Consider the following 140,153-nt stretch of genomic DNA (forward strand, 5'->3'; position numbering starts at 1 on the left):
TTGAGAAGGCAGGCTTTGTTTGGGGATAGTGAGTTTAAGGAAGCAGCTCTTAAAGCTAAAGAAGTATCAAGGCCTGTGCTCTTTGGTGCAGGAATTCCATCTCGAGTTTATCCTACAGACACATTTCCCCAAACTGTACAATGTATGTTCAAGTCATTCACTGCAGCATTTTTTTTTTTATAATAACGATTGGAAACAATCTAAACATCCATCAACAAAGAAGGCAACTTCTATGAACTAAATCGTACAATGGTACGCTACGCAGAGAAGTAAAAAAAGAGAACCTAACATACGATATAGAAAAATATCTTAAATGCAGCACATGACAAAACTAACAAGGTGCAGTCATTTAGTGGCATGCGTCATGCACGTATAGCAGGGGAACGGGGAAGGACATATTTCTGTCCGTCTGTAGACACACAAGCCGCTGGAGCATACAAGGATGCCAAGAGTGGCTCCCTGTCTGGGGGAAGGTAATAGGAACTGGGCAGTTGTGGAAAAGAGTGGAAGAAAGATGTCACAGAATAGCTTTTTACCTTTACTGAGTTTTGAACTACATGAATGAATATATTGTTTATTGAAAACATGAGTTTAAAATGAAAAAAAGTACAAACTCTAATCACAGGCACAGGATGTCACTCTATCCAGTGTAGTCTTAGCACATGACAAGCAAACTACCACGGTTGCCAAGGTAACGGTTGTAACAACGTATTACTTTATTAATCTTACACTTGTCTATTACTGTAAAACATCTAGAACAGAGACAAGTAGGAAAGGTGGGTGGTGGGTGCTCAGTCTGGCTCTAACTAGCAAAGTGGGAAAGGGTACTGTCATCAGTCATGGAATAGGGGAGCTACTTGCTTTCTACATTCTCACAGTTTAATACATGAACGATGCGTGCTTTTTAAAAAAAAGACAAAGGGCCTTTGTTACTTACAAAAGTAATGTAAATTACAAGTAACTCTAAGTAACTTTAATTGTATGATTATAAAAAAAGCTGTCTGCTATGGTGAGGCAGCTACACGGAGCAGGAACACGAGGGTGTCTGGGAAACGAATGGAATCACAAAACTCTAGAAATTTACTTTATTAATGGGTGAGAAACAAAGCACAAGAACAATGTCTATAAAGAACAAATCAATTAAAGGTGACGTGCATTTCTACAAAACAAGTTTCTCCCCAGACTTTAAGTTTCTGGGCATACAGAGGGTACTTGGGTACTTGCCTGGGAGTTCAAATGTCCGAGGGAAATGGGGGGTGACTAAAAGTTTGCTGTGACTGATCTCATTTATTACATCCTGCTTCTTTCCCAAAGAAAACACAAAGACAGTGGGGAGGGAAAGGATAAGTATTAAAGGAATTCAGTAAGCAAATGTGCATCACCGAGTTTTCTTTTGTTCCTTGAACGATCGAAGCTGGGAAGGCAAGGCCAACAGCGACCACAACTGTAGTCACCCTTGAGGAGAGGACAAATAGTCAAGTGTAGACATTCTGATTAGCCACAGAAGAAGGGAAAGGGACACGAGGTCTTAGGGCAGGAGAGCTAAATGTCAATGATCTGAAGGGTAGCTGAGGAAGGAGGAGCTGGAAGGACAAAGAGACCGATTCTCCGCAGGAAAATAGGGTGATTGACCGGCACACACCAAAGGGGGCCTTAGCGGAACTGCAGAGGACTGATCCTTAAACCAATGACGTCTTTGCCGATCTCTGTCACCTGTGGAAAAGGAAACAGAGGGAAAAAATTAGGGATTTGTGTGGGCAAAAAGCCCAGAAAGCTTACTCCCTCCACTGTTCAGGGCATACGGCAGGATTCGTCGTTAACATCTGTTATTGATCAGTGGACAGCAGTGGGAGAAGCTCCAGCTTTCGTCAGTATCACTGCCTCAAGGAGCTGCAGGCAAATGCAGGAGGGAATGCTTCTTTCCCTTTCCTCTTCCCTCAAAGTCCTGGATGCATTTCTAGAAGACAGTACTTACTGTAGTGACCTTGCAGATTTGACCCTTGAACTCCGGGGAATAGCAGGCCCCGCTGAGCGGACACTTCTCCACTGGCTTTCCACGGTAGATGGGCCGATAGGACGCAGCACAGATGTCGAAAGGGTTGTGCATGTCGTAGTTGAGCTGGTAGGCATCTGTGGGGTTCTTCTCACAGGCAGACAGAATTTTGCGGGTCTGAGGGAGGGAAGGAATATTTTATTTAAGAGGACTGAACGTTGCAAACCAGAACTCAAATGATCTCAGCACCATGACTGAGGAGTCTGATTCAAGATGCAACCGTCCTGAGTGAACACAGTGTCCTCCACACAGGACACGAGCGGAGGGTCACAATCTCCGCTCCTGCTCTGTCAGGACTTCCCCTTCTCAATACCACAGTGGTTCCACGGACCAAGACCTGTATTCCTCCACCAAGTCCGGGAATTATCAGGGTCAGGACTCAAGGGAGTAAGACCGGCTTCGACTGCCCGAGAGGAATGCTTCTAGAGAACACAAGTAGCGGCACGTGTATGTCGGGTTAGCGGCAGCACTAACAGCTGGAAGGGCTTAGGCACAGAAGACAGGAGGTATTCTAGGGAGCAGGTCGCTCTCACACCTGCACCGCGGCCGAATGAGTTCGAAGTTCACTTTCCAGGGGCAGAAGGAGACACGCCCGCCCGCCGCTACGGGAGGAGGCCAGCATTCCTCAGCGCTCTGCTCCAGAGGCCAGGACCTGGGTCTTCCACTTCCTCCACGTAAGAGACCCGATTCCTTCACGCGTACAGGGGTTCCCATCTACCTGCTGAGCCACCTCCGGCTTGGGCCCGAGTTCCAAGAGGCGCCGAGCAAAGGTGGCAGCTGTCTTAAAGTTCTTGAGCTTGAAGAAGAGGTTGAGGGCGGTGCGCAGCACCAGGATCATGTGCACCGGCTGCAGGTTCGCGTGGGTGAAGTAGGCTGCCATCTGGCGGACAGAAGGAGGGACACATGCCAGGCTGAGGCCGCACAGCTTTGCAGATCAACAGATCATTTCCGGGCTGCTGCGCGTGCATTCAACACCACCAAGCAAACAAACACGGGACTGACTACACGGCAGAGGGAGCCTTGTGCCCCCTGGGTGTGGAGGCCTGATGCAATGAAGAGGGGCAGAAAAATACACTCTCTCCTCACAGAAGTGGGCCCAAATCTCTCTTACTCCCCAGGCCGAAATCTGGGTTATGAAGTCAAGAATTCAGATCTACCGGACGGGAGAGGGGAGGACACCTCTGTACGGCACAGAGGCCCAGAGACCATACCTCGCAGATGCGCTTCTGCTGCTCCAGAGTCTCTTTGGGCAGCTTCTTCCTCTCTATCTCCATGGACAGACCCACGATGTACTCACGGCAGATGGTGATGAGCTGCTGGGCCTGCAGAGGGGGCGAAGCAAGGTCACGGTGCAGAGGCAAGGCTGTGGGCGAGCCCAGGACTGGAATAAGCGGCTGTGCCTCCTACCTCCGCGATCTCCTGTTTGTTGTCCACCACGAGAAGAGGCACGCTGAGCAGAATGGAGCGGAACTTCTCCACGGCCTCCTCAAACTTGCCCGCTGTGGTGAGCTGGTAGCAGAGCTGCAGCCGCTGGATGAGGTCATTCAGCTTGAGGCCTACGGCCGGCACGCCGTTCTTCAGCCCTGCATCCTTCCTGCGAGCGTGCAGAAGCAGGAAGAAGACAGGATAACCGGGGCTCACCGGGGAGACAGGAGGGGGAGCCGCACACAGGTGTGTAAAGCAAGCCTCACGGAGTGTCAAGCCGAAGTTCTCTTCCTACTAGGAAACCTCAGCTCTGGGACAGGGTTAACCATCCCCCAGGCGACCGTCTGAAATACCTGCCCGAAGCTGGAAGAGACAGAAGTCAGGAGCAAGGGGCCTTACCAGTTGCGATTAGGATAGCCATACATGGAGGGCAGGCAGGGCAGGGCCTGGTAGGTGGTACGGCCGCGGGCAAAGGTCTGTAGGAACAGCTGCTTGTAAGGGCCAAACTGGGTGACCCCCACTTGGTCGTGAAGAAGCTGGAATACAGGAGGGAAGCAACACAAAAACTGACCACTGAGAAATGAGCTGACCCTGGGTAAGGTGCTCCTTAACTGCTCCGCACTTGTTTCCTCATCTGTAAATTGCACTTTGTTACAGGACCCGCCGCATTCAGCAACCCTATAAAGCATTTAGGACAGCGCCTGACACACCGTCGACAGAGGAAAGGCTTCTGGCTGCTGCAGCTGTAGTTACTGTTACCGCCAGCATAATGCATGGTTCAGTGTCAAACACACACCTGTTCGTGAAGGGGTGCTGACTTCACTGATGCGAGCCCCAAAACGGACTACACATGGGGGAAGGTGGCTGGTGGGATCTGCCTAAAGACATTACTGAGCCAAATGGAAAGCAAGAGGAAGGCTTTATGAGGCAAGTTTCCTTAGGCCAGATGAGGGTTTCCACGATAAAGACACATCTCTGCCCTTGTGGGCAGGTTAACTGCCGTTTGGTAAAGAGGAGTCAGCCACCTCCCTGAGGACCCTGAGCGAGGTCCCCAAGAGCCCACAAGAAGAGCCAATGCTACTCTAACACTTACCCGCATGGCTGTTTCAAAAGAGCCGGCCAGGATGTGATCGACTGGAAGCTGAGAGTTATTGCACCAGATCTACCAAGAAACAGAAAACCCAAGCTAAATGACACTCCGCACTTTCTCCTCCCGAACTCTGCATCTGCAGCAGGAGCACAGGCTTCCCACGGTAATCCAGCACAGCCAGCTCGGAACCAGTCACGCCCACACGGCTGTGCTTCCCTGCGTACCTGAGTCGGGCTGGTTCCCTTGGTGGGGGGCACAAAGAACCCGTCCTCAGCGCCCCCCGCTGCTCCAGGGGGTATATCCTAGGAGGAAAACAGGTCAGTCATTTTGTAAGCCCTTCAAGCACTTGCCCTGATAAGTCTGAACACTGCCCTTTACTTTGTTCCCGGATTCCACTGGGGAGGGCGGGGGACGGCTGGGGGAGGAGACCTTCAAAACAGGAGCTGCTCCACCAGTAATGAAACCCAAAACCTCCAATTCAGACAACAAAACCTGCTGCCTCTTCATAAGCTGCTGTTAGCACAACCTGATTATCTCCTTCTTTCTTTCAAATGGAGACAGGTATCAGATCAGGAGGGTCCAGACCCCCTGCCTTCTGGGAACCTCAGGACAGGTCGGGGGCGGTAAGGATGGCAGCTGGCACAGGGAGAAGCAGAGTGAGACTTCTAAGGGTGAGAACCCCACGCACCAGCTCAGGAGGGAGCTCCAGGTCCTCTTCGACATCCCAGCCGCCTCCTTCTTCCTGTCCCTTGCCAAGACCATCGTCCCCCAGACCTTCTGCAGCCTCCACAAATCCGTCTGTAAGGAAAATCCAGGCTCAAAGTGGATTTGCAGAGTGACACAATCTTAGCCCAAAGAAAGCATAATGCTAGGATCTTTGTGGGTCCCACGGTCTGGAACCCTGCAGGGCCGCCCCACAACCCAGCCCCCACCCAGGCCACCATCCTGCCAGGACAGTCCGTGACGTGTGCTCTTACCTTCGTCCAGCTGCAGCTCCGCATCCTCTCCCCAGCCCTCGGTGCCAACGGTGTCGATGTCAATGTCGGCAGCCAACGCGCCCCCCTTGCCTGCACAGAGAGAAGCAACAAAAGGAGCTCGGTGTAGCTGGCAAGTCTGAGATCTGGCCCTTTCTGCACGCAAGCTGCAGCCTTGCAAAAGCACGTGCCAAGGCTCTGTCCACTTAAAGTTCTTGTTTATTATTTACTTTTATAGTACATGTGCTATGCTAACTTGCAGTAGGTTTCAAAGAGAGAGGGAATGAAAGAGAGATAGAAAGGCCTTCCTGCTACTAAAACCTGCCTCTTAAACCATTTTTTAAAAAGATTTTATCTATTTATTTGAAAGAGAGAGAGAGACGTGTGTGAGCTCGAACAAGTAAGGGGGAGGGACAGAGGGAGGGAGAGAAGCAGACTCCCCCTTGAGCAGGGACCCCAATGTGGGGCTCGATCCCGAGACTCCAGCAGCATAATCTGAGCCAAAGGCAGACACTCAACGGACTGAGCCACCCAGGCGCCCCTCTTAAACCATTGTTTACTTAGCGACTCTGAAGCGTTTCCTGCTGAGAGCTCTGCTAAGGTACCACCACCACGGTGTGTACAGGGCATGGGGACAAAGGGTGGGAGCGAGATGGAGGGACGAGCAGGCTGGGACCACGATGCTCAGGGGTGTAGGTAAGCTCCCAGCCAAGAACAACAAGCCAGGAGACACAGCCAAGAAAGCCGGAGCAGGGCACACGTCTGCATGCACCCACGTCCCAGAGTCTGCGGTCGCAGCCCTGGTGCCGTAAGACCGTACGTCAGGAACCACGAAATACTGAGCGGGACTGCGCATGTACACATACGGAAAAGCTTAAGGACACGTGCCCAAATGTTCGGAGCGGTTGCCGGAGGCCCGGACTATGACACAACTTTCTTTTCTCCCCCTACTTTCCAAATTCTCATCACCTCACAATGCTTTTCTTTAATTTTTGAAAGCATGTACCAGAGCTGCGACCGGCGTCTCCATGCTCCACGACGCTCACGCAGAAGAAAGGACGAGACGCTGAGGGGGCTCTGTGGGACCACTCCTCACAAAGCAAACAACAACAACAGAACCACTACGGGGGGGCGGGCACACTTACCCTTGCTGGCAATGGAGCCTTCAAAGAAGCCTTTGGACACGGTCAGCAACGGCCAGTTGGTGTCCAACGGCATGATGGGCGCAGGGGGCTGGAGCAGCTTGGCATTGGGGTCAATGTCCGGGATCTGGGGGTGGAAGGAGGCGGAAAGCGAACAGCTGTCAGAGTCACGCAGGGAAGGTTACGGACCTCCTCTGACCTCTGCTTCCCTGTCTCTCCTGGTAACCAGGTGGGAGAGGAACGTCTCTAGATTTACACTGTCCCCAGGTTGCAGAGTCCATCCTGTAACCAGACACTCAGGTAAGCAAAGACTCACAGTCTCCTTCTCGGGGTCAAATGTCTCCTTCAGGCTCTCAGCCTCTTCATCTAAGCCATGAGTAGCAGCTGTGAGGTAGGCCAGTGACTCTGTAAGGAAACAGACACCGTGGCAGACAGCCTCACCGTGGGAGACAGCCTCCCAGACGTCCCCCAGCGTCCCCTGCCTCCCGAGATTCAAGGCTGTGCAAAATCCGCCCCCACACCCGCACCTGCCGTGCCGAAGGGACTTGGTGATGCACTTCTAATGAACGAGACATGGCAGAAGTGATGGGCTGTCACTTCTGAGATTAGGATGCAAAGACCGTGACCTCCACTTGGAGGCCATCACCGGCTCTGAGGGAACCCAGCTGCCACGCTGTGAGGTGCCCTGAAGAGACACCCACACAAAACGGACACTGCCCGGCCAGCAGCCGACAAGGCCCCGAGGACCGCCGGCAGCCCTGCAGAGTGTGGGAGGAGAGCCTCCCCCACTCACGCCTTGAGACAGCTGCAGTCTTGGCCGACACCCTGACCGCAGACTCCTGAGAGACACTGAGCCAGAGGCATTCGGCTAAGCCGTGCTGCAAACCGAGGTAAGCAGCGTTTGTTGTTTTAAAAGACTCAGCTTCGGGATAATTTGCTACACAGCAGTAAGCAACTAATACAGCTGCTTATCCGTAAGTTCTCTCATCGGTGCTGACAAGAATCCTGGAATCTTCCCGGACTCCTCTCCTCACGTCACACAATAAGTCCCGATTCCACCTTCACAACACACGGCACGTCTGACCCCGTTACTGTTTAGCTCCTCCGCCCAAACCACGTCTTGCACCTTTCTTGTTTCCTAGTGTACCTCAAATGCTAGTACTGCGCTTGGTACACCGTGGGCCCTCAGGAAATGCCCCTGAGGGGCGCCTGGGTGACTCAGTGGGTTAAGCCTCTGCCTTCGGCTCAGGTCATGGTCTCAGGGTCCTGGGATCGAGCCCCGCATCGGGCTCTCTGCTCGGCGGGGAGCCTGCTTCCCCCTCTCTCTGCCTGCTTGTGATCTCTGTCTGTCCAATAAATAAAATCTTAAAAAAAAAAAATACCCTTGAATATATAAACAAATAAATCAATAAGTAAACGAGTGAAACCTGCTGGCTTGAAGTGAAAGACTAAAACTCTAATGGCATCCGACCAAGCGTATTTCCTAGGCTCTCTGCTTCAGGACGCGCTACGACCGCCCGGCTCCCCCATGACATGACTCCCCCACTCTTCCTCGGAGTGCTCGCCAGACCGAACACTCTGGCTGTACCTCCACCGGGCTGTGGAGAACGTCTTCTGAGCATGACGGGAGCATGCTGTCTCCTCTGGAGAAACGCACGACAAAGGGAAATACCTCACCCTTACGCATGGGTAATTCGCCACCCAGAGAAAACACCGTCCAAGCCCCAAGAGAGCCGGGGAGTCCCGCACGCTCACTTACTCTGCCCGCAGTTCTTCAGGATCCGGACCCGCTCGGACACGTCGCCCAGGTAGAGGGCATTCTGATAATGGCCACTCATGTCCTTTCGGATCTCCGCTGCAGAAAGTCGGTAAGAGACACCGAGTTAGGTCTTTTCTTGTAAGTTCTCGCTCTCCTCTGTTTGCTCTCCTTTCCCCGCCAAGGACCACTCTTCCCATCCTTGGTTTCCGGGAACTCACCAATCTTCATCATCTTGCGAAGCTTCTCTAGGTTGCCAGTGATAAGGTACAAGAAAGAAAGTCTGTCGAAGTTTTTGGTGCGCTGATAACACATTTCCACAATCTGGTGGTTCCCTTGTAGCAAGGCCACTTCTCCCAGCTTCTCCCAGCAGTTCTTGTCATCCAGCGCTTTGGCTGCTTCCAGAGCAATCTAAAGGGCCCCCCGGGTCAGAGTTAACAGGTTGGCAGACGCTGTGACTCAAAACCGGGGCCTTCAAAGTATCCGCCTCCACAGAAATCTCCCACAGACTCTACCCTTGCAATCGCCGCTAGCTTTCAGTCTAGTTCTACTGAAAATCCTACCACCGAACAGAGTGCCTGTCGTTCCATGGAAAGAATCACATCACGTTCTCCTCCTCCTCAGAAATGCACTTTTACAACAAAATCGTCTCCAACCATTTGCTGACTCTGTACGGCCAATTCTTATTTAGCTACCTTTCCTGCTACTTGCTAAGTCTGAAGATCTTCAGGGGCTTTAGGAAAGACAGAAGAAATAATAAAAGAAGGAAGTTCGGAACTAGAAAGTCAATTCACCTAAGCCCGCTCCCCATTTAAAAATAATGCCTGTACTCTGTAGGTCCCAGTATTTTTTAAGATTTGATTTGATTTTTAAGTAGGCTCCACACCCAGTGAAGGGGCTTGAACCCACAACCCTGAGATCCAGACCTGAGCTGAGATCAAGTGTCAGAGGCCGACTGAGCCGACAGGGCCCCTCTAGGTCCCAACATTTCACAAGTGCTTCTTCATCTAAGCAGCCAATCAGCAAGTAAAAAGTGAAGTAAATAATGAGACTTTTCAGATTCCATGTGCTGTTGCTCCAATTCTAGAAGTTAATGAATCCAGAATGACCGAGAGTGGCAAGAGTAACAACGCTACGGCAGAAGCAGAGACAGGAAGTAGCAGAGATGGGCAAACAGCAAGAGGAAGACAGCTCTATCTAACAGCCAGAAAAATCTCCAATTCCATCAGACTCGCTGAAGCAAGCCCAGGATGACGTCCTCGCAATGCGACCTTAACCCTCTCACCTTCTCTGCAATGACACGGGGCTCATGACTGCGTCTCCCTCACCTCAATGTTTCCACACTCAAGTGCCAGACTAAAGCGAGTCTTCTCGTCCTTGACGAAATGCAGGGCCACTTCTGGGTAGCCCTTCTTCTGGAGGTAAGCGATGATGGACTGGCCGACTAGCTTGGCGTTCCTCACCATGTGCAGCACCTAGACATTCGGGGTGGGGGAGGGCAGGACGGAGCGGTCACTCGGAGGGAAAAACGAGTGCTGGCCCACCCACATCCCTAGTGTGCATTCTCGTTTCATACCTCGTCGTATTTTCTGTTGATCAAAGCCAGTTTGAACTTGAACTCCGTGGGATCAATGGTGAGCACCCGCGGACGACACTCCCGGTCCAGGCAATACACGTTGTTGCCCTTCACCCGCGTGACATAGATGGGTAAATCCAGAGTTCGGATGATGCCGTAGTCCCTGCAAACGGAGGAGCAGGAGGCACCACTTTCAGCCAGTGAGGGGGGGAACCTGGCCTGTGAGGACCTGGAACAGGCTTAGAACACAACTTTCTCTCTTCTCACTGCTCTTTGGCCAAGGGCCGTCTGCACAATGGTACAGATGGGAAACAACTCAAAAGAGAGCAGAACTAAATGCCACACTGCTGCTTCTCCTGTACGACGCAGGAAAACACAGGGCATGTGGTATGATCTTTCCTCATAAGCTACGACTCTGAGAGCCAACTCGTGGCTACGGGAACCAGGTCTGCACGTTAAATCTTAAGTTCTGCTCTACAGGCACTGGGCCAGTTAAACCCTTCCCTGCAGCTACAGGTAAAAGGAGAAGGGCGGGGGATGCGAAGTTCTGACACACACAGAGATGACAAAAAGCAAACAATAGTTTGAACTGAATGAAAACTAAAACTTTAGGAAACTTATGGGCACAGCTGACACAATACTTGACTGACCATCCAGGACGCTCAGTGCACACACCGGATGAGAAGCAGCACTGAAAACTAATGAGTCCTATGTACATGAATTAGGAAATTAATCAATCTAAAAAACAAAAATATAGTAAAAATTAATAAGCACCCAACTCAAACATTTTGTCCTTTTAAAAGTTAAATCAAAGAACATACTTAGGAAAAAAATGAAGTCAATCATAAAATTAAGAAACAGAAAACAAAAATATAACACGGAAGTTCATCAATCAATAAAGGCAGAAGCTAAATAAAACTGAGAAGCCTCTCAGGAGGCTAATGAGGACCAAAAGATCGAACTGCAGTAAGAGGAATGGAAAAGGGGCTATTACACTAGTTCCCGCAGGATGGGGACAGGCATAAATTTTTATAAATGATCAAATGCCAAGAAAAGTAAAATTTACCAAACTGACTAAAAAGAAACAGAAAATCCCTATAGTCCCCTAACTGTTACACAAGATAAACTGAATCATAAAAAAAAAAATCCTTCTCTAAAAGCAAGCCCTAGGTCTGGAAGACTTCACTGGCAAATTCTACCCAACATTTCAGGAAGAATTAAACCTAATCTTATTACGGATTCATTGAGAGAACAGAGGAAGGTGTATTACTTTCCTCAACACCAAAACCTGACAAGGACAGAAAGAAAAAGAAAGTCACGGGCCACTCTCACTTACACATGAATGCAAAAATCCTGAGCAAAATACGAGCAAACTGAAACTAGCAATATCAGAAACGGGTAAAACATCATGACCAAGTTAGATCTGTAACAGGAATATAATGTTGGTCTAACATTTTTTTTTTATATGACAGAGAGAGAGGGAGAAAGAGACAGACTGACCCTGCACGTACACATGCACACAAGCAGAGGAAGTGGGAGAGGGAGAAGCAGGTTCCCAATTGAGCAGGCAGCTCAATGCGGTCCTGGCAATCCCAGGACTCTAGGATCATGACCCGAGCCAAGGGCAGATGCTCAACCCACTAAGCCACTCAAGTGCCTGCTGAAACCAATTTAATTCACCAGTCAATAAAAAGAGAAAATCCTACGATTACCTCATTATATGCAGAAAAAGTATCTAATAAAATTTAATATTCATCTGAGATACAGCAAGGAAATTCCTTAATAAATAAAAGCGATCTGTAAAGAAGTCTACGACAAGCTTCCATAATGCCAATACACTGAAAGCTTGATCTTTTTCTTAAAGATTTTATTTATTCACTTACTTGAGAGCGAGAAGGAGAGAGAGTGAGTGCAAGCAGGGGAGGGCCAGATGGAATCTTAAGCAGAATGGCAGGCAGACTCCACACTGAGTGCGGAGCCCGATGTGGGCTCAATCTCACAAACCCAAGGTCACGACCCAAGCTGAAACCACGAGTCAGATGCTTAACCAACTGAGACACCCAGGCACCCCAAAGCTTGCTCTTTAAATCGGAACAAGACAAAAAGTTTGCTATCACCTGTTTATTCAACACTATGCTGGGGACCCTGATCAGTGCAAGAAAAACACATGAAAGTAAAAGTACTGGAAAAGAAACAAACCGTCATTACCCACAGATGCTATGATTGTTTGTGAGGGAGAAAAAAAAAGACAAATGACTAAAAATAATATAAGTCTAGCAAGGACTCTGAGATAAAATCAATTTAAAAACTGTATTTCTAAGTATCATAAAAAATTAGAAAATTCAATTTTTAAATGGAAACTACCCACTTACAAATTGCATTGAAAACTACCAAGGGCCTAAGAATAAGCAAAAGCAAGATCTCTATAAAGAAAATTATAAACTTTACCGAAAGAGGTTTTAGAACATCTAAATAAATGAAGAGTTACTACATCATGTTCACAGATCAGAAAACTGTAAAGATGTCAATTAGGCCCAAAATGACAAACAGATCCAATGCAATCCCACACAAAATGACAACAGTGTTCTGTTTGTTGGTTTTATTTTGAATGGAATTTCACAAGTTTGTTCTTTTTTTTTTGTTTTTGAAGATCTTATTTAATTAAGAAAGAGACAGCACAAGCAGGGGGAGGGGCAGAGGGTGAAGCAGGCTCCCTGCTGAGCAGGGAGCCCCATGCAGGACTCGATCCCAGGACTCCGGGACCATGACCTGAGTCAAAGGCAGATGCTTAACCCTGTGAGCCACCCAGGTGCCCAGATGATTCTTACATACTTTTTTGAGGCAAAAAAAATTTGAAAATTTGCCTTTTCAAAGCAAAAGTAATTAGAAAATAGCCTAATTACTTAAAAAATTAAAGTGGGAAGGATCTGAGGATGCTTTAGCAGATGCGGAAACTCCCAGAGCTGTAATACTTTAAGATGGAATGAGATCAGAGATCAACACACCTATCACAGGAACCAGGTCCTTGCCTTTTTGGAACCGTGACTCATATGTGACAAAGACGACACTGCAGCAGGAGGCGCAGAGACCGGTCTTTCCAGCAAATGACCGTGGCGCCGCCGAGGGCCGTGAGGAAAACCGACAGACTGCGCCCCCTGTGCTCCACACCACACACAGACACCAACCACAGTCCTAGTATGGAAAACAGGACTCCCATTCCTGTAAGAGACTATGAAATGGTGCCTTCATAACCTTGGAGTCGATTGAGATTTCTTAGAGAAGATACCAAACCCAACACCCATACAAGGTTTAAGATTCATAAATTCAACTATGTTAACGTAAGAACATCTGTTCGCTAAAGGGTATCATGAAGAGAACCAGATGAGCTAGAGAAGGGATGAGACATTAAGATTTGCAACACGTAGCCCTGACAAAGGATGACACACAAATACACGAAGAACTCCTGAAGTTAACAAAGATAATTCATTTAAAAAATGGATAAAAGGCCTGGATGGAGCTCACAGAAGAGGAAATCCCAGTGAATGGTCAAAGTTCCTTAATCATTAGGAATCAGAGAGAAGCAAGGTAAAATGACAATGCAATCCACTGCACACCCGCCAGACAGACAGAGATAAGTCTGGCAAAGGCAAGTGCTGGCCAGGATGACCAGCAGGGAAGCTTTTCTACCACACTGGTGGTTGTGCAAATCAGTACAGCCACTCGGGAGAGCAGTTTCACATTACCTAGTAACCGTGAGGACACACAAACTCTAGGATCCAAAAAATCTGGCTCTGGGTAGACACTCTAGAGAAACGTTATGTGCATTTGCACCAGAACACATGTAGGAGAACGTCCAAGAGAACATTGTTCATCACAGTAACCAAATCCTAGAAATCACTCAAATATCCCTCTACAGTAGAACTGGAAAACCGTAGTATAGTCACGTAGCAGCGTATTACACACCAATGAAGATACATAAATTACAGCTACAACATGGAGGCAGCTTAGAAACAAAATACTGAGCAAAATAAGCAAAATATGAAACGATATGTTCAGTATGATTTACATGAAGTTCAAAACCAGGCAAAATTAAAACATACTATTTTAAGACACACACTGGGCGGTAAAATTACAAAGCACAGCTAGGATGGAATGTCTGCAGAAATCAGAATGGTGTGATCTCTGCGTGGGAAGTGAAGGTGGTTGTGACCATGGCCAAGGGCTTCTAGCCATCCAGAACTGCTCTAGCTCCTGACCTGGGTGGCAGGGACACAGATATCCACGATGTGACAACCTGCTCTCCTCTCTCTATGGACTCCGTGCATGTTTCTTGAGTCATGTGTCCCGATCTTGTAAAGGGTTGAAAAAGAATGCTGAGATGTGCCTAGCACGTATGTGCCGGACAAAGATTTCCCACGAAGAAAGTTCGAGGGCTCAGTGACATCCCTTGAGACAGGACAGTGATTTCAAGAGCTACCTTCTCCCATTCTGGGTGTCAGTTAACTCACTTACCCAGTGGTGACGGCATATTTGATGTGGTTGCTTGTGGTATAGATAAAGACCCCACTCTCATCCCAGGCCCCACTCTTGACGCGAATGTTCTCATGAATGTTACACAGAGCCTCCAGTTTGCGGTTACAGATGACAATGGCTGTAAGAGGCAAAGGGCATGAGTGCTCTGCTGGACAGGGGGAGTGCAGCAGACTGGCAGGGGTGGGGAGGGAGGGGCTGGTCTCTACATCAGGGCGGATATAATGAAGACTTACCATGTTTGGCCAGTAGCGCTACGTGGGACATGTCTGCTGACCAGATAACATATTTCACCTTAGAAATCTTTACTGAGGCCAGAGTCCTGGGACAGAGAAAAGTGAACATGAGGGGACCTGACTCCCTCGTCCCAGGTTAAGACCTACATCCTTTTTATCTCCAAATTATCGAAGCCCCAGTTTTTAAAATAACACCAAATAAACACTCTGTATTGTAGCTGAACGACTGAAACATGTTGGCTCACAGCGTACTCTCTCTCCTCCCTCAACTCCCTGCCCCCACTCGCACGTGTTATTAGGGATTCGTGTATGTCTGATCTCACCAGTGGACGGTAAGCTCCTCTCATTACAAGAACTGTGCTACTCATCCCTACGTGCCCACACTTCTAAGTCCCAGAAGCATTCCTCATTCGGGAAAGTGCTCCAAAAACCAGTAAGTAAGCCCCTCCTTGAAATGCTAGTATGGAGAGGATGGAAGTGATCCCAGAGGGAAAAGTGGTGAGAAAGAGTCTTGACGTTCTAGCACAAAAGTGGCCACGCCTGAGGCAAATTCACTGGAGACAAGTTCCCACAACAGAGGTCCACTCTCGCCCACCACAAGCCTGTCTACTTTGGGGCAGCTGACATGTTACCGCTTCTGCTGAACGTCAAAGAGCGTGATGGATTCGGCATCTCGAAGCAGGAGGTTGCCTGTGCCGGCATAGAAGATCTCATCGCAGTTGGGCACCTGTACCTTTTTGGTGATCTCATTCTTCAGATTCTTGATCAGAAGCTGAAAATAATGACCACAGGTGGGGTGATCAGAAATGGGTATTCGTGGACAGTTGACCACGTGCCTCAGGCAAGAGTTCCTTAGCTCCCAGAAATCAAATCTGGGTTATTCCTGTCCAACGCAGCTACCCCTCCAGGCAGCCCGCTCCAAGCCTGACCCTCTTCAGGGGCTATGAAAGCTTTTGTTTTTCTTCCCCAACTGAAACATCCTGAGAAATCCAACTAAAGTGTGAATTACTCCCTCAACCAGAGGAAACTTTTGGGGCTTAAATTTTTGTTACATATTTTCTTGAGCTTTGTCTGTCTTACATTCTACGTACCAGTGGGGGGTGGGGGGAGGATGTAGTCCTCATGCAGTCCACCTATTTCAAATTAGCTGGGTTTTGGCTTCTGTATTGTCAAGGGTGGTATGAGGCTGGTTCTCAAGCTCAGACCCACAGGGGTCATCAACCCAATCAAGTCAACTTTCAGGTTTCTTTGCTTCCCAAGGGGCCTGGGGTATCTATCTGCTCGAGGATCATAATTCCGCAGGCAGTGAGCAGAGAGAAAGCGCCTTTCTGCACACGGTACACAAACCACTGCTGCGGTAACGGCCAAATCAGTTTCTGTTTTAGGCTTCACTCACCGAATGCATCCGGTCTAGGACAGCAAACCGATTTCTAGCAACCCAAACGGCTGTCAGGCCTGAGGATCGTTTCCCTTCTGGAGCTGAGAACAAAAGCAAAGGGCGGGAGCGTGTGGTGGGCCCCTGGCAGGTGACAGAGTCAGGTGCCACCGAGCTGCCAGTCATGCTGGCTGCCATGTTGGCCTTGCCAGTTCAGCTGCTTCCTAACTAATTCAGCTGTAACCTGAGGCTATTGTCAGTGACTTTTCCCCACCAGTCCCCTCCAAACTCCAACCTACACCCCTGCCAAGCCTCTTTTCTGTAGGCCAAGTAGCTGCATTTCAGCCAACACCGTGTACTGGCAGGAGGACCGCCCATCTTGGGAGACAGCACACTCCATCAAACTAACGAGCAGGGCCTAGCTGGCCAAGCAGCATCTAGGACCTCCTGTCTCCGCAGAGCCCCCTCCCCAGGACGCAGCTGTTCTGCTGCTTTTAACATGCAAATGCAGAGCTCAGGGTAGAGCAGGGTGGGGCACGCAGCTCCCAAGGAAATCTGGACAGGCCGAGGAGTTCTGTGCGGAGCAGTAGTTAGCACCAAGCTCTTGCTCCATAAATGTCAATCATTCTTATTACCCTGAAGAAAGTTCTAAATGTTCCTCGGTTCCCCAACATTTCACTGGCTGATTAGAATCCTGAATGGGCTCTCCACTCCCAGCGACACTCCCAGGGTCACAGGCAGAAGGCTGCCCTGAAACACTTTTATCTATTAGCATCAGCAGAAAAGTGGACAGAATGGGCTAGTCAGCCTTGCTCTGCAGTTCTCCGGCACCTGTGGGTGATGAGCAACTCGTATCACAGCCAACACTCCCACTCTCCAGGACCGGGAGCCACGCTCATCAAGCCTTTGCTTTCTCTTCCTCTTCCTCTCTGCTGCCTGTCGCCAGGCTGCACTGTACTGCTTTACTGATTATTCTCTCCCTCGAAAGGAGAAAACAAAAGTGGTAGTAAAACAAAACTAAGGTCAGAGTGCCTGGGTGGCTCAGTCGTTAAGCATCTGCCTTTGGTTCAGGTCATGATCCCAGGGTTCTGGGATCGAGCCCCACATCAGGCTCCCTGCTCGCAGGAAGCCTGCTTCTCCCTCTCCCACTCCCCCTGCCTGTGTTCCCTCTCTCCCTGTGTGTGTCTCTCTCTGTTAAATAAATAAAATCTTTAAAACAAAACAAAACTAAGGTATTTTAAATGCTATTAATTGTAAACAGACTGGGAAAAAGAGCAAGGGGGCGGGTAGAGAGGGACACAGTCATAACATCTGGTCAGAAATGGCTTCGCTGTTTCATTTATAGGAAAGACTGATTTATGGATGCCAAAGACATCCAGGCTTCCTCTCCTCTCGCTAGGACCACACTTGAAAACACAACAGCGATTCGTATTAGCAACACTGACGACACAGCAGCCCCCACAACAAGGCCGGAGCTGGCAAAATGGTTTCTCGCAGCCTGCGGACGGAGTCTGAAGGGTCATGAAAGTGCACTAGTAAGGTGGGGACCCCAGGACAAGCCCTCTGTGGAGCAAGGGGATGAAGCAGAGGGCAGGAGCTTCCGAGAAGGCGGTCCGCGCATTCTAACCGGGAAGACTCAACAGGGGTGGGAGTTATGGAAGAGGCAGACAGGGTCTCAGCTGGATCCTGGGGTCCCTGGTGGGGTGTGGCGCTGGGAGCAGCCTCATCTCTCTGACATGCAAAAGGAAGCCGATCTGCTCTGGATGTGGATGGGAGAGCACAAATCCCAGTCGCAGGATGAGACCCGGCAAGATTGGAACCACGTTCTTAAATAAATGAAACTACTGGGGTGAAAATCCTATCAGCTGACAATAAACTAGGATAACATGCTGTGCCGAAAGAGAAAATGGAGAGTTTCTAATAACCAAATTATAAAATATATATATCTAGCTGGAGTAATAAAATGGAGGAGGGACATGAATATTTCACACCATGGTCGCCTCTGATGCAACTGTCAGCGGCCCCTGCCAACAGCCGTGAGTGATGTGGCCGCAGCCCGGGGATGGGACGTGAAAACCCTGAAGGGGCGGACGGCCGGGGAGAGGAGCACTGTGCGCAAGCCCGACAGACACAGGGAGCACCTACCGTCGGGATTCTGGGAGTCCGCATCCTTGGGGATGGTGTACAGGTCGTAGGTACTGTTCTCTAAATTGCTGGCTCTCTGGAGAGGACGGAGAGTGGTCAAATCGTGAGAGGAACCCAAGGCAGCAGTTTCTTCTGACAGAGAACACCGTGTGTACAAGTCTGAAGCTATCCCCTCCTCACCCTCCAGCCAGAGGGCAAGGGAATGTTTCTACACTAATAATTCTCAGGCTCACTGCCCAAGAACTCAGAATTCACGGCACTTTCTATTTTGTAATCTCCGAAGATGTAGGCAGTATTTGAAATGAAGCAGGGATTGCTCTTTGCTCCAAAAATTAATGAACCAAACCAATAGTCTGGCTGCTCTACCTGCATACACTTATCCCCTTTAACATCTGTTCAAAGGGAAAAAAGGAAAAAAAAAAATCAGAGGAAAGAGAGTAAAGACAACTGTCAGGGAAAAACGTTCTTAGATACTGAACAAGGACTGGATTAGACACTGAAAGTCGTATGGGCAAAGACAGGTTTTCATTCTTTTTAACCTGGCGAAAAGGACACTAATACTAGAATGTCACTTCTTTCCCCCCCAAGTTATAAGGCAAGAAACACGGGGGTTACTGGCTGACCTTGAAAGCAACTCCGCTGACGGGAACCCTCCTTCAAGTCAGCGCCACAATTTTTACCCACATGGAGGAATCAGGGAATCATCTCTCCACACAGGATACAGTGATCTGGGGCATTCATCTCGATGGCCCGTTCCGTTTAGAGATCATCATCCTTATGCAAAAGAAGTTCGCAAACCCTAACGTGTGTGTGATCACTGAGACAGACCTGGTTTGAGCCTGTTTACTACATTAGCTCCCTTAAATGACCATTACATAGCTTCTAAGGAGCCGCCAGAGGTTCCCTAAGGGCATGAGAAAGAGACCTATGGGAAACGGGAAGGTCCTAGGACGACTCCATGGGTTACGTACCGTACACAGTAGGACTGCATTTTCTGCTGGATTGTATGACATGTTGAACACCGGAAACTTGGAACCACTGGAATCAAACAAGGAAAAAAGAGAAAATACGGAAGAGGAATCAGGACGGAAGAACGGAATTACTCCCATGCCTCCTACTTATCTAGTCTGTATGCATATACTCATCACTTTTATAATCAGGAATAAAAATCAATATTGCATCTACTCTCTTCCTTCCTTTAAGGCTTAGGGACATCCCTAAATCAGCTTTGACAAACAGTTTTAAAAAAGACAAACCCTAGTACAAGCCCAGCTATCCGATGGAAGGTAGGGCTAGCACGCACTGTAGAGAGCAGGACAGGGTCTTCTTGGGTACACATTCCTACACATAACTGCAGGACACACCACAGAGGAACATGATGTGCTCTGTCTCTGGCTCATTTCTCCTGTCCCTTGGAGCGTTCACATAAACCCATCTTTTTATTGTAGTAACGCTGGAGGGTGGCTATCAAACCCTCATGCCAGAGTTTGCCACCATGAATGTTTCAGCATGCTGATGCAGCTGGCTTTCCAAGAGGACAGTTCTTTTTGCCAGACATCCCAGAGGTTATCATATCTTCAGAGTTAAGAGCTTCCAGAGCCATATATTCTAGTTTAGAGATGTGTGCATTTTGCTGGAAAGCAAAGGAAAGTTACAGAAATGCCAAACAGAGGCAAAAAGGCCTGTCACCAAGTTGGGCTGCTCTGCCCCAGGAGAGTGTGGCTTGCAGGAGACCTGGCGGACTGTGGCCATTACGGTCTCCTCCACACAGGGTCACTAGCGTTCTCCTTAGGGAGACACCCCACTCTCCTCTTGGCACCTTCCTTGCCCACCATGCTCGAGGGGTTTCAACTGAGTAGGCTCCCCAACAGGGATTCGATCAGTGAGAGGCGCTGAGATCCAAAATGTTGTTGGGAGCAGAGTCTGGTGTGGGCATCACCTCCATGGACAGAGAGGGCCTGGGGAAGAACGGGTCAGACTCACCTCCGCAACTGCATCACGGCTACGTCTTTGGAGCTGTTGAAATCCAACTGACGCAAGAATCGGTCCTTGACATAATGTAGCATATTGCCATGAACGGCATAGGCTGGCCGTTCCCGCTCCAGTTTAAACACAATCATGCCACCGTCATGGCCTGGGGCATAGGGAAAAGACGAAAGAATTAGCTGTAGGCGAGAAAGCAAGCTGGAAGCAGAAGATACACAAGGATAAGGACTGCATGTGCATGCTAAAAGCCAAGATACCTAAATGCATCCTTTGTCTAAATTGTCACAGTTCTTAGAACCTTTATTCAAATAAATTTCTCTGAAACCTTTCCTAATCCTCTGTATCACACCATCACATTTAGACAAACCCTCCTCTGTGATCTCCCAACACTTTGTACAACATTCCATTATACCTAAAATAAACAAATGGAATTCCATCACTAAAAGCCTTGAGCACAGCAAAGGAAATCATCAACAAGATGAAAAGGATGAAAGGGCAACCTATGGAATGGGAGAAAATATTTGTAAATCACATTATCTAATAAGGGGTTAATACCCAAAATATCTGAAGACCACAACCCAATATAAAAAAAGAAAACCACACACAAACAACCCAATTAAAAAATGGGCAGAGGACTTGAACAGACATTTCTAGAAGATACAGCAATGGCCAACAGACACATAAAAAGATGCTCAACACCAGTGATCATCAGGGAAATGCAAATCAAAACCACAATGAGGTATCAGCTCATTCCTGTCTGGGCAGCTAGCACCAGAAAGACAAGAGACAGCCCACGCTGGTGGGGATGTGGAGAAAAGGGAACCCTTGTGCACTGCTGGTGGGAATGTAAATTGGTTGTAACCACCATAAAAAACAGCACGGTGGGGCGCCTGGGTGGCTCAGTGGGTTGAGGCCTCTGCCTTCGGCTCAGGTCATGATCTCGGGGTCCTGGGATCAAGCCCTGCATCGGGCTCTCTGCTCAGCGGGGAGCCTGCTTCCTCCTCTCTCTCTCTCTGCCTGCCTCTCTGCCTAGTTGTGACCTCTCTCTGTGTGTGAAATAAATTAAAAAATCTTTAAAAAAAAAAAAAAAAACCAGCACGGAGACGCCTCAAAAACTTAAAAATACCAATCCCGTATGATGCAGCAACTGCACTAGTGGGTATCTATCTGAAGAAAATGAAACAGCAATTCGAAGAGAGAGACGCACCTCCACGTCCGCTGCAACAGGATCTGTAGTGGCCAAGATCCAGAAGCAACACAGAAGCAACACACACATGCACTGCTGCATGGGGAAACATGAGGTGTTTTACACACACACACACACACACACACACACACACACACACACACACACACACACACACACGCATACTACTAGGCCGTAAAGAAGAATGGAATCGTGCCATTCATAACAACATAAATGGACTTAAGAGGAATTATGCTAAGTGAAATAAGTCAGAGAATGACAAAAACTCTTTAAGATTTCGCTTGTATGTGGAATCCAAAAAACAAAAATGACCACCACCACCACCACAATGGAAACAGACCACGGATACAGAGAACAAACTGGTAGTTCCCAGAGGCTGGAGGCGGTGAAGAGGGATCAAAATACGTAAAGGGAATTAAGAGTATAAATATCCAGTTACAAAATAAGTAAGTCATCGGGATGTATGTATAGTATTAAGGAAAATAGTCAACAACACTGTAACTTTGTGTGGTGACAGACGGTAAGTAGACTCAATCCTGAGGATTATCTTGTCATACATAAAGAACCAGGGGCGCCTGGGTGGCTCAGTGGGTTAAAGCCTCTGCCTTCGGCTCAGGTCATGATCTCAGGGTCCTGGGATCGTGCTCCACATCGGGCTCTCTGCTTGGCGGGGACCCTGCTTCCCTCTCTCTTTCTCTCTGCCTGCTTCTCTGCCTACTTGTGATCTCTGTCTGTCAAATAAATAAAATCTTAAAAAAAAAAAAAAGATACCAAATCACTCCGATGTTCCCCTGAAACTAACAGGACATAGTATGTCCACTACGCTGAACCCCCCAGCACAGAACTTAACACCCTGCACTGTAACTAAGTCCACCGGCTCCCGACACCACCAGCTCCCTGAAGAGAGAAATTACAATCATTTCCATCCTTCCCCCGTACCCAGCATGTAACAAGAACATAAAAGGTTTTGCTGAACGGGGATGCTATTTCAAAAAGCCTTTTCAGTTGTTTTAAAAAATCTTTTGCTTTTTTCCCTACTAGCCTCAACCACCTCTCAGAGAAACCTCTGACCTTTGTCCTCCTGGTCAGCTCTCCACACGTAAACCAGATCATTCACTTCCCTAACGGGCACCTTCCGATGGCTCCCGCCCATTCAGAGTAAAATCTGGACTCTGGGGCACCTGGGTGGCTCCATCGTTAAGCGTCTGCCTTCAGCACGGCTGATCTCAGGGCCCTGGGTTCGAGCCCCGTATTGGGCTCCCTGCTCAGTGGGAAGCCTGCTTCTCCCTCTCCTACTCCCCCTGCTTGTGTTTCCTCTCTTGTTGCCCCTCTCTCTGTCAAATACATAAGTAAAAATCTTTAAAAAAAAATCTGGACTCTAACCCTGGCCTGCAACGCAGAGCACAGCCACACCTGCTTTTCCCTCCCACAACTCAGCCCCTACTCGCTGTGCCCTTCCTGACCTCTGATGGCCCTCACAGGTGCCCAGCAGCCCGCCCAGCAGCCCTCCCAGCACCCTCGGTGCGCGTCATCCCTCCCTGTCCTCCACACCCAACACGAAGCAGCAGTGCCCACGCGTCCCTCCCCACGCCCCCCTCCCCACGCCCCTTCCTTTTGCTTTTCTTCAAAGCATCTTCCACGTGCTGTTTTATATACTTGTTTTACGGTCTCTCCACCCCTCACTACAAATAAGAGTTCCCCAGGGTCAGGGACCCCGCTCTCACAGCAGCACCCAGATGACGGCCTGGCGCAGAGCATGCATCTGCTACGTGGATGACGGAAACTCGGCCTCAAGCCCCTCAGTTCCTCTGACGGACAACCCTGAGTGTCCACCATTAGCTTCCTAACTGATCAAAGGGCAGGGGCTTTCTTGTCAAATGGATCTGGGTGGAGAACCAACCCCGAACCAATAGGTCTCCAGGAAGGTAAGGGGGAGCAAAGGAGAGAAGCTTCAACTGCACAGCTGAGAACCCTAGCTTTCCCCACCACCCTGCCACGCATCAACCGGCGAGAGAGCTGATGGAGATTAACTCCCAGGTCTTAACAGACCTGCAACTTAAACAAGAGAAAAAGAGAAGAAATGGCCCTTACCTGCCGCAAAGAGGTTCAGATTGGGGTGGGCAGCTAGGACCCAGAAACGATCATGGTCCCTACGGAAGGTCTGAACCCCAGTCCTAGGAAAGCAAAGGATACACAAAGGAAAATATTAATTTCCGAGTAATCTTCAGCCTATCACGTACAAGAGCACTGAGCACCGAGTGTAAGCCAGCACACGGATTAAAGATTAAATCAGGGACAGCAAGGTGCACACACTAAGTGAGGGGAGTCTTGTTAAATTCTACCAAGAGAAAGAGGAAACCTTACTGACCTAATATTTTGGTATTTCAACTTCCCCTTATTCATCATGATTTCCTAGTAGATTACCTTCAATTCCATATTTCTTTCTCTAGCTACTAAAGAACATGCTTAAATTTGGCGGAGAAAAAGAATGCATGCGGAAGCTGTATTTGGCAGGAGATCTGTAAATGCGGGCTGATCTCTAGGCCCCTTGAAAACATCGGGGCAGACTTCTCCATGTGCTGAAGATGGGAGAGACGCACAGATCTGCCTTTTAGGAGAAAGAATGAGAGGCAGCAGGGGCTTTCCCCTGGCTTGGGTCACACATCATCACATCCCCCTTACCGCTTGGACATATCCCAGACTCGGATACTCTTGTCCTCCGAATTGCTGAGGATCAGCTCTTGGCGAGGATGGAAGACGGCACAAGACACATTGTTGTAATGACCGCGGCAGGTGTCGACCTCCCATGCCTTTGACTCTGAAGGACCAGAGAGAATTAGGTCATCACAATTCTCTACAAGTTCAGGACTTAAAATTATGGCATCTCTAACCAAATGCTAGGAGCTACTCCAAAATGCTACACAAGCAACTTCTCTCTGACAGGGCAATTTTTTCTTTTAAGCCTCTGAATCTCTACATGTTTCTTCTTTCATCCAGACCCAACCATCAATGACAACACCTCTTCTCCATCATTCTTTATGCTCTTACCCTGTTTTGTCACTAGCTCTCATGGTAGAATAAATGCAGGCTCCATAGCTTTTAGTCACCACTGTATCTCCAGAGCCTCGAACAATGATTAGTACAAAGCAGGTACTCAATAAATATTTTTTGAATGTTTACTCTTCACTCTGTTCAGAATGCTCAACTCATGGGGCGCCTGGGTGGCTCAGTTCGGCTCAGGTCATGATCCCAGGATCCTGGGATTGAGCCGCGAATCGGGCTCCCTGCTCAGTGGGGAGCCTGCTTCTCCCTCTCCTACTCCCCCTGCTTGTGTTCCCTCTCTCGCTGTCTCTCTGTCAAATAAATAACGAGAATCTTAAAAAAAAAAAAAAAAAAGGAATCCTCAAAATTAGGATACCTCAAAACAGGAAAAAAAAAGAATGGGACAATTTCTATGTTCCTAGGGTTAGCATTAAGAACCCAAGGTAGGAAAATGGGTCCCTAAGTCCAGAAGACCTGGCTCCTTCACCTTGTTGGCCAGCAGCCAGCTCTTCCGACCCAGTGAGACTGTCCCTGCTCTACTCACCGTTCATGCGCCAGATCTTCACTTGTCGGTCGTCTGCCCCAGAGACGATCAGGGGCATAGTGGGGTGGAAGGCAGCCCAGTTTACACCACGATCATGACCCTGTGGAAAAAAAGAAGAGGTTCTTCTACAGTGGCTTTGTAAGGATCACTGAAAGCAAACTAAAGCGCCACCAGGGGGTTATCAAAAACGTGTCTGATTTTTACTCTTCCAGAGAAAAGAGTCAAGGGATTAGGGTAGTCTAAGATACGAACAAGAGAGTTAGTACCAACCCACCCAATTCTATACCCAAGTTCTCACGGCAATTCCCCAGTCTTTCTACCCCCAAAGTCAGCATCACTTGCATTTGGGATATGTTATTTCCCCGACTAATTACTAGCATCACAAGAATAAAAACCAATTTTATAACTTGAGAAAATGTGGTCAGGAAACTCTCAGGTGAATCCCAATACTCTTAGGAAACCTATGAGGCCGAAACTATTTTTGTAATAATGTTAAGACATTATTTGCCTTTTTCACATTCACTCTCGCCTGAGGATAATGTTTTCCAGAGGCCACGTGACATGACGTCATTGCTCTGACGGCTAACGGAATGTGTGCTTATGCACTTTATGTTTTAGAAAGTTCTTACTTTTAATTATAGATATGATAAAAACTGAACAATATAAACCATGCTAACATGAACTCTTCGGGGTCCTCAGTCTTAAGGGCATACAGAGATTCTCAGACCACAAAGCTTGAGAACTGCTAATTTTCAGACATCTTGTACTTAGTTGTACTCAGTACTGCAACAGGACAGACGAGGCCGTCTCCGGTCAGCAGTGTTTCAGAGACACTTCGTGCTGTGGCGAAAATCCCCTGGGTTTTACAATCCGATCCAAGTTCCAATCCTAGTTCCTCCATTTACTAGATACATGTGAATTTTGGTAAACTGCCCAATTTCTCTAAGTCTCAATGTTTTTCATCTGTAAAATGAAGTTACCGATAAACTGAAGTTAGCCTCAGAGGATAGCTGTGAGGATTAAATTAGGTATTTTTAAAAACCTAGTTTCTTTCTCTAATGCTCTTCTGTTTCCTCACCACGCACACAAATTACTCACCCACGGCTGGTCCTTAATAACTGATCATATCACAACCCCCACCCCACTCCCTAGTCTCACAAGAGGCGTGCGAGCGGACTCCGCTCTGGGATGCGACGGAGCCAATGCCAGCTTTCTCCCTCCCTCCCCGCTGGGCTTAGGAGGTGACGTGACTCTCCCTCAGGTGCCACAGAGGCTTCACCCCTCCCGGCTCCCGGACTTTCTGTCTCCAGGGCCTCCACACAATGCCCAGCGCTTCACAGGCACCGCACAGATCTCTGCCCCAGGAGGGAAGAGCGAGCGGCGCCCTGTCCCTGCTCCCCCGACGAGCCGCGAAGATCATACCTCCAGCACGTGTTTGACCACCGCGTCGGTCGTTCCGAACAGATCGACCCCGGTTATTCCTCGCACGTCGGACTCCACCGCACCAGGGGACAAGTTTTTTTTCCTTAGACCTTTGAAGGGAGGAGGAGTGGGGTGGAAGACACAAAATCATGTTACCAAAGAGAGCCCAGTAACAGAGGCACGGGAAGGTGCAGGGAGAGACTAACGTTAACGATGAAGAAAGGAAAGAGAAATTGGGAGAGACTGAAGTCGGTCAAGAGCTCCTACCTACCTCTCTCTAGAAATGTTCAAGATGATGACGTACTTTGACGAGCCTCTCTTTCCCTCCCTGAACGCTTCACAGCCCTGCTACTGAGATCTCCTCCCCGAGGACGAGGACGGCAATCCAGACCCTTGACCCGGCTAACTTCCTCAGCAAGCTTCGCCCCAAGAGCTGTCTCCCTGAGATCATTCCCAGTCTTGTTCTTGAACTGTGGCCTGAAGCGGTAAACCTCCCACTTCCACTTTCAACTTTAGGGCATCTATAATAACTTTTCTTCTATCATCTCAAAAACCTTGGAAGAAAAGCCATTTAGGGAAGCCACAGCTGCGTGCTTGGCCACTCCACGGGACAGCTCCAGAGAGCTAAGGAAACAAGGCCTGTCAAACCCCGAACTGCTGTTTGGTGGAAGAGAGGCTACAAGGACAGCTATGCAGCGAGTGTACTCTTCTCTGTGACTCCTGCGCAGGGACCAAAATAATTTCAACTGTCAAGTCCTTACGCACAACAGAACTTCATCAGGTACTCGCAACAAAAAGACGGCCGGACCAATGTAATTTCTTTCCTTTAGATCATGACTAATAAAATCTAGGTAGGGTCAAAATAAATTTTATAAATAAATAAAAACTGTCAGTCCTTTTAGGCTCTTACTTAAAAAGGTTGGTTACAGATCTGAATACGTGTACTTTGCCAACAAATCTTCTGGAGGCTAGCTTCGCTGGGAGGAAGTTCCCATAATTTGAAAACAAGAGAAAAAAGACACCAGGATAAGAACAGTCTTATTCACACAGGACCAAACTCAGGGCTCAACTACACCTATCTTTAAAGACTCTCTGTGGTACACAACCCAAGCTATGCTTGTTAGCATACTTTACAACTACTTTACATTTGAAAAGCATTTTGTGATTTTTCAAAGCACTCAATTTTACATTTTACACTTGATTACAGATGTTCTATAATTTGATCCTGATAACAACCTTAGAGACAGGCAAGCAGGTATGATTATACTTTAAAAAGAAAACAGAACTGGGACTAAAATTCTATCTTTTGAAGTATTTGTGGGGGGAAGCGGAAATTCAAACTACTAGCACTTGTAAAATAAAAAACAAGTATCCACAATTGGGTGGGGGGGAAGCCACCATGAAAATAAAACTTAAGTCACCTTAAGCCTAAAAGTTGGCCTCTGTAGGAAAATACGAACATTTAAGTTTAATGATTACATTTATCCTTGTTTTAAAATTACAGTATTAATGTAATCTCTTCTCTTCCAGGGGCACGTAGACATCAGCACTGGGGAGGCAAGTGCTAAGAGGGCCCGCTGGCGTCAGTCATCTCGTCCCCTGTCCAAGATGAGCACTTCGTCAATAGTAAGAGAAATAAACGGATGCTGTGACAAAAATGCACTCTCCAAACCTTCGTAAGTACATCCTCAAAGGGATGTCTCTTCTCACTTACTTCGCTTGTCTCTTTAATGGATCTGTCAACTTCTTCTAATGGGTCTGGTATATGAAACAGAGTCAAAGGAAGGCACAGAGACAGCTGTGAGGAACTTCACCTCCAATAAACTTCAGCGAACACATTAAAAGGAAAAGCCGCATGACAGACCGCAGGCCTCTGCTGCACTTGCTGTCATGATTCAGGAAAGGGGGCAGAGCAAAACCAGACAGATGAATAGTGACAGGCAGTGAAAAAGATCCTTAGAGAAGAAATATTTGAGCGTTTGAAAAGGCACTCACTACGACTGAACGACAGATGGAAAATTTCTACAGCAGCTACTCAAATCCAGAGGGAAGGGAGTTCACTCTCAGACTGGACCAGGTTGACGCACGCTTCCCAATGGGGGCCAGGGGAAGTAGTAAAAAGAGAGGAATAAGGACAGGAATTGGCAGCAAATTAATACTTTTTTAGTTGTCATTTCAAAGATAAAGCCTGAATTACATGGGCTTGACATGCAAAGGTGTAAGCACATTAAGATAATTTAACTGTCAGTTTACTTGGAAGATCAAGCTAAAAAAACCACCTATTTTCTATATCTAGATTGTAAATATATTCTCTTTTAAACATATTTTGCCAGGCTAACAGAAAAGATTCAGGTTAAGTAAGCCCCAAGGGGCTCAATTCTCGTAGCACAGATAACAAGACAGGTTTTTCTTTAAAGATCTCTGTTTTCTTACTCTATGTTAAGCTCAGAGAGGCAGACATTCCAAACAATGAGGATTCTCAGCAATGCTTTAAATGTGAGGGTATTCATTCTCCGACTCAGAATGCACTTTTCCTCTCTCAGAATCACTACCTCTGGTCCCTAATGGACCTGAAAGCTAATTCCTCTTCCTGTGTTCAGACTTAATTCGAACCCAGGCAAAAATAATGTGGCTAAAAAGAGTATGCTGATCTCCAGAAAAGCAAAGAATGTAAAAGTCTAACTCAAAGCTCCTTTTGGTTAAAGACCAAAGCAACTCCTTTCACTCTCGTTAAGGGGTTACCGGAAGTCCGGAGAGTTTTAAGTAGAGAGAAGCACTTAGAAACGGGAAAGAGAGCATTCACATTAGTAGAGCAAGTCAGCACCGAGTCCTCAGTACCACATGCGCCAAACGAGTACGGCGATCGCAACTGTTAGAGGTGGCCCGTGCCCTGCACACGTTCAAGAGCAAGCAGAAACCCCAACTGGGATCAAACTCTCTCTCTTCTCGGTTTTAAGGTCCTGAATTCTGATGCAAAAATGACCTTCAACCTACAAAAGTGAAGAAAAGGATTCCTTGCTTTGGGCATTTCAGGTTATCACTGAGAATCCATCACCCGAACTGGCCCAATCACCATTACCAGGCCAGCGGGACCTGCCGTGCCGGCATCGGGGGCGTGGCCAGCGCACTCAGAGTGGGGCGGCAGAGAGGCCCCTCTCAGAAGCCCTAACGGCCAAAGCATCCCTTTACACATGTAACAAATTGACTTCTTTATGGTCTACAATGGCATTAGCTATAGACCATTCCCGTGAAAAGTGAGGAAACAGTCACTCCAAGTATCTGAGTGGCGCTCGGTCCTGTCACAGAGCTCTGGCTGGGAAAGGCTCTTCTCAGTAAGGGAGGCTCCGCAGCAGAAACTGCATGAGCCGGATGCAAGCCCCGCAGGCTCCTGCACCCAGAGACAGAGAGGGCGCTTTGAATGTGTGCACAGTGAAAACCACGGAAAGCCACAGCTGGGTTACTGAGAGAGTAAATAAGGAGCCCCCCGGCACGAGCGGTGAGGAGAGAGCACAGGCTCCCGGTGCCTGTGTTAACGCCTCTCGGCAAGGCTGGTCACATCTGGGTGTACTTCAAAAGGCCTCATCAGTCTGACGAAAAACTGCAATGGCAAAAGCCCCAGTGGCAAAGAGGACAACGTGTCCATCTCCCATACACTCTTGCTGATGCCACTGCCCTCTAATCCTGACCCTCTGAGAAGTGCAGACGGTTCTAGAAATGCCAAGACGAGAGTCATCACAACGGTTCGCCATGACACAGGACTCAGACTGCCGTCCCCGAGTTCGAGACGATACGTAACACACGCTGAGTTTCTTTCAAAAACTCTTCTTGTGGCTGGGAAGGGGACGGGGCTAGAGGGACGGGTAAGAGCATCTACGTCCCCTAAATTAGTTTCCAGCTCTTCAGATCGCTGCCACACCAAAACACGTACACATGGGAAAGTCGGAAAGTTAAAAAAAGGAAAAAAAAAAAAAGAACCCAAAGGTTCTGCTCTCCCTCTGCCCTCAGCCTCCCCCAGCTGTTTCCTTGCTGCATGGATCTTACCCAACTGCCGGCAGCATTCTGAGCACTGCTCCCAGAAATCCAACTCTCCGACCTGCTGTTCCTAAGTGGCCTGTACGATGGGCAAGCACCGTGGTGCTCCAGCCCGCCACGCTACCAGTGAGCTGAGAAAAGCTATGACCTGGGCCACACAATTCAGATGGGTGACACCTTTGCCACAAAAAAGAACCAGGCCAAGGACCCCAGAGTCCTTCCTTTCATAGAGGGAAACAAGTGTTTTGCACTCCAGCCACTGACCTTCCACAGAGCCCCAATCTCTAGGAATTCTGAAAAGCAACAAGTAGAGAGACAATTCAGCAGGTGAGAAGTAAACTTTACTGGGCAGGGAACCACAGCAGCCAGTGTTCCTTTTCCACGTTCCAGCCATCCATGGAGCACTACCAGCCAGCCAGCCTACGGGCCTACCGGCCTGCCCACCTCACAGGGACCGTCCTTTCCACGCGTTTAGGCTCTCGGCTTAGCAACTTCTCATGTCTCCTCTACATAGCGCCAAACAGTAAAACCTTACTCCCAAATCAAGATACATAAACTGTGAAAGGAGGGATTATCCCAACTCTCCAAAATCTATAAATCTATTTTAATTTCTGGTCATTTTCACTTCTAGAAGTGTGCCCACTGAAAGGTTTTCTGGACATAAAAATCCCACTCTTCCCTGTGCTCCCCACATTAGAAGAAATGGAGGGATTTTACTAAGTGAGGCCACAAGATTCCAGAATCTTGTTTCCCTGCATTAATCTATTCCCAAAATTCATTTCGGTGGAAGACGTCATCTCTTGTTTTATTTCACTGGAAGGCATGACTCTCAGATATTCTCAAGTATACAGACTCTATACATTACACTACACAGCGGCATCTACATTTTAACTACAAACCCTTCCACCTACCAAGTGAAACTCCCTTCAGGTTAAACACACTTGTCAGAGCAGCCACTTTCCGCAACAATCTGCTAATGCGAAGAACCATCAAAAGCAGACTTAACACCCTCATAAACAGAGACGTTATTACGTGAGAACAGAATATTCTAATTTCTCCTGTTCTAAGCCAACTACCTTCACTATTTTAAAAGCAATTGCAGTTTTGCGCCAGACATGATGAGGCTGTCCCCTGAACTTGGGCAGCTCACCAGAAATATCCCAAACACGCACAGTCTGGTCCAGGCTGGCTGACACAACCAGGTCTTCTGAGGGGTGAAACTGAGCACACATTACATAATGGTTGTGTCCTGTTAACACGCTGCAAGAAGAAAAAAGACATCCCAAATTAGAGGCAGGACTCAACAGACTCCTACACACTAAATGCCACTCTCCATACTTAACAGATAACAGTCCCAAGTATTCTTTTTGGAGGCAAAGGCAAGTCACCCTAACAATTCTGAACTAGTAACAGTAAGCAAGGTCAGCTCTTTTAACAGCTCTTTTAACCTTCTTTCCTCTGCTGCTTCAGCATTTAAATATTACCAGTTGCAGGAGACGTACACTGCACCACTCTTCTCTGCTATTAAAAACGTTCATATATCGGAGCACCTGGATGGCTCACTCGTTAAGCTTCTGCCTTTGGCTCAGGTCATGATCCCAGCATCCTGGGATCAAGCCCCGCATTGGGCTCCCTGCTTGGCGGGAGGCCTGCTTTCTCTCTCCTCGCCCCCTGCCTGTGTTCCCTCTCACACTGTCTCTCTCTGTCAAATAAATAAAATCTTAAAAAAAAGAAAAAAAAGTTCGTATGTCAAAATAAATGGAATCTTAGTAATTTATACTGGAAACTACCAGTTAGATTTTGGTGGGATAATCTCTCTTAAATAGCATCATTTTCAATGGTCCTTACAGCTTCACAGAAAGCTCAAGACCTGAACACAAAGCAGGATGATAATCCAGACCTTAACTCAGGTTTCATGGAACAGAACTGAAAACTAGCTGAAAAGTTTTGTTCTGAAAGTCTAGTGATGCCCTCCCTTCCCTGGCAAGCAGTGATTAGGAAATCCAGACTGTTACATTACTAACAAGACTGCCTCTATACTTATCGTCTGTAAAAGCATCTTACAAATACAATGAGTAATTAATCAGCAGGCAGGGCCCACTAGGGAAGGAAAAGGATTGTTCTGAAGGGAAGCTCATTATGCAAACACTAGGCAGAACGAAGCCTCTCTCTCAGCCGCATCTCCTGCTTTACCAGACGCAGGTTCTAGACTGCCAGTTCCACACTCGGATGGTTTGGTCATCTGAGGCGCTCAGAATCCAGGGATATTCCTGAAAGACAATCCAGACAAGGGTTTCAACACTAAACAAATATGTTTTTTCGGGCTCTGTAGCCATCCCTCTCTTTGGAGGAAACCCCCATTGCCGGGCATCTCAGTTGTACTAGCAAAGGGACCACGGGTTCTGTCTCCTCCCCACCATTCTAAAGCTTTTCCCACAGCGGCACTTTCACCTGGAGATTTCAGAATGGAAGCCAGACAAAGGCATAAAGGATTATTAGAGGCAAAGAAGATATATCACACTTACTTCTACGTGTATGTGTTTGCCTACATGTATTTCTACTTACACACAGCTAGTCCTGTCAATTCAGATCCTATGAAAGGATCTTCTCTCTTTCACTCTAGGATTAGAACAGTTTCATGGTCTGACTCCTGTCACACCATCCAGTCTCAAAAAATTCCCATCTCAGGAACCAAAGCACAAAATAACATGGAAAAACAATTGAGTTCTTTTAGAGTCTGTAAGTTTACCGAGAAAAGAAGGTATTTCTCGGGGCGCCTGAGTGGCTCAGTGGGTTAAAGCCTCTGGCTTCGGCTCGGGTCATGATCCCAGGGTCCTGGGACCGAGCCCCGCATCGGGCTCTCTGCTCAGCAGGGAGCCTGCTTCCCCCTCTCTCTCTGCCTACCTCTCTGCCTACTTGTGATCTCTGTCTGTGAAATAAATAAATAAAATCTTTAAAAAAAAAAAAGGTATTTCTCATTCACAGTAGTATGTTCAGTGCTTAGCACAGAACTTAATAAATACAAGGCACACATCTACTTATTGAGCCAAAAAAATAAAAGAAACTTTTTCTAAACTTTCCAACTGGATGGCAACTTGTTCTGGACAGATCTTCAGCACATCCCTTACCCCAAGGACCAAACAATCTGCTTCACAGATAATCTCATCAAGCGGTTATCATTCTCAAATGTCTTCCTTTTTTTTAATTGACCACATATATGTCTATTACCTGACATCACTGAAACCCATTTTCCATCCATAAAATGGGGTTATTATTGATATTTCTGAGTCGAATGAGTCTTTGAAGGTGGCCGTCCTGTACACGGAAGGATGGTTAGCAGGATACCTGGATTCCGTGCACGAGATGTCAGCAGCCTTCATGCCCTGAGCCGTGACGACAAAAATGTGTCCAGACACTACCACATCCTCTAGGGGGCAAAATCCCCCGTGGTGGAGAACCATGGAAGAGGTACCCAAAATCATTCAGGCCACTCAGCAAGTATTCCATTCACGTTGGCCACCTCCTCCTCCAATCATTCTAGACTTAAAATAAAAGCAAACGCCACAGGGTCTTACGCTGCGCATGATTTCCTCAAAGTCCCAGCAGTGCTGGAGGTAAAAATTTAGGATGAAAGGACTCGGAGAATGGCCTTAATAAAATGCATTTCCTTTATTTTGTTCTGTGCGTTGACAGAAGTTTCAGGCATCGAACAGAAAGTACTCTTGGCTTCATTTCTCATAAAGTGAAGCAGGTCCTCCAGGACTAAGAGTCAGCAGGACGGCCTCATCACCAGCCACGAGCTCACAGCAAGGCCTGCGCCGTCTGAGAATTTTCTTTTTCATCACGGTAAGTGTACTCTGATTCCCATCCCCACACCTAGCCTCCCACCCACCTCCCCTCTGGTAACCATCATCTTGTTCTCTATAGTCAGGAATCTGTTTCTTGATCTGTCTTTGTTTCTCCTTCACTCATTTGTTCAATTTCTTAAATTCCACATGAAGGAGATCATATAGTATTTGTTTTACTTATTCTGCTTAGTATTATATTCTAGCTCCATCCGTGTACCTGTAAATGTCAAGATTTTACTCCTGTTTAACACTGAGCATTCCACACACTTCTTTATCCACTCATCTATCAGCGGACACGCAGGATGCTTCCATAGCTTGGCTACTGTAATTCATGGTAATAAACATAGTGGTACGTGTATCCATCTGAATTAGTATTTCTGTATTTTGGGGGTAAATACCCAGTAGTGTGACTACTGGATCATAGAATAGCTCTAGGTTTTGTTTTGTTGTTTTTTTTTTTTTGTGGAACCTCCATATTATTTTTCCAGAGCGGCTGCACCAGTTTGCATTCCCACCAACAACGCATGAGAGTTCCGCTTTCTCCATCCTCGCCAACACTTGTGGTTCCTTGTGCTGTTGATTTTGGCCATTCTGGCAGGTGGAAGGTGATAGCTCACTGCAGCTCTGATTTTATCTCCTTGATGCTGTGTCACGGATGTTGAGCATCTTATCAGGTGTCTGCTGGCCATCTGTGTATCTTTGGAGAAATGTCTGCTCACGTCTTCTGCCCATTTTTTAATGGGATTATCTGGTTTTGGGTGTTAAGTTTGTTGCTGCTGTTGTTTTTATTTAAGGCAGGCTCTACCACCAGCATGGAGTCCAACATGGGGCTTGAACTCACAACCCTGAGATCAAGACCTGAGTTGAGATCAAGCGTCAGATGCTCAACTGACTGAGCTACCAGGCATGCCTGGGTATTGAGTTTTTTTAAGTTCTTTATACATTTAGGATACTAAACCTTTATCGAATGTCATTTACCAACATCTTCTCCCATTCCACAGGTTGCCTTTTAGTTTTGATTACTGTTTCCTTCACTATACAAAAGCCTTTCATTTTGATGTAATCCTAAGTTTATTTTTGCTTTTATTTCCCTTGCTTCAGGAGACCTTATCTTAAAACATGTTGCCACGGCTCAGGGTGCCTGGGTGGCTCAGTGGGTTAAGTCTCTGCCTTTGGCTCAAGTCATAGTCTCAGGGTCCTGGGATCAAGCCCCACATGGGGCCCTGTTCAGCAGGGAGCCTGCTTTCCCCTCTCTCTTTGCCTGCTCTCTGCCTACTTGTGATCTTTCTGTGTCAAATACGTGAATAAAATCTTAAAAAAAAAATGTTGCTAGGGCCAATGTCAAAGAAATTGCAGCCTGCACTCTCTTCAAGCACTTTTTTTTTTTAAGCTCCATGCCCAGCATGAGATCAAGACCTAAGCTCAGATCAAGATTCAGGCGTTTAACCCACTGAGCCATGCCAACACTCCTCTGGGACTTTTATGGTTTCAGGTCTCATATTTAGGTCTTTAATCCATTTTGAGTTTATTTTTGTGTATGGTGAAAAAAATAGTCCAGTTTCATTCTTTTGCATATAGCTGTCCAGTTTTCCCAACACCATTTGTTGAAGAATCTGTCCCATTGTATATTCATTCCTCATTTGTCCAAGATTAATTGACCATATAATTGTGGGTTTACTTCTGGGCTCTCTATTCTGTTCCAAAGATCTGTGTGTCTCTTTTCATGCCAGTACCAGACTGTTTTAATTGCCACTGCTCTGTAATATAACTTGAAGTCTGAAATTGTGGTACCTCCCGTCTTTTCAAGACTGCTTTGGCTAATCGCTTCTCGACCTTTTGGCTAAGATCAAGTGAAGACTGCTTTGGCTACGCAGGGGTCTTCTGTGGTTCCATACACATCTGAGGATTGTTTGTTGGTATTTTGACAGGAATTGCATTAAATCTGTAGACTGCTTTGGTGAGTACAGACATTTTAACAGTATCTGTTCTTCCAAACCGTGAGCATACGATGCTTCCATTTCTTTGTCCATCTCCAGTTCCTTTCATCAGTGTTTTATAGTTTTCAGACTACAGGTCTTTTACCGTTTTGGTTAATCATTCTCACATGTTTTTGCTGTAAGTTTTGCAATCATTCTAAATTTTTTTAATTTTACAAAAAGATATAAACTATACTTAACCAAGAAACTCTTGCCTATTATATTCTAACTGAATTCAAGAGACTTAGTCAAGAAGCAGTAGAAATCAAATCTAATAGCATAGAATTATGGAAAGATCCAGACAGGCTGAGACTGGTTAAGAGGCTGGGAGTCTCTAATCTACATTTAACTCTGTCTTCTAGGATACCTGACAGATCAAAGAAGGTAGAAAGCCTGGTTAAAGGAACAGCCTCTACTGTACCTTAAAATCCTAGGATTAAAACGTTTGTTCATGCTTCAAACTGATTAGCTCATCAAAACAGCATCTAACACTGATCTCCCTCCAGACACACCTACTTAGAAACACCCCACATAGAATTAGTCTGCAAACTTTTGTTCGCTATCTCAGCAAACCTGAAATCAAATCTCTGCTTTTCCCAATAGAGAATCAATGCCTTCCTTATACAGCCCACTGAATCCAGTTTAATTCAATTCAATTCGATATAACCCTAAGTGTTTCCTTTGGCAGAAAGAAACAAAAGATCAACAACAAAGCAGAAAGGTCAACACCACACAGATTCTAGAAGAGCCCCTCCAAGAACTCTGATAATTCTGTTATCAAAGCACGGGTTCTTGAGATGCAAGTAGAAGATTCCACAGAGAAAGCCAAGAATGCTCTACAACTAGAGGCACCATGGCTACTTACATGATGGAAAAACGTGGTGCGAATGTAGTCCAAATGCCCAAGCAACGTGAAGAGACAGCGCCGAAGCTTGTAATTCCACACCTGCGAGGAGAAACGCAACTAAGCCACAGGACACAAGGGTCTTGAGCCTCAAAGAGCTTCAGGTTTCTCAATAAGTACATTTGGTTTATGTTTTGGCATTTCTAAATAAGTAGGAACCCTGAGAGAAGTCTTGTTTAAGACTTGTTTAAGGTTGGGGCGCCTGGGTGGCTCAGTGGGTTAAAGCCTCTGCCTTCGGCTCGGGTCGTGATCTCAGGGTCCTGGCATCCAGCCCCTCATCGGGCTCTCTGCTCAGTGGGGAGCCTGCTTCCCCCTCTCTCTGCCTGCCTCTCTGCCTACTTGTGATCTCTCTCTCTGTCAAATAAACAAATAAAATCTTGAAAAAAAAAATTAAAAAAAAAAAAAGGAAACAATAATGTAACATACGGCATCATCTTCTCTTAGACTGCTAACTTGGTGGCAAATGATGTCCATACATTCACAGCCTGTACTGGGCAAACAGACTTTAATTCATCACTATGGAAAATACTACATTGCCCAGTCAGGGTGAACTAAGCAGACAAACATCACATTCAGATATAAAGTTGAGCTAACTACTAAAGTACCACGTATCAATGAATGCAGTAACTAAGGAAGACACTAAACCAGGACCAGAAATGTAAGCACATACTTCCATCCAGAAAACCTCCCCAAAAAGTACAAAATTATGAGGTCAGTGGCTTCTTAAAAGCATTTTAACATTTAGGGGCGCCTGGGTGGCTCAGTGGGTTAAGCCTTCAGCTCAGGTCATGATCTCAGGGTCCTGGGATCGAGCCCCACATCGGGCTCTCTGCTCAGCAGGGAGCCTGCTTTCCCCTATCTTTCTCTGCCTGCCTCTCTGCCTACTTGTGATCTCTCTCTCGCTGTCAAATAAGTAAATAAAATCTTTTAAAAAAAAAAGGCATTTTAACATTTAAAAATATTTTTTAAAGATTTTTATTTATTGGGGCGCCTGGGTGGCTCAGTGGGTTAAAGCCTCTGCCTTTGGCTCAGGTCATGATCCCAGGGTTCTGGGATCGAGCCCCGCATCGGGCTCTCTGCTCTGCGGACAGCCTGCTTCCTCCTCTCTCTCTCTCTGCCTGCCTCTCTGCCTACTTGTGATCTGTCTGTCAAATAAATAAATAAAATCTTTAAAAAAAAAAAAAAGATTTGTATTTATTCATTTGACAGAGAGAGAGTGAGATTACAAGCAAACAGAGAGAGGGGGAAGCAGGCTCCCCACTGAGCAGAGAGCCAAATGTGGGGCTCGATCCCAGGACCCCGGAATCATGACCTGAGCCGAAGGCAGAGGCTTTAACCCACTGAGCCACCCAGGCGCCCCAATATTTAAAAATTTTTTTACAATCTACCCCAAGCCAACTACTTACTATTCCTTTTTACTTAAAAAAATTTTTATTTTTGTTTGTGAATTACAAAAGGTAGTACCATTTCCTGTAACAAATTCAAAAAACCTGAAAGTATGATCGTCCAAACAAGAAGGCAAGCTCTATGAAGGCGGGGTTCTTGTCCACCATGCTCAACACTATCCCCCAGCATCTAGCACAGCGGCCACCACTTAGGAGGAGCGCAACAGGTATGTGTAGAAATGAGAAAAGGTGAACACGAAACATCAAAGTGAAACGTGAACGTATCCCAATACTTTCACTGTCATCTGCTCAATTATCTATAAATAAAATACGGGTACACAACGCAGTTTGAGTGTCACACAAAAATTAGATCATAAATACTATTCTTTAACTTTTTTCTCCTTACAGAGTTCAGAGTTTTAAATGACCACATTTCCAGCTTCGAACTATCTTGACTCCCTTACAGTCCTCTACCTAAGTCCAGAACCATGAATCCTTGAAGACCTACAGGGTTTTTAGACTTTGGCCGTCTGTGCCTTCCTGTGGTAACACTGCACACCCTGCCAGCCAGCTACTTCCTTTATTTAAAGGCTTTACTGAAACAGAATTCAAGTCCCCCGAATGTACCCACTAAAAAACATAGAATTCAATGTTTTTCGTACATTCAAAGCTGCGCAACCATCGCCACCACCAATTTCAGAACATTGTATCACCCCCCCAAAACTATGCCCAATAGCTGTGACTCCCCATTTCCTTCCAACCCCTCTAACCTCAGACAACCATCTACTGTTTGTCTTTACTGATTTGCCTATCTGGACATTTCATATAAATGGAAAATAAACTTTTTTTTTTTTTTTTGACAGACAGAGATCACAAGCAGGCAGAGAGGCAGGCAGAGAGAGAGGAGGAAGCAGGCTCCCTGCGGAGCAGAGAGCCCGATGTGGGGCTCGATCCCAGAACTCTGGGATCATGACCTGAGCTGAAGGCTGAGGCTTTAACCCATTGAGCCACCCAGGCGCCCCGAAAATAAACCTTTTTAAAAAATACTAATGATGTGGGGGGAAAATCCTTTTTCTTAAAGGTCACCCAGTCTTTCCTTTCTTAAACAGACTATAAGGAACCCAAGTTAACCATTCTTGATAGTCAATGGTCATCAATATAAATGACAAATACTTTACTAAAAATAGAAGAAAGTGATATTCCGAGGAGCTTTTGAGATCAAGTGGTTTGAGCTTCTTCGCACCAGCATACGGTACGAAATCTAAAAACAGAAAGAACTGTCTTCCTGTAATTCTAAGGCCTCTTTTCTCTGTGGGCAGTCATCATGCATCACGCCTGTCACCTAAGTTATGCTGTGTAATCTATAACATAATTTTCTGAGCTAGCTTCTGGAAAAATTATCTTTTTTTTATGAAGTAAATTTCATTAGTCTGATTCGATACACATGTTTAATGCAAACTTGTGGAAGTAAAAGAAATATTTGATTTTTTTTTTTACAGGTTCAAAGACTCTGCCTCTAGTTTTGCTTTTATCAGTCAAGCTTCTTCAAAGAGTTGTATATCCTGCTTCCTCACTTTCGATTAAGGTGTTAGCATCACTAACATCTCCCTCTTTAAGCAATCTAAAGATTACTTGGACCTTATTTATCCCGACCACTTTTCTCCTTCTTTAAATTCTCTCCTTCCTTGGCATCCAATAAGCTTCTGCTTCTTCCCCTTGGTTCACCGCCAAGCTCTAAAATCATCCTTTCCTACACAAACTCTACTCCCTCTAGCTCTTCAACAAGAGCTTCTCATTCAACATAATCCCAGAGCGACACCTTCCACCACCTCTGCTTCCGCTCTCCCCTTCATGAGGCCAACGCCCAAATACGACTCCAGTGCAGACGTGTCTCCACAGACTGCCCCTTCACTCCCTCAGACTCATCAGCGTCCAAGCGTCCAAGACGGTACTCATTACCCATCTGCCATGGACTGAATGTCTGTGTCCGCCCCCACAGTCACAGGTTGGAATCCTAATGTCTGCTGTAACGGGTTAGGAGGCAGGGCCTTTGAGGAGGGTGGAACCCTCCTCCACCGGATCAGTGTCCTGATCAGACAGACTCTGCAGAGATCCCTCACCCCTCTGCCACGTGAAGACACACAGAAGGAAGGCAGCCATCTGCAGCCTGGAAGAGGAACCTCACCAGAAGCTGACTGTGCTGTTTCCCTAATCCTGCACTTGTAGCCTCCAAAACTATGAGAAGTTTCTGTTGCTTATAAGCCATGCAGGCTGTGGTATTCTGTTAGAGCAGCCCCAATGGGCCAAGACACCATCTTCCGCCAGCACTCCAGAAAACTGAACCTCCTCATTTCTTCCTTTCCCCATGAATGGTACACCCCCCCCCCCCCGCCCCGTGACTAAGGCTAGAAGCCTGCAATAAACGTCATCTCATTTGTTTCCCCTTACCATCCCTCCAGCAGACTCCCTGATGCCCTTCCTTAAGCTCTCAATTCCATCTCTGTCTCCACTGTGAAATGCCACCGCCTGTCCATCTACCACTCAGGCTTACAGGACAGTCTCCTGACTGGCATCTCTGCATCCAGCTTGCCTGCTTCCTCCAAACCATCCTGTACACCACCACCCACGTAGTCTTAAAAAAAAAAAAAAAGTGAATCTGATTTCACTTGTCTATTTAAACCCCTGTAATGCCTCATTACCAACGACGACACCCAAACTTCTGAGCACTGTAAATAAGCACTCCGTGATCCGGCCCCTCTCATCTTCTGGCCCTTCTCACACCTTTTCTCCACGGCTTATTCACACAAACTCATTACATGTCTCAGATAGATCCAGCTGCGTCATGCCTTTCTATCTTGGACCTGGACTGTCCTTCCCGATTTCACTTTGGTTACCTCTCCACTGTATCACTCAGCAAGCTGTACATGCTATTATTTTGGGTGTATATGTATCTCCTCCATTAGAACACTTCTTATTTTATTAGAGTATTTCTCCATTTCTTATTTATTTTTGAATTCCCCCCAAAATAAAAGTGTCTGGTATACAGGAAGAATTCGATGAATGTCTGCTGGATCAGTGTCCCTGATAACATCAGAAGCCTGAGCTCTGTATGAATGTGATGTCCTGTTTTGGGTCCCTTCCATAACTGCCCAACCCCAAATCCTACCCTTTACTCCCAATCATAACAGACCCTTTGTACCTTAATCTTATAGTCATCTCCTCCAGAAACAAACAATGGCTGCTGCTTATGGAAATCAATGCCTCGTACTGGACCTGAGGAAGAAAGCAGGCAATGTAGGTTAGAGAGAACTGTACTTCTTAATCAACAAGGTATTCTTTTTTTTTAAAAGATTTTTTTTTAAATATATATTTATGTATTTAACAGAGAGACAGAGAGAGCACAAATAGGCAGAGAGGCAGGCAGAGAGAGAGGAAGGGAAAGCAGGCTCCCACTGAGCAGAGAGCCCGATGCGGGGCTTAATCCCAGGACCCTGAGATCATGCCCTGAGCCGAAGGCAGAGGTTTAACCCACTGAGCCATCCAGGTGCCCCAAGATTTTATTTATTTATTTGACACACAGAGATCACAAGTAGGCAGACAGGCAGGCAGAGAAAGAGGAAGAAGCAGGTTCTCCACCGAGCAGAGGGTCCGATGCGGGGCTCGATCCCAGGACTCCGAGATCATCACCTGAGCCAAAGGCAGAGGCTTTAACCCACTGAGCCACTCAGGTGCCCCTCCAAGGTGATTCTTATTCAGGATCCAGTCCTTTCATATTCTCTAATCCTAAAGAAAGCTTAAACTACCCCAGAAGTCAATAAATACTAAGATCTCTTTAATTTCCTCCTAGAAACTGTTATCTTACCATCATGTTCATCAAACTTGTCAATTAGGGTACACATCCGATAGTCCCATAACTGGATGACTCCATTGTGTAAACTGGTCAGGATCCAAGGTCTTTTGGGGTGAAAACTGAGCCCTAGGAGGAAAAAACAAACAAACAGGATGATCCAATTAGCTAAGCATAGGCCACAATAGCATCCCATCAATTCGGATAGGAAAAACAAAGAGCTAAGCTAACCCTAGGCTCATCCACTCATTCACTGAATGCCAGACATGAATTTTATGCTGTTTGGTGCTGGATTTTGTTACATTCCTTTAAATATTGCTAGATTTTGTTTTAGGATGTTGTGAGGTTACTTGTTTGGAAGTTTGCTTTTAGCTTTGTAGCGTGAGCACACAACAGCTGTTAGTCTAGATCTAAATTGGCACCACTGTGAAGGCGATGCCCTGCAGTATTAGGGGGCCTTCGATTCTGACAAGTAGGAACACAAAACTACTCCCAGCTCTAAGTGAGCTGCAGGGATTATTCTGCCTTCTGTCCAGATGCTCTTTCCCAGGCTCGGGGTCATTTTCTCACACCCATATGCAGATGAGGACTCAGACAAAGGCCGGACAGCATCCCCTGCAGGACTCCAGTGTTCCCTTTGCAGCTCCCTCTTTGGTATTTTGTCCAGCAAATTCTAGCTGTCTTCAGTGAGACTCCGGGGCTCTTTCCCCTTCCCTCTACCACAGCCTGGAAACTCTCCAGGTAGTAAGCTGAAAGAGCCACAGGACTCTCACGAATCACTCTCCTGCACTGCCCGTCATCCAGTGTCTGAGAACCTTTGTTTCACATACTGTGTTCAGTTGTACAGCTGTTTTAAGGTGGAAGGGTAACACTGGTCTTTTTTCACTCTACGATGACTGGAAATGGAAGCCCACAGAAGTAACGACTGCTAACGGTCTGGAGTGTATCCTTTCAGATTTGTAATGCAGACCATATCATTTTAGGAAAAGGAAATAAGTTACACAAACTTCTTTTCTCGATTAGCTATATACCATGGATCTCATTAAGTACTTATATATATCACCTCATTCCCGATGCGGGGCTCGATCCCAGGACCCTGGGACCATGACCTGAGCTGAAGGTAGAGGCTTTAACCCACTGAGCCACCCAGGCGCCCCCAAATGTACCACATTTTTAAATTATTCCAGTGATAAGCATTTAAGCTTTTTCCCCTAACTTTCATCTACCAGAAAACGGAGCTTAAAGAAAATATTTCTCAACATAATCTAGTCTATTTGCGTTATTACCATTTTAGGCTAAAGACCTAGAAGTAGGATTGCTCAGGAATACAGTATGTGCGTTTAACATTTTCATAGATACCATCTGACTGCAAAAAGACTAGAGCACATAGTCTGATCAAGTTTCTGAAGATACCAATTTTGCACACATTGCCCAACATGAATACTATTGGTTATTTGTTGTTTTGTTTGTTTTACTAATCTAAAATTTTAAAAAAGGATATTTCACTTTTTAAAAAGATTTTTTTAAAAATTTGTCAAAGAGGAAGAGAGCACGTGCACACGCACAAGGAGAGGGAGAAGCAGGCTCCCCACCCAGCCAGGAGCAGGATGGAGGACTCCATCTCAGGACTCTGGGATCCTGACTCAAGCTAAAGTCATACGCTTAACCAACTGAGCCACCTTTTCTTTTCTTTTCTTTTTTAATATTTCTTTCATTATTAGCAAGTTGGAGAATATTTTCATTTATTTACTGAACACTTACATTTCTTCTAAGTTGTCTATTTTCCCAATAAAAATTATGTTTTTCTGGGACACCTGGGAGGCTCAGTCCGTTAAATGGCTGCCTTTGGCTCAGGTCATGATCCCAGGGTCCCGTGATGGAGTCCCACATTGGGCTCCTTGCTCTGTGGGGAGCCTGGTTTTCTCTCTGCCTCCTCTGCCTGCCACTCTGCCTGCTTGTGTGCTCTCTCTCTCTCTTTCTCTGACAAATAAATAGAAAATAAAAACTTAAAAAAATTATTTTTTTCCTTTGTGGGATGTAGTAATACCCACCGAGAGACAGGAACTCTCATATATTCAAATATCTTCTCCCCACATTTTCGTTCCCTACTGCCCAGTGAGAAATCAGAAGGGAAAGTTCAAGGATCATGAAGACCCATTTCAGCCATCCATGGATTCCATCGCGACCCCCACAAGACTCAGACACTGCTCAGAATCTACTCCCACATGAGCAATGGCCTGCGGTTTTTGAGCCCCTGACTCTATACCAGGCACTGTAATAAGCAATCTCATACATTATCTCATTCCAGTCCCAAGAAGAATGTTAATCATTTGCATTTTAGGGATGAGAAAGTAGAGATTTCGAAACCTTAAGTAAGTCGCCCAAGATCATACAGCTCAGGGACTGTTAGGGATTCCTAACACGGAACTGTTAGGGACTGTTAGGGACTGTTTCAGGATTCCAAAGCAAAGTCCATGTGACTCCAAATACCATGTTCCCAAACACCTTGTTCTAATGCATCTTACTAGATATCCAAGATACATGCACATATATAAACTTTTACATGTATAAATATAAATTTTTCCAACCCTCAAGAGATCTCACTTCTCTGCCCTTCCCATTCTAACATTCTAAGAGACACCACTGCTACTTCAGTCACTTGCCCTCCACCTCCACCCACCGATGCTCAAACTTTGGAATTCCCATATTTAGGAAATTAAGAATGAGGATGCCCGGTTAAAGATGAACTTCAGATAAAAAGCGAACACTCTCGGAAAATCATTTCGCTGTTTCTCTGAACTTCAACTTTAACCAGGCGTGCAGTATTTCATCTGGCAACCTGAGCAAGTTCAGACTTCGCCGGGATGATGGGCCTCAGTATCCTGCCTGCAAGTAGGACATAGCGCCCAATAGAGGCCCTGGACGTCGGTAAGGTGCAGCCAACGCCTCGGTGAGAGGCAGCCAGCGCTCATTTCCGAAAATGCCCGACTTAGATGTGCGCGAGACCCGATCCCCAAGGCCACTCCCTACAACACGGTTATCAAAACGCCAACAGGTCACAGGACCCTGGGACGGGGCAAAGCCGGGGACAGTGGCCCCAGGAGAAGAGGGAACGGAAGGCACCGGGAGCAGCCCTACGGGGCCTCCCGCCGTGCGGGCGCCGCCACAGGTCAACTGCGTCCCGAGGGCGCTCCGGAGAGACAGGGCTGCAGGACCGCCGCCGGGCCGACCCACCCTCCTCCCCTCGGCCTCCGGGCTCGCTCGGTGGGCCCCGCTCGGCCTCTCTCGCCCCCCCGCAGCACCGCGCCGCCACCCAGCCCCCGAGCTCCCCCTGGTTTTCTCCACTACCTTTGACCCGCGCGCTCTTGGTCTCGAATTTGGTGAGCATCCTTCAGGCCTCCGGCTCCGAGGTGCCGACCCAAGCCCCACCACTCCCCGCTGCCCTTCCGCTCCTTCCACGTCAGCGCCGCTGCGCCGCACCTCCCGGAAGCTGCCCGACACGAACTTCCGGTCCCAGCAGCCCCGCCCCCCCGACCACAGAGACGGCACCGGTGTTGGCCTAGAGAAGCCACTGTCGGACAAGAGGGGAGGGGAAGCTTCCGCTCAGCCGTGAGGCAAGATGGCCGCGGCTGGGGGCGGCTCTGTGGCCGACCCGAGGAGTCGGAGTCTTCTTCGCCTTGTGTCTTTCTGCGTCCTGCTGGCAGGTGAGGCCTCCACCGCCCGTGAGCTCTGCTGTGTCAGGAGAACCGTCCGAATCGGCCGGCCCGCGACTGCCGCCGTCCCCCTTCTGGTCCCCTCTGCCCCTGTCCCCGCACCCAGTAAATCCTCTTTCTCTTTCGTTCCCGCGACAGAAGTTCCCCCTTTAGCCTGGACTTGACTTGAGGGTCCCTTCTCCCCCGCGACACATCGTGTCTCCCCATTTCCTCCTCCGGCCCTCTTCCTGGACTTCCAGACTGACCCGCCCACTCTGTCCGGCTGCCTCGTTCTCCCCGCGGCCCCAGCCACCCCACCCACTTGTCAGAAGACAGGTGTCAGGCAGCTCCGCTTCGTGCCCGCGCGCGGAGACTGTGTAGGCTGAGAGCGGCCCGGTCCGGCGGGTGCAGTGCGGCGCTTGGGAAAGCAGATTGCTCGCTCCTTCCTCTGTGGATTCCACCGAAAATCGCGTCCCCGTGCTTTGCCTCCGTTTGCCTTACCAGCGAAGTGAGACGGAGTGGGCGGTGGGCGCTCTTAACTGCTGAGACCATGGAGTAATGAGTCAAGAACTCGAGGCATTTACAGTGCACAGAAATGTTTGCTTACGCACCTTTTCGTCCTGCCATAGGTCTTTCTAGTTGGTCGAGCCCTAAAATGCAGACATGCCTGGGTATGACTATGACCCTTCCTTCCCCTCAATTCATGTTGTCTTTAAAGAGCCCCAAAGGAGGGGCGCCTGGGCGGCTCAGTGTTAAGTGTCTGCCTTCGGCTCAGGTCATGATCCCAGCGTCCTGGGATCCAGCCCGGCATCAGGCTTCCTGCTCCACCGGGAACTTGCTTCTCCCTCTCCCACCCCCTGCTTGTGATCCCTCTCTCACTGTCTCTCTCTGTCAAATAAATAAGTAAAATCTTTTTTTAAAGACTTTATTTAGGGGCGCCTGGGTGGCTCAGTGGGTTAAGCCGCTGCCTTCGGCTCAGGTCATGATCTCAGGGTCCTGGGATCGAGTCCTGCATCGGGCTCTCTGCTCAACGGAGAGCCTGCTTCCCTTCCTCTCTCTCTGCCCGCCTCTCTTGTGATTTCTCTCTGTCAAATAAATAAATAAAATCTTTAAAAAAAAAGACTTTATTTATTTATTTGACAGAGAGATCACAAGTAGGCAGAGAGGCAGGCAGAGAGAGAGGAGGAAGCCGGCTTCCTGTTGAGCAGAGAGCCCAATGCCGGGCTCCATCCCAGGACTCTGGGATCATGACCCTAGCCGAAGGCAGAGGCTTTAACCCACTGAGCCACCCAGGCACCCCAAATCAATAAATAAAATCTTAAAAAAAAAAAAGATTCCCAAAGGAGAAACTATAGTCACCCCATGCCTTAGCCACACACAAATGACCTATGGATGTTGGATTAAGTGACTCATCTGTGGCAAAAGATTTCTTCCAATTCTGTTCAGATTGCTGGAAAATGTCTCAGACTTCTTATTGTAATCTCTGTCGTTAGATTTCTCTTATCCTTTTATTAACCAAGTAGATATATTCACACAAGGTGGGAAGCAGAGGTGTGCTCATCCACACTACCAGGAGCAGCTACCTCTGAGGCTACATGCTTTTGCTTTAGGAAATGAAGTTTTCTTTCTTTTGCTTTTGACATAAGTTGCCCTAAGTGAAACTTGTAATAACTCTCTGTGGCACCTAGCTGTGTACGTTCATTGACTCCAGTAATGTGTCCAGGAAGGAAGAAGAATTTCCCTTAGTCCCATTTTAGAAAGTATGATACACCCAAGCCATACAGCAAGTGAATGACTTGATCATGCCAATGTCTGTCAATGGTTTCTGACACGTTTTGTCTTCTGATCAGGTTTCTGCAGGGGAAATTCAGTGGAGAGGAAGATCTACATCTCTGTAAATAAAACAGCTCCTTGTGTCCGTCTGCTCAATGCGACACATCAGATCGGCTGCCAGTGTGAGTTGAGGTTGGGATTTGTGTTTGTGGCCATTGACATTCCAGTCTGTACCCTCGATATGAAGATCCGAGTTCTGCTTGAGAGTCTCAGCACCCAAATCAGGCTGCGTGGGCAGGAAGTGATAGATAACTATTTGTCAAGCCAGGCGAGCTAGTCGTACTAAGTGTTGCACTCCTAGGCTGCTTCTAGTACATCTCGTTTAACCGCCACGACAGACCCATGAGATATATTCTCTTATCCCCGTTTTACAAACGACAAAGCTGAGACTGAGAGAAGCTGAGTAACGTTTCCAAGGTCCTCGTGCTATTAACTGGTGAAACTAGCAGTTGAGCCCCACTTAAGAGTCTAGCAGTTGAGCCCCACTTAAGAGTCCTAAGCCAGGACTCTTAACCATCCGCTAGTTAAAGTAGAAGACCACTGTTTTCTGAGGAGAAGGAAGCCTCGTCTTCTGTGGAGCCCGCCATCACATGCACTCAACAATCTTTTGGAACCGGAACGGGCTCTGTTATGGCAGGGGACTGTTTGTAGAGAAGGCATACGAGAAAGCCAGACAGTTGCAGGGGGGGTTAGTAAAGCATTCGGATTTGTCTTTGTATGTTTTGCAAATGTGTTCCCCAAACAGCGTACCCTGACGATACGGTTATAAAACTGTGCAGGGGGAGAAAGCAGTGACGTGAGGCCGGACCCAGTTCCTCCAGCTTCACTTGTCTTCAGATTTTGTTCTCCTGTGAATAGTTGTTCTGTCAGAATGCAGTTGGGCAGTAAGCGGGGAACATGGAGTCAGATCTTGGGTTTTTTTAAAGTTTTATGTATTTGAGAGAGAGAGAGAGAGCAAGTGTATGTGAGCAGGGTGTGGGGGTCGTGGGAAGGACAGAGCAAGAGGGGGTGGCAGATTCCCTGCTGAACAGGAAGCCGGATGCGGAACTCAATCCCAGGACCCTGAGACGGTGACCTGAGCCAAAGGCAGAGGCTTAACCCACTGAGCCACTCAGGTGCTCCAGATCTTTGTTTCTTCATCATCAAATCGGTCACGTCTGAATTTCAATTTACACCTGCCAAGTGGCTAGATTACACATGCACAAAGCTGAAAATCAAACTCCCTTCTCTAGACTCTTACTGATGATGGCTGAGGGAGCGCGGTCCCAGCAGTGAGTACCGTGTGGTCGCCGGAAACCTTCCAGACTGGCAGGAGAACACACATACTGGGAGTGAAGGGCTTGCTTAAGGTCCTTCCCGGAGCTATACTCTGTGTTAATTGTGCCATGTCCTTGGTGCAGGAAGTTCTGGGAGTAGGTTAACTGGCTCCAAACAGTTCCACATAAAATTTGCAGAGTTTGTTCTTAAACTGGGTTTGTGGGTGGCAGAGAGCTGTGTCCAGTGTGGGCTGAGTCAGACTGCTGGTCTTGCTGGGACTCCATTCTAGTACCAAAAGGCTGTGGGGACGCCAGGGCCCCCATCCTCCTGGAGGTGGTTCTCAGATAGCCTCTCTGGGAACAAGTCATTCTGCTGCATGTTCTTAGAGCAGCTCCATGGGAAGCAATAACCTGTAGACATGAGCCAAGTGCCAGGACAGAGAAACGAGAGGGGAGGGGTTGGGCTCTGGCCACTTCCTTGGGAAGAGCTTGACTCCTTTTCAGTTTATTTGTGAGTCTTACTTCATGTTTGTCCATCCTGAGCAGGCTACTCCCTCTTTAATTAGGATTGCTAGCATGATAAACTTGAGAAAAAGATGTGGGTTTGATTTCCTGATTATAATTCTCTCCTTCTATTGGCCCCTTTTGGTTAGTTATTTGTTTAAAGATTTTATTTTTAAGCAATGTCTGCATCCAACACGGGGCTCGAACCTGCAACTCAGAGACCAAGAGTCACACCCTCTAGTGACTGAGCCAGCCAGGTGCCCCGTCGGCCCCTTTTAAAGTGCTCCAAGGGGGCTTTTACCTTCCTTTCTTTCCTTTCTTAATCTGTCACCACAGTATGAGATGAATAAGAGTAAAAAAGGGCGAAGGCCCAGAGAAAGTGAGCAAGCTACTCCAGATGACATAGCCACCAGCTGGAACCAGGTTAGAATGCAGGTGTTTCAGTCCAGTGTCCTGGCTTGGCTTGGCTCCTGACTGTGCTCCTTGGAGCTGCAGTGAAACATGTTCTGTTCCCCAGAACAGCTTTTCCTTTCTGCACATTTTATGTGGCGAGGACTCCTGCCTTTCACTGGACCGAGAACCGCCATTGGTAGCTAGATCTTTATTAAAGTTATTCCAGATTCTGATACTCCTCTAAAGTTTATTATTTTCACTGTCACTGTGAACTTCTCAGGTACTTACTCTGTGTAAGATGTAGCTGAAGGTTGGGGACTTGCTTCCATGTCTATATTTTACCAAATCCCATGGAAGAAACCTTCTTCTTGGCTGACAGTCAGGATATGCTTAAGGTTTTGCACAAGTTAGAGATATTTCACTGCCTTGACCTCGAACCGTAATTCTCATGACTGGCTGTATGCAATAAAGAACCATGTGAGGGGCGCCTGGGTGGCTCAGTGGGTTAAGCTGCTGCCTTCGGCTCGGGTCATGATCTCAGGGTCCTGGGATCGAGCCCCGTGTCGGGCTCTCCGCTCAGCGGGGAGCCTGCTTCCCTTCCTCTCTCTCTCTGCCTGCCTCTCTGCCTACTTGTGATCTCTGTCTGTCAAATGGATGAATAAAATCTTAAAAAAAAACATGTGAGGGGCGCCTGGATGGCACAGTTGGTTAAGTGTCTGACTCTTGGTTTCCACTCAGGCTATGAGCCCAGAGTCATGAGATCAAGCCGCATGTCAGGGTCTGAGCCCAGTGCAGAGTCTGCTTGAGGGTCTCTGTCCCTCTCCCTCTGCCCGTCCTGCATGCACCCTCTTCCTGTCTCTCTAAAATAAGTGAATCTTAAAGCAATAATAATAATGACTGTCTGTGGCAGGTTTGGAAAGTGCACTTACGGGGGGGATTTAGTAGCACTAAGGCCCAAGTATCTGTATTTTTTAAAACTCCAGAGTGATACACAGCAAGGGTCGAGAACTACAGCTCTGAGACAATATCCGAATAACACATCCAATTTTCTGTGGGGAGAAGGCTTGTGAGGAGACCCTGGATGGCTCTTCATGGATCGCTAGGGACTTGACGGGCATTTGGGACTATGAACCCTCCATCCTCTACCGTGGTGCTTCCCAGTCTTTGTCATTCATGAGACACATAAAAAATGTTACTTGGGTGGCATCCTGGCATAAATGGAAATGGATGATATTTATAGGCATCCTGGGGTAATGGATGAGTTTGCTCCTAGCTGGGAGTGACCAGCCTAGGGTCTTTGGAAACCCTAGATCCCCAGAAATGAGGGGGTCAATGTCAGCTCATCATTAATCCAACAGTGCCCATCAGTTGGGAAGGTATCTTCTAGAGACCCCAAGGTTCTTTAGTAACCTTACCCAAAACTGGCTGAAAGCGAGTAAAGTCATTCCCAAATAGGGCAGAGGAGTGGATACCCAGGAATTCTCCTGAAACCAAGGGAGTCTGCACATGTGTTCTCACAAAGGAAGATTCAGTGCTAGAACTCTGAGCTAGGGATCTAGAACCTGCCATTTCCTGGAGAAAATACAGGTTTGACCACTTTGGTGCCTGCTGTTCTAGAAATTTGTATGTGTGCCTACATACACACAATTGAGGGATGCGTGCAAGAAAATGATCATGTAACCTTTCTGAGATTTAGTGAATAAAGCCTAGTGTGTAGATTTCTTGGGCTCTCTTGTCCCCCAGTCAGACCCACCAGTCTGGGTCTGGAGGTGGCGGCATCCACCCAGTGTCCTGTGCCATGTTTGGGGGATAAATGATCTGCAGAATCAGGCAAAGTCAGAATTGTCAACTGTGGGAGCTTTACTGTGACCCATTCTGTCCTGACAGCTTCCGTCAGTGGGGACACAGGAGTCATCCACGTGGTGGAGAAGGAAGAGGACCTGCAGTGGGTGTTGACCGACGGCCCCAACCCCCCTTATGTGGTTCTGCTGGAGGGCGCACTCTTCACCAGGTGAGGGCTGTGTGTGCCTGCTGGGAAGACACAGCAGAGAGGGAAGATTTGGGGGCCCGTCCTCACATCTGTGAATAGAAACCTCCCTTGGCTGCCCTGTTCTGATGAAGGGGGCGGGGTGGTGGGAGTGAGCCTCAGCAGAAACATACACCATCAGTGGAATCATGTTGGTGACCTCATAAATAGAGCTCCAGGGAGTAAGAGACCCCAGGGAGGAAGGAGGGGTCTCTAGGGTCCCTCAGAGACAGGGTAGGTGAGATTAAGCCCTGAGCTCCGGTTGGGTCATCAGCCTCACTTAGGAGTTAGAGACGGAAAGGCAAGAAAGGAGTCAACAGTTGTGGTGGGTTTTGTTTGCTCTAATATTTTTAAGTGTGTAGTTGACAAACGACGTTACATTAGTTACAGGGCTACAAGGAGTCAGTGGGTTCGGTTCCATTAGTTCCCCATTTGTTTCCATCCTTGGACAGATATTGGGACACTAATAACCTTCGCATCTTCCTTCCTGGCCTTCCCTCCCTGTTTCAGGAATCTGATGGAGAAACTGAAGGGGAGAACCAGCCGCATCGCTGGCCTGGCCGTGTCCTTGGCCAAGCCCAGCCCCGCATCTGGCTTCTCTCCTAGTGTGCAGTGTCCCAATGATGGGTTTGGTAAGAGCCCCAGAGGATCGGGGGACTTCCCGTCACCCAGAGCTCACTGCTGCTTCAGCCTCATGTCTTTGGAGGGGACAGGGGTACGCATCTGTCTGGACGTCTGTCTGTGCGTCCGTTTGTGTGTAAGGGAGCAGCTGACTCCCAAACAGAAGATGGTGTTTCTTCGTGTCCGTCATGCCTTCCCCTTCTTCCACTTCTCTCTCATCGTCCCTTTCTGTCGCACGCTCGGATCCTTCATCAGCCAGCCTCAGGCTCCCTGTTCCCGCTGTCTGTTTTACTCTAAGTGGTGACAGGTTGATGCTTGCTTCTCTGAGCCACCCTTTCCTTTGGAACTCTTGGTCCCAACCCAGTGATATTCTAGCCCTCCTCCCTTGCTGGGTCCCTGAGCGCTTGGAGTCCCAACAATCTGTCCCCCATCCACCCCTTAGGCATTTACTCCAACTCCTATGGGCCAGAATTTGCTCACTGCAGAGAAATCCAGTGGAACCCCCTGGGAGATGGCTTGGCTTATGAAGACTTCAGTTTCCCCATCTTCCTTCTTGAAGATGAGAATGAAACCAAGGTCATCAAGCAGGTAATGACTGCCAGCTCCTAGCAGTTCTAGTTCAAAGACTTTTGTAGGCGCTTTGCCTGTTTGGAGGAACCTCATCTCCCAGCATGCCTGCTGAAAGACAGTTGCTCCGAGAAGAGCCAACACCTCTATTTTTCTCACATTTCCCTTCCCATTTCTATCCTGCCTGCTCTTACAGTGTTGACAGTTCAGGCTGGAAGAAAATAGAAACAGTACTTGCTGTGAAGTAAGGTGTGGAGCCCTGGATAAGAGCCGCGAACATGGGAGAGCGTCAGACTAGGCGTTGAGAGAGTCAGAGACCTCTGACATTCTTTTCCAGTTCCAGCCAGTTGCTAATTCTGGCCTAGCTTCTTTGTGCTGACACGCAGAGCAATTACATTTGTTCCATAGTTTCACAGTGATGTCTAAGTGGTCTTGAATTTGATTTTTGATCCTTGCTTCACAGCTCTGTACATCAGGTCCCTTTAAGAACTTGAGCCAGGCCATTTGGGATGGGGTCGTGTCGTCCACCCCAACTGAGGCATTGAGCCTGTGGCTCTTTGGTGAGGTTTTCTCTTGGACCTTGTACACCCTGGGTTTGTACCAGGATAACTAGCTTAGGGACAGATGTGACAGTGGCTTCCTGACGGGGCTGGGCCCTCTTGCTGGGATATCTGGTCAGGACTCCATGCAAACTGCCTCCGTTGGGTCCATCTCCCTCCCTAGTGCTATCGCGATCACAACGTGAGTCCGAACGGCTCTGCGCCCACCTTCCCGCTGTGCGCCATGCAGCTCTTCTCCCACATGCACGCCGTCCTCAGCACGGCCACCTGCATGCGGCGCAGCTCCATCCAGAGCACCTTCAGCATCAACCCAGGTAGGCCAGGGCCAAGGCCTGCCGGGGAAACGGGGTGGGGGGGGCAGGGAGCGTGGGAGGGACAACTACAGGCAGGGAGCGTGCGGTGGGAGATGCAAAAATGATTCCAAACAACTGAGGCCACTGATCCCTGAAGTGGGCAGAGCAGAGAAACCAACCTTGAGCAGCGGAGACAGGAAAGGATTCCCAGGCACACGGGGCAGTGGGCAAAGGAGTCTTCCAGGCCATGTCTGGGGCTGTGGCCTCCCTTGTGCCTGTTGATCTCTCCCGTGTCCTGCTCAGAAATCGTCTGTGACCCCCTGTCCGACTACAACGTATGGAGCATGCTTAAGCCTATAAATATGTCTGGGATGTTAGAGCCCAACGACAAGGTTGTGGTTGCTGCGACCCGGGTGAGTGTTGGCCCCTGATCAGGGTGGACGGGGCTGGTCCAGGACGGGCTGGCAGGCCTCGTGCGGGCATATCAGATTTCCGGCTTGCTATGGTGGGGAGCCTCCGTGGAGAGGGATCTGGGCTCTGGGCCTCCCCAGCTTAGCCGTTATCCCAGGATATGAACATTCTCTTGGCTGGAAAAGGTTCGGGGGCCTGGGGCGTTGTCCTAATGGCCATTTTCAAAGCCTGCCTCCCCTGCCTTTTCTGCTGTGCCCAGCTGGACAGTCGTTCCTTTTTCTGGAATGTGGCCCCAGGGGCTGAAAGTGCCGTGGCCTCCTTCGTCACTCAGCTAGCTGCTGCTGAAGCTTTGCAGAAGGCCCCTGATGTGGCCACCCTTCCCCGCAATGTCATGTTCGTCTTCTTCCAAGGGGTATGGAAGTGCTCTTTGGCTACGGTTGAATGGGGAGGAGGGGCAGCAGGCAGGGTCTGTGGGGGCGTGGCTATTATCTGGGGACCATCTGGGCACTTGATGTAGGTGGTTATTCGGCAGAGAGCGTCCGGATGTGACTCCGTGTGTCTCCCCGTGGAGTCCCACATTTTCGGAAGCTTTTGCACCCTGACCTGAGATCACTGCCAGTCCCCTTGCTTCCCCGCCTTTTACTTTTGTTCTCTCAACCCTTTTACTGCCACTCCCACCCAAGGGCCCTGAGGCCCCTGGCTCTCCCCACTGCCACCACAGCCTGGCCCTGGAATCAGGGAACAGCAGCCGCGGCTGAGTGGGCGGAGGGGAGGGAGAGACAAGGAGCAGGCACATAACAGCTGATGTTCGCCTGGGGCCTTTGCCGAGGCTGCTCTCCCGTTTCTGGGCTCCAGAAGTCCTGTGATACACACGTGTGAGGGGTGGTCACAACTGGGAGGCGGGGTAGGGAGGAGGGTGGAGTCACGTGACGGCGTGAGCTGGCCGGCAGCTGTGATGACATGGGACAGTAGCCTTCGTGCCTTGAGCCTTGGTGATCGGGCCTCCCAGGACGGAGCCTGCCCTGACGCTTGGGAATCTGTTCCGTTTCCCACCCATCTCCCACCTCAGGAAACTTTTGACTACATTGGCAGCTCAAGAATGGTCTACGACATGGAGAAGGGCAAGTTTCCTGTGCAGTTAGAGAACATTGAGTCATTCGTGGAGCTGGGACAGGTGTGCAGCGGGTGTCCTCACCCCCTTCCCTCCTCCTCCACGCTGCCTCCTCTGTGTCCTGCTGTCCCTGCTCGTGCCACCACCTCTCCCCTGACTTTTCTCTGACCTTACACCTTTCTCCCGGGTCCGGGCCGCAGTGGACGCCCGTGACACGGCTTGTGTCTTCGTCCTCCCTCAGGTGGCCTTAAGAAATTCCCTAGAGCTGTGGATGCACACAGACCCCATGTCTCAGAAAAATGGGTCCATACAGAATCAGGTAATCTGAGCATCTTTCCTCCTCACTTCCTGTTTCAACAGCTTACCGTACGGGCACCCCTCACCCAGGCCCTATCCCCCCCGCACCAGCCCTCAGGGCCTGTGAGACAGGACCGGGTTAGGTACCAGCTAAAGGATGGACAGCGTGGCTGTTTCAGCTCCCCAGGAAGAGCTGTGAGCGCAGCTCGTGTGTTGGTTTCCTGGGACGGGCAGTTCTCTGACCCCGTGCCTAGCAGAGGACAGGGGAGCGACTAGCTCCTTTCTCTCTGCTGCCGCACCGACCTGCTGGGCCAGGCTGCCCTGCCCGATGCCTGGCTGCTTCAGACTCTCTACCCAGATTGTCTTCAACATTCCTCACCGCTTGCTCAAGACCCTCCTCCCTCTCAGGGTCCAGCTTTAGGCCTGTTTGTCTCGGGAGGTGGTCTTCCTGCCCTTCTGGTATCCGTGCACCCCGCCTCCTCTCTGGGCTCCTGTGCGGCATCCCACGTGGTTTTGTGGGAGTGATTTGCTGCTCTAATTCTGCACAAATAGGAAGTTGAGCATCTAGTGAGATAAGACAGTGCGAGCCGCAGGACACTCAGCCTCGTTCCCAAGGGCTTGAGGAATTGGGGTGCAGGAGGCCTGGGGCAGCTCCCAAGCTGGGGACTCGAGGGAGATGGCCCTGTGGGCCTGGAAGAGACCTCCAGCCACCCGGAGCTACCCCACTTCTGCAGGTGGAGGCCCTCCTGAGCACGCTGGAGAGGAGCGGAGCTGGCGTCCCCGCCGTGGCCCTCCGGAGGCTGAACCAGTCCCAGCCCCTCCCGCCGTCTTCCCTGCAGCGCTTCCTGCGGGCTCGGAACATCTCCGGCGTTGTCCTCGCGGACCACTCCGCCGTCTTCCATAACCAGTAAGCGTCACCGAGGCCGCAACCTTGTTCCGGGAGAGAATCTAACGCTGCAGTCCGGGGTCTGTGGCGGGGGGATGTCTCTGTGTCAAGAAAGAGCCCCACCCTCCCCTGCCCCCACAGCGTCCTCTCCAGAGCGCAGGTCAATTCGTGTCCTCTGCTCAGTAGCCTGCTCACCTCCAAGCCAGGCACCTCATCTAACTTGGTGGCGACTTCGAGAACAGGCCCCGCTCAGCCTTCCCTGGCACAGAGCATCCTTGCTCAGCCAGCCTCACCCCGCTCTCCGGAGGCCTGGGTCCCCAGGGCTGCCAGCAGAGGGCAGCACGTCCCGCAGGAGCTGGCCGGTGGGGGGCTGCCCCAGGGTGCTGGGCGTGCAAACAGTACTCGTGCTCTGAAGTGTAACGTGTGCCTGCCGTGGGGTAAAAGTGTCCCCTACAGATGAAGGGACTCCAGAGAGAAGGGGGGAGGCCCTGTCGGTCACCTCTCTCCTGGTCCTGGGCACCCCAGACGGCCCCTAACTGCAGCCCTGTGCTGTTGGGGGACTTCTCACCGGGGCTGGATTGCTAGGCCCCCAGCTCCCCTTCCCTCTTCCATGAGACCAAACGGGTTTCTGAGTAAAAACACTTAAGTTTCAGTTCTCTGACCCCAGCCAGGGAGGACTTTCTCATTTATCTGGGGCAGGGACGCTTCCAGAGCTCAGGTCAGCACTCTCCTCCATGTCTGACCCCCGCAGCACCTTGGGGTCAAGAATGGTCGTTTGCACACGTTTGGCCTTGGTCCTGTGGGGGCCAGAATGTGTCGGGGCTGAAGGCTGGGAGTGCTCCGCTGGGCTCGGACGCGCCTCTGCCGGGCTCCCCGGGGACCTGGCGCAGTGCGGTGTGTCTGGGAGCAGACCCGCTCGTCTCCCTCTGCCCCAGCCCACCCTCAATGCTGACATTTGTTGGAACCGCCACACGAAAGCTCTAGATGGCGGGCGTGCTCCCAGGAAGTCCTCTCAGCCGTCCTGCGTGTCTACAGCCCACGCAGAGGGAGAGCGTCTCTTCCGTTTGAAGCTTCCCGGGAAGGAAGACTCCTGCATTCCTGATCTCATTTGCCTTTTCTCGCGTGTCCGTTCTGAGGGTCCCTGTATTTGATCGCGCCTCTCCCATCTCCCGGTCCCCACGCCGTCTCCGATGTGGAACCCTCGTGCTCTCTTCCTTTCCTCGGAGGATGACGAGAGAGGCTTCCGCAGGAGGGGCCTGCGAGGGGGGCCGGGGCAGGGCGCTGGCCGCGTGTGGCCGAGGCTCACGGCGCCTCTCCCGGCAGCTATTACCAGAGCATTTACGACACTGCGGAGAACATCAACGTCAGCTATCCCGAGTGGCAGAGCCCCGAGGAGGACCTGAACTTCGTGACGGACACTGCCAAGGTAGCACTCACCTGGGCGGGGAGCACAGTGAAGCTGCTTAGAGGTTGGAAGAGGTGGGCCATTCAGCCCCCTTCCTCGCCTGCCGCAGGCTCTGGCGGATGTGGCCACAGTGCTGGCACGTGCGCTGTACCAGCTCGCGGGAGGGACCAACCTCACCGATGCCATCCGGGCCGATGCCCACACGGTAGGGACAGGCGGACCCTGCCTCCTCGCCAGCCCTGTTCCTGCAGCAGCCTGCCCCATCCTCTCTGTCACTTGTCTCTCCTCCCAAACCTGGGAGCGCAGCCGGGTGGGGCTCGCCCGCCTCCCCAGCCCCTGGCCCGCAACAGGATTTCCCCGGAGAACGCTCCCTGGGCTCCGGGTCTCGAGGTTGTTGCTTCTCGCTGCCCCAATCCTAGGTCACCCGCCTGCTCTATGGGTTCCTGGTCAGAGCCAACAATTCCTGGTTCCAGTCTGTCCTCAGGCCGGACCTAAGGCCCTACTTGGGTAAGCACCTGCTGTGGGAATGGCACCCTTGACCAAGGCAAGGGATAGAGAGAGAGAGTCTCGGTTTAATCCTTTTTTTTTTTTTTTCCCCTTTTCTGTCCTGTCCTTTTCCTCCCCTCTGTTTTCCTTTCCTTCTCCTGATACATGTTGGATCCATTCTCTTAACCTTCTGTTCTCGGGCCCCTGCCAACCTCGGGCTCCTCTGTCTCACACCCACACCCGCCTTCCACCCTCCAAATCCTCCCTCCCCTGCGGTCTCCTCTCAGGCGATGGGCCTCTTCAGCACTACATCGCCGTGTCCAGCCCCACCAACACCACGTACGTGGTGCAGTACGCCTTGGCAAACCTGACTGGCCAGGTGGTCGACCTTACCCGAGAGCAGTGCCAGGACCCAAGTAAAGTCCCCAGTGAAAACAAGGATGTGAGTGGTAGTGGGTGTGGGAGGTGCCCCGAGGGCCCCTTTCCCCTGGGGAAGTTGGAGAATGTCCTGGGCCTGGCCGGACCCAAGGGGCTGGGATGGAGAGGCTGCAGCGCCTTAAACTCGAGGGTTGGAGGGGCAGTAGCCAGGGTGGAAGCAGACCCTGTCTGAGAGCGGATCGCCTCGGCCCCGCGCCGTGGCCTGTCTTGCCGTGCAGCTGTACGAGTACGCGTGGGTCCAGGGCCCTCTGAATTCCAACGAGACGGACCGGCTGCCCCACTGTGTGCGTTCCACGGCGCGACTGGCCAGGGCCCTGTCCCCCGCCTTTGAGCTGAGGCAGTGGGGCTCGACTGAGTACTCGACGTGGACGGAGAGCCGCTGGAAAGACATCCGGGCCCGCATCTTTCTGATAGCCAGCAGAGAGCTGGAGGTGAGCCGGGCGGGGGTCCCCTTGCGGCTACTGCCTCTTCCCTCACACCCCCTCCCGTCTCCCATTTGGCCCAGATGTGCCGCAGAAACCACCTATGACTCTGTCCCTTGTCAGCCGGCATGCCCCGTTAGGAAGCCTGTCTTCACGGAGAGGCGGGGTCTGTGCCCGTGCTGGAGCTGGGCTCCCACCGAGACCCCCCCGCAGCTCCATCCCAGCCAGCAGTGCCCCACCTGCTGCGCCTGGGCTGTGGACAGGGCCCCCCATTTCTTGAGCATCTGGCCTGAGGAAGCCAGTGATGTAATTGCCACCAGAGTCAAAAGTCATGGATCCTAACTTCGGGATGCTTAAAATCTAACTCAGGCAAGGGGGAAAGAAGAGCAGAGACCCTTTACTTCTCTTTGCAAATGGAGAGACTCAGTCTCCCAGTTGGGAAGATGTTGCCTCTGATTGCCTGGGATTTGGCGCTCAGAGCCGGGTGCGGAACTCGGAGGAAACGGCTGAGTTCTGAGAGCACCTTGCCCTTCCCTGCCCGCCCTGCCCGCAGTTCATCACGCTGATGGTGGGCTTCGGCATCCTCGTCTTCTCTCTCGTCGTCACCTACTGCATCAACGCCAAGGCCGACGTCCTTTTCATCGCCCCCCGGGAGCCCGGAGCTGTGTCTTACTGAAGAGCAAGCTGGCTTTCCCGCCAGCTCTCCTGTTCATGTCCTAGATCATGTGTCCCCTGGGGACAGAAACCACTAGTTTGTCACTGGAACCTCTCTGGGCCTGCTCAGACTGGAATTAATGTAAGAAGTGGAACCGCCCAAAAGAGACAGGGAGGGAGAAGCAAGTCACCTGTCCTCTCCAGCTCCCCCTGCCCGTCTCCCCTTCCATGGTCAGTCCTCACCCCTGCCAGATTCTGGAATGGCAAATAGAAGCTTCTTGCTCCTGTTCGACTCCTAGCTGCACCCCCTCACTGACCTTCTTCAGGGTCCCTCTTCTCCCCTCCTCCCCTGCCCAAGACCACCCTCTGCTCCCCACCCCACCCCATATCCATCCATTTCCTGTTTCCTCACTGGGAGGGACAGGAAGGCCCGATGCCAGGGACAAACTACAAGGAAGCCCTAAGGAGCAAGCCAGGCCTTCTGGGGCCTAGCCTGCTGTCTCCCTCCTGCTGTCCTGTCCCCAGACCCTTAGGTGGCCCAGCAGGGGGGTGGGCTGGGTGGTGGCCCACCTCCGGCCACAGCGCTCATTGTGATTTTATGAAGCTGTAATATCTATTTTTGTTTTCTCTTCTCTTTTGTGTGTGTGTGCGTGCACACTCGTGTGCGCGTGTGTGTAAATATATAAATAGCAAGTTTCATTAAAATAGACTGTCCCACGTGACCTGTCCGTGTTCTTCCACACCCTGGCGTTCGGTGACAGCAACCACAAGTCACGAAGTTGTTACCTCACGTGCTCTCTGGGTCTCTGGGGGCTCAAGGAGCGAGGCTCTGTCAGAAACGGAGGAAGTCCTCCCAGCAGGGCTCCCGCGGCGCCGCCGAGCCCTAGCTTCCCTCTCGCAAGAACCACGTTAGGCTCGTTTCCCACTTTGTATTGGACGGGTGCGGCTTTGTTCACCCGAGACGCCAGCTCGGGTGCGGGAGTGAAGGGGACCGGCCCTCGGGGAGAGACGGGTAACTGGTGTGATGGCGGGCGGCGGATCTGGAGTACTCGGACAGCACGCGGCAGGCTTCAGGGCCCTGGATGGCGTCTGGAAAGGCCGCCCAGAGCCGGGAGGCATCTGAGTTTTGGCCGGAGTTCAGCCGCGGAAGCACAGAGCCCGGGAGGCGCGGGTCGCATTCGGGAAGGCCAAGTTGTCCAGGGCGCAGCGGAGGAGGAGACAAGGCCAGGGCAGGTCACACGGGGCCTGGGCTGGAATGCCGAGGGATTGGGCCTCCTGTTGCCCGTGGGCACTTTGTAGACCGAAACAGGAGTGGTTTCGGACTCTCCTGGAAAGAAAACCTTGGCTCTGGGCAAATACTCGAATTCCCGGGTCTTTCTGGGAGCAAAATTGCAGAGTATGGCCGCACAGCTCAACGCTGGGGCGGGAGGGGTGGGCAGCAGCGAGTCTGGGGAGGGGAAGACCCCTCTGGAGCCGTGCCTGAGGCCAGCCTTGTCCCCTCACTGCAGCCTTGAGGCCCCAAGACCCCTGACCTGGGAAGGACCTGCTCCCAGTCCCCGGGGCTGGGCTGTTCACTTTCCTGTATCCCGCTGAGGGGCTGATTTTCCTTGAGGTTCCCGTCAGCGGACGTGTTTGGGGTTGTAGGAGGTAGAAATGAGCCCCGCTCCGCCCCAGCCCACACCCCCCTGGCCCGCGCGCTGTGCTGGCTGTGCCGGCGGGAGGCAGGAGCAGCTGCCACCATCGCGGCCGACTCCGCGCCTCGCTCGGCCAACAGGGTCTCCCAGCGGACAGGGCAGTGAGCTCCCGCGGCCCGCTGGCGGCTTCGGGAAGCAGGGAAGCGGCTGGGTGCCAGCGAGGGGGCTGCACAGCGTGGGCGCTGGTACAAGACAGGGGGCCCAGTCTCCTCGGCCCGGGAACGCTTCGCACCAGCTTGTCTACCGCCCCCCCCCCCGTGCCACCCCGACCTCACAACCCTCCCAAACCGGGCTCTCCCCATGGCCCTTGGGGAGACCAAGCTCCATAGGAGGGGCACAGACCCCCGGCTGACCCCTTCAGGGGCCCCTTCGCTGAGACCTTGGTCTGGCTCCTCCCCACGCACCCGCTGTGCGCTGGAGACCTCGTGGCCACCGTCACGGCTGGCAGCCGGTTAGGGTCACAGACTTCAACGCCTCAGCCTGCCTCCCCCACATTCACTTCGGGCCTTGCTCCCCCCCACCCCGTGCCCCCTGGGGATGCGTCACTTCCCCTCCTACTTCTACCCCTGCGGGGCTTGAAGAGCGGACAGCTCTGTCCCAGGACCCAGCCCGTCTCTACCTGCGGCAGCCCCCCTGTATGTCGGGGCTGAGGGCTCTCCCGACCGCTGGTGTTTCTTCCCTTGCTTCTCTCGGCCTTCCCGAAAGCAAGTGCCCGCAGATGTTTTCATGGAGAGTCTGGTGTTCTGGACCAAGACCCCACCTTACTCGGTAGGACTCTGTTTCTTCGTGGAACCCTGTAAGCAAAACTACAGAATTGTACGCATGATCTCCCTCATTCAGCAAATGGGGGAAACAGTCGCCCAGAGTGAGTGCATGGCTTGCCCAAGGTGAATTAGAACCGAGCGGAGACCAGAACAAGTCTTGTATCTGCGCGGGCAGTCATCAACATTTACGGAGCACGGCTGTGACAAGGTGCTCTGTCCTCGCCTTGGAAAAAGCGATGGTGAGATACGGCAGCTTCCCTTAGAGACTTAGGGTCCAGAGCCTGGATGGCAGAAAGCGACAGGACACAGGATAAATAACCAGGCAGAGCAGCGCACGCTCGGTGAAAATCAGTGCTGGGAATAGGTTCTGCCTGAGCTCAGACGACGGAAGGCTGGCGTTGGGCGGGGGGCCCGGTGTGCAGTGAATGGTCTGTGTGCTTCTGGAAGGGGCATCCCGCCCGGGGGGGCCCGTGTTGCCTGTACCATGCGGAGTCAGACGAGGGGCAGCTGTCCAGGGTCCCTGCTGGCTCTCACAGCCGCCTCCATGTGGCCTCACTTTCACACTCAACTCCTCAGGGCGGTGGGAATGAAAGGTTGGTCAATTCTTGGGGCCCCGGGATGACTCAGTCGGTTACATGGTTAAGCAGCAGGCTCTTGGCTTTGGCTCGGGTCATGATCTCAGGGTCGTGAGATCAAACTCCCTGTCAGTCTGGCTCCAGGCTCAGCCTGAAGTCTGCTTGTCCCTCTCCCTCCGCATGCTCTCTCTCTCTCTGTCTCAAATAAATCAATAAGTAAAATCTCAAAAAAAGGGCAGACTGTTGATCAATTCTTTTTTTTTTTTTTAAGATTTTTTTATTTATTTATTTGACAGACAGAGATCACAAGTAGGCAGAGAGGCAGGCAGAGAGAGAGGAGGAAGCAGGCTCCCTGTGGAGCAGAGAGCCCGATGCGGGGCTCGATCCCAGGACCCTGAGATCATGACCTGAGCCAAAGGCAGCGGCTTAATCCACTGAGCCACCCAGGTGCCCCTGTTGATCAATTCTTGAACTTTCTAAGGCCGTTAGGAAGTTTTCCTCCCAGAGAGGAAGGCCTGGGAGGCATTTATTGCGCTGTAACCCCAGGACCCTAGGAGTCTGGGGGTGGGTGGTGGGACGGCAGCACAAAGGCCATTGCAAAGTGACTCCGAGACTCAGGTCCCCGCCCCCCCAATCCTCCCTGAAGTTGTAGCTGAGCTTGGGAAGGGAGAGCCCTTTCCAGGTTGGGGTTCAAATGGCCTGGGGTATGATTTGTATTCCTTCCTGAATCCACACACAGAAGGTACAGGGGCCTCCACCATCCTGCAGTGGAGACAGGCAGGCAGAGCTCTGTGCCTTCGTCCTCAGTCCCCGAGTTGTCCCTGAGTCGTCGGAGTAGGGAAAACACGGGTAGACACACGCAGGGGCCACCTCAGGAGGCCTAGAGATGACGCAACGCCAAGTAAGCCTCGAGGCTTAGGCTCCAGTGGGCTGGCCATGGGGGGGAGGGGTTGGGGCCGGGACCCTGGGGTCCCCTTCCGCCCACACCTCCAGAGAGGACTTGGAGAAAGGGCAGGGAGAGGAGAGGAAAGCCGGCATCCTGAAAAGAATAAACTAGTACGGGGAAACAGGAAGTAGGGAAGCCCGGGGCCAAAGGGGGAAAGGGAACTGCGGGAGGTGGGGGGGAGGCGGCGGGCGTGGCTGGGAGGGGAGTGGGCCCCGGAGCTGCTGGTGACAGATGGGTGGACACAAAGAGCGGAGCTGCTGGGAAGACAGATGGGTGGGGGAGGGAGGGGGAAAGGCTGGAGGGGCAGTGGTTGGAGGCCTTAATGAGATTGGAGCTGGGCTGGGGCTGCGGAGAGGTGTGCAGAGAGGAAAGAAGAAAGGCGAGGCCGCCCGGGGAGACAAAGGCAGCGAGGCCTGGGGGCCAGGGTGGGAGAGGGCCCTGGCCGGCCACTGGAAAGGGGGGCTTCCAGCCCGGCTGGCAGCGGAGGGACTGACAGATTGTGTAGTTCACCAGAGTGGAGACCCGCTGTCACCTTCTAGAGGCACCCGGAGGGGAGAGACGAGAAAGACAGACGGACAGAGCCAGCGTGGGAGCCGACAAGGAGGTGGAGGCAGGGCCAAGGCTTCCCAGCCACACCGAGGCCGCTGCCCGGGCTCCTCCAGCCTGCCTGGCTCTCAAGACCCTGAACGCGGACCAGTCTTTCCCCGTAACAGCCCAGCCGGGGCCACTCCCTGGAAAGGGTCGGGCAGCGTGGCACAGCTAGGGTTAACGCCGTCTGCTCTCCCTGCCAGCCGCTCGCCTGCTTGGGTCCCCAGGGCTCCCCGCATATGTCACCCCGCTCCTGCCAAACCCACTGCTTCCCAGCTCCTCCGGTCCCTCCCCCGCCCTCAAGGACTAGGCCCAGGACCCCGTGGCCTCCCCACACTCCAGCCTCCCACCCCAGCAATCCACCTTGAAGGCAGTGTAGACATGGAAAGACGGTGACAGTCTGAAAAACTGCTCACAACGGCACACAAAGTGATGACGACCAGCCAGAGGGCCCGCTCAGGCCCCTTCCTGCTCTTCCCGCAGCAGAGACCCTCACACAGCTTGGGGGACAGTTGGGGGGGGTGTCCTGCCCCCTCGGCCCAGGGCTGCCGGCGGCCTGGGCTGACCCGTAATGCCTCAGATACACGCATGCATGAAGGTGACTCAAGTCACCCCGCACAGATGTCCAGGTTGGGGTGAGTGCTTGGCCTAGGACTCCCCCACAGTGTGCGACAAGCGCCCTGTGAGGAAGGCAGCTTGATTGATCCCCATTTCACAGAGGACAAAACAGCCTAAGTCAAGATTAATGACCGGGGAAGGTCACCGGGCCATGGACCCAGGTCCACCGGCTCCCAGTTCGGGAGCGTTACTCTTTCTTTCCGGTGCCCCATGTTTCCGGCTCCTCCGTATCACAGGCTTGTGTTCATCTTGGCTACTCCCCTGAGGAACAAAAATGGAGTCCCTCAGAGGAGCTGGAGCTGGGGGGCCCCAGAGTCCAGGGTCCCGGGGCCACAGAAGGAGGTCCCAGGGCAACCCCCTCACCATCTAACCCCAGTGTGTGGGGACAGCTCCGGCTGGGTATACCGAGGATGACATCATAGGACCAAATTCTCAAACAGCCTACAAGGAGAGACACTGAGGACTGGGACCCTGTTCCTCCCCACCTTCCCCACCAGCACCCCCAGGATGGGGTGCTTCTGCTCCTGGGGTCCCTCTAGGTTTTGCTTCTGTTTCCCTTAACATCTCCCCCTGTGGGATGGGGCCTCCCAGCCTCGGTCACAGTCCCTCAGACCTAGAGTTCTGTTAATCTCGTCTCCCCGTCCCCGGCTCTCTGCCCCCTCCATGTCTGTGTCCTCACCCTGTCTCGGGCTCCCCCAGGGCTCTCGAGTACCAGGCAAGATCATCCCAGAATTCCCGTGTCTCCTCCCCCCCCCCGCCCCCCGGGTGCCCCCCAGCTCCCATCTCTGAGTCTCCACGGAGCTTTCCCGTCCTAGCAGTTCCTTTCTTGTGTCTCTCATCTCTGGGTCTGCCCTGCATGTCCCTCTCCCCATGCCTGCCCCGTGTCTGCTACCCACCGACAGCGACAGCGTGCTCCTGGTCCCCTCCTCTCCCCTGTCTCCCCTTCCTCTCCAGCCCAGCCCATGGCACTCTCTCCTGGGTCTCTCTGTCTCCCAATTTCTTGGCCAGGGCGGAGGGCCGGAGGGTGGGGGAGGCGGCATCGCGGCTGCTGGGGGCTCATTAGGTGGAGATCGGTTTTTAATCAGCACCACGGCAAAGATGATGCAAGAACTGAGATGCCACCTGATCCCCTGCCCCCCAGCCCCCCTCCTCAAGCCTCCGTTCCCCTCCAGCTCAGCCCATCTGCTGGCGCCGGGGCACCTGTCTGGGCCTGCCCAGGTGGGAGTTGGCACCTCCCACACCTGGGGGTGAGGAGGGGCAGGGGAGCTAGGGGAGGGATTAGAGGACTCCCCTTGGGGAATGCCTCACCCTGGAGAAAGCCCAGGAAAGGTTGATGGGCAGCAGGGAAATGGCAAATGACTCCGACAACCAGCAGGTGGGGTGTGCTCCTACCGAGGTCTGGGGATAACCAGACCTTTATGCAATAACTCGGTCTCCATGGCGACGTAGGAAGCAGCTATAATTAACCCCATTTTACAGAAAAGGACGTTTGAGGCTTAAGAGGTTAAGTTACTTGTCCGAGGTCACACAGCCCACCAGGGCTTTCTTCACCGTAGCACACTCTCTCCGCAGTGCTCAGGATCATCATTCATTCTGGACACTCAAAGAGACTCCATGAAGATATCCAACAGCTGGATGGAGGAGAGCACGCAGGACCGCAGCCCTCTGCCTCTCTGTGCTTCCCTTGATCCCAGCCCCTGTCACCCTGCAACACACATGCACACACATGCACTCAGACACGCATGCACGGGCGCACACACACACGCATGGGCCGGAGGAAGCTGAGCTACTCGTGTGAACTTCACCAAGGCCCGTTTGCATATAGCTCTGTATCTGGTTTTCTTACTGCTCATTGGCTGCCCCGGCACACTCCCAACTGTCCAGGCCGCCCTGCCCAGCCTTCTCCCACGTCCTCACTCCGCCTTTAGCCCTTCCTTTCCTCCCCAGGGCCCCTAATTCCCAGTGGGTCAGCTCCGTGTCAGGAATCTGACCCGGCTGCCCCTGGTGCCGAGGAAGGTGGGCGGACGAGGGCTGGGATAGAGGGTGTGGGGTGACTGAGTCAGGGCAGGCGCCTGAACAGGAGCCACAGGCAGCCTCCAGGGGGTCCGCCAGGCACCAGCTTTGTGAAAGATGAGAGCTTGGTGACAGCAAGGGCTCTGGGGTCCTTTTCCACGTTTTAGCGCTGTCCACTTGCGTACCTCGGAGAGCCTTCTTCCCAGGAGAAGGGACATGGGGGAAGGGCTGTCAAAGTCACACTGGGACTGGGAATAGGACCATGGTGCTTAAACCTGGCATGCTGGGGGCCTCTGTCCCCACCGCCTCTGGTGTGGAAGACTGAGGGGGTTCATCTGTGATCCTGCCCTGGCTCTCGCCCCAGCCCCACCCCTTCCCTGGGCTCTCCATTTCTCGCTTATGAAATATGCATGGAGAACAGATGTCCCTGCTCCCCTACTCCCTGCCCCCCCCAGGGCCATTCCCCACCCCCAGCTCCCGGGAGGTGGGGTGGGGGGGGTGTTCCCAGTTCCCTCTGCCAATGGCTGCCTGGCCTGACTGTTTAATATTGATGAGGGGGGGGGCCTGGACCAGCCAATGGAGGGCTGGGGGTGTGTGTGTATCTCCATATATATACATAGGGCTGGGCCCGCTCAGGTGTGTCTGTGTCTGTGAGTGTGTGTGTGTGTGCGCGCGTGTGTGCCACTGGCCTCAGCACCTGGCCGAGCCCACCCTCTCCACCTGCGCCCTCCATCCTCGCCATGTGTACCCCTCTCATCTGCCCTGGAGCCCGCGCAGCCGTGCCACAAGGCTGCCCCCGAGAGCTCTAGAGAGCTGGTCACTAACTTTGCAGACGGATGAGCTCTGAGCAGCCAGAGGAGACCAGGGCTGTAAACGCTGCCCCCATCCTGCCGGCGTGGATCCCCTCACAGGGTCTTCCTAGGTAAAGGGAGAACTGTGGGCTGGGGAGGGTGGTGTGTCCCTTGCCCTCTGGCTCAGGTCCCCTCCCTCTGGACCCTCTCTCCCGTGACCCTGCACCTCCCTCTTCCCCACTCCTCCCCTTGGACTCTTTGTGCCTGTCTGTTCTCTACTGGGTTGAGCGGGGCAGAAGTGAGGCCAGAGGTCCTACCCACGATGCTTGGGATTTTGCTGCTCTCCCTCATCCTTGGAGCCTGGAACTTTGGGACCAGAAGTGGACAGGGGGTGAGGACTGCAGGGGTAAATGAAGCTGCTGCCAGGACTGGAGCTGGGGAGGACGGCCGGGCCGGGTGGAGGTGGAACGGGGATCCCATAGGGAGCACGTGGAGGGGCGGGAGGCAACCGCGGAGCGGTCAGGGGTGCAGCAACACGGGCGCGGGGCAGAGGGGGACGGGGCTGGGACAGACGTGCTCAGAGGAACCCCGCCGCTAACTCCTGAGCCGCGGGTGGGGAGTCGGGGCAGGAAGGAGGTACTGGAAGGTGCTGACTTCGGGGCCTCCCATGCTGTTGTCACCCCCTCTTGTCCCTGTGCAGCCCCGAATGCGGAGCGTGTTCTGAATTTCAGCGCTGACCACCCTCTGTTTTGTGTGATGGTTGTGCGTGTGTCTGTGAGATCGGGGGACCCTTGCATCCACCATGCCCCCCAGCGCTTAGTAACTATTTGTCAACCGCCCTTGAGCCTGTCTTTCCTGCAGTGGGATGGGGCAAGGGGGGGGGGTCCTGACCCCTGGGAGGAGGTCCATCAGGCCGGAGAACTAGGCTGGTGAGGAAGGGAAGGAGCCTCGGTGCTTCTTGTTTTGGGCGGTTCAGTCCCGCTGAGCTCCCAGCGAGTGGGCCTCATTTCCCCCTTAACACTCCTCCGAAGCAAAGCTTTTTCCAGACCTTTCCCTGCTGCCTCACCCTGACCTCCTCTGGTCCCAGGGACAAACCAAACTCACCCAAGTCCTATAATGGTGTCCCCAAGAAGCTGTCAAGCCCTCCCCCACCGCAGACCATATCCGATCAGAGGGTGGGCTATGGGAGAACTTGGAGTGGGAAGCTGACTGTCATCCCTTCCCGTCTTCTTCTTTGTGGTGTCACTGAAAGCGCCAGGGAAAGGCACCCACCGCTGAGGGTGTTGGAGACAGAGCTAGAGGAAGGCGCTGGTCCTGAGCAGGGCCATCATGGCCGGAAGAGATACAAGCCCCTGACTCTAGCGGACAGGGAGGTAGAATCAGGTGACTTCGGGGGTCACGGTGGGCAGTGGGGGGCCGGCAGGGACTGAGCTGGGGCAGCTGTGCCGAGCTCCATATGTCCCAGTCCACTCTACAATGGGCAATCTGCGTGTGTCCCCCTCCCCCCCAGAGAGGCAGCAAGGCTGGAGAGGGGCCCTGGGAGGGAGAAGACGGCAAGGCCAGGGCTCGGAGCTCTCTCATCACAGCTGGGGAAGGTTTCGAGTCATGGCCAACCTCTCTTGAAGCTGTGACCGCAGTCTTGCTCAGTTTTCTTTTTCTTCCTTCTTATTATTACAAAATGGTTTTATCATGGTTAAAAAAAAACCACGTAACATAAAAATTCACCATTTTAAGCGTACAGTGTGGTAGTGTTAAGTCTAGCATACAGTGGTGAAACAGATCTCCAGAACTTTTCCAGCTTTCAAATCTGAAGCTCTATAGCCTTTGAACCACACCTCCCGTTCTCCCCCAACCCCGCCCTTGCCCCAGACCCTGGCAAATTGCCACCACACATTCTGTTTCTCTCAAGTTGACTGCTTAGATCCCTCATATAGGCGGCATCGTACAATAGTGGTCTTTGGGGGACAGACAGGCTGATTTCATTTAGCATACTGCTCTCAAGTGTCTTCTGTGCTCCAGCTCCTTTTTAAGGCCAAATAGTATTCCACTGACGGTAGAGGCCACATCTTTCCCTGGCCATCTGCCGCTGGACGTCTGGCTTGTGTCCATATCTTCGTTACGGCGACGAGCGCTACAGTGAACGTGGAAGGGCAGAGAGCGGTTCGAGATCCCGATTTCCATTTTGGGGGGCTACCACCCAGAAGTGGGATTGCTAGATCATCTGGTAGTTCTGGTTTTAATTTTGGAGGGGTTTTCCACAGTGGCTGCACCATTCTGCAATCCCACCAACACACCGCACGGTCCGAGGGACTCGGTGTTTCCACGTCCTCACCCCACCTGTTACTCGGTTTTTGTTTTGACAGTAGCCGTCCTCACGGGGGGGTGAGATTTTAGCTCATTGTGGTTTTGATTTTCTTTTCTCTGATGATGAGGGATGAGGGGCATCTTTTCATGCCTGCTGGCCATCTGTCTATCATCTTGGGAGACATGTCTGTTCAAGTTTTTTGCCCTTTTTTAATTGCTCTGATGTTTTGTTGTTGTCGGGGTTCTTTATAATCCTCTGGATGTTCACCCCTCATCAGACACAAGATGCGCACTCCTGCAGCTTGCCTTTTCACTCTTCTCCTAGCATCCTTTGGCTTACAGAAGTTTTCAAGTTCCACGTGGTCCCATTTGTCTGTTTTTGCTCTGCTGTCTTCCTTTCGGCATCACATGCAAGAAATCACTGACTGCCAAGTCCAATGTCATGAAGCTTCCCCTTGTGTTTTATTCTAAGAGCTGTCTAGTTTTAGGTGTTTGATTCTTCCGCTGGGTTATATCCTGCAACCCTAACCCCTTCTCACCTCCCCTCCTTTCCAGTTGCTCCTTCCGGGATGCTCTTCCCTTCTTCCCATCTTTCCTCCTACTCCTGTACTTGGGTCCACCTGCCTGTCTCTCCCAGACCGCCACCCCTCCCGTGTTTCTACCATTCTCCCCGCCCCCCTTACAGTACCTCCCTGCTCCCAACACCTGTCTGACCTTCCTCTTGCCCTCCCCATCTCCGAGCTGTCCCCTAATTACCCTAATAACTCCTTCTGCCCCAATCAATTTCCCCTTCTCTCCTCCAGGCTCGGGACTGGAACCCTGACCATGGGACCTTGAAGCGGCTCTGACCTCCTCAGCTCAGTGGCAGACCCCACTCCCCCAGGCCCTTCCTGCCCCTCCCACCACCAGCTTGCGGGCTCCCAGAAGGAGGGGTGGGGAGGGGACGGCGATCTCACAGGGCAGGGGGCTTCCATCATGATGCTCAACTCAGACACGGTGGAGCTGGACCTGCCTCCCTCCCACTCCGAGACCGAGTCCGGCTTCAGCGACTGCGGGGGCGGGGCGGGCCCCGACGGGGCTGGGCCTGGGGTTCCGGGAGGGGGCCAGGCCCGGGGCCTGGAGCCAGGAGAGCCGGGCCGGAAAGACCTGCAGCACCTGAGCCGGGAGGAGCGGCGGCGCCGGCGCCGGGCCACAGCCAAGTACCGCACGGCCCATGCCACGCGGGAGCGAATCCGCGTGGAAGCCTTCAACCTGGCCTTCGCCGAGCTGCGCAAGCTGCTGCCCACGCTGCCCCCCGACAAGAAGCTGTCCAAGATCGAGATCCTGCGCCTGGCCATCTGCTACATCTCCTACCTGAACCACGTGCTGGACGTCTGACAGGGCCTGCCCCCAGCCTAGCAGGGGTCCCCCCCCCCACCCCGCGCCTCCTCCCACCACTGCATCCCAGCAAGGCATGGAGTCTTGCAGGCCCCGGGCAGGGGAACCCCTGCCCCACCCCCCACAGATGTCCATCAACTGGTGGCTAACAAAAGCCTGACCTCCTCTTTCCCACCCCTGGGTGGGGGGGCCCTCCCCCACGGAGGGCCATTCTCCTGTACCTCCCAGCGTTTGTGATTGGGGCCCAGTTGGTCAGAAATATTTGCCTGGATGGTCGGTGTAGGGTTCTTGCTGGGGTTCCTAAGCCGTCTCCCTAGCTCTCTCAAGGTCTGCTGCGTCTTCTAATCCCACGACCAAATTTCCAGAGACCCCAGCCAGACTCTGTCTGCCTCTGTCTCCTATCCTCTTCCCAGCTTCTCCTGCCCCTGGGAGGGAGGGTCATAGGCAAGGGAAGGGGGAAGGCTGGGCTCCAAATGCAAAGGAGGCTTCTTCTCAGAATTTTCCGCCTGGCTCTGTTGGCCAGAGGGACAGGCCCAGGGCAGCCAGGGGTCTCCTGAGAGGGCTCCTGCCAGGGGAGTCTCAGAGCCGGGAATTAGGGGAAAAACTGTGCCCGTTTTCTCCCTTGTTCCTGAGGCTCAGCACAGACAGACCTCGGATCTTACTTGGTAGTGAGTGCCTTGCCCTCTCCGATCTCCCTGCCTGCTCCCACCCAGCCTCCCGATTTTCTCCCTCCCTGTGTGCAGCTGGAGAGGGAAACCTAGATCCTGGAGGAGGGGATGATGGCCCCAGACTCAGCCCAAAAGCCTCAGCAGAGGGCCCAGGCAGGCAGTGGGTGGGCCAGATCTCACATCTGCTCTCTCCATCCCAGCCCACTGGGAAGACGTGCAAAACCCACCCGCCTTCCTCCCTCAGGTGCAGGGGGGAGGTTCTATTACTGCCCCCGGGAATGCTCATAGCTCTCTGGGATCTAGGGCCAGTTCATTATAGATATATTTTTTCTCCCTCCTTAAGCTTGCCTTCAGCAAGGGAAGACACCCCGCCCGGCTCCCCACTCCCAGGCTCTCTGCACCTCCCTCCCAGGTGGCTCCACTCCCCTCTGCTCACGGCAGCCCAGGATCAGCCGGGAATGAAGGGCCAGGGGGCAGGCACAGAAGCAGCAGCTCACGGCCCTTCCCACGCTCCCTCCTCCCCAACGCCAGACTCCACGCTCTACAAGGATATTATTTATTTACGTATTTATTTATTTATTCATCTATTTATTTACTTATTTATTTATAAATATTACTATTTATTGCCGAGTTGTGCACTTTGGGGTAGAGCAAGAGGGTTCCTGGCAGTTCAAGCTGGGTCTCTCTGGCTTCCTCCCTGATTACTCCTTTCCCTTTCTTACTCCTTCGGCAAACTCCAGGTGTGGGGTTTGTGTGCAAACTCCAGCTACGAACTCTCTGCTCACCACACCCATATTCATTCCTCAGATCCGTCTGTCCCGACACTGAGTCCTCTGGGATGGTACCCTCCCCCCAGCTCCAGGGCTCCTGGACTCCTCTGTAGCTTTCTCCACCCCCAGACAGTCGCACCCAGTCCTGCCTGCCTCTTTTCTCTCTCTAGCCCTCTCCCATGACCTCTCACTTCTTCCTAATGCCCTCAGCCGCAGGCCCCCAGGGTCTATCCCCCCCCCCCCCCCGCCGTGTCCTGCGTGTGATCCGCCTCCCATTGCATTTCCGATTTCATACGAAAAGAAAAATTAAAGTGACCTCGTTCTAGTACCAGGTATGGCTGTGGATCATTCGATTGGCCTGAGAGGCTGGCCTAAGCATGGAGGGTCCTAGGCTTTGAAGGCTCTTCTGATGGGGCCATGAGAGCTCAGTGCGGTGGGCACACGAAGAGAGAGAGGGAGAGGTCGCAGAGTAAAGGGGTGCAGGGAAGGGTATAAGACACAGGTCCCAGACCTCCGCACCGACAGTCCTGTAGTCCTCCATCTTGGTATTTATTGAGTGACACTTTCCGACCCCCCTGATATTGTGCTTCTGCTCTGCTCTCTCTGAGCCTGAAGAAGAGCTCATATTCCCAGGGGAACCCAAGTCATACATGTGTCTGTAGGTCCACACTGCTGGGGAAAGTCATGGCATGAAGTCTGTCTCTCCTCATTGTTGTCTCTGAACTGGGTCAGTGTTCACTGCAATTTGTTCTTGGCCTGGTTTGTGTTCCCCAACCTGAATATACGGGGGAGAACGTAACAGAGGACCTGGGACTCCGAGAGGAATAGGGAAAGGGATAAAAAGGAGCTCTGAGAGAATATCAGAGGAATCCTGGAAGAGACCCTACAGCCAACTTTTAGATGAGGACACTAAAGCCCGGAAAGGAGCGGGGGTCTTGCCCAAGGTCACACAGCCAGTTGGGGTACAGAAGTGAAGTTCAAACCTAGGTTCTTTACATGCTGTCCTACCAACGCCCTGCTTCCCTGAAACGACCCAGCCTGCGAGGGGGATTTCTGCGGGCCTCATATGTTAACAAGAACCCCAATAAATCAGAGAGTATCCCGTTTTGTGGCTAAGAAGGCCAGAGGTCTGGAGAAAACTTTGCAGTAGGAATAGCTGAAAAACTGAGGCTCTGTGTCTCCACAAAGGCCGAGTTGGGGGCAACATGGTCCTTATGTTCACATATTGAGAGAAGAAACGAAAGTAAGACAGGCTGGGTGGCGCCCGGAAGCAGAATTGGAACAAGTAGGGGGAAGTTAGAGGAAACAGATTCCACCCCGGAGCTGGAGCTGTCCAGCAACGGACAGCCCCGGGGGAGTGCAGAGCACAGACAGAAACCCGCAAGTACTTTCCTGCCTCCGTGGACCATTGGCTAGGGAAGTTCAAGGATCCTTTCCAAACTGGAGGCCCTCTGGGAAGTCTGAAGGCAAGCAATGGGAGGGAAATGCTGAGAGATGTCCGGACACCGAAGGTGCCGTTTCCCTCCCTGACATGGGCGGCAAGAGGGGGTTAAGTTCAGTTCGACTGGGGGAGAAACCGCCACACACCTTTCCTTCCCTATTTGCATTAGACGCGATGTGCTCTGCCCAGAGCCTCGCAAGAGCGAGGGCTGAACAGAGACCAGGGAGAGTCTGAGGACTCTGGGGCAGGAGCTGGGAGACAGCATGACGTCACTAAATGGCCATCCCTAAATTCGACACCTTTGTTCTGAAGGCAGGTGAGCTGCAGTCCACAAAGGCCATGGGACTCACCCATGCGCGTGGGCTGGGGTTAGAACCTGTGTCCTCCATTCCTGACCCTGGAGCCTGGTGCCTTCCCCTGCACAGCAGCATGGCGCTCTGAGTTCCCTGCCTCTCCGCTTGTCACTCTGCCCTGCTGGAAGGCAGAAGGAGGTTCCTGGGCCCCTCTGTTCCGGGATCCCTCAGGGCCAGGGGGTGGTGGGGAGAGGGGGCAGCTGCAGCTGTTTGGCTAGCTCCAAATTTCTTCAGATAATCAATTGGCCTCGGCTGCCGCTCTGCTCCACAGGACTGGAAGCTGGAGGTGGGGAGTGGGAGGGGGAAGGGGGCAGGGGGCAGGGGGCCAGGCGCTGGGAGAGGGGACTCTCTGGGAAACCCAAGTCCCCAGGCTGAGGATGGAGGGAAAGTGGGAGCTTGGGGCTAACACCCAGGGAAGGAAGAAGGGAATGTCGGAAGAGGAGACAGCTGGGGCCCTCATTCCCTGGACCCCGCCCCTCCTCCGCCCCTCCAAACCCAGCAGGTGGGCCGTGGGATGGGCCAGGGGCACTTGCGGGAGGGCAGGGGGACTTGAGCACCTCACCCCTTCTTTCCTCCTCCAGCCCCTTCCCACCCCTGCCGGCCCCTTCCAGCTGTCCGTGCCTTCCTAAGGCGCTGGCCCATCAGTGCTCTGCCCCTTCCTCAGCAAACCCCACGCCCGTGGCAGAGCCCACAGCAGGCCCAAGGGGCTTGAGAGTGGAGAGAAGGCTCCTAGCCACTCCTCCCCCTACACACACACACACACACACACACACACACACACACACTCTCACACTCACACTCTTCTGTGTAAGCTGCCGGGCATATGGCCCTTTGTGCCACATAATGGAGGCCCTGCCTGTGCCCCTTTCATGGCTGGGCATGGGGACTCCTCTCTCTGCTCTCGCTCACCTCCCTTCCTTCTCCATTCTCACCGCAGGGCCTGCCTGCGCATCCTCTTCTTCCTCTAGCTGGACCTCCCCTTCCTCCAGCTCTCTGCCTCTTGTTTGCTCACTTGCTTGTGTCCTTTCCTGGGCCCCTGAAGTCTAGGCGAAGCCTGGGTACAGAAGAAAGAAGGAGAAGGAAGGTCACTTCCTTGAAGGCTGGCTGGGAGAGAGAAGAAGGAAGCCAGAGGAGGGAGAGCGGGGGAGAAGGGAGGCAGTTTTGGGATAGAGGGGGCAGAGAGCCCGTGGCTGGCAGACAGAGGACCTGAGTCTAAGCTCCAGACTCACCTGCGCTCTTTGTGCCATAACAAGCAAAACACAGGCACTCCCTGCATCGCAGTCTCCTCCGCTGTAAGGTGGGGATTCTAATAAGACCTGCCTCACAGGGGTATTCCAAGGATGAAACGAGGTCATCCCGGCAGGGTTCAGCATGACAAGTGCCCACTAAATGACACAGTGAGGGACAGAAAGTAGCAGGGACAATCTGTACCGTTGTACAGTCTGTGCACTATACAAGGTGCCAGGCCAAGACGGTGAAGGGGCCTGACATCTAGCCAGAGCCACCGGTCATGCCAGGCGTGTCAGTAAGGACGCCCAGGGATGAACTTACAGGAGTCCAACCGCAAACTCAGACTCCTGGCAACCTTGGAAACCGAGACAGAGTGGGGAAGGCTCGAGAAGGTTTTGGGGACCCCCGCAGGGGAGATCCCTTCCCTCATCTCCGGAAAGCAGGGAGAGGCTGGACTGTTAACAGGCTACCCCCATCAAGGAGACCCTGCGGCTGAGAAGAGACGGGGCTTAGGAAGCGGGAGAGGAGGGAGAGCAGGGGCGGTGGGTGGAGATGGGAACCCGGTGCGGGAGGAGGGACCTCGGGCTCTTGCCTCGCCCGCGGGGTCCCCGCCCGCCGGCGTCGCGGAGCCGCCCTGACGATCGCTTGTAGAACACTGCCCCCTGCCGGCCGGCCGCGGCGCCGCCTCGCGTCCGTCCCGGGCGGGAGCGTCCAGCCGCGGGGAGAGGTGCGCCCCGACGCGGGCGCGGGTGACGGAGGTGCGGCGGGGCTGCGATCCGGAATTCGGCTGTGGTCAGAGTTTCTGGAAGGAGAACGGGACGTGGCTGCTGACCGGGGATGACGAGGTCTGGGATTCGTGGGTGTTTCACGGACGTGTGTTAACCACTTGCGGGCGGATTCTCCCTGCCTGTGTCCAGTTCACTCGCAGTGTCCGCGCGTGTGCGCGCTGGCCCCGGGGCGGTGCTCGCTCGTCTGCGCTCCCGGCTGTGCGGACACACGTGGGCTTGCTTCGACGGCCTTTCCTGGGGGGCGTCTGAGTGTTGGCTTGCAGGAATGGGGAGCTGGCCGTGGCTTCGTGCCCTCCCCTTCCCCCCACTGTAGACGCCTGCCTCCCACCAGCCGCAGGGCTGCCTACAGCGGACCGTCCTCTGACGGCTCCTGCCCCGTTTGGGCCAAGCTCAGAGCCTTGCTCTGTCTTTCCCCGGGGTTCTTGAGCCTCCGAAGCGGGGCCTCGGGCTTGGTGCCTAAGTGAATGGAAGGACTGGGAGGACCCTGAACCCAGAGCCACGCCTCCTTCTTGTCCTCACTGGCGTGGAACCTGCAGCCGTCTTTTATTACCCCGTGGCTGCCCCCTTCGTCATCAATACCCTTCTACTCACTGCAGTGTGTGCTTATGAAAGAGCCAGCGTGGGCCAGACACTGTGCCGGGTCGTGAAATACCAGGCCGTGGCCGGGGAGGGGTGTGGGGAGACAGACGTGTGAACACACACTCCTGAGAGTGAAAAGCACATGTGAGGACTGGAGTGCGGCCAAGGAGAAGGATGGACTCAGAGGCAGAGCTGGTGAGGCACGGAGCAGCTCCGAGCCCAGTTTTCAAAACAGTAGAGGCGAGTCGGGTCTGCGCAGGGGCTTGAAGACAAATCTGGGATGGGCTGGCAAGACCCCTTCACAAATCTCCTCCTCTGAATGGGGACACTCACTTCCCAGCTCACTGCCCAGGCCCTCCTCTGGAATGCCCTTGGATGAAGACAGCTGCCTTGTCTCGGGTTGTGCTCCCTTCCTAGGGCAGCCTGCGGGCAAGGACTGGTGGGTGCGGGTTACAGAGTCCCTGTCCAGGGGCAGCCAAGAAAGGCCAGATGTGCTTGGACACCCCCACCCCGGCCCCTGATGGACAGAGGATCACATTTCGGCTCCCCCTTCTGCTCCCTGCCCATCTCTGACACCTAACAGGTGTTCCCAAGAGCGTACCTGAGAGGGCTATCCTGCCCAAGAATCCCTTTCCCAGAGACCCCTACCTAAGCCGGGACAGTCCAGGTAGAATGCACCGTAAGCATAAGGCACGGAGGCCCGAGGAGGTTTTGTGAGCTAGAGGGCATCTAAGCAGTGTGGTTTGTTGGGACATAAAACGCAAGGGGCTAGTGGGACAGGAGAGTGGTGGAGAGTGACCTGAAGAGGTAAGCAGGGACGTGTCCGGAGAGGTCCCTGTGGTCATGCTTCTATGGGGCCACGTAGCAGTGGGAAACGGGGAGCTGTTCCCTAGTAGGGCAGATACACACCATCAGATGGACATTGTAGACACGTCAGTGTAAGAGTAGTTGTGAAGAGAGTCGAGCTAGGGCTCAGACCTGTGCAGGGACAGTTTTAGGAGGCTATGGCAAGGTCACAGGCAAGGTCGCAGGCAAGGCTATGGCAAGGTCAGCAAGTGAAGACAAGACTCTGTATTGTCCCAAGAGGGAATGGAGAAGAGAGGACAGACTGAGGAAAGCTGTTTAAACTGGATTTGGTAGGGCTGGGTGATGGCTTAAACACAGTGGGCTAGCGGGGGACCCCAAGTGTCCAGCGTGGAAGCCTGGATGGACAGAGGTGCTCCCTTCCAAACTAGACTACAGAGCAGGGGAGACGTGCCGGGAATTGTGGGGGCGTGGTGGCTGTGGTGGCGACATTCCGGGGAGAGTGGGACAAACGGAGAGGCCTTCCGCGCTGTGGCCGGGGAGGAAGCTGCTCTCAGCTGGACCGCTTTACCGGGATGCCTCCCAGAAATCTGTGGCTCCGTGTACCCCAACCAGGCATCCCTTTCCTCTCCTTCCTCAACCCCACTTCTGCCCGGGTGTCCCTTACATGGATAAATGACACCCTCCGCATCCGCTGCCCGGATTATCACGTTTCTGTCCCTCCTGCACTATCTCTGCGGAGGGAACAGATGCTCAGAGATTTCAGATCATTCAGTCCTGTCGCTACAGGCTTGCCTCAATCCTAGTGCGTAATAGTGTTCAATACATGGTGCTTATAGTAGGGTAATCATTGCTTTCAGTAACTTCCTCTTTAATTTGCTGAATTGTCCTCCAAACATCCACCTGTTGCCATTTTATTTTATTTTGAAAGATTTTATTTTTAAGTAATCTCTACACCTGACATGGGCTGGAACTCACAACCCAAAGATTAAGACTCACGAGCTCTACTGGCTGAGCCAGCTGGATGACCCGGCGCCTGTTACCATTTTACTTTGAGAATACGTAATTGTTCACATATTCTAGCCCATTTGACACTTCAGACGGGGTTCTCATAAGTTATTTCCCTCCAGAAACTTTGTCCTATCTTTTCACTTCACTGGAAACCATAGGATTTCTTATTTTATCTCTCTATTATCTGTCTATCTATCTATCTATCTATCTTGAGACGGAAAGAGAGACAGAGGGAGAGAGCGCCCCAGATTTCTCATTTTATTTTTTTAAATTTTATTTATTTTTAAAAAGATTGTATGCATTTATTTGACAGAGAGAGAGGGGGACAACACAAGCAGGGAGAGCAGGAGAGGGAAAAGCAGGCTCCCCACTGATCAGGAGCCCAATGTGGGGCTTGATCCCAGGATCCGGGGATCATGACCTGAGCCGAAGGCCGACTCTCAACAGACTGAGCTCCTCAGGAGCCCCAGGTTTCTCATTTTAAAAAAGTGTTTCAAAAAGTACCAAAGTAAGATATGCCTATCATAACACATTCAACTAATACGAAATTGCCTAGACTTAAGGAGTCTCTGGGTGGTTCAGTCAGTTAAGCATCCAACTTTTGATCTCAGCTCAGGGGTTGATCTCAGGGTAATGAGTTCGAGCCCTGCCTTGGGCTCCATGCTGGGTGTGGCGCTTACTTCAAAAAAAAAAAAAAGGGTAGGGTAGGTGTATGACCCCTACATACTAATTGTGTAAGTCTGAATTGCACTTCCCTCCCCAAAAGTAATTCATATTAACCATTTGGTCTGTATCCTTTCAGACTTTCGCGATTTTTGCAAATACATATATAAACATGCAGATGCATGCATTTAAAATTATACTGTACATTTACCATTAGACTTTAACTTAGGTACTGCTGCTTTCTTTCTCTTTAACGATACTTTATAAGTATATTTTTATATCTCTACATATAGACTAACTTCCCTTTTTAAACTTCTCCCTAGGACATATGTATTAAAATTCATATAACCCTCCTCCTGCTGACATTTGGGTTAATTCCGATCTCTTGTTAGGAATAATACTGCAGCGCACCACACTGGTCTATGCATATGTAATTGGGCACTTAGGTGAGCAGTTTTGGAGGTAGATTCCTAGAAATGGAACTGCTGGATTAAAGAGAATATACCTTTGGATTTTTAAATTTTTTTAAAAGATTTTCTTTATTTATTTGACAGAGATCACAGGTAGGCAGAGAGGCAGGCAGAGAGAAAGGAGGAAGAAGGTTCCTTGCTGAGCAGAGAGCCCGATGTGGGACTCGATCCCAGGACCCTGAGATCATGACCTGAGCTGAAGGCAGAGGCTTTAATCCACTGAGCCACCCAGGCGCCCCTACCTTTGGATTAAAAAAAATTTTTTTTTAATTTATTTGACTGAGAGAGCACAAGCAGGGGGAGCAGCAGGCGAGGGAGAAGCAGTCTCCCTGCTGAACAAGGAGCCCGGGTGGTGCGATGGAGGGATGTGGGGCTGGATTCCAGCACCCAGGGAGCATGACCTGAGCTGAAGGCAGATGCTTCACTGACTGAGCCACCCAGGCAGTTCCCCCATCTTGAAAATTTTGATAGATACTTCCAAACTGCCCTCCCAAAAGTCCTTATCAGTACAATTCTTTCAGACACACATGAGAATCTACATTTCTTCTCACACTTCAGAGCAATGATTAGTATCATTCTTTTAAATATTTTTCCAATTCAGTGAACAAAAGAATATTGAGTTTTTCTTAATTAAGGTTTTCTTTATTTGAGATTGATGATAATAGTTTAATATTCTTATTGGATGCTTGTATTTCTTCTATGAATCGCCTGTTCTTTTCCTTGGCCTCTTGAAAAAACTGTTTAATTTGTTTTCTTCATTTTATGCTACATTTTTTCCCTAAATAATACAGTGTATTTTTAAGCAAAACAATGTTTTTGTTCTTCTTTTGTTAAGCTGGTATAATCAATTAAATCCCTCAGTTTATGGCACACTGAATAATTGGTCCACATCTCCCTTTTTGCTGCCTCCTCTTTTCCCATCCTTTTCCCCTTTTCCTTACCACCCCGCCACAGACTTATTTATGCACTCATTTATTTAGTCGCTTGACTCTCCTTTCACTCCTATATCGACATATATAGGTGTCCCTGATCAATACATTGTAATATTACTTTGTGTGTTTTGCATCTCAGGACAATCGTGTTGAATAATATTTCATTCTGTTTTCCTTTTCTTTTTTCTTTTTACTAAACATTGTGTTTTAAAATCCTATTCTGCTTTTGCTGTGGAATGGATAGATTACGGGATGGAGGGCAGAGCACAGGGAACAGAGTCAAAAGGACTGCGACGGAGCTGTAAGGTGACAGACGGCCCCTCCACTTGTGAACACAGTGTAACACCGAGACTTGTCGCACTATGTTGCACACTGAAACTAATGTAACATTGTGCATCAACCGTACTTCAATAAAAATAAATAAGTAAGATTGAAATGTCAAAAACTTCTATCTGGCTTTCGGTCCCCTATGCCCCTCGTAGCCATGCCTTGCAAGATTGCAGAAATCAAGGACTTTCTGCTCAGGGCCAGGTGAAAGGATGTCAAATCTGTCAAGATCAAGAAAAATAAGGATAATGTGATGTTTAAAGTTTCATGCAGCGGATACCTTTATACCTTGGTTATCACAGACAAAGAGAAGGCAGAAAAACAAGCAGTCCCTGCCCCCAGGTTTGGTAGAGAAGGAGCTGAAATGAACATGGCTCACTGATTTTGTGGCAGGGTTTCACAGTTCTTGTCTCACGGAGTCCAAGAATGAATCTCGGGGACAAAAAGGTGAAGTGAAGTGGAAGCTTATTAAGTGAGGGTGAGAACAGAAAGGAAAGAAAAGAGTTCTCTAGAGTGAGAGGGGTCCAGAAGGAGCTGCCACTGAGGGCTTTTATGATAGGTCTTTTATAGGATACAGACCAGGGAACTTGGTAAATTTCTTATGAATAGCATGGCAGATTTCTATTTAGAACACACAAGGTGGACTTGTAACTATCACCAGCACAAACAAGGTGTTCTTGTAAGAATTATGTGAATTTCTCCACATCTGGGATTTCTGTGAGCCTGGTTATCTATGCCCCTGAGGGACCCTAGTCATGGCTCCCCCTACCTGTCTCTCACTACCTAGCCTCACCTGTCCCTTACTCAATTTGAACTGTATCAAAATTTAAAAAATTTAACACACACACACTTCTATTCTGCTTTTATATATGAGATGGTATTTAAAAATAACATATGGTGAACTGTTCATTCTTTAAAAAAAAAAAACTTTTTTTATTTAACAGAGACAGAGCACAAACAGGGGGAGCAGCAGAGGGAGAAACAGACTCCCTGCTGAGTGTGGAGCCCCATGTGGGGCTGGATCCCAGGACCCTGGGATCATGACCTGAGCCAAAGTCAGAGGCTTAACCAACTGTGACATCCAGACGCCCCAGGCTTGTTTATGATTTTGCCATAGTTCGCATGTCCTAAATTTCAATTCTCTGTTATTGAATAAAGCCATTTATTATTATTATTTTTTTTTTGCTGGTAATATAACTTACTTCTATTTTTAAGACGAATGATCTTTCATGGATCGTGCTTTTAGTTTTAAAAAAATTTTTGGACTCCTTTTTTTTTTAAACTTTTATTTATTTGACAGAGAGAGAGAGAGAGAGAGAGAGAGCACAAGCAGAGGGAGAGGCAAAGAGAGAGGGAGTAGCTGGTCGTGACCTGAGTTGAAGGCAGATGTTTAACCGACTGAGCCACCCAGACACCCCATGGATCATGCTGTTAGTGTCGTAGCTGAGAAATCTTTGCCTAGCTGAAAGTTGCAAAGATTTTCTCTTATGTGTTCTTCTGGAAGTTATGTTTTACATCTAATTTTGTGGTCAATTTTGAGTTAATTTTTGTGTATGATGCCAGGTATAGATTGATGTTCTCCTTCTCTTCTCTTCCTCCTCCTTTTTTTTTTTTTTTTAAAGATTTTTATTTATTTGACAGACAGAGATGGCAAGTATGCAGAGAGGCAGGCAGAGAGAGAGGGGGAAGCAGGCTCCCTGCTGAGCAGAGAGCCCAATGTGGGGCTTGAGCCCAGGACCCTGGGATCATGACCTGAGCCGAAGGCAGAGGCTTTAACCCACTGAGCCACCCACGTGCCCATCTCCTCTTTATTGTATATTATTTTTTGGCATGTAGTTATCCAACTGTTCTATCTTGAAAAGACCATCCCTTCTCTACTGCATTGCCTTGGAACATTTGTCAAAAATCTATTGACCATATGTGTGTAGATGTACTTACGAACTCTCCATTTTGTTCCATTGATCTATTTGTCTTTTTCAATGCCTATAACTATACTATCTTAATTACTTGAATTAATAAATAAATCTTGAATTTATTCAAGTCTTTCAGCTGTATTCTTTTTAAAAGTTGTTTTGGGTGATCTAGGCCCTTTGCATTTCCATATGACACTTAGAATCAGACTGTCAGTTTCAATAAACATTGCTGTGATTTTGCTTGGGACTATATTAAATGCTTAGATCAATTTGGGGGAATTTAAGGCTTAATATTGAGTCTTTCAATCCATGGCAATATGTATCTTGCCATTTATTTACGTCCTTTTCTTTCTAAGGTTTTGTTGTTGTTGTTTATTTTTTTGTTTTTGTTTTTGTTTTGAGGGAGCACAAGCAGGGGCGGGGAGGGACAGAGGGAGAGGGAGAGAGAGAATCCCAACCAGACTCCCCGCTCAGCATAGAGCCAGATGCAGGGCTCAGTCTCCTGAAACTGGTGTCATGACCTGAGCTGAAATCCAGAGTCTGACGCTCAACTGACTGAGCACCCAGGCACCTCTATTTAGGTCTTTTTTCATTTATCTGAGCAATGTTTTGTAGTTTCCAGTGTACATCTTTTGTCAGACCTATCCCTAAGGATTTTATGGGGTTTTTTTTTGATGCTATAATCAATCGTATTTTAAAATTTAACTTTTGAGTGTTCAATGCTAGTGTTTGGGGTTAAATTGTGTGCCCCCAAGAGATATATTGAAGCCCTAATCTTTGTTACCTGTGAATGTCATCTTCTCTGGAAGTAGGGTCTTTGCAGATCTAATCAGAGTTAAGATGAGGTCAGACTGGAGTAGGGTGGGCCCTCGATTCAATATGATTGGTGACCTTTTCAGAAAGAAACTTGGACACAGGGGCACCTGGGTGGCTCAGTGGGTTAAAGCCTCTGCCTTCAGCTCAGGTCATGATCCCAGAGTCCTGGGATGGAGCCCCGCATGGGGCTCTCTGCTCAGCAGGGAGCCTGCTTCCTCCTCTCTCTCTCTGCCTGCCTCTCTGCCTACTTGTGATCTCTGTCTGTCAAATAAATAAATAAATAAAATCTTTAAAAAAAGAAAGAAAGAAAGAAAGAAACTTGGACACAGGCATGCAGAGAGGGAAAATGACATAAAAACCTGCAGGGAAAAGACAGCCACGTGACAATGGAGGCAGAAACTGGATACATTTGTAAGCCGGGAACACGCGGATTGCCAGAAGACGCCAGAAGCTTAAAGAGGAAGGAGGGTGTCTCCCCTAGACCCTTCAGTGAGAGCATGGTCCTACCAATACCTTGGTATCTGACTTCTAATATCCAGAACTGTGAGAGAATAAAGTTCATCTGTTTTAAGCCGTCCCACTTGTGACACTTTGTTATGGCAGCCAAGGGAAATTAATTCAACTGGTAGACAGGGACATGATTGATTTCTGCGAATTGATCTTATAGCCTGAAAACCTGCCAAACTCAGTTGTTCGATCCAGTAACTTTTTGTAGATTCCATTGAATTTTCCATATAGAGGACTATGTCATGTCTGAATAAAAACAAATTTCTTCAGGGTGCCTGGGAGCTCAGTCAGTTAAGCATCTGCCTTCAGCTCAAGTCACAATCCCAGATCCTGGAACTGAGCCCCACGTCAGGTTCCTGCTCACTGGGGAGCCTGCTTCTCCCTCTCCCTCTGCTGATCCCCCTGCTTGTGCTTACTATTGCTCTCTCTCCTGCTATCTGTCGAATAAATAAATAAAATCTTAAAAAAAAATAAAGTAAAAGACAATTTTACTTTTTCCTTTCCAATCTGGATGCCATTAATCTTTCTTGCCTTATTGCATTGGCTAAAGCCTCCAGTATAATTCTGAAGAACAGTGGTGAGAGCAGATATCCTTGCCTTGTTCCTGATCTTAGGAGGAAAGTAGTCAATCTTTTACTATGATGTTTTTATATGATCTTATTGTAGGTGTGTGTGTGTGTGTGTGTGTGTGTGTGTGTGTGTGTGTGTAGAAGCCTTTATCTGGTTGAAGAAGTTTCCTTCTTTTCCAAATTTGTTGAGAAGTTTTTAAAATCAGAACTTTACATTGGATTTTTGTCAAATGTGTTTTTGATAGGTATTAAGATGATCATATGTTTTCTTGTCTTTTCTTTTTGTTTTTTCTTTTTTAATTGTTAGAAATATTTCAGTGTTTCAGGTGTTTACTGTACCTTGCATTTTTGGTCATGATGTATTATCCTTTTTATATAATATTGGATTTGACCTACTAAAATGTTAAGGGTTTTTGCATCTGTGTTCATAGGCAATACTGGACTATAGTTTCCTTATAATTTCTTTGTCTCATCCTGGTGTTAGAGTAAGGTCAACTTTATGTAATGAGTTGGGACATATTCCCTATGCGTCAATTTTCTGAAAGAGTGTGTGAAATTGGTATTATTCTTTTTTTTGTCTTAAACGTTTGGTAGAATTTGCCAATAAAACTATTTAGGTCTGGTGTTTCCTTTGTAGGAAGGTGTTTGTTTGGTTTTGCTTTTTAAGATTTTATTTATTGGGGCGCCTGGGTGGCTCAGTGGGTTAAAGCCTTTGCCTTTCGCTCAGGTCATGATCCTAGGGTCCTGGGATCGAGCTCCGCATGGGGCTCTCTGCTTGGCAGGGAGCCTGCTTCCTCCTCTCTCTCTCTCTATGCCTGCCTCTCTCCCTACTTGTGATCTCTATCTGTCAAATAAATAAATAAAATCTTAAAAAAAAGATTTTATTTATTTATTTGAGAGAGCATGAGCGACAGCAGGGGAAGTGGAAAGGCAGAGCCAGGGGGAGAAGCAGATTTCCTGCTGAGCAGGGATGCCTGGTATAGGGCTCCCACGACCCTGATGACATCATCACATGAGCCTAAGGCCGATTGAGCCGGCCAGGTGCACCCTTATGGGAAGTTTTGATTTTTATTTTTTTAAAAAGATTTTATTTATTTATTTGACAGGCAGAGCTCACAAGTAGGCAGAGAGGCAGTCAGAGAAAGAGGGAAGCAGGCTCCCTGATATGATACGATGGGGGGGTGGGGGTGGGGCTCGATTCCAGGATGCAGGGATCATGACCTGAGCTGAAGGCAGAGGCTTTAACCCACTGAGGCACCCAGGCACCCCTGTGAGAAGTTTTTAAACTATAATTCAAGCTGCTTAATAGCTTATAGGGTAATTCAGGGGATCTATTACTTTTTGAGTGAGTTTGATAGTTTATCATTTTCTAAATCGTTCTAAAAAAGATTTTATTTATTTATTTGACAGATCACAAGTAGACAGAGGCAGGCAGAGAGAGTGGGGTGGGGGAAGAAGCAGGCTCCCCTCTGAGCAGAGAGCCTGATGTGGGGCTTGATCCCAGAACCCTGGGATGATGACCTGAGCCGAAGACAGAGGCTTTAACCAACTGAACCACCCAGGCGCCCTGATATTTTATCATTTTTAAGGAACTTTTACATTCAACTAAGCTGTCAAATGTTTTGCATAAATTCTCCTATTATTCTTTTAATATCTTTAGAATCTGTAGTGACATTCTCTCTCTCATTCCTGATCTTAATCATCTGTGTGTGTGTTTTTTTTTCTTGTTTGTCTGATAAGTCTGGGTAGATTTATCTATTTTTCCTGTCTTCTCAGAGAACCAGCTTTTGGTTCTTAGTTTTCATTCAGTTCAAAAATTTAAATTTTCTCTTTGATTTCTTCTTTTACCCATGAATTATTTAAACAGTGTTGTTTAGTTTCCGAGTATTTGGGGATTTTCCAGATACTGTTCTATTATTGACATATAACACCACTGGTGATCAGAGAATATATTTTGTATGATCTCATTCCATGTATGTATGTATGTATGTATGTATTTATAAATATTTAATTTTTAAGTACTATCTACACCCAGTGTGGGGCTCAAACTCACAACTCTGAGATCAAGAGTTACATACTCTACGAACTGAGTGAGCCAGACACCCCAGATCTCATCCCTTTTAAATTTACCAAGACTTCTTTTACAGTCTAAGATATGGTCTATCTTGGTAAATGTTCCACGCACACTTGGAAAGAATGTGTATCCTGCTGTTATTGAGTGGAATGTTCCATAAATATCAATAAGTTCAAGTTAATTGATGGCGTTAGTCAAGTCTTTACTGATATTCCACTCACTTGTCCTATCAATTATTGAGACATAAGTATTGTCATTTCTGATAATAACCGCAGATTCATTCATTTCTCCTTACATTTCTATCGATTTTTGCTTCATGTGCTTTGAATCTCTGTTATTAGGTACATAAGTACCTAAAATCTATTGTTTTCTTCTTCTTCTTTTTTTTTAAGGTTTTATTTTCAAACAGTCTCTACATCCAATGTGGGGCTTGAACTCACAACCTCGGCCAACTCAGCCAGCCGGGTGTCCCTCAAATTGTTATGTCTTCTTGATGAATTGACCTGTTTATCATTATGAAGTGATCCTCTTTATTCCTAGTAATACTCTTTGCCCTGAAATCTATTCTATCTAGTTTTAATATAGCCATTCCAACTTTATCTTGACTAGTGTTAGCATGGTATATATTTTCCCATCCTTTTACCTTTAACTTATTCATGTCTTTATATAATGAAAGGGATTTTTTATAGGCAATATATAGTTAGATATTACTTTACAATCCAATCTGACAAGCTCCTTTAATTGGTGTGTTTATTTTTTTAAAGATTTTATTTATTTATTTGAGAGAGAGAGAGAGCATGAATGAGAGAGAGAGAGAGAGAGCACAAGCCAGGGGGAGAGGCAGAGGGAGAAGCAGACTCCCTGCTGAGTGGGAGCCTCTGTGGGCTTGATTCCAGGACCCTGGGATCATGACCTGAGCCAAAGGCAGACACTTAACTGACTGAGCCACCCAGGTACCTCTAATTGGAGTGTTTAGATCATTTACATTTAATGGGATTATTGACATAGTTGGATTTAAATTTTCCGTCTTGTTATTTGTTATCTATTTGTACCATCTGTCCTTTATTTCTTTTTCCCTTCTTTTCTGCCTTTTTCTTAATAATGTAAATAAGTGAAATTCAAAATAGAAAATATGGCATGAGAATTTCAGAGAAAGATTTGGGATTTTACAGATCAAACAGATGGTGTCAGGAATGGTTTAAATAGAGAAAATATCAGGTCTTAATTCTGCTCTGGTCTGACCCTGGCATCCTTGCTGAGGGTCACACTGAGCAGCAAGGGGCTGCAAGGGTGTCTTTAGAGTCAGCACCATGGCAGAAGACATCAAAACCAAAATCAAGAACCACCAGACTTCCCCTTTTGACGGCTACTTCCCCAACCAGAACCAGACAAGAAACTGCTGGCAGAACTATGTGGACTTCCCTGCTGAGAGAACGCAGTGACTGCTAAAGGGGTGATGTCTCTGTGTGTGAATGTCCTGGCATGAGTACAAGTCCTTCTGCCCCACATCCTGGGTGTAAGCCTGAGACAACTACTGGGCACAAGGCACAATTCCTGGAAAGATCTGAACTGGTTCCACTCACCTCCATCTTTCTCTCAGGGTGGTGAAAGGGGACCTGGACATTTGGTGATCCCCAACCTGGGATCCTGAACCACGGCTTAACTAATAAAAATACTCCTTGGAAAAGTGTAAAACTGCGTATGACCAGGAAGAGGGGCTTCAAGGTGATTGTTTTTTTCTGTTTTGTTTTGTTTTATGTTTTTAAACAGACCACATTCTCTATAAAAAGAATAGAGAAAATATCATTTGAGCTGGATCGGGGTGATGGTGCATGGAAGGCACACCATGTTGAGGGAATAGGACGAGGAATGGGGATAGGGACCAGAAAGTAGGTGTTTGGGTCAGGAGAGTGGATTATCCAGATGGTCAGAGGAAGAGTGGCAGCAGAAGATGCGGAAGGTACTTGTGTTATTGCCAGCTTCCTATGGACATCCCCACCCTGATGGCCTGCAGATAGCTAAGATACCTGTCAAATCAACCACATTATCTGCCTTCAAACCTACTCACTCTCAGTAGCCCATAATTTGATGTATGGCATCACTATTTTCCTTAATATCTATATCAGAAGCCTCTGAGTCATCTTAAATGCCTCTTTGTTCCTCAACTGTAACCATCCCACCCACAGGTCACCTCTCAAATTTGAACTTTCCTTTCTCTCCCCCTGGTCTTGAACCCAGCACATGCTTGCTCTCATTCTTGTGCTCTCCCTCTATCTCTCTCTCTCTCTCTCCCCTCAACTACTGCATTAGCCTTCTGTCTCTCCACTTCTAGATTCTTCTACCTTCCCACTGTCTTTCACACAGGCACTAACTCCCTGTACCCCCTGAAAATGGATGTGAAATTCTATGTGTGCTTTTCCTGGGGGAAACCTATCGCTTTCATTAAAGTGTCAAAGACAGCGACAGTCCACAAAAAGCTAAGAGTGACTGCCTTGTGTCTTTATTTCAAATGAAATGATTGCTGCTCAGTTAATATAGTGCAGTTGACAGACTACTGAATGAGAAGTCAGGAGACCTAGGGTGCCTGGGGGGTTCAGTTGGTTAAGGGTCCAACTCTTGATTCTGGCTCAGGTCATGATCTCAGGGTGGTGAGCTTAATCCCTGTATCAGGCTCTGTGCAGGGTGTGAAGCCTGCTTAAGATTCTCTCTCTCCCTCTCCCTCTGTCCCTCCCCATTCCTCTCTCTATCTTAAAAAAAAAAAATCAGGGACCTAGGTTCTAGCTCTGGTGTTACCACTAACTTCCTGTTTGATTTGGGGGCAATGTGTTATGTCCTCTGCATCCTTTCCTCATCTGTAAAATAGAGAACGATCTCTTCCAGTCTCAAAATGTTATTATTTTATGACTTACAAGTAGATTCCTTTAACATCAAATATTCCACAGTTTATTTCCTCTCAGGCTCTTCTCCTCTGTTCTGTTCCACTAGACAAACATTTACTGCCTTGTGCCGTTCACTGAGAGAAGCTCTTTGCATTTAGAAAATAAATAAAGCACTGTTTCTCCCACTTCAGAAACTCACAGACCAGCTGGGCAGATGGATATGTAAATAAGAAATTACCATACAATGTCATAAAATGCAGAGCTCTGGAAGCACAAAGGAGGCCCTTTGGGGGAGGGGCATCTAACTTTGCTTGGGAACATTGGGAGGCCTCAAAGAGGAGATCACAGCTGAGTCTTGGGGGAGGGACAGAAATTTCTGAGCAGAGAAGGTGGGGGAGGACATTTCAGGCCCAGGAAACATCACTTGAAGGTAGAGGGAGGCAGTAACCAGTAACAGCATCCCAAGTTGGCAAAACGACCCACACATGAGGCTAATTTGAATGTCTGCGTGTTGAAGGCTTGGGCTTTGAGTGCATAGGAGTAACAGGACAGAGGGCTGGAGGGCAGAGTGAGTCAGGTACTCGAGGCCCTTACACAGAGTGTCAAGAAGTTTTGACTTCATCGTGGAGAACCATTGGATTGTCGGAGGCAAGGAAATGACCATCTGATTTCTCTTTCTCAGAGAAAGCACACTGGCCATGGAGGGGAAGGTACATTGGAAGGGAACAACACAAATTTGGAAGTGACAAGGGTCTGAATAAGCCAAGGGGATGGGGGGCAGAGGGGGAAGACCATGTGTTCCCTTTATCTTATCACCTCCAAAGGAGAGCCAAGTTAAAATGTCCAACAGCGTGCTGGAAATATGAGTTTGATGCTCAGAAAAGGGATCTGGTTTTAGGAGCAGGAATAAGTAAGCGCTGATGAAAGGCATGGCAGTACTTTGGGAGAGCCTGTAAGGTGAGACGTAAAGGGGCCAAAGGCTGAATCCTGGGAAATATCAGTGTCTGAAGTCAGGAGGAGGAGAGATTGAGAGGTCGGGTGAGAAGCAGGAAGCCAAGGAGCAAAGGGAGGAGGGCGGGTGGTGACGAGGAATCTACTTGGAATCTACTCCTTCCAGAGGGTTCAATGAGGAGAGAAGAGGGAGGGCTGCAGCAAAGGGAGCCTGCAGAGTGGGGCAGGGGGTATCTGATGTTGTTCTGCCAGCTAGGCAAGGGTGAGCCAGGAGGCCCAAGTGGGACACAGGAGAGATGGGGGGAAACAGGTGGATGCAGGAAGGGACAGTATCTAAGGCAAACCTGGAGAAGGTCGTCCTTGGCAAGGACATGGGGCTTTTATTCTGCCGAGGAAGGAGGAAAGGAATCAGAAAGAGTTTTATTCAGAGGTTCTCACGGTAGAATCACTGAGATAACTCAAAAAAAAAAAAAAAAAAGCCAATAGTTGGGTGCACCTCGGAAATTTCTGCTTTAATTACGCTGGGATGGGTCCTGGGCATTGGTATGTTTTCAGAGCTTCCCAGGTGATTAAAATCTGCAGTCAAGGTTGAGAACCACTGGTTTAATTGTAGGTAACTTTTTAGATTGGTGATAACAGGATGGGGTTTGAGGAACCTCGCACTTGATAAAGGTTGGATGATAGGGGACGGTAAAGGTTTGGGACAGGTGAGAACTAGAGAAAGAGAAGGAAGTTAGAGGGGAAGGGAACAAACAACTGAGCGACTTATGTGCCATCCATGTAGCAATGAATGAGGCTCAGTCCTTGTTCTCAAAGACACCAGGAGCTTAGGGAAGAGAGAGAGAGACACCTCGCAACAACCCTAGGATACCACCAAGTGTTTAACCAGTTAAGATGTTTTGCTATTTTGTTCCCTTTCTCGCTAAAAGTGAAAAAAAAAAAAAATCCAGCTGTTTCACAGTATAGACTGGATCCAGAAATACTTTTGTAAGCATTGAGAGTTGCCTTTCTAGGAAAGTGGGTGCTCGTGAAAGAGCTCTAATTATCCCGGGAGATAGAACTGTGCCCGGTTTTATCAGCAGGGCTCTGAGAAGGTGATGGTTCCGGCTAGGATGTGGGCATTGCTGGGGTCACCTGTACCTAGGAGTTGGCTGAAATCACTCATCGCTCAACAGTGAAAGGCTCTGACCACCATCCTGCTAGGATGGGAAGCTCGTGTTTAAGCAAGGTCCTAAAGATACCCCTTTCTCAACAGTGGTGCTGAGAAAGGGCCCTGCTTTTCACCAGAGTGGAAGACCTAACATTTGTCACTGTGGTCTGTGCCTGACTTCGGGGAAGAGCTTCATCCTCACCGGAAGCGGACCCTTCCCGCAGCTGGGACTTTCCTTTAGAGAGTGTCCGTTACCACTGGTACGAGCCTTGGGTATCCTCCCTGGACATGCAGACTTCACGGCTCCTGAGAGGCCTCTGGTCAGCCTGTTCCATCCGTCCCAACTGCCTGAGGCCCATGACCGGGGGGAGGAGCAGAAAGAACTTTTGCTGAGGGCTCTGGTTTGGCTAGGAGCCCCCTCCTTGAGCAAGATTCTAGAAAGCACTAGGAATCTTCCAAGGTACATAACAAAGAGGGGAAGTTTGAGAATTGACGGGGGCATGATGGGTATAAGGAGGGGGTTCCTTCTGTTACCTTATTCGTCCCATTTTCTATAAACAGGAATTGAGCCCGGAAGAAATTAAGAAAGCTGCCCATGTCCTCAAAGCTAGGGGCTGTGCTTTTGATGTTGTTGATAATCATCATCATCATCATCTGTTCCACTCTATTGTCCTTCTGGCTCCTGACCTCCCTCGTCACTGTGGGTGGGGCCCCTTGGGAAAACTCCAGCTGGATGTCACCTCAGTGTCCTCTTCCCTCCTAGAGTTAGGCTAGGTCCCTTGGGCCCCAGGATGCAAGGACCTTGTCTTTGGCTCTCCCCTTCTTCCCTCTGTGAATCCGGATGGGTTTCCATTCCAGGGGTGAGCACGGAACGCAGCGCCGAGAAGGGCCGCATGGGACACATGACACTGCTCAGACTGAATGTTGGGCCTCTGCTGGGGGGCGGGGGCTTTCGATGCAGAGGCAGAGCTGGAAGCCCCCCAGCTCGCCCTTGGAGGGGAGAAAGGAGAGCCCGAGTTTATTCCGGCCGACCTGATCTGTTGACATCCCGACTTCGGTTTTGGCTAGAGGTGGGCCTGTGCACAGAATGATCTGTCCCATGTTAGAAGCCCTGTTTCCGAGTCTTTGGGCCTTCTTGAGGCTCGTGAGTCAGGCTACCGTCGTATGAACATATTCGTGCTGAAGCTAGTGCAGCCTCAACACTGGGTCAAATTATACACCCGCTGCCTTGCACTGGGGCGTGCTCGGGGCCCGGCTGGGAGCCCCTACGCCGGCTCTGCCTCGCGTTCCCTTTCCCAGCTCTTCAGCCACGTGTCCCTCATACAGCGCCAGGACCGCGGGTGCAGCCCAGTGCCGGGCGCGTGACAGGCGCCGAGCACCTGGACTCACACAGGGACTTGGGTACCAGAATGATGATCCTGCATATGGCAAGCAGTCTTGGTACTGAGTCACTTGTTCACGCGTGGCGTGGGATGGGGAGGCGGTAGATAGGAGAGGCAAGGGCTGAGGAGAAGGTGCGTGTTTCCCTAGGTCTTCCAGCTTTGAGCGCTAGCAGTGCAGAGAAAGGTGGCTCTGTCCTCGCGGTCGGTTAGGTTAGAACGGGCAACTGTGAAGGATAAGCCTCAGTGTCAGAGAAGAAAAATCTCATCAGGGAGGAGCAGAAATCCCAAATAAGTGGGGAACCGAGGCTGAGAAACTTCTTCCCTTGGGACTTCTGAATCACAGAGCTGGGTGAGAAGGTGTCAGGACTGGAAATCCGAAGATGTTGGTATGCTGAGAGGACCCTCGAGGGAGAAGCACGCAAAGGTGCTTTTGAAACATTACTATTCTAGGTAAGCGCAGGGTTGCGCAGCAGTAACAGGAAAATATAATAATACTTAAAGCTTTTGTTCGCTCCCAAGGGAATAGGGACTTCCTACAACCCAGACTTTTATGACGGGGGAGACTCTTGGTGGGTTCCGAGCTCCTGGCCCACTTCATGAAGCCCAACTGGTTCCTTGAAATGCTCCACGGCAGAAATGCCCCAACTGTGTGGGATATTTTGTGATACCTACAATCCCTATCTAGTACCCCCAACTCCAAGGCATCTGAATCCCCAGGGTCCAGAGCTTGTGTGATTGGGCTTAAGGAACTGATAGGCCTTTGGAGGTTTCCTGGGAGGAGCACCCCTCTCCCCTACATCCTAGTTCCCTGTCCCCTTGCCTCCCCGCCCTCGCTCCCCCAGGGCAGGGTTCCCTTTGTAATTAATCCCTACGCTCAAACCAGAGGGGAGGAAAAAAGTGTTAACGAGGGAGCGTCCCATACTGACTGGGCGGTCGCCGCTCGCAGCTAGAACACCGAGTAATTGAATTATTTTTGGAAGGGGGGTAGGATGCGGTGGTGCTGGTGTCAGGGAAATCCCCGTATGCACGGGAAGCGGGGAGCGTCTCCTGCCACTAATTGAAATCAGAAATTACTCTCCCTTCTCGCAGCCCTGGGGGGGTGGGGGAGGAAATCAATCTTCCCACGTCCCAGATTGGACTCTGTGTCGCGGGGTCTGTGGCCCGCAAGAACGCACACCTCCATCCCCGGAGGTCCCGGGGGCTCGGTCTCTCACCGGCGGGTCGGAAAAAGGCGCCCCGGGAGGGAGGGGCTGTGGCTGGGCCTTGGCCGGGGATGCAAGCCTCCCGGGTCACCGCTCGGGGCAGGGGTCGCCCGGCCGCGGCCTTTCTCCGGGGTCGGGAGGGCCCCGCGCGTCTGGGGCGGCCCGCCGGCCGGGGAGCGGCGGCTCCGGGAAGAGCCGGGCCGCAGACAATGGGCGCGGCGGCGGGAGGGGCGCGACGGCGGGAACAGCCAGGAGGCGGCGCCCGGGAGCGCGCGCCCCCCGCCCCCGCCCCCCGCCCGCTCCCCTGCCCGTCCCCTCCCAGCTCCGCCGGCGGCTCGGGTGCGATTCCCGGCCCCCGGTTCCGTGCTCCTGGGCCCCGCCATGGGAGCCTGAGCGCCCCCATCCCCCGGCCCCTGCCCCCGGGGCCCCGAGGGGGACAGGCAGCGGTCTGGGACGCAGAGGGGGTGGCCGGCTCCGGAGCCCCCTCCGCGCCGCCCTCGCCCGCGCTGCCCGTCCGCGAGCACGGAGTTCGCCGCGACCCGGAGCGCTGCGGATACAAAGGCGCCGGGCCGAGCCCACCGGCAGTTGGCGGCGGCGGTGAGTGCCGGGCCGCGGGGGCGCGGGCAAAGTTTGCCAGAAAAAGAAAGGAGGACGAGAAACAGGAAAGGAGGACAATCGTGCGGGGGGCCCGGGGGTGCCCGGCCCCTGGGCGGGCGGGATGGCTGCTGGGGGACGGGGCGGGGGCTCGGGGCATCCCCCTTCCGGTCCGTTTTCCCACTGCACGGCGGAGTGCCCCCCCAACTTTGCGGACGGCCGGGGGCTCGTGGGGAGGGGGCGGAGCCCGGGCCTGGAGAGCCAGGGACTTTCCTGGGCCCGGGGCCCCGGCGGGGGCCTTGATGATCCCGGGGGAGCCGGCTGAAGCCGGAGACCGGGAGTGTGTGTTGGAGGTGGGGGGAGAGGCAGTGCAAGGCTCGGAGTCTGGAGGTACTGGAGGGGGGAGGTGTTTAGGGGTGCAGACACACCTTCAGGAGTGTGGGAGGGCCGGAGCAGGTATGCATTCGGGATGTAGTGTGGAGTCTGGGGACCGACCTAGGAGAGCAGAGGGGGCGTGTGTTGCTCGAGGCCGGGGCTGGCGGGCACCATGTACGGGGCCCCAGGGACAGGCGCCGGCGACCCTCTGCCCACTCAGATGGCCCCATTTGGGGGGCCTGGGGGCTCTGCCTTAGTGAGTCTTAAAGCATCGGTGGAGGCTCAGTGTGCGTGATTGTGTGAGTGTGCGTGTGCGTGCACGCGCGCCGGGATGTGCTGCGTGGTCCTGCAGGTGGGCCCCTGGGTCTGGAGGTGACGGCGTTTTTCCGTGGCGGCGTGTGCACCCGGAGAGCGGCGAACGCCGGATGGGCCTGTGCCTGGCTGTGCATTTATGTGGACACTCGCGGGAAGCGGCGTGTGTCTGTGTGTGTGAACTGCACAGGGGTTTCTGGGAAAGAAGGGTGTAGGTTCCGAGGAAGGTGGGTGTGTGAGAGCAGAATGGGGTACACCTGGGTAGGTGTGCGTGCACCTGTGCAGCGGAAGGGGGGGCGAGCGAATCCGTTCTCTTGTGTGGACCCTGCCTTGATGGGTATGTAGCAGTCTGGGTACTGTCTTAGGCGTGTGTGTGGGTTTCTGAGTGTGTTTTGGGGGTATATCCTCCTGCCTCTGCAGGCAGATTTTCCTGGGAGAAAGCCCGAAGGGACAGCTGTCTGGATGCTTCTGAAGCTTCTCCGGATGCGGCTTTCTCTGGGGTGCGAGGGGAGAGCTTTAAGTATCCGAGACCGTCAAGTGGGAGTGAGTGGGCCGTCTTAAGAGGTGCCTGTTTGGGGAGGTGGGTTTTTCTAGAAAAGGGCGTGTATTGTGGGGCATAGAGAGCAGGGGTTCTGGCTGTAGTCCTAGAGGAATCGGAGGCCCTGGAGAGGTCAGGGAGAGAAGGAAGAGGGGCCTCCCTCACCACATTCTTGGCTCTCCGGGGCCCAGGCTCAGCCCCCTAGGCCACGGTTGTCTTGGAAAGCGCCCTTCCGTGGAGTCCTTGACTTCAGAGCCCACGAACTCTGCCCTGCCTCCAGGACCCTACAGTTCCTGGGGACCTGGGATTTTGGTACCGGGTGGAGGCCAGAGGAGGCCAGAGCAGACAGCCTGCTGGAGGGATGAACAGCGGGATGTGGACCTGGGGGTCTGTCCATGGGGTTGAGAAGGTGGCATGGGAGCTCCGGGGAGCCTGGGGTGGGGGGGGCAGGGGTTCCTCAAGAGTTTCTGCAGGTGCATCTGTGGGGATCCCTTAGTTTCCCTTTTCCCTGGTGAGGAGCGTGGCGGGGGTGGGGCTGTGGTCCCGGGCTGGTCCAAGGGTGAGGACCAGGAGCTGAGGCAGTGAGGGGGCGAATGACTGTGTGTTGGGGAGAGAGAGGGTGGGTACCCCTTGGAGGCCGTCCTCACCATCCTGATAGTGTGGCGGGAGGTCACCACTGTCCGGGAAGTGGGTGTACCTCTCCCCACAGAAGCAGTGTGTACCCCCGTTGCCTCTCCTCTCTCTTGTCCTTTCTCTTTTGAGGTGAAGGGAAGGGGTCTTGCACGCTTTGTTCTGCTCTGCCCTCCCAGTCGCTGTCCTGTCGCCCGCAGGGGTGAGGGCGAGCTGCCCAGTTTTAGGGGCTAAGGTGGTGACCAGGCAAGTTTATCAGGGTCTCTGAGGAACTGCAATATTGGAATGTCTGAGTCCCTAAAGGGCACGTACCATTGGAATGTTCTATCTCTAGTCCCCAGGGCTCTCCGGCTTCCCTAAGACTCGGGGATAAGGGTAGTGGGAGTTAGAACATGTTGGGACTAGGGCTGCGGGCAGAGCAGGAAGGACCAGATGCGTGATCCCCCCAAGCCGGACACCTGACGGGGCGGGCTCCTATGGTGAGCAAGGCTCTTGAATCTAGGATGGGGGGTTCTGGCTCTCAGCGGTGCTTGTGGGGCGTTCTCCCAAGGAGGCGGTGTTGTGCTCAGAGGCTGGGAGGGGCCGTCTTTGGGACCAGTGACCACACTGGCTCCTCCTGCCCCATTGTCTTGCTCCTGCCCGGTCATTCCACCGATTCCTCCAGGACAGGCCTCTCTGGTGTGGCCCTCAGCAAATTCTGCTCCTTCGGAGTCTGAGGAAGGGCCCCCTTTCCTGGCCCTAGAGCAGGACAGACTTTTATCTGTTTATCTGGCTTCCCAGAGGCCCTTCTGGTTGGGGGGGGGGGGGCTGTGTGTACTTGGCTACCAGATTGGGGGAGAAGAGGGATGAGCTCGGGGACTCTCCTCCTCTCTGAGTTTTAGGAACTCCTCTCTGCTCTGCCGCACCTTCTGCCCTCAGCAGCTCCCTACACCCTGACGGCGTTGGTTGGAATTAGTCCTTCATGGTGCCCTAATGTGGGGCAAGTTCTTAGACCCCATTCTTTAGCCTGTTGGGTGTCTTAGGACACCGTCCTCCAACCCCAGATGGGGCGTTCCTGCAGGAACCCCAGGCCCCCGGTGGCGTCCTTGCCTGGCTTTCGGCTTGCTTCTGCCTTCTCAGTTTTGCCCCTTCCTAGTTCTGAGACCTCAGACAGAGGAGGTAACTTTTTGAAGCCTCCCCCATAAAACGAAGTTAATAGTACGCCCTACCTCTTCGGTTTATGAGGCTAAGTGAAGGCACGGAGAGCGAGCCTCCGCACGGCGCCTGGCTGCTAGGGAGCGCTCGGTGCCCGTGAGCTGAGTGGTTCGGGGTCTCGCTGATCATGATGGGGGGCAGCGCTGGGTTGGGGAGCAGAGCGAGGTGTTGGCCCGGCTCTCCTGGCAGACCACGTTGGGCAGTGCCCGCTGTCTGCCCGGCGCCGTGGGAAGCGCCGGGGAGAGAGGGGCGGATGAAACGGGCTTTCACAGGGAGACGTGCGGAAACACGTCGAGCTGCTGCAGCCCCGTGAGTGCTGTGTGGAGGTGTGTTCGGAGGCCACCGGAGCCTGGAGCCAGAGTGCTCGGCCCCGCGGTGGGTGTCGGGGAAGGCCCAGGGAGGAGATGTGCCATTCGCTGGCTGTTTTTTTAAACAGGTGAAACTCACACAACATAAGTTAACTATTTAAAAAACAGATTTATTTATTTGATAGAGATAGTGCGAGCGAGAGAGCACAAGCACGGGGTGCAGCAGAGGGAGAGGGAGATGCAGGCTCCCCGCTGAGCAGGAAGCCCGATGCGGGGCTGGATCCCAGGACCCTGAGATCGTGACCTGGATGCTTCGCGGACGGAGCCCCCCAGGTACCCCTGAAATTAACCATTTTAAAGTGCGCGTTGGCATTTCATACGTTGGCAGTGTTGTCCAAGCGCGGCCTCTGTCTGAAAGCCTTTCCCCTCACCGGAAGGAAACTCGTCCCTACAAAGCAGTTGCACCCCTGCCCCTGGCAACCACCGGTCTTCACTCATTCAGAACATTTACCTGTTCAGGATGTTTCATAGAAATGAAATTATACAACGTGTGACCTCTTCTGTCTGTCTGCCTTCCCTGGGCACCTGCTCTTCAGGGTTCCTCCCCTTCCATGGCTGAATCGTATTCCACGGTGTGGATGGACCTCAGCAGGATGGATACTATGAGCTGGGCAGATGGGGCGGGGCCCGTGGGGGGCTCTGCAGGTCCAGGCTGTGCGTGCCTGAAGGATCAGGGGTGTTGGTGAGCGGTACGCAGCATGATACTGTTGGATCTTAGGTTAGGGTGGGGATCTGGCCTCAGTTTCCCTGCCTGTAAAAGGAAGTCCCCTGAGGTTGGTGGCGTTGGAGGTAATGGCGGGGGGGGGGGAGTCTGGGATCCTGTTTCTGCTTCTCAGGGTTGGCGTGGAGGATGGGACTTTCTTGCCCTTTCCTCGTCTTTCCCAGATGGTTCCCTCCTGTTCATATCTGCCCTCATCCCTGTGGGTACCTGTCTTTCAGCACTACCAGATGTCAACTTCCCCCATCCCTGAATTGACCTGACATTTCTTCTCTCACCATCTCCAGGTTGGGAGCCTTGTTCACGGGGAGGTTTTAGTAGCGGCGGTGAGGGAAAAGCCTGGGCATGAATCCTACTCAAAACACCCCCCAACTACGGCGGGCCCTCCCCTCCTCCAGCCTTCCCTTCTCTAGCCTGCCTCCTGGCGACCTGACCCAGGCAGCCCTCCTGTGATCTGGAGAGAAGTGAGGTGGGTCAAGGAGAATCTTTCCATCCCTTGCTCCACGCTGCTTGGTTCGGAGTAGGAGGCAGAGGCCTTGTATGGTGGGACCCTATGGAAATGAGGTGTTGCTGTGTCTGTCTGGTGCCCCTGGCGAGGCTGGTAATTACAGACAGGACAGCCGGGAATGGGTTTGGGAGAAGCAGGCTTGGGATCAGCAGAGCCAAGGACCTCCTGGTAATCAGGGTGGGCCGTGAGGGGAGAGGAGGGAGAGGCTGGGGGCTGGGGTGGGATGGAAGTCTTGGGGTCCCCTCCCCCAGGCCCTGCACACACAACTGGGCTTAGCACCTACGGGAGAGTGGAGGGGGGGTGCCTGGAGCCCGGGCCCAGTCTCTGTAACCCGGTCTCCGTAAGTGTGGAAGGAGGGAGGGGAAGAGGGGGATCGGGGGACCTGGGGCCAGCCCCCACCCTCAACCCAGGAAGGAGACAGAGAACGGGAAGAAGAGGGGTTCTGGCTGCTCTCTCAGTGCTTGGCTGTGGTGGAATTAGGGCGGGGTCGGGGTCCCCGGGGGCTGGGGCCAGCGCTGTAGCCAGAGGTGATTCCGTCTTACTCTGGCTGGGGTCTTCTCACAAGGAGGCCATGGGAACCGGAAGTGGGACAATGGCAGGTGCACCCCATAAAGGACAAAGAGGCGGGAACTAACGTTTTATCGTTCCTGACTCCGTGATGTTCTGTATACGTTATTTTGTGGAAAACTCTTAACCTTCGGAAGCAGGCGCTATCCCTCCATTTTACTGGCCCGAAAACTGAGGCTTAGAGAAGGTGAGCGGCGTGCCCCCGAGACGCTGTGCCCCCGAGACGCTGTGCCGTGTCCGCCACTCGTCGGCTCTTCCGTTTTCCACAGCGCCCCTTCTGCCTGCCCCTGCCTCCTTCCGGTGGAATCTGACGTGCTCATTTTTGCCTTTAATCTTGAACTTGCATCGCTGGCCCGTCTCCCGGACGGTGGACATGAGTTTCTGTGTCAGCTCGAGGAGAGACGGCTGCGCTCAGGCTGGGGCTGGGGGGGTCTCCTGGAAGAGCGGCACCTCCTGGTCACGAGCCGGGGGCAGGGCTGCAGCCTGGGCAGAACCTGTCCAGGGCCCGGCCTCTTCCTCTCTGCGGACCCCTTCCCACGTGGCGGGCGCTGGCCGCTCCAGCCCGTGGGGTCTTGTCTGGGATTGGGAGGGGCCTGGCCCTTGTTGTCTGTAGTGTTTTCCAGCAACCCCCCAAATATCCCTCGCACCTCCACTTTCACCAGAGGCCTCCCGGCTCCCCGACCCTGGGCAGGAGATAGTGTGAGTCTGGGGAGGGGCCTCTGGCTTTTTAGGGTAACTGGGGGTTGGACAGGAACAGGTGCAGAGCCCGAGGTGTGAATGCGGTAACTTAAAAAACAACCGAGTGTGAACAGAGACACTTGTTTTGTCACGTGCTTTGCTCCAGGACGGGAGGGGGCAGATAGAAGGGCTGGGGTCCACGTGAGTTCTCCCGATCCCGGCTCCTTCGGAAGAGGGAGGCCTCAGGTGGTGACTTAGTCAAGATGACGGAGGTCGGCTGGTACACGGGCCTGTGCGCTGGTTTTCCTGTACAGGAGCCGGGTCACTTGCCGGATCTCGGCCCCTGGGCCGAAGTGTGAGGGGAAGGTTTCCAGAGTGGGGAGAGCCAGGCCTGCCGCCCGTGCCCTCTGTCCCGCTGCATCACACCCCTAGGCCCGCCCCGCGTCTCCTGTACAAACCAGCTTTCGTAGTCCGTGGCCCTCGCTCCCAGCTCCCCCACCACGTGTGAGCCCAAGGGCCGCTGGATTCCCCTCCCCGAGTAGCCGCTTGCCCCCTCCTACTCCGTGGCAGGGGCTGGGCGAGCCGGCTGGGGGCCTCCTGGAGCCAGGCTCGCAGGGGGCCTACCCGTGACGGCAGGCTATGGAGAGAGGCGTTTTGTGTTCCGAACTGACCCGTGAGCAGCCTGCTCACCGCCCATGGTCCGCCTTCTCCTGTCCCTGAGGACAACTCGAGGTGCCTGTTTTCCTTCTTGGCTCTTCCACAGCTCACCTGCTGGGCAGGTAGGGGCCAGTCCTTCGCCCCAGCCGAGGGAGGGAGGAAGAAGTTTGGAGCCTGGCGGGTGGGAGCTGTGGGGCCAGCCCGTTGGGTGGAAATGAAACCGAGCATCCGGGTACCTAGAAGCCCTGGCTCCCTTCTCCCCGCGCCTGGCACCCTGTCTCCCCTCTGGCCCCCAACCTGGGACAGATGCCAGAGTGGTTACTCACCCTTTCTGCATTCTGCCCTCCCCCGGCCTGGTGTACCCTTCTCCACTGGCTGAGGCTAGGGAGCCGGGTGCTGGGGTGCGGGTGCATGGTGTGTTGGGGGACAGAGACTCTGCGAGCGGGGGTTGGGGGTGGGGGAGCCAGAGAGGAAGCCAAGCAGGTCTCTGCAGAACCTGCCTGGCCGGGGCGGGTGGAGCTGGGTGGGGCAGGCAGGAGCCCCTCCGGGTTTCAAAGGGGGCTAGGAGTGTGGGTGTATGTGTGTCTGCGTGTCAGTGTGTCTGTGGATACGGGAGGGTGCCCACATCACCCCTGCCTTAGATGGAGGAAAACTGAGGAACAGAGGAGGAGCGCTTGGCTCTGGCTCCTGCAGCTCCTCTTCCGGGAGATGCAGCCCCAGGTGTCCTGCCCACGAGCCCGGTGTGTGGGCTCTCCCCGCAGCGGGGCACCTTGCGCCGGGGTCCGGCTGCGCACATCGGCGCTGGAAGCAGTCGCCACAGGGACCCAAGCTCAGCCGTCCCTGCTTTTCAGCCCAGGGAGGAGAAGGGTCCTGCCCCCGCCCTGGGGCTGGGAGGATGGTGAGCTCATGTCTGGGGCTGTCCTGGGAGAGTGCCTGGTTAGTGGGGGTGGGGGGGGCTCCCCAGGCCGGCCCTTTCCTCCTCCTCAGCCCTCTGAGATCCAGCTGCTCCCTCTGGTCTCACCCAGGGACACTGGGACCCTTTTCACGGGCAGGAATGGGGGGGGGAGCACATCTCCTGCCCATTTTCCGTCTAGGGCCTGGGGCTGTTCCTGGCCTTTCTTGCCTTGATTTTTCTTGTGATCGGGAAACTCAGTGTGGCCTCCTGGGACGGAGGGCTTGTCCACCGCTGGGGACTGGCTGGGGACTGGCTGGGGAGCATCAGGAGCCTCAGATGGGTGGGGAAGGGCTGGGGCAGAAACCAGCCCTCTGAGGGGAAGGGCTCTGGTCTGCACTGTCTCGGCTTCGCCCTGTCTGGTCTGTCCCTTGTCACTGGTGAGAAGAGCGGCTGGGGCAGGGTTCCACGGAGTTCTTCCGATCCCGGCCTTACAGTCTTGGCCACTCCGAGGACCAGGAGTCTCATGGAGGAACCTGGTGTTGCTCTTGAGAGGAGCACGCAGAGCGAGAGCTTTAGTGAGGTCTGACGGGGGAGGCCAGACAGGCGTGCCGGAGATGTGGCAGTGGTGTCTTTCTCTGGGATGCGTGTTTTTATCTTGGAACATAAGGTTGCCTCTGGAAGGCCTCATTCCTCCAGGTTAGTGCTGGGACCTTCCAAGAGCCGGGTGGGTCCATGCGGTTCCCTCCTGGGAGGAGGGAAGAGAAGGGAGCCGGGGACTACATGGGCACAGTTAGGGGTTCTCGTACCTTACCACCCTGTGCGGCAGCTGGATAGGTCCCCACATTCACTCCCACACCGGACCCCTCTCCCCACCACGGGTGGTTGTCAGGGTCTGGATTGAGCGCACGGGTGAGTCTCATGGCAAAGAGGAGATACCACCGGTCTGAAGAAGGATAGTTATGACTTTGAGTCTCTGCCCTGCCCCCACGATCCTGCTGACCGGGTAGGGTGCTCTGTCTTCCTTGACAGATTTCTAGTTCTTTGGACACTGAGTGGGGAGGTAGGACCCCGCTGCCACCTAGGAGGGTGGCCAGCTGGCACTTGGCGTGGAACTCACATTGATGTCCTCGGACAGCGGGGCTGTGTTGGGTGAAGCTGAAGGGACCACGGGACCAGGGCACTCATACATCCACACCTCGCCGTGGGTGGAAGCAGGAGGGGGGAGGCCGAGGCCATCAGACCCAGGCTCTTGCGTGGGATCACAGCCCTTTAAGAGCCAGTGTCCGCAGATTGCTCTATAGGAGGGGTCCAAGGAGGCAATCACGTCCCTTCCTTCCGGGTCTCGGACTGAGAAGAGGGGGGCCTCTGTCTCAACGGTGGGCCTATGAAGAGCGCTGCCCCGTCAGAGTCAGGAAAGCTGTTGGCATCTTGTCCTCTTGCCATCCTCTTCCCGCCACAGCGGGAAGGTCCAGCCCAAGCGCCTTCCACGGTGCAGCTGGTCTCCTGCCCCAGCCCCGTCTTCCCTAGAGATGAGGACTAGCAGGTATCTCTCTAGGTACAGGTTTGTGTCCGGTCCCCTGCGCACGCACCTTTCCCTTCCCGGCTGAGTCACGCCCCAAGCCCCACCGCCCTGCTGCCCCGCCTCTGTTCCCCACCCCAGGCCTGAAGGAGCTGGGACTGGGTGGCTGGGCGGCCCTGGTCCAGACGGCGGGTGGAGGAGGTCGTGAGCCTGGCCACCTGGCGGCCGGCCGTCGGTCCCCAGCACCCGCCCCACAATGGGGTGCCTGTGTCCAGTGCCTTGTCCACCTGAGCTGTGCCTCTGAGGGGGGCAAAGGGGAAGGGTCCCGTCTCAGTCTGCCTTTTGGCCAACACCAGCCTCCCCCTCTGTAACCCCCCAACACCCCCAAGGCCTCGTTCCCTCTGCCTGTTGCCAGGTTCTGAGTGTATTTTTTCCAAAGGCCTCTGATTGTTTCCTGAAGAAACCCGATCCCAGGGCTCAGACAAAAGCTGGGGCTGCCAAAGGAGAAACCCCATTCTCTCCCCTCTGTCCCTAACCGCCCCCCCCACCTTCACAACCTCTCTCGCTTTGGATGCTGGGTATGGGTTCCAGGACCCGGCTGCCATCACCTAGGCAACAGGGGGCTTTGGTTGCCATGGTGATCAATGTGGGAGAAGCTGGGCAGCCGGGACAAAAGCCCCCACATTCCCCCCCACCCCTCCCCCCAATCCCCTTGGGATGGTACTGAGACACATTCCATTAATTTTATTTCTGAAAGGCCTTTGGGGGGAGAAGGGTCTTGTTTTTGTGACAGGCTCCCTTCCCTCCCTCTCTCCTCTCTGGCCTCCTTTTAACCCCAGATAATCCATGGTTGGTTTGAGCAGGGAACCGAGTGAGTGTGATTTGTGTGTCTTGGTGGTGGGGGCAAGGTGAATGCCAGGGGACACGTTTCCCTTTCCCAGCCTCCCAACCGCAAACCAGTCCCCCCACCCCCCACCCCCGTCCACACCAGGTCTTGCTGCCCTCAAGGTCCACCTCTGACATTTCCACTTGTTGGTCTCATCCAGGGCTCCCCTCCCCCACCCTCTTCCCTGGGAACCCGCCCACCCGGGAGACCCTCCAGACCCCTGATTCCTGAGCTGAGGAAACAAGGGCAACTCTCCCCTCGTCCTCCCTCACCTCCTATCCCTCTCCGGACTCGGGTTAGTTCCCCGGGTGCTTGCGGGGACAGCAGGCAAGGTTCTGAGGAACCGGGCTCATTTGGGCCACTCCGGTAGGGGAAGGAGGAGCACGTTCGGATGCTTTCTGGCCCCCCCCCCCCCCCCCCCCCGAGTTGGGTTGGCAGGGGTGGGTGGAGCAGGCCAGGGGAGCAGGGCGTGTGCTGGGTCTTTAATACCGGGCTGGGAGGAAGGTAGGGGCTGAGGCTGAGCAGCTCGGAACAAAGGGCTGGGAGGGGCTGGCACCCTTGTCCGCTTGGAAATTTATCTGTAGGGGAAACACAATGGCATCGGCTTCCCTCCTGGGTGTGTTTGAAGTGGTCCTGGCCAGGGCTGTGTGTGTGCGTGTGCGCGTGTGAGACTTCTTTATTTAGTAGTCCCAACAGCAGGATTTATTTATACCACCTCTCTCCCAAGTCTCAGAGGAGGCGTCTGGGGATAGAGCGTGGGTAACCCTGGAGCCAGAGCGTATTAATTCCTTAACTAATTCTAACTGAGCCGTACGGAGAAGCATTTCACCCCAGGGTCCTCACGGCAGCCCCATCAAACACGCGTCATTGTTTCCCTGTTGTACTGACGAGCCTACCAGGCTATAGAGCACAGAGAAGTTAGGTAACTTGCCTGTGGTCACGGAGCGGGTGGCCGGGAGAGTTGGGGTTTGAATGTGGAGCCTTGGACGCGGGTCCCTGGCTCTCTGTGCCATTGGCTCCGGGAATGTGAGCATTAAAGACTGAGAGGGTGCGGGGTCCAGACCCAGGCGAGGGCAGGTCTGTTCCCCTTCACTTTTCCACCCCCTGTCTGGAGCCCACCTGTTCTCTTGAATCTCCTGGTGGAGTTCAGGTTTGGGGACGAGAATAGGCTGCAGACGGAGGGCGGGCCCCTACGGAGACGTGAGCCCGGAAGAAGGGTTCTCGGGTGCCGGGCTGCAGGAGCCCCGTGTGTCATTTGTGGACGGGGGTGCCTGTTCATGGCCACAGTGTTGAGAAACGGTTTGACGTGGGTTGAGGCTCTGTGTCTGTGTCCCCTCAATGTGTGTCGGTCACATGCTTGCCTTGACGTGGGGCTATTGACAGGCATGGCGAGGCCATGGGGCTGCCTCTAGGTAGCCGGTAGGGGGGTCAAGGAATGGGGGGATGGATTTCATCTCCCACAGTCGTGGCGGGCTCCCTGGGAGTCACAGCAGCGGCTGCGTTCCCAAGGTCAGTGCCGGTTTCTTGCTGCGTGCCCCTGGGAGGGGGGTGGACACAGCCGGATCTCGGTCGTGCTTCCCATTCTCCGGTTGCCAAAGACCTGGCTTAGTTGGAGAAGAGTTATCAACTACACGAAGGCAAACCCGTTTCGGTTCTGAACATCGTTAACTTTATGACAGCATGCGACCTCGAAACCCCTCCTGTTCTCGGCGCCACGGCAGCCCTTCTGGCCCTCCTCCTTCTCCGGCCGCGCCTTGTCGGCCCCTTTGCCGGCTCTTACATCCTGGGATTCCCAGATCCCCCGTACGCATTCCTCTTCCCAGGGGTCCTACCCATTCCCACCTCGCACCCCGTCAGCACCTCCAGCTCAGACGCTCCTGGGTCCGGTTCCTCAGGAACCCCACTGCCTCCCTGACCGCCTGTCTTGTGGCCTTGAACTCAGCCCCTTGGAAACAGAGCTCACTGCCTTCCTCCCTGGATTGCCGCACCCCCCACCCCCCCATGACAGTACCGCCCTCTACTCTCTTGCCCGGGCACTCCCTGCCCTCAGCCAGACCCCAGTGGCCCTGCTGTTCCTCCCAGCACGTCTCACCCCTGGCTGTCATGACCTCCAGGCCGGCATGCCTCCGTCCTCGTGTTCCTACGTCTGCTTTCCTCTGCCCCCAGCCCCTGCCCGCACAGCTAACAGCCTTCACAGGCTTCCCCTTGCGCTTGGAATACGTGAGCTCCTCGCCTGGCCCAGGATCTCCGATAAGCTTGGCCCCTGGCTACCTGTCACCACCCTCTTCCTCAGCTCCAGTCCCGCTGGCCGTTGCTGGTCCTTGAAATACACCGAGCTCTGCCGCCCTTGGCCTTCCCGAGCGGGCCTCCCTGCCGTTCTCCTCCACTATGCCTGGTTCGCTGCTGCTCTCCTTTTAGGCTCAGGTGTCCTGTTCTCCGAGAAACTTTCCAGAAGCACTCAGTTTCTGGTCGCGGCCCCCAGAGCAGTCCCTCCTGGTTTTCTGCTCATTTCCTGTCATCACTGCAGTGGTTAGTTACTCGTATTGCTTGTCTCCTCGGTCAGTGTGCACCTGCCCCACCAGCCCGGGAATGCGGTGTCAGGTCCCCGCCGTACCCCCGGGGCCTCGCAGGGGGCACAGTGCACGGCGGTCCCTGAGAGTGAGACCACGGCTGGCGAGTGAGGCTGGGAAATGTGCGAGTGTGTGGCAGGGTCGTGCGTGCGCGACAGAGGAGGGACAGAGGAGGGACAGAGGGGAGATGGCACCATGTTGGCTGCTGGTCGCGGAGGCCTGGGCTCTGGGGGTCCCGGCAGGATGGGGGTGGGGGGGTGGGGAAGCAGGGGAAGGAACAGCTCGCTCTGCTCGCGGAGCGTGGAGGTGAGCGTGCAGAATGAGCACGGCACCCGGAGCGCACACAGCCAGGACCTTGCCTCGACCTTGCCGTTTACGGACTTGAGGCTTTTAGAGAGTGGCTGCTGCTGCCTTCTACTCCCCACTTGCCTCCAGCGTTATCCACAGTTTCCATTCCTGACCTTGTCCCCTAGTCTGTGTGCGGGCGCACACACATGTGCGCGCACACACACACACACACATACACACACACACACACCGTCTCTGAGCCTCAGGGGGAGCCGCCAGCTTGACCTGGCTGTTTGATGTAGATGCTGGCAAGATGGTGACAGGAGCCCTCCTTCTGTGGGCATCCTCGGAAGCTGTGAGTCAGGGGACAAGGAGTTGAGGGGGAAGGAGAGGCCTGGACAGCAGCCAGCTGCTTTCTGCTCTGTGAGGTCTCTGTTGCTCCAGCGTGCCGGCCTGGCCAGAACCTGCTCTCTCTGAGCCTTGGGTTTCCTGGCTGAGGATAAGGAAAGCGTTGCCCCAGGGCGTGCAGGGTCGGGGTCATTCCTAGTGGCCTTTGCCGGCCGTCTTTCCTGCGCCCGCTGGCACAGCCAACGGGTGCTGTTTGGAGGAGGCAGGGTCGGAGGAACTGGGCGCGCTGGACAGAGGGACTGTTCTGAGGTCGCGGCGAGGCCGTCTGCAGCTGCCCTTTGGGGACGGTCCTCTTTGCGGTCCCGACTTCCCAGGGAGCTCCAGCCGCTAACCAGCTGCTTCCTTTTTTTCAGGGACGCCGCTTGATTTTCTCCGAGACAAGCCCACCCGTCCAGCAAGATAGAGTCCCTCAGGGTGACGGTTGATTTCCTGAAGGTGCCCCTTGGCCTGAAGAAGCCGGTGCTGAAGGAGGCGGCTGTGGGGCCCCCCAGAAGGCCCCAGCCCGCGGCCCTGGAGCGCTACAAGGCACGGCGTTCGGACGCCATGGACACCGAGTCCCAGTACTCGGGCTACTCCTACAAGTCGGGCCACTCCCGCAGCTCCCGCAAGCACAGGTGGGCTGGCGTGGGGGTGATGTGGGTGGTGGAGGGTGTGTTGGGGGTGCGTGAGAGGTGGGTGTGCACGGGGGCTGCTGAGAAGACCCAGGCCCCCCCTCTGACCTTCTGTGCCCACTCCCCTGGCCTCCTGCTGTAGGGACCGCCGGGACCGGCACCGCTCCAAGAGCCGCGATGGGAGCCGCGGCGACAAGTCCGTGACGATCCAGGCTCCAGGGGAGCCCTTGCTGGACAACGAGTCCACGCGAGGGGACGAACGGGTAAGCCTCTGTGGGCGCGGGCTCCGGGCCAGGGGACTCCAGGCTGCTCCTGAAGCCGGAGGCCCACGGATGGGGCAGGGCCGGGAAACCTGGGCTCTTTGGACAGAGGTCCTATGAGGGAGGGCATCGGGTGTCACACCTCCTTCTGCTGGTGTCCCAAGGTAGGACCCTGCTTCAGTAGAATTCAGGGAGTTTCTGTAGAGATCCCTTTGGAAGCAGCAGCCTCTGCCTCCCAGTGGCAGAGAGGTAAGGTGAGCTGGGCTGTGTCCTGGGAATCACCTGGCTCCTCTGGGCTGAGGCCAGCCAGGTGGGTGGGCTGGGAACCCCAAACAGGAGGGCCCTGTGCAGCAGATGGGGTCTGGGAGTGTGGGCGGAGTTTCCCTTGAGCCCAGAGGCGTGCACACTACCGCGCCCTCTGTTGTCCACCTGCAGAATCGCGTCGCCTGGGTCTGGAGGGAAGCAGGTGTGGGCGGAGTCAGCGGAGAAAGGAGGGGCGAAGGGGGCGCCCGGAAGGACACTGTCACTCCCAGAGGGGCCGTGAGCAGGTCGCTCCTGCTCTAACCTCTGTGGCCCACTGTGCTCGCCAGCAGGGAGGCCAGCAGGCAGAGCGCAGTGCTAGGTTAGGGCGGAGGCAGGATTTGAGGTGACTGGGGTTGCCTGTGTCTCACACGCCTTCCGCCGTGCTTCTTTCTCCGGCTGGAGACTCCCAGCTCCCTTCCCCTCACAGGAAATCTGTGTCTGACACGGGGACTTCCTGGGTCTTGGGAGCAGATGAGTACCTAAGGGGAGTATTCTTTCTCCCTGTTCCCCAGTCCTGTCCCCTCCCTGAGACCTGGCCTCCTGAGTTCTTGAAGGGACCCCGAGACATGGTCAGCTCACTGCTGTGGGGGAGGAGGCCACAGCCCCGATGCTTGGAGAGGGCAGGCAGCGTGTCTGCGGGCCTGCCTAGAGTGAGGACTAGACCCAGTTCCTCGAGCTGAACGTGGTCAGCGCACCCACTTCCCGCACCAGATCAGACTCTCCTCCCATCCTTGGGAAGGCTGGTCACTGTCCCTGCCAGGCATCTCCTGCACCCCCCAGTCGGTGTCCTAGTCCTGAGACGCTGTCCCCATGCTGTCCAGGAGTGAAGGTTGTGGGCACTGATGGCCACTGGGGGCCCCTCTGTGGGATGGTGTCTGGCCGCAGCAGAGATTGCTTGAGTGAACCCCCTCCGAAGGACTCTGGGGACCTCAGCCCGTCTACCCCCTTGCCTCCAGCAACAGGCAGCTGCTGTGCTGCGGGCCGACCAGAGACCCGGGGTGGCCCTAAGTGTGTCCGTCTCCCCTGCCCTGCACTGATGACTTGCCTTCCCCCTCCTTGCCCCCCGAGGTCCTCTGGCCTTTGCCATGCTGCTTTGTTTCAGGTCACCCCCTTAGTCAGAAACCTAAAGCGGCTCTCGAGGTCTGGGGAGTAGGTGCTTCTGGCTCAGCCCAGTTTGCAGGTGGCCCGCTCCTGCTCCAGCTGGCCGTGCCTGACTCTCCCCCTGGCACGCCCACCCTGCATGTCCTCGGGGCGCCTCAGCTCCCCCTGCCAGCCCCCGAACGTTCGAATGATTCAAGGGGGGCTTGATAAAATGCAGGTTCCGGCACAGTCGGCATGGGCTGGGCCCTGAGATGTGCGTTTCCAGCAGCTCCCAGGAGGTGTCCACGCTGCTGGTCCACAGACCATGTTATGGGTAAACAGGACTTAGGGATTGTTGAGTGAATTCAGTGATTCTCAGTTTTGGATGAACGTGAAAATCATCTGGTTTTTGTTTTTTTATTATTTTTTTAAAGATTCTGTTTATTTGAGAGAGAGCGTGAGCGAGCAGGAGCCGGGGGATGGGCAGAGGGAATGGGAGAAGCAGACTCTCCACTGTGGGGAGGGCTGGATCCCAGGACCCGGGGATCGTGACCTGAGCTGAAGTCAGATGCTTAGCTGACTGAGCCACCGAGGTGCCCCCAAATCATCTGTTTTTTTTTTTTTAAAAAAGGTGGTTTTCCTCTTGGGTGAGATCTGGGCATTGGTGTTCTTTCCCGAGCTCTCTGCTGTGTGCCCTTTGGTGCAGGTCTCAGAGGTGCCAGCCCTGCAGAGGCCAAGCTTGGCCAGAGTGGATCTTGGTAATGTTTTGGTGGTTGCACACTGGCTGATGGCCGTCTCTTCTCTCTTGTGCTCTGCTGTCTGCCCGCCCTCCCTGCTTTTCCCCTTCCTTTCCCCTCCCTCCCCCATCTCCCCTGTCTCCTCCCCTTCTCCCCTCCTCCTCCCCACCTCCCTCTCCTCCTTCCCTTCCTCCACCTCCTCTTCCCCCTCCTCCTCCTCCCCCTTCCTTCTCTCCCCCTTCCTTCTCTCCCCCTTCTCTCCCCCATCCTCTTCTCCCTCCTGCTCCTCCTCCCGAATCCCGCTTCGATGCCTCTGTCCCTCCTGCTGTAGGATGACAACTGGGGGGAGACGACCACAGTAGTAACGGGCACCTCAGAGCACAGCATCTCCCACGATGACCTCACGCGCATCACCAAGGACATGGAGGACAGTGTCCCGCTGGACTGCTCCCGTCACCTGGGTGTGGCGGCGGGGGCCACGCTGGCGCTGCTGTCCTTCCTAACGCCGCTGGCTTTCCTGCTGCTGCCCCCGCTGCTGTGGCGGGAGGAGCTGGAGCCCTGCGGGACGGCCTGCGAGGGCCTCTTCATCTCCGTGGCCTTCAAGCTGCTCATCCTGCTGCTGGGCAGCTGGGCCTTGTTCTTCCGGCGGCCCAAGGCCTCGCTGCCGCGCGTCTTCGTGCTGCGCGCGCTGCTCATGGTGCTGGTCTTCCTGCTCGTGGTGTCCTACTGGCTCTTCTACGGCGTGCGCATCCTGGACGCCCGCGAGCGCAGCTACCAGGGCGTCGTCCAGTTCGCCGTGTCGCTGGTGGACGCCCTGCTCTTCGTGCACTACCTGGCCGTGGTCCTGCTGGAGCTGCGCCAGCTGCAGCCCCAGTTCACGCTCAAGGTCGTGCGCTCCACCGACGGCGCCAGCCGCTTCTACAACGTGGGCCACCTCAGGTGTGGGCGCGGGCCTGGGCGGAGGCTGGGTGTCTGCAGGGCGCATGGGAGAGAGCCGGGGGTGGGGGCGGCGGTGAGGAGCTGGGCCCCCCGCCCCCTCCCGCAGGCCGCAGCAGGGGAACTTTGCACGCAGCAGGGTTTTCAGCAGCGCAGGGTCCTGGGGCAGGTGGGGCTGGGAGTCGGGAGTGGGGAGAGAAGGAGCAGGAGCCACAGGGGACCTCAGAGAGGGCTGCACCAAAGAGGAGAAAGGTGTGGGGCGCGAACAGGGGATTTTGGGAATCACTTCCTACTTCCTGGCCATCTTGGAGGCACAGCCTTGGTGAGCCCTCAAGTGCGCGGTCGCTGGGATGAACTGGCTGGTGGACGAGGACGGACCCCCAGAGGGAGAGATAACGGGAGAGTTCCTCTGTCCCCTCCCCCTGGGCCATGCGGAGTTATCTGGAGCACCTCCTGGTCCCAGAGGGAATCTTGGGGGACTCTTGGGTGGTTCTTTGTGGGGATCCAGGCCCCGTGCCCTTTCTTCCCTGGGCGTCAGCACAGCAGGGAAGGACTAGCAGGCCCTGCCTGGGGAAGGCTTTCAAGCCTGGTAAATCTACCTCGGGCCCTGAGCCGGGCTTCTCGGAAGCAGCTTGTCCCTGTGCTTGTCCCTTCCTGCCCTGCCGACCTGCCCTGATGTCTCCCTCCCCTGCACCCCTGTCCATCCCTTCCCCCTCCCCCTCCCACCGTCTCCCCCACAGCATCCAGCGAGTGGCAGTGTGGATCCTGGAGAAGTATTACCATGACTTCCCTGTCTACAACCCCGCCCTCCTCAACCTGCCCAAGTCCGTCCTGGCCAAGAAAGTGTCTGGCTTCAAGGTGTACTCCCTCGGAGAGGGTGAGCGTCCCTGCTCCCCTGCGCTCCCGTCCATCCCAGGCGGGGCGCGGTACCTGCTCCCTGTTCCTCTCAGCCTCTTCGCTTGCTTGCCCCGGCCCCTTTTCTTCTGTCATTTCCCTGGACTCCAGGTGGCTGCTTGCTGTCCCCCCGTGCTGTGGCGTGTTACCCCCTCCCCTCCAATTCTGACTTCTCTGTGTCTGCTCACCGGCCCATTCTGACTTCTCTGCTCACCGGCCCTGGTCTTGAGCCCTCAGCTTTTTGAGCTCCAGGTCCCCCTGCACCGGGGGAGCACGTGCAGGACTCCTGCCCTCCAGGGCCCTCCTGGTGGCCGTCCTGTGGGCCTCTCCCAGCCGTGGCCAGGAGGGTTGGGGGTGCCGGCAGTATCGTGGGGATGGGCACGGCCACGTCAGGTTGCCGTCTTCAGAATTCCCGGGATGGGGAGCGAGCGCGCTGGGAGGTGACCCTGCCTATCTGTCCTGCTTCTGCGCAGAAAACAGCACCAACAACTCCACGGGCCAGTCCCGGGCTGTGATCGCGGCAGCTGCTCGGAGGCGGGACAACAGCCACAACGAGTACTACTATGAGGAGGCAGAGCACGAGCGGAGGGTGCGCAAGCGGCGGGCCAGGTGGGTCCGGGCGCCGGCCGGGTACGGGTGGGCCTCTGTGCCGGGCACCAGGGCTGCGGGCTGAGCGTCTGTGTCCTGCGGCTGCCAGGACAGACCCCTGTGCCGTGCGCCGCAAACCCGTGCATGCTTCTTGGCTCACAGTCCCCGCAGGTCAGGTCCTCGGTCTGTGTCAGGCCAAAGTCGGGACCACTCCCACCTGAGCCTGGGTGGTCTTCCAAGCTCCCCGGCCCCTGGAATCCATTCCTTGTCACCTAGCCTCACGGGCAGTCGGGATAGGGCAGTTCGATGTTTCCAGCATCGACTCTACCTCCTGGAGAAAACTCTTTTAAAGAGCTTACTGGATAAGATCCGGCTGGCCAGCGTCATCTCCTTGTTTTATGATGTCGGGGTCAACTGACTCTGCGCTGCAATTACATCTGCAAAATGTCCCGAGCGAGCGGAACGCCCAGGAGTGGGGCATCTCGGAAGTCTGCCCCCCACCGCGGAGCAGGGACCCAGCAAACCGTAGGAGCCTTGCCCACAGCAATGGGCCTGAGGCTGGACTGGGCCTCCTTGCAGTAGCTCTTGGAGGCCTGCTCAGCTGATGGTACCTTTTACCTGCAAAAAATGAGGTTCTGGCGCTCAGGTCTTGGTACATTCTGCAGTACTGTCCTCACTGATCTCTTTGTCCTGTCCACATTATTACGTACACTTAAGCCAGGCCTGAAGAGTCTTTCTTGGTACCTGCTGGTGCCGCATCCCACTGCGGCGTGTTGGGATTTTCATGGGGCCTGCGGCAGGAGAGCGCCCTGGGATCTGACCACCCACCGTGCCCTCTGCCCCTCCTCCCACGGTCTCCAGGCTGTAAGGGTGGAAGGTATCTCTTCTGTCCTAACATGAGGCTGGGGTCCCCTGCCGTAGGTCAAAGACCAGCAGGGCCTTTTTTTTTTTTAAGATTTTATTTAATTATTTGAGAGAAAGCAGATGAGTGGAGGGGTGGAGGCAGAGGGAGAAGTAGGCTCCCCGCTGAGCAGGGAGCCCAATGCTGGCTCGATCCCTGGACCCTGAGCTCATGACCTGAGCCGAAGGCAGACGCTTCACTGACTGAACCACAGGGCACCCCCATATGCTTGTAACGCAGATTGACTTCTTTCTCCTGCTTCCCCTTAACACGGTTCTTGAGACGCAGCCCTGCTGTGGCGGGTCCAGCGTGCAGCTGCGCCCACCGTGGGTCACGGGTGACTCCCGCCCCCTCGGCCGTATTTGGATTACGGTCCTCCTCCCTCTTTGCCTGTCTCGATGGACACGGACGTTTTCCTTCTCTGTCTGGTGGCCAGCCAGGGAGGGCTTCGCGTGTCTGTAGCCGTCCAGGTCTCTTGTGAGTGGTGGGCTCACCTCTGCCGTCTGGCCCTCGTGTTCTTGCCTTTCTCTTCCTGGTTTGTAGTCAGTTCCTTGCAACACCGCCCCTCCCGCCCTCCGACGGATGTCTGCTCTGTGCCACGTCGCCCAGCGAAGCGTGATGGGGGCGTCTCAGGCAGCACGGCGGCTGCATGCAAGGCTTGCCGCTCTCCCTGAGCCCGGGCTCTAGCCGTCTCCGGCTTTGACACTGCAGTCCCTGCGTTCCGCTCCCGGAGCTCTATAGCTCTTTCCTGCCTTGCCCCCCACCCCCCACTGCACCGTGTGTGTGCACCACCTCCCCCCCCCCCACCACGCACACCCCCATAGCCCAGCCCTTGGCTCAGGTGGGTTTGTGTGCTTCCGGGTCTCCCCACCCCCGAGCCCTGACCTCGCTCAGGCTGCTGGAGGGCTGGAGCCGAGGGAAAGACGGGAGGTGGGCGTGTGGTCCAGGCCCCTCCTGTCCCCCAGGCTCGTGGTGGCGGTGGAGGAGGCCTTCACTCACATTAAGCGGCTGCAGGAGGAGGAGCAGAAGAACCCCAGGGAGGTGATGGACCCCCGGGAGGCGGCGCAGGCCATCTTTGCCTCCATGGCCCGGGCCATGCAGAAGTACCTTCGCACCACCAAGCAACAGCCCTACCACACCATGGAGAGCATCCTGCAGCACCTGGAGTTCTGCATCACCCACGACATGACGCCCAAGGTAGCCCACCCTGCTGCTGGCCTCCCGCTGCTCTCTGCTCCGCCCACCTTCCCGCGGGGCTCTCACCGCACCGCCCTGCGGCCCCCTGTGGTCTCGTCCGACATCCCTGCCCGCCCCCCCCCCCCCCCCCCCCCCCCCGTCTCAGCTCCGAGTCAAGTTCCCAGGTGCTGAGGAGCAGGGGCGGCTTCTGGACTCTTCCGGGGCCGCTGAGACCTGACTCCCATCTCAGCAAGTTCTGTGCGGTTGCCGCACCGAGTCCCCCCCCCCTTCACCACCCCCATTGTGCTTTTTTTGAGCCATGACCCTCCCCTCCGCTGTATTGTCAGCCCCCTGGAACTGCGTCCCAAACCACCCTCGGCGAGCAGGGTGACAGCCTCCGTGAGAGCCGATGGCAGGGAAAGGAGGAACCAGGGAGGGCTTGTGGCCCAGCCTGGTGCGGGCAAGTGGCAGGGCGCAGGTCCTGACCCTGGGGCACCCCCCTCTTCTGGTGGCTCCGCTTCCCCGTGTTTCATACGAGGGTCTGAAGCAGAGGAGCCCTGCCCCTTTCTGCTCTGCTCTAGACGGCGTGGAAGCTGAGCGCGAGCTGGGGGATGCTGTAGACGGCGTGGAAGCTGAGCGCGAGCTGGGGGATGCTGTAGATGGTGTGGAAGCTGAGCGCGAGCTGGGGGACTTCTTGGTTGTCTCTGGAAGCCGTGCCCCCGGGCTGGGGCATGAGGAGGGGGTGGGTGGGAGAGACGCCCACACAACCCCTGGCCCCCCGCAGGCCTTCCTGGAGCGGTACCTGGCGGCCGGACCCACCATCCAGTACCACAAGGAGCGCTGGCTGGCCAAACAGTGGACGCTGGTGAGCGAGGAGCCGGTGACCAATGGGCTCAAGGACGGCATCGTTTTCCTCTTGAAACGCCAGGACTTTAGCCTGGTGGTGAGCACCAAGAAGGTCCCCTTCTTCAAACTCTCCGAGGAGTTTGTGGATCCCAAGTCGCACAAGTTTGTCATGAGGCTGCAGTCTGAGACCTCGGTGTGACGGAGCCGCAGGGCCGGGGGCGCGGGCCCCTGCGGGTGGGGGGCGGGCTTGGCCCCCGTCTCCTGCCGCCCTTCGGCCCCCTGCCCCCGTTTCCTTTTACTTGAATTGACCCCCCACCCATCTGCCCCCTTCCTCCTTGGTTGTCCCACGGGAGCCTCAAGAGGCCCCTGCGTTAGCAGAGCCTGGGAAGCTCGCTCTCCGTCCCCAGCCCTCACTCGGTGTCATCGTGCAGGAAGCCGTGCCTCTCCCTCTCTCCCTCCCGGACAGCGGTCTCTCCTGAGAGGGGGCAGGGCCCTCCTGAGCCCCCAGCGCCCTCCCAAACCAGGTTCTGGTAGCAGTTTCCGCCTGTGGCCCAGATGGGGTGTCCTGGGGGCCCAGACATGACTCCAGAGAGCCACCGTGCCAAACTCCTCCGGACGGGGATCTTCTGCTCCTCCTGCCCACTTAGCCGGCCCGGGACCATCGCTGAGTCCTTGGGGCAGGGTACCCATGTGTCCCCCCGACATGGCCTGGGTCAGGGGTCTCCCTGCCGTGGTCATTGGCTTCGTCTGTCAGAGCCTCCCCCGTGCAGCCACACACATTCAGAGCAAGGAAAGATCCTGCCCTTCACCCCTAAAGTCTCTGCCTTCTGTCTCTGAGTCATATGGTCTCCTGGGGCCATAGCCAGACCGAGGCAGAAACCCTCTGTGACCACCTTTCCTGGGCCATGGGGGACGGTGCCTTCCCTCACTGGGTTCGTGCTGGGCAGCCTCTGAGGGAAGGTTGGGAGAGACCCCGGGGAACATTGCGGATCCCCACCCTGAACCTGCCTGTACCCTCGTTCCCGCCTCGCTGGGCCAGGTTTCCCCTTCCTGGGGCAGGATGGCGAGTAGACGCCAGCCCTGATTTAGTGGCTTGCCACCCACGACCCGATGACCCCTGCGGTCTTAGACCAACGCTTTTCTTTCCTCCCTGACCACCCCCCGCACCCCCCCGTGTGTCTTCTCTCTGCGCCAGGGACCTGTTGCCTCATCTCGTTTGGGGGGGAGCCGGTAGTTCCTCCTCACCCCCTGCCTTAAGCCCACTTCTTTGCCTCAGGGGTCTCTTTTCCTTGGCTGGCCAGGGTCCCCTCCTGTCTCCCTGCCTAGTTCTCTGGGCGCTCGTCTCCCTCAGTGCTGGGGTGAGGGGCCAGGATCGCCGCCTTCGTGGGTATCCGTCCCTCGTCCCATTGAGCTCCTGTAATCTCTACACCTGATCTGAATTCTCTAGAGTTTAGGTCTCTTTTGAGCAAAATTCACCGGTCTTCTAGGACATATTTTCAGTGTAAATCTGAGCCTTTCACTCAGACGTGTAGTTTTAGCCAAGGGAACTGGAACCTCCAGCCGGGATCCCCGTGGCGGACCATTGGCGGCAGGACTGGAGGTTTGGGCCTCTGAGTGACTCGCCGGGCCCCTTCCCGGTCCCATCTCCTGGCAGGCTCCTGGTTCTGGGCACGCGGAGTGCCCCCTGGGCTCAGATCCCCACTGTCTCTGGCCAGGGAGGCTTCCTGCCTGTGGAGGGGCAGCCCTCGTGTTGGCCTTTCCCTATCGTCTCTGAGAAAGCACATCTGTCCACCCACCACCTCGCAGACAAGGGGGCCTGATTTAGGCAGCACCTGAGGGAAAGGCGTCCTGTCCTGGGGGTTGCGGGAAGGTATCTTTTCTTCTCTTCAAGGATCGGGTTTCCGAGGAGTCCCTCCTGGGTCGCATTTCTAAATACCTCACTATCCTGGAAAATGGGGCCTGGATGGTGGGCAGGAGCGGGGTGTGGTGTGATGGAAGGGCAGACAGAAGGTATCCGGGATCCTCGTTGTGGCCCTACGTTAGGGGTGGGGGAGTGTTTCTTTTCAGAACCTGCCATGTTTTTAATCACTGTGATTTTTTCATTCCTTTTTCCGAAAACAAAAAACAAACTTTCCCCCAACTCTCTAAGCACTAAGGGCTGTGACTGAGAACGGTAGTGTTTTGGTCCTTTGCGTCGGAACTGTGGTATCTTTGTCTTCTTTGACGATTATTATAATAATAATTATTATTTTTTAAAATGTCAGGATGAGTTGTCAAGTGTTCGGCTGTGTGTGTCTTTTGCTTCCCCACACGGGGGCTGTCTTCATGCTGTGAACTGCTGCGGGGCGCGCTGCGGGCCCAGGCCCTCTGGGCACTGTCCCCCTGGCTCCACCGCTCCTGCCACGTGCTGGGGTTTCTTCCTCTTCTCCTGTGGGGGCCACTCCTCCCTGTGGCCCCTCACCGCTCCCCCAGGACCCCGGGCGGGCGTGTGGCAGGGTCTGCCGCCTTCTCCAGCTCCCCCCACCAGGCCTTCCTTGTCATCGCCTTGGAGCACCCTGGGGACGCCGCACATCAGGCCTTCACCTACCTCGCCACGCCGTCTGTCCCCATGGGTCCCGTTTCTCTTACACAACCCTTCGCGCTCCGTTGACTCCCGTTTTTTCTTTTTGATCCTTCCTTGTTTCTGCCCATCTCTGTCCCATCTGAGCCTTTCATCACGCTCCACATCCCAACCCCGCCATGGTACCTGTGAAGAGGCAGTGGGACCCCTCAGAACCTTCTCATCCCTTCCCAGAGTTTGCGCTTCTCTCCTCTGTGGGGCCCGAGGAGCTCCCTCACCCCTCCACGCTATACGTCCGTCCGTCCGTCCGTCTGTCTGTTTGTCTTCTCTTTCCCCTGCCCTTCCCCCAGGGCAGCATCTGCTGACGGATTCGGTCCTGGTGTGTGACTGTTGTGATCTGTTCTGTGCGCCAAAGGAAGGGGGCTTGTTTTGGGTCCCTTCCAAGTGAGACTGTAAATGTAGAATTTGCCACTGTTGAATCTAGTTTTTTTCTTTTCTTTTCTTTTTCATCTGTTTCTTTCTTCTTCTTCTTCTTTTTCTTTCTTTTTCTTTTTTCTTTTTTTGGGTTACAGAGACCTTGTGCATGCATGTAGAAAATTGTAAAATGTAAATTTTTTTTTAATATATAAAAAGCTTGTTTTTACAGTTTGCAGTGGATCAAAACATAATGGCAGTTTTAGGGATTTTTTTTTTTCTTAAACATAGGAACTAAAACTACAAATTTTTTTTTTATATAAAATAAAGACATTTGACTTTTGTGGGGGCATTCTGTTGTTTTTCTTTTTCTACTGGAGCAGAAGTTGTTGGGCAAGTACGTGCGCCTCGTAGGGAGAGAGCGGCCAGCAGGGGGCAGTGTGAACTCACCATTGCTTGCTGCACACCGCCCCCCCCCTCCCCACCGCCCCCCAGGCTCTTGACGCTGGAAACTACCCCCTCCAAACCCAGATTCCAAGAAGTGAAGACTCCGCTGCTCCCTGGGGGTGGGTGGGGGGTAATCAGGATGGGGGGAAGGAAAGATTACTTTCTGGGTGGATCTGGAGTATTTTCAGGAAGTTGGTGATTTCAGTCAACAGTAATACCTCGTCATACCTCACTGAGAAAAATTCCTGAAGTATCTCTCTTCTAAATATCTTCTCTCTCTCTCTTTTTTCTTTAGTGATATTTATTTATTCGAGAGAGAGAGAGCACACAAGAGGGAGGAGGGTCAGAAGCACTCCCCACTGAGTAGGAAGCCCGATGGGGGGCTCGATCCCAGGATCCTGGGATCATGACCTGAGCCAAAGGCAGACGCTTAGCCCACTGAGCCCCCCAGGCGCCCCTCTTCTAAGCATCTTCTTGTTCCTGCCATTCTCTAATTTTCAGGCATGGCACAAAAAGAATCTTACAGCAATAGTCATTTGTTTAAGATGGAAGCATTCAGTTGGCAGGATGCTGTAGCCAAGCACCAGAGTCGCTATTTGGAGATCAGGGTCCTTCTCTCAGCTCTGCCCAGGCCCCCGCTTCTCTGGGACTTTGGGCACCAGGCTTTGCCCACGAGCAGCCTTCTGGGGTTAACGACAAACAAGGAAGCAATTGTAAGCTCTCTTGGGAATTGACCCATTTCCCGGATTCTGTCTTCCTCTCCCCAGTGCACACTTTGCCAGGCTGAGTATGCAAAGACAGGAGACTTGGGCCTTTCCTGCAGGAAGAGCCAAGTGCACGCGGGCCCCAGGCTAGATCACTCAAAGCACCGGTCTAAATGCTGCGTGCGCGTTCACGGGCAGAGCACACACGGGTGCCGGCCGGCTTCTGAGCAGCTCAGGGAGCCTTCCTCCAAGAAATTTCCAGAGTTTGCTGAAGAATCAAGTTTGGGTGACACGGTCTCCTTGAGTGAAGGGGCTTTCTCTGTTTTGTTCACCAAAGTATTCCTGGGATCTACAGCGTGTTCCTCACGTGCGGTTCACACTCAATAAAAAGAAAATTATTGAATGAGTAATGAAGTCAAAAAGCTAACCAAATGGTGAGGGCACATGGCAGGGGTCGTGTTTTTCTTCTTCCTTTAAAGCTGTGCTCCCATCTTTCTCGTGGGAAAATGAATAAAAACACTCGCCTTGAAGTGTCATCCCCCAGCCCCGTGACTGTCCTGGGAATTAGACTTGTAGTTTCACTTACTGTTTTCAGTTCACCTCAAAGCCAGCTTTTGACTTACTGTGACCAAATCGCTGCCCTCGCCCGCTTCTGAAATGATTCTCGCTCTTCGAGGCCAAGCACAACAGATCCCTTGGTCTGGTGAGGCTTTCTTCAGCGCCCGTGATGCACCCCGCCGTGTCTTTAACCTCCCAGACCTCCTCCCTCCACTAACACTGGCCCCAGGAATGAAGAGATTTAAGGCCAGGTCTCAGCACTTGGTCTGCGGGATCGTATCTTCTCTTGGGGTTTGCTGAATGAGGAAGTGATAGCCCTGACCATTGTCAGGGCGCAAAGGGCTTTTGTAACTGCTGAGAGGACGCACTTTTTCCATGGAAGCACTTTCCAAATCACTCAAGACAGAGAGTCAGCTCGGGTGCTGTCGGGATAATGCCGGCCTTCTCCTGGACATTTCTGGCCAGACGTGGTTTTCCAGCCTTTGCCCCTGAAATGAGGCCAAAGGGAAAACTCAGGGCTGGGGCTCTGGGGTGGGGAGGGGGGAGACATGAGAATCGTTAGATCCAGTTCTCTGCAAAACCAAATATACTTTTTTTGTTTGGGTCAGTTTAAATGTCTTCTACAGAACTAAAAAACAGCAGCCTCACAGAGGTCCCGACTTTTTATATGTTAGTTTAATGTTTTATATGTTATATGGATGGAATGTTTTATATAGTTTTATATGTTATATGGATGGAAATACTCCTCTAGTTGCTGGGAAGACTGGGTGGGAGGAAGTCAGCCTTTGGAAACTATCACAGCTTAGGGCACAAGCGGTCATGGAAGATGCTAGAGAGAGAGAGTAGAGGACCACCTGCATTGCAGAAAGAACTTGGGGACCAGTTATCCCTGTACTAGCTCTCCATTTTCTCTGTAGACGGAGCATGGGGTCTGTTTCCCTCATTACACAGTGCAGGGCGGACGTGATATCCTAAGAACCCATCGCAAGAATTGCGGAACTGCATTACGTGTGGAAAAGGAAGAGAAGGTACTGGCCATGTTGGGAAAGCCGGGAAGGCACTGGCTTCTCTCAGTCCCATCTGAGCAAGTTTGGGGGAGATACTGGATGCTAGGCAATGACATAAAATGATCAATAAAGCCTTGTCCCTCCTTTCGTTCATGGGACTTTGCCTAGTAAAACCACAGAAATTTTATCAATTTGTCACCTGTTTTCAGGAGCCCAAGGAAGTCAACTTTACCTGCAGGTGGGACACACTGCAGCCAGGATCTGCGGAGAGTGTTGAGCCCGGTGGGTAAGCCGCTGGATGTCATCACTGAAAAAGAACCATCTGTACCCTCCGGTGTCCCGTAACGGGGACCGCTTTGGCTGAACAGGGTTAGAGGGCTGGGAGATCTTCAGTTGGGTCCTGTCTTTCTTGCTTGCTTTATGGGCACAGTCCATTCTGCTCCCTCCCCCAGGACACTATGTGGTTGCAAGTAGAAGTGGATTTTTAGGAATTTTTTAGTGAAATCACTCCGTATGAGACTCTAGTCGTGGGTACATGGCAGTATAAACATGTCCAGATCCGCAGAAAGTCCCGACACCAGGAGTAAGATCTAATGGAAGCTGGGGGACTTGGGCAATAATGTGTCACTATAGGTTTAGTAGTTGTTACAAATGTGCTGCTCTGGTGGGGTGTGCGGGTATAGGGGGGGCCTCTACCTGTGTGGGGGGGGCAGGCTGCCTTTGGGAACTCTCTGTACCTTACTAGTTATGCTACCGGCAAAAGATGAGTCTGAGAAGAGCGGAGAATTACAATCCAGGACTAGCAAGCCATGGTGAAAGCCACAGGTGAGCCCAACAAACCTAGGGAAGAGCGTTATTTTTATGGAGAAGAAGGAGGAGTCGGGAGGGATTGTTTTGAACAAAAGTCCATTGGAGAGAAACAAGAGTTTAGGATAATGATGGCTTCTCATTGGCTGAGTTGCAGGGGGGGTCGATTTCTTGTAGGAGATGCTAGTCATTTTTCCCGTTGAGGCCTGTCATTGATAATTCTTTCCAATGAGATTTTTTAAAAGGTTTCATTTATTAATTAGAGAGAGAGAGAGGGAGCATGAGCAGGGGCAGAGGGAGAGGGAGAAGCTGCTCCCTGCTGAGGAGAGAGCTCACTGTGGGGTTTGATCCCAGAACCACGAGATCATGAGACGCTTAACCGACGGAGCCACCCAGGAGCCCCTCCAGTGAGATTCTTCTGTTAGGGTCTGTGAGTGACAATTTTTCCCATAATTGACATTGAGCGGTAGGGCTCCCCCCACCACACCCTCCTTCTAGCCCCCAGAGTCCACTTCAGTGAGGTATCTCTTTATTAATTTTCACACTGTGAACCTTAGACTGCTCTGGACAATAAAGTCTGGCCAAAAGGTAAAACGTCCTGTTGTAAGATAAATAAGTACGGGGGATCTAATCCCAGCGTGATGACTACGGTTAACACTGCTGTATGATGTATTTGAAAACTGCTAAGGAAGCAGATTCTAAAAGCTTCCATCCCAAAGATAAAGTCATTTTTCTTTTTTTCTCTCTTTTCCTTATTGTATCTGTGTGAGAGGATGACGGGTGTTGACTATACTCACTGCGATCATCATTTCACAATACATTGTAGGTCAAGCAGTTACGCCGTGCACGTTAAACTCACATAGGGCCACAGGTCAAGTATATCTCAGCAAAATGGAAAGGAGAGGAAATAAGATCTATTAAAAAAAAACAGGCCCAAAGCAAGCTTACCCTAACTTAGTTCCAGATATGGATCTAGTAATAAAAGTAATAGTATTGGCTCTTGTGATTCAGGGGAAAAAACAGGAAAGTGTCTGCTGTTTCTGCGGGATCCCTGGAGATGTGCCGTGCGTGGAGCTTGGAACTCTGACAAAACCTCCGGAAAGGAGGGTCTGGTGGTCCATCCACGCCTTGACAGCTGGAAATTTGCATGAATGGGCTTGAATGTGTCAAGAAACAGGTGGTTTCTCTTAAGGGCAGTTTTTGTTTCTTTCAAGTTCCTGTTAATGTTTATTCTGTTTGACACAGAATGTGTGATTTTAGGGTGAGGTTTACTGCATTAAGGAGGTGCTGCTGCGGGGATAAGCTTTCTGTTATCAGATGAGTAAGCCCGGGGGTCTGCAGCTCAGCGTGGACTACAGTTAACAACACTGTGTGTGTACCTGAAATATGCTAAGAGAGTAGACCTTCTGTGTTCTCACCACACTCGTGTGCGCGCGCACACACACACACACACACGAGGTAACAGTGTGGTGACTGATGTGTTAATCCGATTGCCGTCATCGTTTCACAAAGTATACATGTGTCAAAGCCTGCTGTACACTAGAATACAAAGAATTTTGTTCGCGATGATAAGTGCGATGAAGCACAAAACAACCCTGCCGTCAAAGGACTATCTTTTAGAACCTTTTTTAAAAATTACTTTTGAAATTTAAAATCAATTTAAGTAACATAGAGTATATTATTAGTTTCAGAGGGAGATTTCAGGGATTCGTCAGTTTCATGTAATACCTGGTGCTCATTACATCACGAGCCCTCCTTGATGCCCATCCCCCCGTCACCCGTCCCCCGACCTGCCTCCCCTTCAGCAACCCTTGGTTTGCTTCCTAGAGTTAAGATCTAGGACTGTTGGTTTACATCCTAATATGGACCTGAGACCTCAAAATGAGACCCAGTTAAAAAGGAAGCGTCCCCTGAAGATATCCTTTCCAAGGACTGGTCAGCAGTTGGGCCCTTCCGGCTGGGAGCATCTTGAAGAGTTTGACACCAGAGAACCTGTTGGCTGGGCTGGAAATGTTCAGGTGGGTTTTATTCTGTCTTGAAGTAGGTTCTGATGCTGATTCTGATTCAACAGGTTTGGGATCAGGTCTGAGATTCAGCCCTTCTATCAAGCTCCCTGGTATCTTAGACACTCAGGTTACCAGAATAAAATAAAATAAATAGATAAATAAAATAGACTGGTGGCTTAAACAACAGAAACCTATTTTCTCAGAGTTCTGAAGATGAGAGGAGGGTGCTGGTGAGGACTGTCTTCCTGGCTTGCAGACGGCCATCCTCTCTCTCTCTTCTCACTTGGCAGTGACAGGAAGCTCTGGTCTCCCCCTTCTTAGGAGGACACTAATCTCATGTGGACTCTAGCCTCATGACCTCAGATAAACCTGATGACTCCTGGATGACCCAATTCAAAACCATCACAGATGTTTCAACATAGGAGTTTGGGCGAGGACAGGATTCAGTCCCAACACCAGATGCTGCCTGGTGATGTTCCGCAGAACTTCTCTGACCGGCAAGTCCCTCAGAGACACCTTATTCCTGTGACATTTTGAGGGGCCCAAACTTGCCTTACTTAACACTTAGGTACTTGATCCAAGAGATCGAAATTGTTAAGTGACCTAAATTTCATGGATGTAGTAAATAGTTTGGTAAAGTCGTTATTGTGCCTGTTGTAAGATGGCGCTCCGTGTCTCAAGTTGTCATTTGTGAGATTCTCAGATGTTGTGAGGTGGCCTTCTGTGTCAAGTTTACACACAAGTGGCCCCATGGACCTCTTACTGATTCAATGAGACAATCATAATGACATAAACAAGGGCCAATCTGGTGAGATTTTAACATTAAAGCCCACAGAAATGAAGGGAGCAGCTTCTAATATCAATTATCTTTGACCTCAGATTTCTTGCCAACATGAACAGAACAGAGGAAATTCGGTTTTCCCAAGTATGGAGAGCTTCAGACAAGATGCCTTAATGTGCTACAGTATTTATATTAATTGCAAAGGCTATAGGATGAAAGTAAACTGTCATCCTAGATCAATAAATTGGAAATACCTTCTCGAGTTTCTTTGTCACAGTTGTGATTGTGACACAAACTTCAAGATCATCGATCACAGTTGATGCTGCTGCCTCATCTGTGTCCAGTGTTTTCCACTCACTGAGCCATTCAGCGAAGACTTGTTGAGTGCTCTATGTGCTCAGAGCTACGCTAGGTGTTAGTGATAGGGCAATGAAAAGTACAGATGTGGTCTTCGTTCACAGACATGGCACCTGAAATAAAAGTTATAAGTGAATCTTTTGTTCTAAGAATAAAAAAAGAAAGAGAGAGAGAGAGAGGAGGAGTTGGAGCATCAAATGTGTCCTGCTGATATACACACCAATTAGTCAATACTAGGGGAAGGAGGAACTTTGTGGCAATCCCCCGTGGTTAGACCATGGAGTCCATCCCCGTCTTGGCTCCTGCTCAGTGGCCATGGTTCTTCCCGAGGGCACGGTCTCCGTCTTGCCAAAGCTTGTCGTAGCTGAAACACAGTATGTACCATCTGAGGAAAATTCTGAGTTACCCATTTGCAGTTCAGAATTTTTTTCCCTTGAATTTTTCAGCAAGCCACATGGAGTCCTGGTATGGCGCGTATGGTGGCTAAGGAGATGCCCAGGGAAGCCTGCTGGGTGCTGCTGGTAGGACCCCCACAGAGTGTTAGCAGCCTGGAAGGTCATTGCTGGTCCAGACATTCCACTTCTATCAGTGAATCAAAGGGAGACAAGGTTTAGGGGTTATAATCAAGCCGGCCACAGGAGAGCAGTTACAGATAAGAATGGGATTCTAGGGGCGCCTGGGTGGCTCAGTGGATTAAGCCGCTGCCTTCGGCTCAGGTCATGAACTCAGGGTCCTGGGATCGAGCCCCGCATCGGGCTCTCTGCTCCGCAGGGAGCCTGCTTCCTCCTCTCTCTCTGCCTGCCTCTCTGCCTACTTGTGATCTCTCTGTCAAATAAATAAATAAAATCTTAAAAAAAAAAAAAAGAATGGGATTCTATTCATTTCTAGCACCCAGCAGATCTGGTTTGGAGACTGAGGGTGGTCCTCTGTATGGGAATATTCCTTTTTAAAAATACTTTATTTTAATTCAATTTAGCTAACATATACTGTATTATTAGTTATTATTAAGGGGAGAGTTCTGTGATTCATCAATTGTATATAACACCCAGTGCTCATTACATCAAGTGCCCTCCCCAATGACCATCCTCCAATTACTCCATCCCCCACCTCCCTCCCCTCCAGCAACCCTCAGTTTGTTTCCTCGAGTTAAGAGTCTCTTATGGTTTGCCTCCCTCTCTGTTTTTTTATCTTATTTCATTTTTCCTTCCCTTCCCCTTTGTTCATCTGTTTCGCTTCTTAAAATCTACATGAGTAAAATCATATGGTATTTGTCTTTCCCTGACTTATTTCCTTTAGCATAATACCCTCTAGTTCCATCCACATCATTGCAAATGGCAAGATTTTATTTTTTAAAATATTTTATTTATTTACTGAGAGAGAGAGAGAGCAAGCAGGGGGAAGGGCAGAGGGAGAGAGAGAATCCCAAGCAGATTCCACACTCAATGCAGAGCCCAATGCGGGCCTTAATCTCACAACCCTGAGATCATGGTCTGGGCTGAAATCAAGAGTTGGTCACTTAACTAACTGAGCCAACCAGTTGCCCCAAGGTTTCATTCTTTTTGATGGCTGAGTAATATTCCTGTGTGTGTGTGTGTGTGTGTGTGTGTGTGTGTGTGTGTGTACCCCATCTTCTTTATCCATTCATCTGCCAATGGACATCTGGGCTGTTTCCATAGTTCAGTGGGCATTGCTGCTATAAACATTGGGGTGCAGATGCCCCTTTGAATCACTATGTTCGTATTTGTATCCTTTGGATAAATACCTAGGAGTACAGTTGCTGGGTCATAGCGTAGCTCTATTTTCAACTTTTTGAGGAGCCGCAATACTATTTTCCAGAGTGTCTGCACCAGCTTGCATTCCCACTAACAGTGTGGGAGGGATCCCCTTTCTCCACATCCTCGCCAACATCTGTCATTTCCCGACTTGTTAATTTTAGCCATTCTGACTGGTGTGAGGTGGTATCTCATTGTGGTTTTGATTTGTATTTCCCTGATGCCGAGTGATGTTGAGCACTTTTTCATGTGTCTATTGGCCATTTGTATGTCTTCTTTGGAGAAATGTCTGTTCATGTCTTCTGCCCATTTCTCGATTGGATTATTTGTTTTTTGGGTGTTGAGTTTGATAAGTTCTTCATAGATTTTGGATACTAGCCCTTTATCTGATCAGACATTTGCAAATATCTTCTCCCATTCTGTAGGTTGCCTTTTAGTTTTGTTGACAGGTACATTCTTGCTGAGGCAGGTCAAACGAATAAATTAGCACCCTGTCTTTTTTTTTTTAAGATTTTATTTATTTACTTGACAGACAGAGATTACAGCTAGGCAGAGAGGCAGCCAGAGAGAGAGGAAGGGAAGCAGGCTCCCCGCTGAGCAGAGAGCCAGATGCCGGTCTCGATCCCAGGACCCTGGGATCATGACCTGAGCCGAAAGCAGAGGCTTAACCCACTGAGCCACCCAGGCGCCCCAGCACCCTGTCTTTTAAGTACAGAAGCAGATCAAGGGAACTGGGAGTTCTGAAGAGACATAACCAGATGCTGTCCTTTCCCTCTTATCTACATACAGTCCATGGGGAACCTCATCTTGTCCTTTAGCTTTAAATGCCATCCTGCACCAGGTAGCACAGCCAGGTGGTAAAGAGCTTGGGCTCTGGGGTCAACCTGCCTGGGGTTTTCTTCTGGTTTTACCACTACTGGTTGAACAAACATGGGGAAATTTTCTGTTTCCTCATCATTAAAATGAAGACAATAGTACAGTGCCAACCGCATGAGGATTTTGAGAGTATAACTAAGGAAATAGTCATAAATTGCTTAGAGTGTCCAGCACCTTATAAATACCTGACAGATGTTCATTGTATGCCAAGTCCTCCCAAATCTCTATTTCTTGTCTTGATTTCTCCCCAGAACCTGGATCCATAAATCTCAGTGACTGTGTGATTTCTTCACAAAGACATCAAAGAGTCATTTCAAACACAATATGGCTGAACAGACTGGTTCCTTGCTTACATCTGCTTCTTCCCTGGTGATCCTGTTTCATTAAACACACCTCTGTCCACCTCCTCGCTCCAACTAAAAACAGAGGAACGATCCTTGATTCCTGTCCCCTCTTCTTTCCCCACATTCATGTCCCTGGAACATGCCACACTCATTTTCAGTGAAGGGCCTTCCCATTAGGCATTCTCTGCCTGGAATGCTTACCACTCGATCTTTACTTACGGCTCTTGTCATTCAGCTGTCAGCTTAATATCACCTCATAGAGAAGCTTCCTTTAAACAACTGTCAGAGCTGTGAAAGATAAAGATAGTGTTTCTCTCTGGGGCAGACTGCAATGACTCAACCAGACTCTTGAGGATGGTTCTGTGCCAGGAAGCAAGGCTTTGCACTTATTTTAGTTTTAAGTGACTGCTGATGGCCCAGGCTCAAGGAGCCAGACTTCCGGTTTTGTCTACCCAACGCTTGATTTCTCTGCTCCTGATACCATGACTTTGAGCTCTGGGGGTATCTTGGCTAAGTGGCTATTGCTGGGGGGCTGCTGGGGCACTTCCACCACCCCACTCAGAGGAAGATGAACAGCAGCCAAATGCCATTGGACAGCTTGCTTCAATCTCAACTCTCGACCCTCCGGCCCACTGACAGATAGAACAGTGGGGACACGTGCTCCCCACCTCTTGCCCGTCACTTGGATGAGAGCGTTTGCTTCCAGATCCCAAGGAGCCTCTCCTATCTCCTGACCCAGCCCACAATGGGCCCTCGGACTTCCTCCTCCAGGAAGCCGTATTTCTGTCGGCATCTTGTCCTCTTTGCCAAAAACTGTTAAGAACTGTCAGGATCTGAGACTTTTTTTCCACTCACAAGCTAACGAGTTTGCCTGCCACTGTTTCACAGATGCTGACACAAGATACAAGTGTCCTGGGTCAGAGACAAAGGACTTGATCACTCATGGACCAGCCGGAGAATTCACGTTTGAATTGGCTCCCCTTGCCTCTGGGGCCCACAGGCTGATGCTGAGGTGTCCCAACAAGTACTCTGCTGGTCGTAGTGGCAGGTGGCAGCTGAGGAATCCCAGTGTTGTCAACGACATTTATATGAGAGTGTCTCCATACTCTATTTCGCATAGTTACCCAGACTTTCTTTTTATCAGTCTTCAAGGTTTTTCTTTGACGTCTCCAACCAGATGGCCCCCCTGTTAGATGTTACTCATGTTACTCATGTCATGTTTCTCATGATTCGTGCAGATAAGGACCTCAGGCGGTCTCCTTCCAAACACAGGGGACTATCCGGTGTGCTAGTTGGGGTGCTTCCCAGGGGAGAGATTTTCTCTCATGCCTGACCTCGAAGCTGTCACCAAGTGGGCTGGAGCGGAGAGGCCATTCTCTTCCCTTGAGAGCCGGCATGGAGTACAGATCCAACCCATGCATTTTCTTCTTCCATTAGCGGAAACTCACCAGGAGCCTGTCCGTGTGCGGCGAAGGGCAGAGACGGACAAGCATACGGAACCCTCGCCTGCTGATGCGGCTCGCCCCGGCCCTCTGCACCTGTTCACGCCCCGTCTGGCACCTTCCACTTCTGGTTTATAATAGATCGATGTGAGGCACATTCACGTGTATACTCAGTGGGTCAGATAACACCCTGTTCGTGAGGGGCAGTTTGTGTCACGTGACACTTCAGGGTCCCAGGGCAGACATCCAGTGTCCGCCAGCTCCCAGAAGAAGGCTGCCACGGCTTTTCAAAGGGAGAAGAGATGTCAGCACGAGGGGCCAGCAGTTCACAGCAAACCTCTAGGGAATTCAGACTTCTAAGGGGGGGGCGGGAATCAATCTAAATTTGATAACAAATTAATCAAGAAACTTCAGGCCCAACTTTTTATTTTGTAAAACAGGCAATAATAACAGAAAGTTTTAGTTAACATTTAAAAAGTTGGAAGAAATTATTTTGTATTCTCCACAAAGTATTTTTTTTTAAGATTATTTATTTATTTATTTTGAGAGAAAGAGCGAGAGAGCACAAGCAAGAGGGAAGAACAGAGGGGGAAGGAGAAGCAGTCTAGCAGGCTGCCCGATGGACAATGGACGTGGGGCTCCATTCCAGGACCCTGGGATCACTTCCTGAGTCAAAGGCAGACGCTTAACCAACTGAGCCACCCAGGAGCCTGAAACCCCACAAAGTTTTAATATTACTCAGTAAAATAAAAACGATAGAGCCAAATTTAAATTCAATTTCACTTATACTTCTAATTAAAATGGACTTTACAATAAATACAATTATTTTGTGAATTTGGGGTTATATTATGGCTCCTTCTTTTTCTTGTGTTTGCCACAGCGTGAAACAAAAACACACAGGATGTTAATTAATTCAAAACTTTGTGTTTCTATTTTAACAAAAAACTAGATTGTAGGGAACGATCTAAGTTTCTTACACTTATCCTCTAGGTCAAGTACCTATTATTTAAAATATGTAAATATAAACATAGTCATAAGTGACTACATTGGATTACAATTTAAATAAATGATTAAATTAAATAAATGATATCTCTTTTTAAAAGATTCATTCATTTATTTGAGAGAGAGAGAGTGAGTGGGAGGGGCAGAGAGAGAGGGAGAAAGAATCCCAAGCAGATTCCATGTTAAGAGTGGAGCCTGGTGTGGAACTCAATCCCAGGACGCTGAGGATGACCCAAGGTGAAACCAAGAGTCGGGTGCTCAAGCGACTCTGCCCCTCAGGACCTCCTAAATAAGTGGTATCCGTATATACTGGTTCTTGTATATAAACCTTAGACAACATTGTATATTATGTGGACCTAGAGTTAACTCAATTTCATGATTCTGTGTAAAGTTTTAAGAAGTCGTTGTATTTCTGGTAATTTCTTAATAGCAAGTTAGTGCGTTGCACCTGAATATATTAATTAGTTATATTTTCTACGCTTCTTAGTTGACTTTGTGCTATCATATTGAGTTTATTAGTTAATAAATTTTTGGGAACTTTTTTTTTAAGATTTTATTTATTTATTTGACAGAGAGAGACACAGCAAGAGAGGGAACACAAGCAGAGAGTGCGAGAGGGAGAAGCAGGCTTCCTACCAAGCAGGGAGCCCCATGCAGGGCTTGATCCCAGGACGCTGAGATCATGGTGTGAGCCCAAGGCAGATGCCTAAGACTGAGCCACCCAGGCGCCCAATCTTTGGCAACTTTTTATATTTTTTATTTTGTAAAATATTATTTATTTATTAATTTATTTATTTGACAGACAGAGATCACAAGCAGGCAGAGAGAGAGGGGGAAGGAGGCTCCCTGCTGAGCAGAGAGCCCGATGCAGGCCTCAATCCCAGGACACTGGGATCATGACCTGAGCTGGAGGCAGAGGCTTTAACGGACTGAGCCACCCAGGCTCCCCTTTAGCAACTTGTAAAGAAATTAAAATTGAGAGAGATTAAAAAGAAAATAGTGCCTCACCAGCACCCAGTGCTGGTGTGTGTTTTTAACCTCTACATTCTTATGTACTAGAAGCACTTTCTTCTGCAAAACATTCACATTAAGATAATAGTATCAGTCACTGTATTTTCTTCTAAAATACTTGATAACATTATATTTTGTAAGTGAGAGTTTGAAAGGTTTAAATAAATAGTCATTAAAAATATTGCTTTTGGGGCACCTGGGTAGCTCAGTCGGTTAAGCGTCTGCCATCGGCTCAGGTTATGATCCTGGGGTCCTGGGATCGAGCTCCAATGTCTGTCCTGTCTGGGCTCCCTGCTCAGCGGGGTGTCTGCTTTTCCCTCTGCCTCCCTGCCACAACTCAGGCTCTGTCTCTCACTCTCAAAAAAATAAATAAAAACTTTAAAACAATCTATTCTTTGGACTACCAGATAATGTGACAGTCGTACAAAGGTTGTGAAATAATAGAGAAAATTGTGTATATTCACACAGGTCTTGCCCCTGGTTCCTGACCCAGAGCTCCTAAATCCCTTGGAAATTCCTGGGTGACAGGAGTGTCTTTTGTTTTAATGAGGTGCCTCTTGGGGGGCTCCTGGATGGGGGCCTGTCACCAGGAAGACAGAGCCCTTTTTCAGCCCCACTCCCATTCTCTGGAGCAGGGAGAGAAGCTGGATATGGGTAAATGACCCATGATGCCTATGTGATGGAGCTTCTGTAAAAATCCCAAAGATACGGGGTTCACAGAGCTTCTGGGCCGGTGAACACACTTGTGCATCGGGAGGATGATTCTCTCAAACTCCACGTACACAGAAACCGTCCCGCACCGTGGTCCCATAGATCTTCACTGGGCTGTTTTCATCTGTATCTTTTAGGATCGTCTGTATTCCCTAATAAAGTAGCAAATGTAAGCAAGCATTTCCAGAGTCCTGTGTGTCATTCTAGCAAATTCTTGAACCCCGAGAAGGAGTCACGAGAACCCTGACTTATAGTTGATGGGTCAGAAACAGGGCTGAAATCCCGGGACTTGGCGGGCTGTCTTGCGGCCTCGGCCCCTAACGTGTGGCATCCAGTGCTGCCCTCGGGTAGGTAGAGCCAGACCTGGGCTCTATCCGGTAGCTTCTTCGCTCAGCTGCTGTCTGGGAGGACTGCCCCACGGCGGGGAACCCCACACGCCTGGTGTCAGAAGTGAAGGATTGTGAATGTGGTGGTTTTGTGAGTGACGATACACAGAAGGAGTGGGGTTTTTTTCCTTTACAAAGTTCACCGAATTTTTTTTAATGCATAAAATTAAATGTTTTAAAAAAAATTTTTTTTTAATTTAATTTTTTTAATGTGTAAAAGTAGGACTAGCAGCTGAAGAAAATTCCCCTGTGGTGCGTGGGCCGTGCTCGCTGGGAGGTGGTTCAGAAGAGTCTTTGTGCTTGTTTGTGCCCCTGAATTCTTCCCTGGGGGACAAAACGCGGCCTCACCGGCCCCAGTGCTCTTGAGACAGACTCTGGCTACGGGTCGGGGCACCTCGTGAATGGTGGAAAACGGGCATTTCTCATTTCTGGATGAGCGAACGTTGCTCAGGCTCCTTTTGGATTTTCTGTTTAGGTTGTTATGAAGCAGTTAGTTCGGTTAAGGACACCTCCGGGGCTGTGGCCATCTCTCTTCACAGTTACCCTCCCACTTAGCGTGGTGGCTCGCTCCGCTCCCGTCACCGTGCCGTTAGATAGTCTCCGCCAAAGCCAGATGCCGCATTCCGAATTCCTGGAGATTAATACGGTGCTTGGTTTCATTTATTTTATGTTTTAGAGACTTCATTCATTTATTTGAGAGAAAGAGAGCACAAGCAGGGGGAGTGGGAGAGGGAGAAGCAGGCCTCCCGCTAAGCAGGGAGCCCTATGTGGGGCTCGATCCCAGGACCCCGGGACCATGACCTGAGCTGAAGGCAGAGGCTTCACTGACTGAGCCCCCCAGGCTTCCCTCCCGCCCATTTCTCAAAAGAAGGCAGCAAATCGTCGACACAGAATTTGAAAAAAAGAGCTGGCCAAGGGCTGTGCCAGTTTCGTTACCCAACGATAGAGGCCGGATGTGCTGACCATCATCTTCAGGAGCATGAGTGTTAGAACGCACAGAAGGCTCGGCCTCTTTCCGCACCAAGTATGAATGGGTAGGCCCGTGGCCGGTGTGGTCAGTAAAGGCCAGACACTGTGAAACGTCCAGGGGGTGGATAATATGGGGGTCAATTATTATCAGCCGTTCAGGGCAATTCAAGCACAGGGTCAGGAAGCCCTAATTCTGCGCGTTCAAATCCATTTGCATTCTCAGAAGATACTGCTCAAGTTCTGCAGGGAGGGAGGGGGGGGTCTAATCAGGTCCAGCTTTAACAAGGCCTGTTTTAATCCATGCCTGTTGTCCTAAGGCAATAGCGTCCCTAGCCATCTAAGCAACCGCTTGTTACTCATTTTGGTTTTTCCTTCAGTGCGGAGATTAACAACCCACCCACATTTTCCCTGAGGTTCAGACCCATAGGGAACTTAGAGGAATCTGGAAGAGTGTCCTGAGAGCCAAGGACAGCTGGGAGACCTCCTCTAATCTTACCAATAAAATCCAAACACTTTCCAGACTCGTTCCAAGCGAGTACCATCCTACAACAGCTGCAGTAAGAAATCCGCAGCAGGATAGCACTCCCCTGCCCATTTGCTTAAAAGAAAGTCTTATTTCTGACTTCATTTTTGTGTCCCTAATTTTTTTTTTTTAAGATTTTATTTATTTATTCATCAGAGAGAGAAAGAGAGCACAAGCAGGGCGAGCTGCCGGCAGAGGGAGGAGACCCCCTGCTGAGCAGGGAGCCCGATGTGGGGACTCAATCCCATGACCCTTGGATCATGTCTGAGCTGAAGGCAGTTGGTTACCTGACTGAGCCCCCCGCTGCCCCGGTGTCCTAAATTGTAAGCTTGAGTTCAAGAGTCTCAGGGTGGCGCTAGGAGGCTGGACCTAGGAAGACCGTGGCTTAAATCCTTGTTGAGAAGCCGCGGTGCTGTGTTCGCGGCTGACGTGTGTGAGAGGCGGTGCTGATTCTGTCCCAGTTCCCGGTGACTGCTTGGCCTCCCAGGCTGTCCTGGTGACAGCGTGGCCTCTGTGCTAAATGAGGACAGACAGACGTGGACACGGAAGAAGATAAAACAGCCGTAGGGCTTTGCATAGAATCATGTGCATTTTCAGAACATGCTCAGATCATTTTCCTTTTGCCCCTTTCTGGAACTCTGCGAAGAAATGTGGAGGGAGAGGATGAGACCCAATCACGTGACCAACGCGGACCGGTTATTTATGAAGGGGCCAGGCACGGTTCTAAGCTATTTCTGTAGTTATGGCGGCTTCATTTAAATTCACAGACGCTCTTTACGACAACTCTGCAAAGTAGGAACCACCACCCCGGCTGCTTTACCGATGAGGAGATCGATGGGTCAATAAATTATTTAATCAGGTCACGGAGGCGCCGCTCCTAAGTGCAAGGCTGGGATTCAAACCCAGAGCCCACCTGTCTTCGGGGCCCTGGCACAGAACAACCCGTGGACCCTGGGTCTCTATAGAGACAGGGGTAAAGAGCTCTGTGTGGTCTTAGAACACAGTTTGGAACCCGATGAGTTATCTTAGAATCTAGGTTTCCTGACTCCTATTCAGTAACTTCTTTCTTTCTTCTTTTCATTAATTAAAAAAAAATATTTATTTATTTTAGAGAAATGGAGAGAGAGAGAGAGAGAGAGCACATGCAGGGGTGGGCAGGGGCAAAGGGAGGGGGAGAGAATCTCCAGCAGACTCCCTGCTGAGCACAGAGCCCCACCTGGGGCTCCATCTCACGCCCCTGGGATCACCCCCTGAGTCAAAATCAAGAGCCTGAGGGTCAACCAGCTGAGCCACCCGGGCGTCCCCCCTTCTTTTCGTTTTTTTTTTTTATTTTGAAATATATCATACACAGATCATATAATTCTATATCGAAGCATTTGAAATTGTCAATATTTGCTTAGATTTGACACATAAAAATGGCGATTTCATGATTTGATACGCTGTGCGTTATTTAAGGACTCCAGTGACACTTTCTCTGCTGGAAAAAGTTAAAGCAAACGGGAGTATAAACACCATCCAGTTCAAAGAAGAGAGCATTACCTCCACATACGCCCCTCCCCGGGACACGTCCCTCCTGTCCCTCTGGGTAACACTACAGGAGTTTTGTGGTATTTCTTTTCCTCGTGAAGGCGACTTTAAGGAACGTAGCTCGTTTGTGCTTGCTACGTCTTTATATAACTGGATCACACCACACGTGTTCTTTTGAGACTTGCTTTTCTCATTCATTACTATGTTGGGGCAAATGAGCTAGATTGCTCGCGCAATTATAATTCTTTTGGGTTGTTGTGTAATATTACATTATATGACTAAATGACTGTTTATTTATCCAGTCGGCTGTTGAAAAGCATTTGGGCTGTTCCTGGGTTTGAGCTAATAAGCGTAGAGTTTCTGTGTACGTTCCTGCATCTGGCTCCCGGTGCACTTGGCAGGAATCCGTTCAAGTGTACACTTATGGGTGGAATTACCAAGTGCAAGAAAAGGCTAAACGATTTATACTGAATTATTCGGCACTCAGCAAGTATAACTGCTCTGTGTTTCCACTGCTCTGTGTTCTCTCTTCCATGCAGTATGGTCAGACTTTAATATTTCATTTTTGTTATCTGAGGGTGTGTAATGGCACTTTCTTGTGGTTTTACTTTGCATTTCTCTAGTTATTAAAGAGGCTGAGCAATATCTCGTGTCTTTATCGACCATTTGGATTTCCCCTTTGCCCTTTGGGAAATGCCTGTTCCTGTCTTTGCCACTATTTAATTTAATTTAATTTATTTTATTTTCTCTTTCTTTATGTACATCTGTGTTCACAGGAATTCATTAAATGTTTCCAGATGTCAGTCTTTTGTCAGTTACATATGTTAAAAATATTTGTCCCCAGGTTGTGTCTTGGCTTTTCACTTTCTTTATAATGTGAACAAATTAGGTGAACAAATTAAAAAAAATTTTTTTAACAGGTGAGAATGATGAATACTTTTTATATCTTGTTTAAGAAATCCTTTCCTGCATCAAGATCATGAAGCTACTCTACTATATTGTCCTTTAAGATCTTATATTTTTGTGTCTTATGTCCAACTCTTTAATAATCCTGGAAGGGAGTTTTGTGTCTGCTGTCAGGTGGCAGGATGTCTTGCCCCAGTGTGATTGCTTTAAAAAACCCCTCCTTTCCCCACTGATACACACCATCACTTCTTTTATATATCCGTTTTCCATTGTTTTTTTCTCCTACGGGTAAAGAATTTGCTCCCCGTACAAACTTGAGAGCAATGGAATGAACCACTTTGTACACCTGTTCGTCCCTCTTCCCGCTGATTGTTTGCACTTGGCTGTTTTATGGACGTGGAATCGTGAAAACAGTGCAGTAAACACTCACCTGTATCGACTATGGCTTGGGTGGGTTCTAGGCAGACTGGCACATTCATGACCTCTAAGTTCCCCGGGACCTCGTGGCCCCAGCTGCTGCCTTGCTCAGGGCCCCGGGGTGTCTGCTGCTGTTGATAGCCGATTCTCAAGGTTTTGATGCTTTGGGAGAACAAAGGATCATCTGAGTCAGCAGGGGAAGAATTGGGCAAGCGAACTGGAGGAGCTCACCCTGCAGAAGTTGGATACTGGGGGTGGCTCAGTGGGTTAAGCCTCTGCCTTCGGCTCAGGTCATGATCTCAGGGTCCTGGGATCGAGCCCCGCATCGGGCTCTCTGCTCAGCAGGGAGCCTGCTTCCCCCTGTCTCTCTGCCTACTTGTGATCTCTCTCTCTTTCTCTCTCTGTGGCAAATAAATAAAATCTTTAAAAAAAAAAAAAAAGAAGGTGGATACTGGGCAGGAGGCAGATTACCAGAGTCCTTTGGGTGCTAGTCTCTGCTCTAGAGGCTGACTTGCTTTCTGAATCGTTGAACTACGTGAATCCAGTGACTCTTTCTCTGCTGGGATGCAACGGACTCCGTCGCCGTCTTTCTCTGTGACCGTGTGTATCACACATCTATGGGCTCCAGTTTCTCCTCTGCCTCCAGTGTCTCTTACAGTGCCCATTTGGACGGATGCCATGCTTCATGGATAACTGAGTCCTTACTCTTGAGGAGGAACCGGAAAGAAGGTGTCCCCCGTGGGGAGACTTGGTGAGAAGTTGGTGATGAAGGCTGGAGGTCCATCCAGTCTTCCTGTAAACCCTGTAATGATACCTGTGCCCCTTCAAAATGGTTTCCTTCACTAGCGACCTCATTTACTCTATACACGTATCAGGAAGACCAAATGAAATAACATAGATCCAAATGATAAAGTATTTTTTTTTTTACAAATAATATAGTATTTTTAACAATTTTATTTATTTATTTTAGAGAGGGAAAGAGTGCGAGAGTGGGAGGATGAGCATGAGTGGGAGGAGCAGAGGGAGAGGGAGAGGGCATCTCCAGCAGACTCTGTGGTGAGCACAGAGCTTGAGCTCATGACTCTGAGAT

At 51.7% G+C, this 140,153-nt stretch overlaps 4 protein-coding genes and 1 pseudogene across 6 annotated transcripts; 4 read left to right on the forward strand and 1 right to left on the reverse strand.

Annotated features, from left to right (window-relative positions):
• Positions 1-542: 542 nt before the first annotated feature.
• On the reverse strand, positions 543-45,999 carry COPA (COPI coat complex subunit alpha). 2 transcript variants are annotated; one of them, XM_045983314.1, is made up of 33 exons: positions 45,844-45,999; positions 42,511-42,624; positions 41,848-41,921; positions 37,225-37,305; positions 32,729-32,805; positions 31,686-31,795; positions 26,504-26,613; positions 25,082-25,181; positions 24,178-24,313; positions 23,587-23,669; positions 20,286-20,436; positions 19,274-19,340; positions 18,303-18,378; positions 16,179-16,261; positions 15,415-15,554; positions 14,783-14,868; positions 14,529-14,667; positions 10,017-10,179; positions 9,769-9,915; positions 8,662-8,851; positions 8,444-8,539; positions 7,001-7,089; positions 6,688-6,811; positions 5,546-5,635; positions 5,257-5,366; positions 4,793-4,870; positions 4,572-4,640; positions 3,878-4,014; positions 3,461-3,647; positions 3,265-3,375; positions 2,772-2,933; positions 1,976-2,170; positions 543-1,713 (listed from the first exon to the last, which is right to left on the reverse strand). In XM_045983314.1, the coding sequence occupies exons 1-33, from the start codon at positions 45,881-45,883 to the stop codon at positions 1,654-1,656; spliced, it is 3,675 nt and encodes a 1,224-aa protein (XP_045839270.1). In that variant the 5' UTR covers positions 45,884-45,999; the 3' UTR covers positions 543-1,653. The 2 variants fall into 2 exon arrangements, with proteins under 2 accessions (XP_045839270.1, XP_045839269.1); XM_045983313.1 differs by having other exon boundaries at positions 14,529-14,694.
• Positions 46,000-46,050: 51 nt separating this feature from the next.
• On the forward strand, positions 46,051-61,072 carry NCSTN (nicastrin). The gene is made up of 17 exons (XM_045983315.1): positions 46,051-46,199; positions 48,038-48,142; positions 52,061-52,184; positions 52,710-52,831; positions 53,263-53,408; positions 54,111-54,261; positions 54,544-54,653; positions 54,911-55,063; positions 55,721-55,825; positions 56,004-56,081; positions 56,794-56,966; positions 58,269-58,371; positions 58,460-58,555; positions 58,770-58,857; positions 59,124-59,278; positions 59,493-59,705; positions 60,250-61,072. Exons 1-17 carry the CDS (start codon positions 46,115-46,117, stop codon positions 60,370-60,372), a joined length of 2,130 nt encoding a protein of 709 aa, XP_045839271.1. The 5' UTR covers positions 46,051-46,114; the 3' UTR covers positions 60,373-61,072.
• A 10,546-nt stretch (positions 61,073-71,618) lies between these two features.
• NHLH1 (nescient helix-loop-helix 1) lies at positions 71,619-72,020 on the forward strand. Its single transcript, XM_045982098.1, has one exon. It carries the CDS (start codon positions 71,619-71,621, stop codon positions 72,018-72,020), a length of 402 nt encoding a protein of 133 aa, XP_045838054.1.
• Positions 72,021-82,213: 10,193 nt separating this feature from the next.
• On the forward strand, positions 82,214-82,424 carry LOC123928437 (annotated as a pseudogene).
• Positions 82,425-95,833: 13,409 nt separating this feature from the next.
• On the forward strand, positions 95,834-119,343 carry VANGL2 (VANGL planar cell polarity protein 2). 2 transcript variants are annotated; one of them, XM_045981982.1, is made up of 8 exons: positions 95,834-96,096; positions 109,558-109,818; positions 109,958-110,078; positions 112,527-113,134; positions 113,872-114,008; positions 114,499-114,634; positions 116,480-116,711; positions 117,475-119,343. In XM_045981982.1, exons 2-8 carry the CDS (start codon positions 109,748-109,750, stop codon positions 117,733-117,735), a joined length of 1,566 nt encoding a protein of 521 aa, XP_045837938.1. In that variant the 5' UTR covers positions 95,834-96,096; positions 109,558-109,747; the 3' UTR covers positions 117,736-119,343. The 2 variants fall into 2 exon arrangements, with proteins under 2 accessions (XP_045837938.1, XP_045837939.1); XM_045981983.1 differs by lacking the exon at positions 95,834-96,096 and adding an exon at positions 103,455-103,536.
• The last annotated feature ends 20,810 nt before the right edge of the window (positions 119,344-140,153 follow it).

Source organism: Meles meles, chromosome 17 (assembly GCF_922984935.1).
Source record: "Meles meles chromosome 17, mMelMel3.1 paternal haplotype, whole genome shotgun sequence".
In the NCBI taxonomy this organism is placed as follows: domain Eukaryota; kingdom Metazoa; phylum Chordata; class Mammalia; order Carnivora; family Mustelidae; genus Meles; species Meles meles.

Coding starts and splice junctions, on each gene's coding strand:
- COPA (XM_045983313.1), bottom strand. CDS start 45,883: ATGCTCACCAAATTCGAGACCAAGAGCGCGCGGGTCAAAG. Junction 19,341..20,285: donor GCCGTGATGCAGTTGCGGAG/GTGAGTCTGACC, acceptor GTTTGATTCCAG/TGGTTCCAAGTTTCCGGTGT. Junction 2,934..3,264: donor AGCAGAAGCGCATCTGCGAG/GTATGGTCTCTG, acceptor TCTGTCCGCCAG/ATGGCAGCCTACTTCACCCA.
- NCSTN (XM_045983315.1), top strand. CDS start 46,115: ATGGCCGCGGCTGGGGGCGGCTCTGTGGCCGACCCGAGGAGTCGGAGT. Junction 56,082..56,793: donor ATGGGTCCATACAGAATCAG/GTAATCTGAGCA, acceptor CCACTTCTGCAG/GTGGAGGCCCTCCTGAGCAC. Junction 58,372..58,459: donor TCGTGACGGACACTGCCAAG/GTAGCACTCACC, acceptor CGCCTGCCGCAG/GCTCTGGCGGATGTGGCCAC.
- NHLH1 (XM_045982098.1), top strand. CDS start 71,619: ATGATGCTCAACTCAGACACGGTGGAGCTGGACCTGCCTCCCTCCCAC.
- VANGL2 (XM_045981982.1), top strand. CDS start 109,748: ATGGACACCGAGTCCCAGTACTCGGGCTACTCCTACAAGTCGGGCCAC. Junction 114,009..114,498: donor GGTGTACTCCCTCGGAGAGG/GTGAGCGTCCCT, acceptor GCTTCTGCGCAG/AAAACAGCACCAACAACTCC. Junction 116,712..117,474: donor CCCACGACATGACGCCCAAG/GTAGCCCACCCT, acceptor GGCCCCCCGCAG/GCCTTCCTGGAGCGGTACCT.